At 37.9% G+C, this 113,799-nt stretch overlaps 2 protein-coding genes across 2 annotated transcripts; one reads left to right on the top strand and one right to left on the bottom strand.

The window, feature by feature from the left end:
• The first annotated feature begins 5,351 nt into the window (after nucleotides 1–5,351).
• On the top strand, nucleotides 5,352–87,811 carry LOC139740819 (protein spire homolog 1-like). The gene is made up of 15 exons (XM_071651391.1): nucleotides 5,352–5,672; nucleotides 13,865–13,890; nucleotides 14,733–15,098; nucleotides 34,568–34,693; nucleotides 41,585–41,656; nucleotides 56,581–56,745; nucleotides 62,632–62,718; nucleotides 65,214–65,331; nucleotides 70,217–70,371; nucleotides 73,097–73,292; nucleotides 74,639–74,781; nucleotides 82,790–82,933; nucleotides 84,061–84,128; nucleotides 85,961–86,086; nucleotides 87,577–87,811. The coding sequence occupies exons 1-15, from the start codon at nucleotides 5,423–5,425 to the stop codon at nucleotides 87,809–87,811; spliced, it is 2,277 nt and encodes a 758-aa protein (XP_071507492.1). The 5' UTR covers nucleotides 5,352–5,422.
• A 9,028-nt stretch (nucleotides 87,812–96,839) lies between these two features.
• On the bottom strand, nucleotides 96,840–107,843 carry LOC139740831 (lathosterol oxidase-like). The gene is made up of 4 exons (XM_071651403.1): nucleotides 107,749–107,843; nucleotides 103,466–103,720; nucleotides 100,061–100,193; nucleotides 96,840–98,978 (listed from the first exon to the last, which is right to left on the bottom strand). The coding sequence occupies exons 2-4, from the start codon at nucleotides 103,676–103,678 to the stop codon at nucleotides 98,395–98,397; spliced, it is 930 nt and encodes a 309-aa protein (XP_071507504.1). The 5' UTR covers nucleotides 103,679–103,720; nucleotides 107,749–107,843; the 3' UTR covers nucleotides 96,840–98,394.
• Nucleotides 107,844–113,799: the final 5,956 nt, after the last annotated feature.

The following is a 113,799-nucleotide window of genomic DNA, read 5'->3' as shown; positions in this document are numbered from 1 at the left end:
AATTCTAAAAGGAATTCAGAGTTTATTTGATGAAAATAGGTTGAAATGGCTGAGATGTCCCAAATAAAGTGGTCCTAATAAGAGGTGGGGAAACACCTTTTATTAAGATTGTTTTGCTTTACTTTGGATTTGGATATCCCAGCCGTTTCAGAACTGATTTTCAGCCAAATAAATTTTGAATTCCTCTTAGAATTTTATGTTTTTTAAAATTTTATGAAGTGGTTTCTAAGTGTTTCACAAAAAGTTAAAAGCTAAAGTTTTACTTCAACCAATACTGTACTATCCCTTAAGTGACAAGTCACCTGACATGGTAAATTCTTCACTCTTTGTCTTCATGCCTTCCATGGAAAAAAAAAAAGAATTGTCTTTCCTAGTGTTTAGCACATCTGGCTTCATATCTAGAAGTGTATGAGCACACATTCCTTGATGAATTGTTAAAAAATTGATCTTCAAGATAACATAACCTTTGCTGACATTGTATGTGTAGCCTACATCATTTCTAAGTCATGAGTTTGCTTGCTGTGTAAGGAAACAAACTTTGCAACCATGTAATACCATTTCAGTGATGCAGTTTTTCATTTCTATGCAGTTTTTCACTGGGTTCTGTCGGTTTGAATTCTCCATAACTCACTGTGTATCCTGTGCCTCATTGGATTTAAATTCCTTTGTGTGTTTTGAGTGCTGATTGGTACAGAAATTCCCATAGCTTTGAGAGCCGACTTGCACAGAAAACCCCATAACATTGTACACACTGTTCAAAGTCTCTTGCACAGAAAGGGTTGAGGCCAGTGTGAGCAGTACTAGCTTTTCTGTTGTGACCTAGAATCTGTTGAATCGTACATTATCACCCATTAGCAGAGGGAATGAACTGTGCTTGCACGTATATGTACTTGGAAGTACTAGTATTCCGTCCTCTATATACAGTGCACTCCCGTTATAACCAACACAGTTACAACGAAATTCTGGTTTCAACGAAGTCAAAATTCAGGCCACAACATTATCCGGTCTATGTACACTGTATTCTTATTGTTTATTTGTTCAGTTATAGCACATTTCGATATAACGAAAGAAAACTGCCAGTCCTGAGGACTTTGTTATAACAGGAGTCCACTGTACATGTACCTGCCTTTAGCATTACTATCAACAGTGCAATATGCTGTCCAGCTATACTGATACCTTGATGCAGATTGTATATTCATACTTTGAGAAAGTGGATTTTGTATAAAATGTATATTCATAGTCTAATGTTTATGTAACATGATAATAAACTGCAGTGACAATAACATTTGTGTAGAAGAGTATATTTTGTTTTGAAAATGCATGTGATTGATTACCATACAAAAACAGTTCTTTTACATCTTTCGTTAGTAAATTTCAAGCAACTTCTGCCACAATACTTCCTTCCCTGTGCATGATTCATTTTGTATAACTTTCTTTTTTGTTTGTTTGTTTTGTTATGTGTGGATGTGTGTGTGTGTGTGTGTGTGTGCCTGAGTTAGGACATCTTTGAAAAAAAAAAAGACTTTTTGTGTTTTGTTTGTTTTGTTATGTGTGGATGTGTGTGTGTGCCTGAGTTAGGACATCTTTAAAAAAAAACAAAAAAAAAACTTTTTGTAATTACCTTTCAAAAGTTATTTAGAAGAGAAGTGAAAGCAACTCAAATGACAGGATAATACTTTTCTGTTTCCTTCTTTCTTCTTTGCCATGTAATCAAGTCCATATCTTTATTCAAATTTACTACATTTTGCTCCCCCTCCCACATAAAAAGAGAAAGCCAATAAGCAGCAGCGTAAGCAATAAATTTTGCTTCATGTCAACTTTTTATGATTTTTTAATAACTTTTGGTGTTTGCTATTAAGATGTAAGTTTGAGCTTTGTGAAAATGTCTGCAGTACTAAAATGGCCACAGAACATGAATTATGATGACTCAAGTGGTGACATACGGTCAAGATTTTGCAATAATGATAATAAATAATAGTAATAATAATAATAGTAATAATAATAATAATAATAATAATGAATAATAAAAGTAATAATAATAATAATAATAATAATTATTATTATTATTATTATTATTATTATTATTATTATTATTATTATTATTATTATTATTATTATTATTATTATTATTATTATTATTATTATTATTACTATCATCATTATCAGTACAGTATGTTATCATTATCACCTCATCAACACACACAAACACACACACACACACTTTTGGCTATCATAGATTGTTAAAACAAAGAAAAAATAAGAATATCAAAAAGACACTAGAAAACCCACAACTGACGTTTCCACTCAGAGACCCTTCGCCAGCTTGCCGGTTAATGTCTATGGAGTATTTTCAGCACTGATCCACCTACCTAGGTACCACAATCAAGTTTTGGCAATGGCGCCATCTCTTGAACGCGTTTCCCTTCAGATTGTATTTGCGACAATACCGGCGATCCTTTCTCAGATGCCATTGCACAACCATTCACTTCCTATTATCGCCATCCCTTCATGAATACACAATAAGGAAACACCAATTTCCTGTATACTCTGCAATAAACATTATCTACATCCCGAACTTTATTCAGCCTCTTGCACCTTCTGGATTCCATCTCATTCCTGTTATCGTTCTAAACTATTCTGTCTTTTTCTTGTCAATCCTCTTTCGCTAATATGTTTATTTTGCTGCTCCCCTCAAAGACTCTGCAGATGTAAATCAACGACATAATGGTGGCCACATAACTTGATTCATGATTGTATAGCAAGAGGCGTATGCCTTTAGAAGAGATGAAAATAAGAGGCGATTTACTTTTTGAAACACTTTCGTTCCCTTCGTACTTCATTGTCTTCACTTTTCAACAGCTCTTCCTGAAGACTAAAAGACATAGGGTATCGCATATCTAACACCTACAGTACTGGTTGATGAGGCGAGGATTCAGCTTGTACGGTAACGTTTTGCGAGATATTTAGAAACCACTCTATGAAATGTCAAATAGCATACAATTCCAAGGGGAGTCAAAAGATTATTTGATGAAAATTGGTTTTGAATTGACTGAAATATCAAAAACAAGGTAAAACAAAGAGAATCTAATAAAAGTTGTGGCCTGTCAATCTTATTATGATCGCTTTTTTTGATATCTCGGCCATTTCAAGACCAATTTTCATCAAATGAACGTCGAATCCTTTTTGAAATTTATGTTCTTTCATATCTTATAAGACGTTTCTTTTTAATATCTCAACAAAAATGTTTTAAACCAAAATCCTCACCTCAACCAATACTGTGACAGTCCCTTTCAAACTTTTACATTACATAATTAAACGATTATAAATTGGTTAATCAAGATGGGCACAGAGTTTCAGAATTTATAGTGATTGGGATGAGGAAAACGAATGTTTTCAATATTTGTAACAAATCACAATGAACAAGGATGATGACATAGCAGCTTCACCATAAGAATGCACGAGTATGAGTGCGGACTCAAGGAAGCAGAACAAAAGAAGAAAGCATGCATAAATTCTACACAGGTGAGGTATTGCAATCGAATTACATAGCTACATTTTTGTAATAGGCCTATGTGAGCCTCGGAGCTCCTTTTATGTCGTCAACATCCTTATTCAATCTATTTTCTGTTTTCAGAATGTAGTGATTTTATTTTCTCTCCTCAATGACCACAATTTAAGACCCTCCTGAAGACACATTTAATGAAGTCAATATAAGTTGAAATTACTATGATCTGATGTTTTTTTCTGTTACTTTTTTCTTTTTTGTGTGTATTAAGTATGCTAATTTCAGTATTTGATGATTATTGCCAGAGTATATTAAGTAATGTAAATTATTATAGAGTTTGTTGTTATGTTGAATATGTAAGATTATGTTTTGATATAATTATGATATGTGTAAGGCACTTAGAAACTATGTATTAAGCGCGGTAAAAATGCTAATTATTATTATCAATTGTTAATTAATAATTTTACAAAACCAAACATAGAGCCTTGTAGGGCCTTCTACATGATCTGAAATCATAAAAATCGCCTGGATTTCCTCTTTAATTGTCGAAATATGCTAGTTGTAGTCAGAGTACTCCCGACCTCTTCATCTCCCCCGCCCATCTCTCCCCTTTTCTCTAATATCCTCGTCGTCACCATTCACTTTCCAGTTTTCAGTCCGCTGATCATGACGTCTCCTTATTCCATTCCCGTTCATGTTCTTTAATAGTATCAGGTTTCTTGTATTTATTCCTTTCCTCATCTAACCTGCTTCCATAGTTGATTTTCCTGGTTTATTCTCTTATATTAGTTCCTTTCTGGTTAGGATATTCGTGTTTTTATACATATTCATAGGCTATAGTTTATATCTTTACTATAAAACGCTTTTGATTTGGTTACAAATAGCTAAGTAACAGAAAGAATGGTTGAGACTGGTCATAATAATAATGCGGGCAATGACATGCGGCTTCTTTGTAAATCTGAACTACAACAACTTTGATGGGTTATCTTCGTTGGTCATTTCTCTATTACCCGTACTGAACTCAAGGAAAAATCGGTTTGCTTGCTACTGCATTTTGTTTCTAAGTAGTTCAGGAGATGTATTTTTAGCATGAAAAATATGAGCAATGCTTGATGAAAGAAAACCTCACAAAATACCCGTGCATCCACATAAGACAGAAATAATGTGATTTATTAACGGCGCCGCTTTACAACCAAGAAAAAAAAAGTGGAACAAAAACATTATTTTTTGGTGCATGAGTGGGTGACAGGTGATCGTTCATAAACTGTAGTTTTGTATTGTGTGTGTGTGTGTGTGTGTGTGTGTGTGTGTGTGTGTGTGTGTGTGTGCTTGTGGTACTATGCACGTAGTTTTGTGCATGTGTGTGTGTGTGTGTGTATACGGTAGTTTTGTGCATGTGTGCGTGTGTGTGTGTGTATGTGTGTTATGAACACACATGATAACAAGCAGCATTCGCTCGCTCCGGCCCCACTCGCAGTGTGTCGATCGGGCGCATGCAGTCCACAGAGCACACAGTTCTCCAGTGTATTTGGCATGGTTAGCTGTTGGGTACGTAGTGATGCGTGGTATGGGCGTATGGTGCGCATGTTGAGATTACCGGCATTTGAATGAAGGAGATTCATAGCTGATCTCGGATGAGATGAGATGATACTACCGGACCACAGTAGCACAAAGGAGCTTTTTCTTGGTGACATCAACAGTGGCGTGTTTCGGATACATTATGCTTCTGCTATGTACTAGTACTTACACTTCGTACGAGATGCAAATGACAACAGTTTGAAGTCGGTCGCGAAAAACGGCTGCTACATAGAAAACGGTTCTACGCTGTGCTCTCCCAGCACCGCTTCGCCTTTCCTCCTATCCTCGCTCGACGTACGAGTCGATATTCCACCGATAGGTGATAAAACTACTCTCGCTATGAGTGGAGGAGCTCCAAATTCAGGTGTCCAGGTTGAAGGACAGGAAATAATTTCTCTGCAAGAAATCTTGGAAGCTTTTGGTGCTCCACTTAACGAGGAACAAGCTTGGGCTCTTTGCTACCAGTGTGGGAAGTATGTCATTGAGAACAGCGGGAGAAATGACATTCGATTATTAGAAGGAGCCAGAGGCGTTTTGCTCAGTCGAGATGGCAACGTATGCCTAGCCGGCGCCGTTCCGGATAGCACAGGTATGTGGTAGCTTGGACGTGGGGATGGAGCGAGCGGCGGCCCAATTACTGGTCACCCTCGCCGACGCCTAGCTCTTCTCGATCGGCCCTCGCCCTCTCTGGCTGTGCCGGGTTGGACGAATCAATGACAGGAGCTATGATCAGGCTAATCAGTGATGATGATAAATGCATTTATTCATTGATATGTGTCTGCTGTTATACTTTTTTCCCTCAAGCCCAATGATGACGTAGCAAGAGTTGAATAATGTCTGACTACACATTGGTATCTAAAAGACGTCTACTTTAAGTATTTCATACACACACCCACACACATAAAAACAAACACTGATTACAACTAGAGATTGTAATTTGTCATTACTGACAAATTAAGGTGATCCGATTTTTTTTTCATCAATGATTCGAGACCTGATCGCAATAGGCATGACCATACAGGTTTCGTCTGTTGTTAAAAACGTTGGCCGTGTGATGTTTGAATTCTCGTTTAGAAAAGGGAGTCATATCTGCCATCTTTGGTACCAAATTCCGTATACACTAGATAACGAAGATACAACAACAAATACATACGACCTTTGACCCACCTTTACACTCCCAAGATGGCATCTGAGGAAAAAGTGGTTATTTTGTGAAATGATTCTTGCGACATCGTCTATACGTGTGCAAAATATGGGAAAGATAGGACAGGTATTCGCCAAGATACAAGATGAAACATTTATGACCTTTGACCCTAATTTACATACCCAAGATGTTGTCCGATCAAGTAGTTGTTATTTTATGAAATAATGTACGTGACATGAACTAAACATGTGCAGAATATGGGGGTGATAGGGCGTGTTTTTCTTGAGTTATTGCAAAGAAAGTTGCAGAAAGAAAGAAATATCTCAATACATAGAAGATAAGCTTTAATTTCAACCAAGTTTTTTATCGTGATCCCGACATCCTATGAAATAACAAAATGAAATAGCGCAAAGTCTCAGCTACAACATATTAAAATCTGGGAGAAATTTACCGAAGGGTATGTGAGCTAGTGCTCGATAAAGACAATCATGTCAATTTTCACATTTAAAAAAATTCCCTCCCATAGAGATAACACGTCATAACGAAGAAACAAAAAGAAGTACATATGACCTTTGACCTCAATTTGCACAGACAAGATGGCATCTGAGTAAAAAGTGGTTATTTTGTGAAATGATCCTTGTAACATGGTCTTTGCGTTTGCAAAATATGGGAAAGATAAGACATGTATTCACTAAGATATAGGATGAAACACTTATGACCTTTGACCCTAATTTACATACCCAAGATGGTGTCCGATCAAGTAGTTGTTATTTTATGAAATAATGTACGTGACATGAACTAAACATGTGCAAAATATAGAAGTGATAGGGCGTGTTTTTCTTGAGTTATTGCAAAGAAAGTTGCAGAAAGAAAGAAATATCTCAATACATCGAAGATAAGCCTGAATTTCAACCAAAATTTTTGACGTGATCCCGACATCGTATGAAAAAACGAAGGGCACACTTACGGTAGCGTAAAGTCTCAGCTACAACATATCGAAATCTGGGAGAAATTTACCGAAGGGTAAGTGAGCTAGTGCTCGATAAAGATAGTCATGTCAATTTTCATTTCCAGAAAAACTGCACTCCCATAGAGATAACACGTAAACTGGTCAAATTTAACAAGGTTACTTTCAATCCATTTTTACGAGGTGATACCGTTATTCAATCAAAATGTTGTAATTTTATGTTTGAAAGAACATTAAATAAGCTACAACATACTGAAATCTGGGTGAAAATTGACAAAGGACTAGTGAGATACGCTCAAATAAACTTGAAATTTGATGACGTCATTTTGAAAATTTACTTTTTTTACTTTATTAAGAAATTTGCTATCTTTTAATCATTTTGTCAGCATTGCCACCCCATGAAATGACATGTACAACTCATCAGGTTTTAAAATATGTAAAGAAAATGGGGGGTCACCGTCCATCCTGACGAGTAAAATCGAATTTAAAATTAGCAGTTTTTTGGCATAGTTGCACTGTATATCGCCATTGACGCGCGCGCAGAATTTCAACTTTGACGGGCCCGTATGACGTCATATTGGGTCGCATTGATTTGAAACTTGGTATAAATATTCCTTAACATTTCAGACATCCGATCAAAGTGAAAAAACTGGAAATTTCAATTGCACATGAGCTGTGCGTGCGTATATGCGCGCGCGCGTACGCGTCCGTCCGATTTTTTCAATTTTTCAAAAAATGCTCTAAATGGTCTGAAACGTGTGCAAAAAAATTTTGAGCTCGATTGGAGCATACAAATATTTCAACGCGCGCGTACGCGCACGTTTTAAGAGAAAATATGAATTTTGAGAACATGAGTAGAATGCGCATAATTTGAAATATATGTGACGTAAATTTCATTGAAAAATTTCATTCCATTTACTAATGAGATATGATTGAGAATGTGTTTTCATATAATGACGTCATAGTGACGTCACGGTCGACTGATCACAATGATACATTAGATTTTTCGTCTTTGGGACATGATGCATACATGGTATAATTTTGAAATTGATAGGCAGCGGACTTTCTGAGCTAACCTCTGCACAACTTTTGCGGAGAAATAAAGAAACAAAGAAGAAGAAAGAATCCGTACAGATACAGAAGGTGATCCGAAGGATACTCGGATCACCTAAATAGAAAGTTATTATCAAGGAATGCTGGAATTATTTATAGACTTAGGGGCCTAGGTTTTTCATCCCATCCAAACTAATGTTTTATTTAAACGCTATACATCATGTAAATACATTGATTATTAGGTGATCCGAGTATCCTCTCGGATCACCTATTGTATCTGTACGGATTCTTTCTTCTTCTTCTTCTTCTTCTTTCTTTATTTCTCCCCAAAAGTTGTGCAGAGGTTAGCTCAGAAAGTGCTAGGTCTATCAAGTTCAAACTTATACCATGTATGTATCGTGTCCCAAAGACGGCAATCGAACTAAAATCAAAGTGATCAGTCGACCGTGACGTCACTATGACGTCATTATATGAAAACACATTCTCAATCATATCTCATTAATGGAATGAAGTTTTTCAATGAAATTTACGTCACATATATTTCAAGTTATGCACATTTTACTCATATTCTCAAAATTCACATTTTCTCTTGATACGTGCGCGTACGCGCGCGTTGAAATATTTGTATGCTCAAATCGAGCTCAAATTTTTTTTGCACACGTTTCAGACCATTTGGAGCATTTTTTGAAAAATTGAAAAAATCGGACGGACGCGTACGCGCGCGCGCATATACGCACGCACAGCTCATATGCAATAGAAATTTTCAGTTTTTTCACACGGATCGCATGTCCAAAATGTCAAGGAATATTTCTATCAAGTTTCAAGTCGATCCGACTCAATATGACGTCATACGGACCCGTCAAATTCAAAATTCCGCGCGTGCGTCAATGGGGATACACAGTGCAACTATGCCAAAAAACCGCCAATTTTAAATCGGATTTTACTCGTCAGGATGGACGGTGATCCCCCATTTTCTTGTAATATTCTAAAAGCTGATGAGTTGTACATGTCATTTCATGGGTTGGCGATACTGAAAAAATGATTAAAAGATATCACATTTCTTAATAAAGTAAACAAAGTAAATTTTCAAAATGACGTCATCAAATTTCAAATTCACTCGAGCGTATCTCACTTAAATTTCGCCAATTTTCACCCAGATTTCAGTATGTTGTAGCTTATGAAATGTTCTTTCATTAATGTAAAGACAACATTTTGATTGGATAACGTCATCACCTCGTAAAAATGGATTGAAAGTATCCTTGTAAAATTTGACCAGTTTACGTGTTATCTCTATGGGAGAGCAGTTTTTCTGGCAGTGAAAATTGACATGACTATCTTTTTCGAGCACTAGCTCACTTATGCTTCGGTGAATTTTTGCCAGATTTTAGTATGTTGTAGCTGAGACTTTGAGCTATCGTAAGTGTGCCCTCCATTTTTTCATACGACGTCGGCATCACGTCGAAAAACTTGGTTGAAAAATTGCATGTGGCTTCGATGCAGCGTCATTTTGCTTAATACACAGGGCCTATGGAGCATGAAATAGGTCATTGCATAGCGCATCCGACTCGTAATCCTAAGGTCCCTGGTTCGATGCTCACCCCTGCCAGTTTTTTTTTTAAATTTTTTTTAAACACTTTTTTTCTTCTTTTTCTTTAGTTAGTCTGAATCTCCTTTCCTAACTTTATCTTTTTCTGATTTTTTCATGCTTCTCCTTCAAATTTCTATAAAAATAACATAATTTTTTCTTTATTTTTCTTTCTTTCTACTACTTTCTGTGCAATAGATGAACAATAACAATGGCTATTAATCCCATATTTTGCACATGTTTTGTTCATGTCACGTATATTATTTCATAAAATAAAAATTACTTGATCGGACACCATCTTGGGTATGTAAATTAGGGTCAAAGGTCATAAATGTTCCATCCTGTATCTTGGTGAATACATGTCCTATCTCTCCCATATTTTGCACACGCAAAGACCATGTTACAAGAATCATTTCACAAAATAACGACTTTTTGCTCAGATGCCATCATGTCTGTGCAAAGTGGGGTCAAAGGTCATATATTCTTCTTTCTGTATCTTCATTATGACGTGTTATCTCTATGGGAGTGCAGTTTTTCTGCAAATGAAATTTGACATGACTATCTTTTTCGAGCACTAGCTCACTTATGCTTCGGTGAATTGCTCCCAGATCTTAATATGTTGTAGCTGAGACTTTGGGCTATCGTATTTTACCCTTCGTTTTTTCATACGATGTCGGGATCACGTTAAAAAACTTGGTTGAAATTAAAGCTTATCTTCAATGTATTGAGATATGTCTTTCTTTCTGCAACTTTCTTTGCAATAACTCAAGAAAAACAGCGTCTATCACCCTCAAAGTTTGCACATGTTTAGTTCATGTCACGTACATTATTTCATAAAATAACAACTTCTTAGTCAGACACCATCTTGGGTATGTAAATTAGGGTCAAAGGTCATAAATGTTTCATTCTGTATCTTAGTGAATACATGTCCTATCTCTTCCATATTTTGCACACGCAAAGACCATGTTACAAGAATCATTTTACGAAATAACCACTTTTTGCTTAGATGCCATCCTGGCTGTGCAAAGTGGGGTCCATGGTCAAATATACTTCATTCTGTATCTTCGTTACAGTGTATACGGAATTTGGTACCAAAGATGGCAGGTCTGACTCGCTTTTGTGAATGAGATTCCAAATATCACACGGCGAATGTCCCTAAACACACATGAAACCTGTATGGTCATGCCTAAATTATGTATTTGTTGCTGAATCTTCGTTATCTAGTGTATACAGAATTTGGTACCAAAGATGACAGATATGACTCCCTTTTTTAAATGAGAATCCAAACATCACACGGCCAATGTCTCTAAACACAGATGAAACCTGTATGGTCATGCCTATTGCGATCAGACCTCGAATCATTGATTAAAAAAAAATCGGATCACCTTAATTTGTCAGTAATGACAAATTACAATCTCTAGTTAAACTATGGACTTTGAGGGTCAGCTCCAAGATTTTGATAGGATTGTAAAAATACAAAATACGAGAGGATTCTTCAAACTGTTGTCAATCTGGACTCCTGTTTGCACATTTCAAATGTATTTTTTGAGAACAAATTGTCGAAAATATATGACTTGCATCTTCTCCACCTTTAATCCGTGATATTTCAAACCTACATGAATGAACTTCCAACTGTTTAATATGAGAAAAATAGTAATGTTGTGTTCATTACTCCACTCGTCAGCAAAACTTGTTCCATTAAACATGGAAGTATAACTCATAGTCATAGTACATGCATGCACCACTTTTGCACAAATCACTTAGCTATTCTGGTCCTAAGCTTTGAAATATTAAATTTGCTAATCGATGTTAAATCTACTCCAGTTTGTTTGTATTCAAGCAGAGGCTTAAAAAACAACAACCTTGCATCCTACATTCCTAGTATATTCCTACATTGTATGCTGATTGTGATCTTAAATTAGTGGTCTTTCACAGATGCAGTTATTTCTTGTATAGCCAATTACATCATTTCAATAATGCCAAACTTGCACTGTCTTCCAAATATCCAAAATATCTTTTTCAATTCACACTCACAGCTACATGTATGTTCTCCATTTTCAGGATCAGGATCTACACATTAAAACAAGTTTTTTGCTACTTTAAGCTCAGCAGTCTTTTTAGAATGACTGAAACCTCTTTTTATGCACTGTCAACAGATCTAGCAATAGTTGCATGGCCAATGATAGTACAATATGACAGGCTGGATATGACATGAGAAAGCAACAGATTGAAGGAAATTCACACAACTTTAAAATTTTGTAGAACTTTGTTCGTGATGAACATGCCATATATTTGGGCAGTCACTTTGGTCATTTTCTGCATAGACGATCACATACAGTTGTACCATCCGCTGTGTATTTTTTTTTTTTAAATAATGTGTAGAACACTGGTACTACACTGTACACTAGGTACTATCAGTATCTGAGGAAAGTGAGAATACATTCTTCGTTCTTGATGTAACTTTGGTTAAAAGTTCATATTGCATCCCCCCCCCCAAAAAAAAAATAATAAAGATAATAATAATCAAGATAATAAAAGGATATATTACAAGGCTGAAAATTTGTTTCCAGCCATGTTTTAGAGTTCTATAATTATTGCTTTAGGTTGAAAAAATAGAAGAAGTGGAGTTAAGGAACATGTTAACCAGGTATCACTGATTCTTGAATCCTACAGATGTAGATTAAAATAGGCTTGGTGTTAGGGTTGAGGAATTGGACATTCTTATGTTGAATCTTTGATATTCAGTATTTAGTGTTTCTTATTATAATGTTTGCCCAAAGGATACCATGTCCCATTTTGAATTCAGTCGGCATTAAAAGTGTCACCCTCTTTTAGAATGTTGGAATAGACCCTCCTCCCCTCCTTAAAATCCCCAAGCTTGTAAAGTTTCTACTTGCAGTTTGTGTGGAGGTAATTGTAACTTCAATTATAGTCCCTGCAAAAAGTTGTTACTAATGAACAGTTACTGCTTTGTCATGTGACACTTGATACCCGCACACACCCACATGACAATTTAGGCCGTGTGGTGGTTGGGGAAGTCAGTGCTAGGTTAACACAAGTAGTTGGTAGCTTGATAGTACCAGGAGAATAAATTGATTGCATCCATTAAATAGTCTCATTCTGACGTTAGCAGGTTAATTTGCATTGAACTGTATTTGATGCCAACAAAGTCATCCATGCTTTGCTCAATCTGTAAATTGTCAGTACTGTTTGAAGACTTTCAATTTGATGTACATAAAAAGACATTTGAACAAATTATGTATTTCAGGCAATTCATTTACAGTGTTTTGAAAATAAATTGGAAGATGATCATGAATGTAATCCTCTTCAAAAATCATTTTCAGATCCGGGGAATAACTGACCTGGTAAATACATTGTTCTGAAATGATTTTTAAAAAATAGGATAATTTAGATACAATTTGATAGAAAACCAGAATCTCATCAATGAATTTTAAAAAAATAGGATAATTTAGATACAATTTAATAGAAAACCAGAATCTCCTACATCCTGAAAAGGGTTTGATGGTAAAATACTCATAATTGAGCATTCAATGCATCCTATTCCAACGGAAGTGGTTTGAATCCAAACAAGGACTTTCTTTTTCTGGCATACAGTTTGATGTGACTCGGATGAGATGAACACCTTCCATTGAATGGATTAAGCAGTGCTCAGTTAAGTTCTATTCAGTGGCAATGACCATACCACATGGTGTCTCTTTTTCTACACATGATTAGACCTAGAGCAAAGATGGACTGTGTAAAGTGCTGGTAATAAGGTCAAATGCTCTATTGATGCTGTTTTAACAGGATGCAATGTGCACGTGGCATGTACACTGTAATGTGCTTCCAAACAGCATTTAGGCTTGTGTATACGTACATGTTGTACATGTAATGCTGCTCAAGATATACTTGCAGTTAATATAGAAAATATCCTGTTACGTGTTAGGTTAGAATCATGAATGTGATATTGTCATCACCTACTTCCTCTGTAATGTACAAATTTTCATTTTCATCTGTTTATTCCATCTACAGATAATGCAAGGGGAACAGAACATGTGGTGAGTTTCCGTAGTGTAGATACCAGTAGAAGATATATTTGCAGATGTCTTTTAAAAAAGAGGAACTATCCTTCAAGTTGAGTTGGCTTTAATAGAATAAAACATACAAATTGTAATGTTCTTACTGAATAGTAAGAGTGCCAGTAGAAGGAGACATACAGCTGTAAAATCATGAAGCAATGATAATTTGTAGAATACTTGTTTGTGTTTTCATGAAATATTACATGATCAGTAAAAACTCATATGGAAGTAAGACATGATGGTGATACAATTACCAAACAGCTCTTTCACTGACCTGTTCATAGATTTCCACTAAATGCCTTAAAAAAAAAAAAATTGTAAGTTAAAGAGGATAAGCAGCAACAAATGATTTTCGAGTGCAATTGACCAACAGCAAGTACTTTAAAAAAGGGGGAGGGTATTATAGTTGCTCGATTATCAACCTAAACGTGATCTGAATGGCATGCAAGCCACTACAAGAGGTGATGGTGATGGCATCATCCCCCTCATGTCTTATGCATGATATTAAATGTGTTTGCAATTTCTCATTATTTCATGATATCATGGAAAACTTTAACCATCTTGTTCCTTGATGTAATCAACATACAGCCAAGAACATAAAAATGTAATACCAGTAATTCTTCAACAGTGACAGCAACTGACAACAACAATAAAATCTTAGGTTGTTCTTATTCTAAAGGTACAAATATCCAAAGGGAATAACTTGTGTGTGCAGTGTGAGCAGGCAAGCTTGCATTTTAGTCCATGAACCACATTGCTTCACTTTGTGTCTTGTGTTTTTTTTATCACGGAATCTGTTTCTTGCTGTTATGCACACACAGCTGGTTAATGCCATTGGAAGGATTATATATCTTGCCTTGGACTACGGCTTGTCGGAGGAGGAGGAGCGGGAGCTCTCGCATCCACTTGAGGAATTAATTGACTTCATGACCGCTGAGGAGGAGGAGGAGGATGCGGAGGATGAGAATAGGAATGGCAACAATAACGTGGAGGGGAGGAACGGTGGCTTGGACAATGTGGACGAAGGCATAGTGGATGTGCAAGAATGGGATGATGATGATGAGGAGGAGGAGGAGGAGGGGTCAAAGGTCGTGGATGGAATCCAGATGGACAGTGCTGCCAAGGTTGTAGACAGTGAGAGGGAACAGGAGAACAATGCATCTCAGAGAATGACAAATCTGCTAAAAGTAAGTATGTGTGCTTATTTCTAATGTGACATCATATGAATGCATCACCAAATTGTAATGTGTTTTAGGCTGGGTTTATCTAAAAGTTTTCTGAGGCAGAATCACGATCCTAAACGCGTTTGAGGCATTTTCAGGGGTTAGATAAACGCAACCGTGGTTTCAAACACGTTGAGGAACGCCATTTTGAAATGCCTCTCAAAGGGCGTTTTGAAACGCGTTTGAGACCACGATCGCTGTTCTATGAGTAGATAAACGCAATGCCGTTTTGAAACGCGTTTATATCTCAAGGTCAAATCCCAGCTGTTTCCGGTTGTGCTCTCTGCCCATTATTCGTATGTGACTGATGAGGCAGGTTTGGTGGTATGAAGTTGACCTTTACTTCCCGGGTCAGACGGCGCAAAGCAGCTGCGCAGTGACACCACTGGAATCGTGATTGTATGATGGTTAGATAAACGCGGCCCCTCGAGAATCGCGTTTCAAACCACGTTCACAAACACCGTTGCAAACGCGTTTGGAAACGTGATTCTCTCTCTCAAGTTACAGTAGATAAACGCAGCCCTAATAATCACATTTTTTCAATGTTGAATTTTTTTTTTTTAATGCTATGACTGACCTTTGACCATTACATATGAACATTTCTGGTTTTACAGTACATGTACCTTGAAGCATCTTTACCACAGGCCTTCTTGCCCTGTGTTTGTTTCATTTTCCATCTGAGATGACTGGATAGCCCATTTTATACAACACCTATTTAGAATATAGCTATCCGATTGGTCGATTGCCCATCATGTGACATTTAGTGAAAGGTTCCATTGCACGCTCTGGCTGTCTCAGCAGTGCAATTTTGTTTGACCAAAATGTTCCATTGCACGCGCTCTGATGTCACAACAAACAAACATGTGCCGCGCGCACTCAACAATTACAAGCGCGCTTACAAGCGCATACTTTTGTCACTCATTTTTGTAAACAACTTCGTTTCGCATACGTACAATGTACATACAGTATGTAGAAATGTACATACACGGTGACTGCGACTGTGAGGCTACTCATTAGTCTTTCATGGAAAATGGTTGCCATTTCTGTGCTAAATTCAAGAATCTGTGAGTACCAAATCTGTTGACGTTCAAGGTGTTGTATAAAACAAATAGTGTATGGTCTTTACTCGTGCAGTGGAACCAGATTTCGCACTCGGTGAAAGATGAGGCGCACCATTCAACTCGGCTTCGCCTCGTTGAATAGAGCGCCTCTATCTTTCACCTTGTGCAAAATTTTGTACCATTGCACTCGTGACCATTCACTATTTGTATAATATTGCACCCTGCTCTTTGCTATGAGCGAATGAAGTAGAATATTTTCATGCATGAGTTGTAATTCTCTCACATACACAGGACCTCCACTTTTTGTCCTATCTGAGGGACAGTGACAAAATTTATGGGCCTAATTTCTCTCCATAACTTGAGAAGTTCTCAAAAACCCAAGAGATATTTGTATCATTTAAATGTATAAGTTGAAGAAAGAAAAGAAAAGAAAAAAACAAAGACAGAGAGGGAGAGAAGAGAAAGCTGTGAATTCACTTTTCATGACCATTCACCATGTGAGATGATTGCAGAGCACACATGGGTTAGGAGAAATTCCTCTGTATTCTGTTGTCATGGAAACACCCCAAACATTGCTTAAGGCCCATGCTGAGTTTTCTTATCCTTATTCCCTTGATGAAGGTTGTTCACCTTTTAACAAGGTCAAAGATCTTGGCTTGCCCCAGCTGAGAGGTTGCTATGCCAACTGCAAGCCTGCTTGGGAAAAAAGGGGGAGGGGATGGGGGAGAGGTTAATAGTCTAGACTGAAAACATTCCAAGGATAAATTCCTGCAAAAAAAAAAAAAAAAAAGAGTCCTCAACTACAGACTTTCTCTACATTTTTTTTTCAGGAGTGTTAAAAAAACCAGAATGAAGATGTTCAGTATGAATGATCCAAGCTTCTGAGACTTGAAAATATTTCTTGGTGCAGCATAATTTGTGATATGTACATTGTATCAATGTGTGATGATTCATTGTAGGGAGACATCAAAAAAGCTTATCAAGCAACAGTGTGTATAATACTAGCCTCTTTACCAAATCTGGCAGGGGGGGGGGGGGGGGGGGGAGGGGGTGCAGATAGACAGAGAAACAAGAAAAATCCTTAATTTATGATGTGAAAGTCTAATCACATCAGCGAATAAACTGTTTGTTTGTTGTGATCTCTGAAGAGGTACAATTGTCCATTGTATCAGGTAACATTGATTTGCCTAATAATGCAAAATATCATCAATATGATTCACATAAAAAAAAGAAATTTAATTTTTAATCATTTACAGCTGCCATGATAAAGTTGTAGCAACTAGAATCAATATAGGGGCCTAGCTGATTGGTAGTTATCCAGCAGCTGTAATGGTAACTGTAATCTTTCATACTCAAGTTGTGATGTTGTGTTGATAGTGACAGCGTTTTATGAAAAGTTTAGCCTGGAATTGTAATGAGATGGCCTGCATTGGTAAAAACACTACTTGCAAAATGTACGTACTTGTTCACCATTCAAATTTTATGAAATGTACAAATGCCTCTTTTCTTTTCTTTTCTTTCTTTTTTTTTTTTTTGGGGGGGGGGGGGGGCTATGATGACTTTACATTTCTTTGCTGAAATGAAGAAAAAGAATAAAGAGAGAATAAGCAGCAGATGCCATTAAGGAGAAAATGCACTTGTTAGTACCATAAGCTTGCCGCAGTCACGCAGGTACATTGTAGTCGTACATGTACACGATGTCTCAATGCATTGAACACGACTTCCCCCAAGCTCAGACACGGGCTCACTGAGCTGCATGCATTGACATTCAAATTTCATTGTCTGTGCATCTTGGAATGTCTTTATCTAGCCAGTCTGTGCCCTGGGTTAAAAACCTGTAAAGTGCATGAATATATTGTAGAGTGCTCTGTACTGAGCTCCTAATGGTTTGAGGTAATCCAGACTGAAAGAGAGGGGAAAACAGCTGTATGTACTGAGTCTAATTTACTGTAACTCTAAATCGCTTTTTCAGCTTCCAAACAGTCCCGATAGCTTGAATGCTGTTTTCATTTCTTTACAACTTTGCTTTATTCCACGCTATAATGCTAGGTTTTTCACGATGAGATGATCATGTCAGGATCTTGCTTAAAGGAGGAAATTCCAGTGTGGTTGTACTAAATGTCTACTGTAATGTATACAGCTGTAGCAAGCATTTAAATTGAGAGAACTTAAACATACTCTACATGCATGTAAAAAATCACCTGCCCCAAAAGAGGTTATTGTGAATACAGTCGAATCCTATGTGATTTTAGAATTCATACTACAATGTATGATTTCCTATTAGTGGTAGTTGCAGCAAATTTATGGAAATCAAATAAGCTCATGATGTCTTCGCCTTTTGATTTTCCAAATTGTACACACCTGAATCTACATGAATTTACAAGTTACAGACGTACCTATGTAAGACTGTGATATTGTTCACATCTAATATTTGCCCAAATAGATGCTGCAGTGATCTAGCAATATAAATTGGTGATTTATTCTTTATTTATTTTATTTTATTTTTTTATTATTATTATTATTTTTTTTTTGGGGGGGGGGGGGGGCAAGGCTGGGAAAGATTGCATTAGATGGATTATCAACCAAAAACTTCTTTTGTGTGTGAAATTATAGGCACAAGGCAATGTTACATTGTAGACTTTTGAGGTGATGACATTATCACCTCAGCTAGAAATGCAGTTAGAGTCTCACACTGGCAGTGTCACTGTGGTTCCAAATCATGCATGATACAACGGTTGCATTCTGTCCAAGTACACCTGTGGAGAGTGGTTGCCAATAGATGGAACTAGGGCTGTTTCAAGACAGCTGTTTTGAATTACAATGTATTGTGCTATGGAATAGATTTGGAAATAATTTTTTTCCTAAAGATCTACATGTAGAGTGCTGGAAATGGTTTCAGGCCCATTTGTATTGACACTTTGTTGATTTAACTTAATGGGCAAGAGATATTCAATGCATTATATTTTACATTACAGTGGTTGTACATGTGTACACTGTAGGGCCTATACTGTTAAATAAAAATGATACGTACAGTGTATGTTATTCTTGTTGTGGAGCCTACTAAAATTATGTGCCTGTGATTTTTTATTTGTTCAGAGCCTGTCTACTGACTGTATTCATGATTATTGTGAGTTTTAAAGCCAAGTCTGGAGATGCTTTTGTTACGCAGTTGAAAAGGTCACTGTGTGGTTTAAATGGAATTCATGAATGATAGTCACACAAGTTTCTGTTCCATGAAGCACATCCACAAAGTTTCATGCATACATGTAATTATGGCCATGACTGAGTCAGTGCACTTCTGCTGAACTGATATGATGCTCGTGTATCTGGTAGTAAACTATTGTTGGACAACATGTTTGATTTACAGACAAAAAAGCAAGAGAAAGGTTGAATCACTTGGAAGAGAGTTTTATATTGAATACTCTGTTACAGTGCACTCCCGTTACAACGAACACGGTTATAACGAAATTTCGTTATAACGAAGTAAAACTTCTGATCCCAAAATTATCGCCATTAAAGTCTATGGTACAAAATTCGCTTATAACGAACACGGTTATAGCAAAATTTTCGTTAAAACGAAGTCTTTTCCGAGCACCACTGACAAAGAAAAACAAAAGAAATGTGCTCCGTTATAACGAAATGCAGATCGCTTTTGAAAATACGTAGCGGAACAAGGCATTTCACAGCGTCTCTGCATGGGCGAACGCGTCACATCACTGTGTGTTCGCTTAGTGTGTCACGCACAGTTTCCAAGGGGAACTTGCGTTATTATAATACAATAATCTGAGATAGATTAACTATTTGTTTTATTGTTCACATAGCTTTCCAGTTTATGACGAGTATTAAACAGAATACAAATTTATGTATCTACTCGTGGCTTCCTTGTTTTCGTTATTATATTGTATTTGTTCGGTTATAACAAAATTTCGTTATAACGAAAGAAAACTGCCGGTCCCGAGCATTTCGTTATAACGGGAGTGCACTGCATAATAATCTGTATCAAGGTTTAGTACCCTACAAATGTAGTTAAATTTTCATGAACTAAATATCAAAAGTGTTGCTGCCCTTTGAACTTATAAATCATAAAAATGAGCAGGTTTTTCATCTGTATTATCTGAATGGGCTTTGAATTTATGAGCAAGTCCAAGTTTGTTGTTGTTGTTGTTTAATGAAATGATGCATTGTGTGATAACAACATTTTTCATTGATATTTTACATAATTGTGCAAGTTTGGGTCTTGCCAAGTGAAGGTGAAGAAGGGACTTTTGAAAAGATATGCTGTCTGTGACCAATCCATCACTTGTCCAATTTCCCACCTGACATGGCTCAAAGTTAACTTTTTTCTTCTCTGGTGAACCATTTAAGCCTCTTAAATCTTTGAATTTGAATTATTGGTGGCCCAACTATCCAGAAGTACAGCTGTACACTGTAATACGATATCTGTTTTGAATCTTAGCTGCCCAATTGGGCAACCAAAAGATAACCTTACATTGTATATGAAGTGTGGTGACCTAACATTGATTTTCAGTGGCCCTGGGCCACTTGGCCACCGCTAAAAGTCAAGCCCTACTCCATTATCTGTCATAGTTGAGTCGTTGTCTGTCGGGAGATTGTCATTTGTCGCAAATGTTGCAAGTTAGCTGGCAAGATTGTCTTGTGACTACCAATAACTTTACAGCTATGTGTACATGTACAAATGTATGACTCTAATCATGACCAAACTTTGTGTCAGAGATGTGCTATTTAGGCAGCCTATACTTTTGAGATCTCCATTATGCTGTATCGTTCTGTATATTAAAGGTCACATGCTAAGATAAAGGATCATTTCAGGTCACATGTTCAAAGTACAAGTATACCCACAAGACTGTTAGTGGTTCTGACATAGTAAATGTACACATTTGTAGCAACCATTATTCCAGTTCTACCCGAAGAGTTGATGGAGAGATTGTGTAATTGGGTACAGAAGATACCTTGTGGAATATTAAGTGCATCTTTTTACACTGATAATAAATGATTCCATCATTTTGCCTTAGAACTGTAGACTTCATAGGAAACTGCTATTTTTTTCTTAATTTTACTTGTACATACAATATTGTACATGTATATATTTTTTTCATTATCAAAGCCATTTACAAGTGTTCAAATATTGTACATCTTAACAAGTTTATCACAGAATGTGAAGACTGTAAATGGTGTCTCAAAACATGGCAATGGTAAAAATGGTACCCATAGTGTGTGTGTTGTATGAATTTCATTAGGTTTGTCCTAACATATCCTCAACGCCCCCCCCCAAAAAAAAAAAAAAAAACACACACACACACAAACCTTGTACATGCCTGTCACAAGTGATTTTGTGACATTGGTGCTGATGTAATTTTTGAAGTCATGCCTCACTTGGCGCCCTCGCCCACCCCTGCAGGGGGGATAAAAATACTGCCTCATTACAAGGATATCACGTGTATGCTTTGTGGAAGGTTTCCTTCATCCTTCAGACACTATCTGGGCTCCAAAGGTGCTAGATAACCTGATGTTGGAGGTGGGTAATGAGATTTGGCGGCAGCTCCTCTCTTGGGAGGAGGGAGCCACATTAAAAGACGTTACTTACGTAGTGTAGCAATGAGACTTTCTGAAGGCAGAGTCAGAGTACATTTTGTAGTAGTGCACATACAGTTTTGTAGTCGGGTTCATCTTGATAATGACCCATGAATTTTTATTATGCATGAAAAATTAGAATCTGTCTAATCTCATTCAGTTTGCTTACCATACCTTCAGAAGACTGATGGAAGTATTGGACATTTAGGAACATACTAACAAAACTGTGACTGTAAAACGAGGAATGTTCGCGTACATTTTACTTTCATGAATTTTGCAAGCAGCAATATTCGCAAAATTAAAATGCACGTGAAAGTTCTTGGCTACACAATACGCATTGGATACCAGTGGCAAGTCGCAAAAATTTCATGCTGTAAGAAAGGCCGTCGGCTCCAATTCATGAAATTTTCGTGCCGCGAATATATCGTGTTTTACAGTATACACCTCAGGCATGTTTGTATAGGACACTCACAAACAAACACACACAGAAATACACACACACAAACACAAAACATTCCATGAAAATTTACATAGTGTACAAAGTGTACGTACAATATACCTTGGTACATGTACAATGTACCCGTTATGCAGCATTGCACCGTTAGCATCTCACTGTATACACTTGTATCTCCGTATTGTGTTTGTGAACCTGACCTTCTGTGATCTACATTATGTAATTCTGCCAGTCCCACTTTGCCAATTTTCTGACCTGTATGAAGAGATGGTATAAAATGGAATACAATAAATGCACAATACTCTCAAACTGGGATTTACATTGTAGAGGCACAGGATCAAAAACAGCCCAGCACAGTCATCACACACAAACTCATACACACTCAGTCGAAAGCACATTTGTATGGATCCATAAAAATATATCAATCATTGTGTTGCTATGCTGAAATGTCAAACTGTTCATTTTTTTTTTACCTAGATTGTACTCAGATCAAGTGTTGATCTGTGATTTTTTTTTTTGTGTATCACTACTTTAGGAATGAGGAAATATATCTCAAGTGTTGTTATCAAGAAATTCACTTTATAATTCACTTTATTAATCTCTGCAGAATATTTTAATCATAAATAGAATATTCTTGATAAAGCAGGAAATTGGACAGTTCTGTGATATTGGTATGAGTGATTGGATGTAGATTATCACATCACTGTACCTGTAGCATTCCTAAATCGATGGCATCTTTTATGGAAATTATGTGAATCAAGGCTTGAATAGCGCAAGTACACTAATAGTATCGTGCAAATATGCTTTATTTGACATGGATTATTTTTAAAACCTGCTAATTTTGCAACACACACTCTGCATGGATGCAAATTATTGGTCAAGGAATGTGAGTATTAATGGGTGCAAAGAAGGAGCAACAAAGTAAAGATGGAACAGGGAAGACAAAAAATTCATTGAAAAGAAATTTAGTAGATGTGTGGAAGAGATGAGAGAGTTAGTATTTTATCAGACAGAAAGAATGAAAAGAGAAAGGGGGGGGGGAAGAAAACAGATTATTGGCTGTGGATATCATGATAATGGTTAGAAAATGACATGATATTAAACTGGAAAAACACATCACCCCTGATTTTGTTCTCCAAGTAGATCTATGATGATTGAAAGACAACCAGCCCAAGTACTGTACACTGCACAAATGCATGGTTGTGCAAACATATTGGCCGAATGCTATGATGTGAAATCCTGGACTATGGCAACAGTATTGTGTGTTTGCACAGATGGAGCTCAGGCATTGCAATCTACCGAGCCACAGTTTTCAGTGATTGCATACAATATACTAGCTAGGATGCAGTAATGAGAAGGTGTTGGATTTTAGTGTACGATCCTGGACTGCACGAATGCAGTATATTGTGTTTGCACAGATGCTGCGATGGCATTGCAATCTACACGAGTTTTACCAGGTCACAGATTTGGATGATTGCGTTCAAGAGTATGTACAATGTACTAGCTTGGACACAGGTGTAATGAGAATGTGTCCAATTTAGTGTGCAATTATTGACTACACGAACAGTATTGTGTTTGCACAGATGCTGAAGCAATACAGTCTACCAGGCCACAGTTTTCAGTGATTGCCAGGACACTGTCAGTTGTGAAGAAGATATTTAACTTTAAAAGTGTACAAGCCTTCACAATTCAAACTTTATTTTTCTAAAGGTTGCATTACAAGTACATTGTACCCGGTAGTATGATCACTGAGCAACACAAAATGACACAGGGTTTAATACACACCATAAGTGCTGTATTTTTTTTTTTTCTCTCAAAAAGACGGTGTCTATCCAGTCAGCTTTTTTGGATGTCATTTGTATTCATGCATAGCTACATGTACACAGTACAGTGGCAGAAAGTTAACCAGAGGGGGCATAAGGGGAAATTTATTAAGCAAATTTGCACTTTATCAATATCTGAAGTATTGTCCATTTCTGTGTTACAATGATAGTAAACAATTTCATTTAAGTAAAACATGATGCTTACCATGTTGATATGACAAAGCTGCATTTGTGTGCTAGTACATGTAGGCCTACTTAGTATTTACCAAAAGAAACTTTGCGTTAAATTTACGTGTAACGCAAGCGCCGATCGTTACTGCGTTAATCTTTCTGCGTTACAAAATTAACGATCACCGTGCGTGAATGATCGTTACAGATCGTTACTGTGCGTGAATGATCGTTACTGTGCGTTACAGATCGTTACTGTGCGTTAATTTTTAGATCTTGCGTTAGCGGACTTGTCATGTGGACTGGGAAGAAATCTCGGAAATTGCGAGACTCTGAGATGCCTGTCGTTCTTTATATTTACTACGGACAACTTCCTGCCGGTGGAGGGCATTAAAATAGCGATACAAATACCGAAAAGATTTTGTAGTTGAGCAGAACTCCCCTGGCAATGTCGTATTGTCATGGTCGTCAAATTTGTACTCATGGGGCGCAGTCAATGGAATCGGGCAAGCAAAAATTTCGAAGCCACCTTTTTCCCCAGAGCCAACATTTTCCATCGAACATTGAACCCATGAAATCACGCATACGCAAGCCTAAAACTAACGCCGACTGTCTAACGTTAGCGATGTCACGATTTTTAACTGTCAGACACTTACCCAATTCAGGAAGGTGCAAAAGTCCATTTATATTCCAATACACAACGTGTGTCTCGCTGAATAACTGGTGGTAGTGTGTGGTGACAAAGCCGAGTATTTCGGCAGTAAAAGTAGCGGGCAGCAGAAGAAAATGTCTGCCACTTTCTGCTCGCATTATTACACTGCCAGCAGGTGAGACAAGTGGTGACTTGATAGGCACGCTTCACATGAAAGTTTACCCAGAAACATGAAAATCCCACGATGCCAAGGTGCCAGAGTGGGGAATGGGGAGGGGTGGGTAGAGAGAGAGACCAATCAACAGAAGAAACCGCGCGTACTGGCGCATTCTCGGAGGTCATGAACAGTCTGGGGTCTTGGAGATGAACAGAGAAGGAATGTTTAATTAAAGATAGCTCAAGTCGAAGACCCAGGATTACAAACGTTGATTCTTTTTTTTCCTCCTTTCATTTAACATGCCTTCACATTTATGGTTGCACTCCTTAAAAAAAACTCTCCTGCGATCTTTGTTAACTTAATGTAGCCGTTTAAAACGTCAAACTTACCATGAAAGTGTTACTACGTGTAATACAATAGTTAATACTATGCCTATTGCTTTATTCATATCTGTAAAACACAAATTTGACTACCAATGACAATAAAAAAAATACTTGTATTTGTTTTGTGCGGAGATTTTTTGTCTTTGTCCTGACTAGTTCATATGAAATTTCTTATGTTTTTACGGCAGCATCAACAGCCTAAAATAAATTACTGAGAGATTTATAAATTATGAAATTTTTGGCAAACATCCACTTGAACTTCAGGCATGAAAAGCTCCTGATATTCAGCAAAAACAACTCAACAGATCAGAGACAAAGTTCCTTCAAATTTTGAAAAGTAGCACGCAGATTTGCTGGGCGTGGTAAGGTCCATGCTTTGAGATCGTCACAATCGTGTTGTCACCAGGGAGGTGGAGTGTCTCTCTTCTACTTCCCTGTTGTCACGGAGTAGTATCGGGAAGTTGTCACAAACTCCAGGATCACCCCTCCCTGCCAACTCCATGTTGCTCCCAGGGAGGCGGGAAGAGTCTCTTCCCACCTCTCTGTTGCTCCCCAACGTGCATCGTGAATGCGTGGCGTTTCTTGTCACCGTCCGTACCCGAGGCTGCTTTGTATTTGTCTTGGAATATTGATTCATTTCTTGTCATGACATGAGTGTAGTAATCGTTTTGCATGGCTATGTAAAAAATTGTGATACAACGTGTACTCAACTCGTCTTTGTGAATTTTTTTTTTCTTTCAGTCCAAAAGGAAGACAAAATAGTATCATGACGTTTGCAATTGTTCGAAAGGTCTGCTTTTGATAACTCACAGACTATCAAATCACCCTTGTTTTTCCCGCTCCCAGGCCCTCCAAATTGAGCAATCCACACGCGCGCGCAAATTCCTTTGCCATGTGGTTTTGCCAGCCAGCTGTCGGAATGTGCTTTGAAGTTACATTTCAGCCTGGCCTGGCTGGCATGAATGGGTGTCGAGTTTCAATCAATACCTACTGTTGTTTTATTCTTGTATTTGAACATGTCGTTTCACCTGACAACACACGGAGATCGGGAAGGTTTAGGGCTGGGAAGAGGTTTTTGTTGTGTGTTGCAACCTAATCCGGGCAATTAACCCCAGAGGGCAATTACCCCCCCCCCCCCCCCCCCATCCCCGCTAAATACTGGTTAATGGTAAGGTTAGAGTAAAGATTAGGGTTAGGTTTAGGGTGAGGAGTTTGGGTTATGGTTAGGATTAGGGCCAGGGGAAGGGTCCGGGGTAATTGCCCTGGAAGAAAAGAGGGATACGCTTTTGTTCTTGGTCAAATCGATTTTCCTATGGTGATGCTGTGGAGCTAGAAAGGAACAAAAAAAGGCAATTATGACGTCTGGCGTACTTCCGGGACGTCTTATTTTTCTTCCACTCTGAAAGTTCCTATTGTTTGGCGTTATCACTGTCGTAAATTGTTATATAGTTACCCTCTTTCGCATTATAAACTTAAAGTCCATAGAACATTCATACGCATTAAGATCACACTCGAAAAGCTATACTGGTGTGTAGTTTGAACACAGCAAAATTAAATAACGAATATCCCGCAGAAAATTATGCGTCATGTGGGTCCATTCATTTTCTTTTCTTTTTTTTTTTTCATTTGTCTTCTTGTCGATGTGGGGGGTATAGATTCAGGATATACTTTTCCTTTTCCCCTTTCGGCCCGGTGCGATTACTCCTGGTGCTGACATTCTTTCTGCTCGTCTTCCGATTATACTGTTGTAAATAAATGCACATGGAGCCCCAGCTGTATCGCCAAAAAAAAAAAAAAAAAAAAAAAAGTCTATCTAAAGTTGACCTGCAAGTACATGTACTTAAGTAAAATCTGAATCAATTAGCCATGGTACGGGTTTGCGGTTTCAATCCCCTCGAAGCCCGATATTTGCCTTTCAGCAAGACACTTTATCCACAAAAGGCCAGGGCTCCACACTAACTTTCATTTCGGTGGCCCGATCGGGCCACCAAAATGATTGATTTTTATTTTTTGGTGGCCCGAAAAGAAAAACAAACAAGCAAAACTATCGGTCCTACTAAACATAGAAAAATAAATATCAAGTATTACTGAAGTGATACAGGTACCCACGTCTAAAATAAGGAGAAAATTTAATCATCTTATACCGTTATTCTGAGTTCTATAAGATTTCGCAAATATATAGGCTTATAATAGATTATTATAAAAGTTGATGCCTATCAAATTGGTCAAAATTTACGTTTGAAATGAGAAAGTGGGAGCATTTGCAGACATTAAACATCCGACATTTGTTTTAGCATCGTAAAGAGCCAAAAAATTACCGTTATTTATTTCTGGTGCACATGGAAATTCAAGCAATCATTCAACATTTACGAGTATTTTAACACCTTCCGGAGCCGAATGTTACCGTTAATCATTTTCAAATGTAAAACCAAGCAACCGGCATTCATTCTATCATCTTACGGACCTGAATATCATCCTTATTCATTTCCGAATGTGAAAGCAAACATCCGCTCTTTATTTTATCATCTAACTGAGCCGATTGATACCGTTTATAATTTCCAAATGTACAAGCAACAATCTGTTACTTATTTTAGCATCGTACGGAGCAGAATATTACCGTTATTCATCTCCAAATTCAAAAGCAAACACCCGACATTTACTTTATGATCGAAGGAGCCGAATGTTACTTCTGTCCACTTCCGAAAGTGAAATGAATCATCTGACATATTTCAGCATCGCTATACGGAGCCGAATGTTATACTGTTTTTCACATTCAAACGTCATCCGACATTAAATTTACCATCAAACGCAACTGAATGTTATTGTTATTCATTTCGAAATGTTAAATTTATAGCAAATGTCTGATATTTATTTTAGCATCTTAATTATGGAGCAGAATGTTACTGCTTGTCACTTCCGAACGTCGAAAGCAATCATCTGACATTTATTTTGGCATCTTCCGAAGCCGAATGTTATTGAGCACTATTTACTTTCGAACGTAAAAGCGAACATTCGGCATTTCATCGTCGTAAGGAGCTGAATGTCATTGTTATTCATTTCCGAACGTCAAAGGGATCATTCGACATATACATGTATTTTAGTATCTTCCGGAGCTGAATGTTATTGCCATTTACTTTTGAACGTAAAAGCGAACATCCAGCAATTATTTCATCATCGTACTGAGTTGAATACTATTGTTATTCATTTCCGAACGCCAAAGCAAACATTCAACATTTATTTTAGCATCTTCCGGAGCTGATTGTTATTGCTATTTACTTTCGAACATAAAAGTAAACATCAGACATTTATTTATCGTCGGACGGAGTTGAATACTATAATTGTTATTCATTTCCGAACGTCAAATCAAACATTAACTTTCACCATCAAACGCAGTTAAATGTTACTGTTATTCATTTCGAAATTTAAAAGCAAACATCCGACAGTTATTTAGCATCGTATGGAGCAAAATATTACTGTTATTCACTTCCGAACGTAAAAACAATCATCTGACATTTATTTCAGCATCTTCTGGAGCCGAATGTTATTGCTATTCACTTTCGAAAGTAAAAGCAAACATCCAACATTTATCTCGTCGTTGTACGAAGTTTATTATTATTGTTATTCATTTCCGAACGCCAAAGGGATAATTCGACATTTACTTTAGCATCTTCCAGAGCTAAATGCTATTATTATTTACTTTCGAACGTAAAAGTAAACTTCCGGCATTTATTTTATCATCGTATACGGAGTTGAAATTCGTTATCATTTATATCCGACCGTCAAAGCAAACATTCGACATTTATTTCAGCATCTTCCGGAGCCGTATTTTATCCCTATTCATTTCCGAACGCAAAATCAAATATCTGACATTAATTTCAGCACCGTACGGAGCTGAATCTTACCATTATTCATTTCCAAAAGTATGAGCAAACATCCGACATTTATTTTTGTATAATACGGAGTCGAATGTTGCCGTTATTCATTTCCAAAATTGAGAGCAAACATCTGACATTTATTCTAGCAGCTTACGGAGCCGATAGTTACCGCTGTTCATTTTCAAAACTGAAGGCAAACATCCGGCTTTTTTGGTGGCCCGGCGTGCGTTTTTGGTGACGCCGGTCGCAAATAAACCATTCGCGAAATCGTGATTCGATTCGCGAAAAGACTCCGCTAAATCGCTACACTCGGCAGGGGCTACGTCGTCCTTTCACCAGGTCTCGTTTCAAAACCAAAATCTCGTGTGAGTTCTTGCGTTACCTATCGTTAGTTTTAACGAAACATCGTTAATTTGCGTGAGGGATCGTTACTCATCGTTACCCATCGTTACTCATCGTTACTACAAACGTTAATTTTCCCGATCGTTACTTTGCGTTACTAACGATCCAGGTGAAACCGCTTGCGTTAATGAAACGTTAATGTTGATTAACGCAAAGTTTCTTTTGGTATATACTGATTGTAGTAACTTGTAGGTCAATATCTTTTTGGGCATTACTTACGATCGGTTGTGCAAAATGAAAACACTGAACAGGGTAAATTTAACAAAGCCACTAACATACATGTAGAGCTGAAGTTACCTTTTTTTTTTAATTACTGGTAATTCAACTTTTGCACTGTCACAGATTATCCAGAGAGACTTATGGTTGGTAGCGGTAACTTCATATCTTCTTCTGATGCCACCTGCTGAAGGCAGACTATCACTATTGACACTTCCAAAGAAAACAGAATGTCATTACCTCCTAAATGTGACAACTTTAATTCTACCTACTAGTGTAGACCATCAAATTAATTGCTCCCAAAAACTCTTTTTTAATACCAACATCCATTTTTGATGTATTACACTTGTAAATATTTATACTAATAGGGCTCTCTTACGATACAGCCGAGCCCTGACAAGAATTTATCTACAGTTTTGGATATCAAACAAAAGCAGATTGTGCATTCATTAGAGTGTTGCAGTGGCATCATAAATGATTTCTATCCCCCTGTCATCCTGTTGATGTGCACATGTAATGTAGGGGGTCACAGTGGATAGGGCTTCTAGAGTGAGCAAGTGGGAGCATATTGAGTTGTTGCGTGTGCAACCCCGCTTCGTAAATCTGCACTTAGTGGATGTTAGCCAGTGTGTTACAGGGACACCGCTGGGTGCTTAGCATGCAGTCATCCCCATTCCATCACAGTGCCAGCTGGGTGTTGGGAGCATTCGTATTCATGAGTGTTGACGATCATCGATTGGAATCCATCACTAGTCCTCTTTATGGATTTTGTGGCCTTGCCAAGCCAACCAGTCTCTCCATTGTATGCATTTCACTCCCATTTCAGTGCAATACATGTCATACAAAGTGACATCTGTTTTATTTGTTTGGTGGTTTTTTTTTTTCTGAATAGGATGGGTTGTTGAACATGTGCCCAGTCTAGCTTTGGAGTAGATATAATTCACTTCAGTGTTTTCTCTATTAATGTACTTTGGCTAGTGGTAAATAAGAATGTTTATTTAAAAAAAATATTTGAAGCCTTTTTTTTTTTAATTATGACTGTTCACAATTGAAGTTGTGGTCCTCTCTTATTCTGAAACTTAAAATACATTTTAGATTTAACTTACAATTTGTAAACTACATTGTAGATTGTCTGTTTGTTAAAATGGGACACTGGTGTAAGTCACACAAAATCTGTTTTCTTGATCAGGGAGCAGCAAACTGTTTGTGAAATTTTAAGGAATATTCAAAATAATTGCTTCAAAGTTCAAACTGTATATTTAATGTATACTAATGCAAGATTTTATATATTTTTTAATGGTATAGTTTAAAAGCCTCATGTGATATCAAGTTAGCAACTCTGCAACTTGATTGAGACATTTACGTTGTATACTGTATGTCACTTTACTTTCCATTATCTGAATCTGACTTGCCAACACAATGAGTGTTCTTATTTCCTTAAACACACACACACACACACACAAACAAAAACAAATCAAAATTCAGAAGCTGATTGGCTATGTACAATTGTACTAGATGCATTTTACTTTAACTACACAATGAATGTTGTCATTTCCTTAAACATGAAAACACAAACAAATCAAAATTCAGAAGCTGTTGGCTATGTACTAGATGCATTTTACTTTAACTACATGTATGATAGTTTAGTGAGGCTTTACTCTCAACTGCAAATAGCATCACTCTAAATGTCAGGTCAATTTGAATGTAAATATTGGGTTGTAATGGAATCACTGTTCCCAGAAAAAAAAAATGCTCTGAATTCAGCTCAGTTGTCAAAACAGGGAATCTCCTATTGAGATTTATTTGAGTGAATATCAGTTTGCTAATATTATGTGAGAAAAACTCTGTACAGTGTAGCACTCTACATGTGCCTTTGTATCAATAAAACAAACTGATCCGAGTTGAAGAATTTATTTGAAACTGTTGGAATTTTAAAAATGAACCAATAGGATGTTTTTGTTTTTTTAACTTTCATTTTATTTTTATTTATTCATTTTTTTTTTCAAAATGAACAAGGTGCCATAAACCCATTAGCCTGCATTAGCATTGCGACCAATGTGGGCACTTGTCTGCTGAAAGAGTATGGCTAAGTGATCATGTTCCTATCAGATATTATACATCATGTATGAGCCCTGTAGTGTCTGTAATGCTATGCCAGGATGCGAGGAAAAAGACCTGCTACCTCCAAATGCCTTTCAGGGTGTGCGAAGGGAATTTTACACTACGGTTGAACTCTGCTACACCCTTGAATATCAAACAACGGATTGTGTCATTTAGATTGTCAACTCCGTTGTAAATCTGCAACACTTCACACATTAGACGGATCATACAATGTTTGCAGTACATGTGCTCTGCCTCAGGCTGTGATCAAATTGATTTGATGTCTATTTTTAACCATGCATGCCAGGAATTCATACTGAGGCTGCATACTTACACTGTACATAAAAAAGCTACTAAGTACATTAATCCGTTTGATAAGGGGACCTGGTGGCCTGTGTATTAGTCGATGGGAATTTCAAAATTCAGTATTAAACAGGTTAATATGTGAATTTTGTTTTGCTTTTTCTGTAATTGTGTCTTTACAATGTTGTAGAGCATGTCTTTACATGAATACCAGTGGATGATTTATCAATGGTAGTACACTAGATCTAAGTAACCATATGGGGCAAATTATGTTTCTGAGTGTCTGCAGTCACCAGCTCTTGTATTTAGACTATTTGGGCCGGATAATAAATACCTACTTTTTTTTCTTTCTGTAAAGAAGAGAAGTTTCTAAATACTTCTTGTTTTGTATCTTATACCTAATAATGACAATTCTCCTGGAGAAATTGCATATAAGATAAGTAGTAATCCTATGCAAGGGGGATGGTGAGGAGAGCAAACATTTCAGAGAAGAGAGGCAAGAGAAGGATACAATCTGACAGTGGTTCCTTATGACTGTTTGCATTTGCATCGTTATACAGCCCACTCTGTGCAGCTACAATATATAGATGATGACTGGCGGGGGAGGGAACATACCGAATGTTCCACCTGAAGGGTTTGAAATGCTATTGAGGGAGGTTATACATGTAAGACCCGAGATGAAGTCGAGGGACTTATAGCCTCCCGAAATAGCATTTCAAACCCTGAGGGTGGAACGTTTGGTACATGTTCCCGACAACAAAAGTCATCATCTGTTATATTATATGGGTTAGTCAAATACGTCAACGTCAACCACCAAAGATCGTAGAGATTCAGTGTACTTACGCGTAGCTAGCGTAGCCCGACCAGACGCTGTTAATACGCAGTGCGCTACACAGCGACTGGGCTGTATAGTGTACGATCTTTGCAACCACCAGCATGCATATATGTAGAGCACAGCAACGCACTCGATCGCTTGCTCGCGCAGAGCCAAATTCACTGTGCGCGCATGGGTGGCCGGTCCTATAGGCCTTCTGTCATTTGTTACCTGAAAATGTTCTCCCATGGGAGAACACTACCAAGAATGTTCGCCCATGGGCGAACATAACGAATGTACCTCCCTCACGTGACTCTGTTTAGCCAATCACTAACCGGTATTTGACTAACCCATTTAATATTGTATTTTAAAGGTCTAACAATGGTGCATAATATGGTCACATGTGGCAGTATTAGTTTTGGGAAATTGTGGATATATATGTATGTAATATCGTGACAATTGGGAGTACATGATGCTCTGTATTAAAATTATCACAGTTTCTCTTTTACGTGGTTTTACTTACATCATATTATAATTTAACAACACGTGAAAATGTCACCCATGCGCTGGTGTAATAGTGCACTTACGACAGCTTGTGTCAATTTGCGAAAAAAGCATATCGCAAAAATGTCCATGACCTCCTCATACGCGAAAATATCTGTACGCAAAAATAACAGCTTATACAGTACAACAAAGTGGAGACTAAATAAAAAGAGAGAAAAAGATTTTCCATCACTTGTTGACATCTTATTCCAGTTGTAAACCCTGCTCATGAATGTACCATCCATTTCCAGCAGCTAAAAACACATCTCTTTGCACCTTTTGTTGATGTCCTAGTATAGAAAGCCTGCACTTAGGTTGAAAAATGGCTTCATAACCATATCTCCATGTTCATTTCAGCACATGGATATGTTGCATCCTAGAAAGACTTACATCCCGTATCTCACATTTTTATGTATTAAAGTTGTTGCCATAGAAACCATGGTGCCTGTGCCGATGACAGTAGTTAGGATTTATGGTATGGTAGTAGATGTGATGCATGACCAATGCAGGTCTGCCAAAGAGTAAAAAAAAAAAGAAAAGAATGTTATCAGATGGTCAGATTCACTGGTTAAAATGTGTGTGGGAAGTGTACAGAGAAGCAGTTTAGTGTAAAAATTGTATTGGCAGGGGGAAAAAAGAAGAATTTATACACTGTATCTATGATCTTAATGGTTATTGTTGTAATTATTGGCACATTTTCAGCACAAGGAATGTTATGTGGTCAATAATGAGACTACTCTCTGCTGTTTTATTAAAGTGAGTGTAGCAATCTGAATCAAATGTAGAATTTCATGCTACATTGACTGTAACTTCTCTTGGTGTCTGTGACTGTCTTTATTATTTCTAACCTCCATCTTTTTTTCTCCTGATTCTCGCCTTGCTATATGCAGCGGTGCTCCTGCCATCTACCCCAGCCCAGTGAGGCTGCAAGCCACTACCAAGCAGTCTGCAGGGCAGTTTATGCTGAGTACCAGGAACTTGCCACTTTCCTCAACAAAATCTCAGGAAGCAAAGAGGTAAGGAGATGCATGTATCATAGAGTTTGTAGTACAAATGTATGTAAGTTCCAGCTATTTCAGTTTATAGGAAAATGTTAAACTAAACATGGGGGCCTTTAGGCTCACTTGCAAATGCCTTCTTTGTGATACAAACTGCATGACTACAGTCAGGCTTTGTACAAAGAAAACATGAATGCTTTTTGTGAAGTGTATATAATGAAGGGTTAATTTCTTAGCCTTAGTTGGTGTATCTGAGAACATGTCTTCACGAAATATGTGCTGCAAATTCATGGAAACAATACAGCTGCCACTGTTTAGTAAGTAATGGTAAAAATGGGAACACTGTGCTACAAACTCACAGAAAGATTTCTGAACACAATTATGCTCTTTAGGAGACATTGCTTTGATATGGGACAGTACAGTCCTCATGAGATGTTTGTCTGAAATTTTAAGTTTGTACCTGCCATGATATCAATCTCCATAATTATACAAGGAAATTAAAAAAAAAATTGAGTGTGTTTGCATATAGGCCCTATACTCACTGATAGAACAAATAACTCATCCAAGAATTGTTATGTGATATAGGCCTGGAGGCAATCTTCCTGTGTGTTTTCTGTGGTTGGTGTTTTCTGTACCAATCAGCACTCAAAGCACAAAAAGGGTTTTAAAAACATTTATGTGGACATGCATCAATCCTTGTTTCAAATTCAAGTTGATTACGACAAATGGTGCTGACAAAGCTGATGTACGAAGAAAATTGTCCACGATAAATGCATTAGGAAGCATATTTTGTACTCGGAGCTTGTATAAATTTGCGAGTTGTAAGTTGTCATACTGTGTGTAGACCCACCATATGATAAGTAGGACAGATGACTCAATGTCTGACCTCTGTTAAAGTCTGCAGTACTTCATCTGGAAAAGGGATTAACTTATCTTATGTAAAGGAAACATGAAACAGCAACCCCAATGTACCAGTCATGTTTAGAGTCCTGCCAGTCACATGACCAAGATGGCTCATAAGCCATGCCATAAAGACAGCCGAGTGATACTACAAAGTCCATCACTTCATTTTGCAGTAAACCAGTTGCGCACGAATTAGATTTAATTGTATTGCTGTTGATTGACTTTTTTCCAAATGCAATCTTAATCTTTTTCTATGGCTACACTCTTCTTTTAGTTTGTTTGCCCATGCATTTAATGATATTGATTTAAATGGTTCTGGGACAATTACCCCAGACCCTTCCCCTGACCTTAACCCTAATCCTATCCTGAACCTGATTCTAACCCTACAAACCAGATTCTAACCCTAAACCCAGCTCTAACTGTAATCTTTACTCTAACTGTAATCTTTACTCTCTTTTTTTTTTGGGGGGGGGGGGGGGGGAGGGGGTATGATATGATATGATTTACAGTCATGCATCAATCTGTCAGAAAAGTCAATATCTGAAATTTGAATGATATATTATGCTTTTTTTAAAGTAATCATGTTGACATGATATGATGATATTTACTTGTACATCAGTAAAGTTTGAGGAAGTGTTTATATGTATCACAAAAATTATTTTAAGACTATTAAAAGTGTTATCCTGTGTGTGTGTGTGTGTGTGTGTGTGTGTGTGTGTGTGTGTGTGTGTAGGTAGTACAGAATGACTATAAAACTGGTTTGTGATTGAACAAAGGTCTAACATTGACAAAGCCCAAAGGTATGATGTGGTTCTTCTGCTATCAGAATGAAATGTGATTCTGTGTATATATGCAGATTAAGGAGTAATTAGGCATATGGGAGTGGGGAGGGAGGGATTTCAAACAACTATCACAAAGTTGTAAATTTACAGTAGACACAGTTACAGTGTGTTGTACTAAATTGAATGACATGACTGTAACAATTTCACTTGGAAGCTACCATTGTAGGATGGATGGTTTCACTTCATGTGTACTGGTAATTGAAGAGAGATGAGAACGTCAAAACAAAGCAGTGTCTGCTTTGAATTGCCAGGGAAATTGTAGCAGTCTGTGGTGAATACGTGCCCTTTGGAACTTGTTTGCTTTTCTTTAAGGTTAGCAAAATGAAATATGGGTAGGACAGATTCCCCTATACACAGCTCGATGACAAATCCACAAATATTTCCCTTTCAGGCATTCAAATATTGAGGTGAATAGCAGTCAAGGATAGCGTACTAGCCTGATTCAGTGATGATAGATCTTTTTTCCCCCCAAGTGTCACTGTGTGATAACTTCACCTTTGATCAGGGTGTTATAGAAATAGATGCTCCATCATACAGACTGCACATGTCTGGAGTGTTCTCCATGAAGGGAGCCTCTTTTATTGGCAGGTTTCAATAGAATGTGGGTGTTCACAGGCCTATGTATTATTGAGAAATAAATAGAAAGAGAAAGAAAAACATATCCTTGTCAAGTTGTGCCGCACAGATATAAGATTGAGGAAGAGTAACTGTGATGTGTCACCCACTCGTCATATTGTCAAATTTCATCCAGTATTTGTGCAGAGTGAAAAGCCCAGTAGACAGTTCATTCAGAGATATTTAGACTCTGGATTCTATAGACTGTTTTTTTGTTGTTGTTGTTGTAGGCGTTAATAGTGAGGTTGTTGTGGCATGCACATTCATTTGAAATGAAAAATACCAGAAACTGAATGACAGAGGAAACAGGTTGTAGAGGGAGGAATGCATCCCCTCTTTGTTAGAACTCCTAATGGCCCAATAGCCAACAAAATGCAGTGTGGTTCGTATAGAAAATATTTAACATCCATTGCTACACAGTGTAATATACAAATGATGCACAGGATAGAGTGCGTTAGTGTAGGCGTATAGTGCACTCGAGGGTATTTACAATTGTGAAACATGCTTAAATAATCCTGTGCATCATTTGTTTTATAAAATGGGTCGAAAATTCGAAAACTAACAGCATTTTTCAGCGTTTTTCACGTACCTTTGTGGGTCAAGACGTCCGAAGATGTTCGTCCCAAACATTTACCCACGTCGCACTCGGAAATCCCGCACATACAGTATAAGTATGATGGGGGGTTGGGTTTCCGGACACTTAAGTTCCCGCATGAAAACTTACTTATTTTACATAGAATATGCACCCTTTACCTTAAAGACTTGATATAGACTCCTCATATACGCCTACTGGACAACATACTCTGAAAACGGCGTGAGAATTAACCTGCTAAATCGTTGGATTTGCCCTTCAAAGTGACTCCATGTACGCGTCCGGTCCCACAACGCTTGGTCTACTGTACTGTACAAAGTGTACGTATAGTATACAAATGACGCACAGGTCTGAGTGCGTCAGTCGGAATTGTGTGCATAAGGTAACTATGGAATGCTTAACCCACGAGGCGAAGTCGAGTGGGTTTAGGCTAAATTCCATAGTTACCGCATGCACACTATATTCCGACTGACGCACGAAAAGACATGTGCGTCATCTGATTTATAGAATGGGTAATTTTCTTGTCAAAAACCCATTTTTCTATCGTGTTACCCGATGACAAAATTACTGGATGCATTTCCTTTTGGCTTGCCGTAAACAAGCATGCATCAGTTTTTACTGGACGCACGGCCAGCCATGCATCAGTATTTACTGGACGCATGGCCAACCTGAGTGCGCGAACGCTTGTTTAGTGCGCAAACCTTTGTTACAAGTACGCGTACTCTTGCTACAAGTGCGCGATAACATGTTTACCACACGGTGACTCAGCGTACGTAGCGTGCGGCCAGTAAAAATCAACACATAGCTCTCGACCAATCAGATCGCAGGATTCTCGCTACCCATTCTATAATAGAGTATACGTACGCCACACATGTTATGCACAAGGGAAGAAAGGCCGGCCGGCCGGCTTGTGATTGGCAGCCCGAACTAGAAGTTGTTTACTGGATTGACAGCGCGTATGCATGCAATTCAAAGGAGCCGCCGCGCGCACAGACGATCGGCAATAGGATTTAGTGCAATGGGACTAGAATAAAGGAAGCACACATGACTCATTTCAGCGCTTCCTATTGGCTACATTCTTGAACCCATTTTATAATTCATTCTAACCCATTGACAAAGAGCTTCTTACAATGTACCCACTTGTACAACTGGGTCGAGAGGGGCATTAAGTATGTTAACAGTGAAATACCATGGTGTATTTCAAAAACTGTGGTATTTGGCACAGTAGTTCAATGTAATTAATGTGAACGCAAGTACATTGTACAAACTGTACACAGCAAAATATGCTGAAATACATCACGAATTGTACCTTGCTCTTTATGGTGGCAATTCAAACTTTGCACAAAATATTCATGCGAGATTTATATGTGAATCATGTCATGAAATACCACCAATCATACAGTGGTATACTTCTCACATGACCAGAAGGAGATACAATGTATGGTACCATGGCACATATATGGTGGAATGAGAACAATACCAAGTAGATTACTGCAGTATACTGAATATTGACTGTGGTATTTCACCAATGAATATGGTGCTGACAAATTATCATAGCATTTAAAGGACAAGTTCACCTTCATAGACATGTGGGTTGAGTGAATGCAGTAATATTAGTAGAGCACATCATTGAGAGTTTGAGGAAAATTGGACAATCCGTTCAAAAGTTACGAATTTTTGAAGTTTCTGCTCACTCAAAGCTGGATGAGAAGACTACTATAGCTTGTGATGTCACATGAGTACAATGATATAAAGAAAGAATAAAGAAAATTCAACATATTTTCACTTTTCTCGCATAACAAAAGAACACTTGACTTCTCTCTTTCAGAAGGCAGGGGGAATAATATTACCCTTAACATTTGTCAGTAACAAGTCGAAGAAATGTGCACTTTATTCAAAAAGTAAAGTTTTGTGAAATTCTCTTTTTATTTTCTTTATATGGTTGTACGCATATGACATCATACACTGTAGTAGTCTTCTCATCCAGCAGTGACTACGCAGATGCTTTAAAAATTCATAACTTTTGAATGGATTGTCCGATTTTCCCCAAACTTTCACTGATGTGTTCTACTAATATTGCTGCATTCACTCAATCCACTTGTATATAAAGGTGGACTTGTCCTTTAATACCATGGTAATTTCGATGTGAATGCTCCAAATGTATAGATAAGAATGTCTTGCCAAAGGACACAACTTTCATGACATGGCTTGAACCTGAGACCTCCTCAGCTTTAGGGTTGGTTCTCATCCATAGACCATGGATAATGCCCCAGCTCTAATAGTACGAAAAATCTGCACACAGGGACTGTTATAAAAATCTTCAAATATCTTTGGTTGGTGCTGCTAGGCAATCTGAGCTTTCTCCTATCATATTTGTGTAAACATTGCATTGATTGATTGGATTAAATTACACAGGTTGCATATGAAAAAAAAGACAAAAATGATGAAAGAAAATGAGATGTCTGTAACCGATCCATCATAATCAGTCAATTCCATTTTTTTTAAAGGCTTGTTGTACACAAAGGTGTGGCCATCATCTCACTTCCACTGGCAAATTGATCTGTGTGAATGGGAAAATATCAAAACCATCCTGTCTGGAGACAGTGAGTTTAGATAGCTGTGTTTGCTCTCTCTCCTGGTGTTCAGTGTAAACACATGGCAGGCTGCAAACTTACACCCAGGGTGTAGAATGGAAGACAGACCATAGACATGGAGAATGTTTGCACATTCAACATTGGTCGCACCCACTGCACTTTGAATGAAGTTAAGAGCTTGATAAATCTAGGTGGTGGGATGACGGGGGAGGGACATTAGGGTGGTGTGTCCTGGGTTGGAAATGTCAAGCAGAAAGGAATGTAAAGTACCTGGACTTTTTTGTCAACAAAGGCAGAGTCTATTTTGGTCCTTTTCTGATTATCATCCTACTCATGTGTCTGATGGGCCCACTGAATGCGGGAGATTGTACTGTGTAGATGTGACTTGGGGTAGAATGGAAAGAGTTATATTTGCCACGAAAGTATTGTTTGCTATCCCCGAGTGGCAGTTCTAATAGGAAATCTGTCATGCGATAAATGATCAGCTCCTCGAAAGCCGACAGCAGTGCTTCCAATTATCTTTTATTTTATGATTTCGTATGAGAGGAATAAAGTGTGTCATGATTGCCGGTTTTAACCGCAATTAGATTTCATGAAATGAAAATACTTGTTGGGGAGAGGAATCGGTTGATTTTACTGCAGAAGTCAATTGTATGCATCAAGTCAGTAATTCACTCCCAATTCTGCTGTTTTATGGTAATTTAAGGTGATGTTATACAATTGCACATTGTATATTAATTGAGCCTAGCTCTGGCTGAAGCCTCTTTTTGAGGTTCGGTTATCTTTGCTGTTTTTCTAAGTTCATGAAACATTCATTTGTCTACTTGCATTCCCATTATTTGTTTGGGATTTTTTTTTATACGTACGTTCTAGAGAAGCAGAAATAAGAGATAGAGGGAAAGAGAAGAAAATATGATATGCTGGTTCATTTGAGCAGAGATTATGTTGCCTTGTTTTCCTGATTTTGATTTAACAGTATGCAGAACAAAAGCTTAAATGTGAGAAGTTTTAATTGTGAAGTTGTGAAATATCAATCCTATATGGGTATATCATGTTCCATAGAAATATCAACCTAGGCAAGATTAGCTTTAATGTGGTATCATATATCATAGGTGTAAAATTTAATCCGTTGAAGAGGCCCGAGGCCAGAGAATACTTTGACAGGTGTCTATGGGAAATGCATGTCATAGCAATATCAGTCTATCCTCAACGGGTTAAGATGCTGTGTGTATAATAATCAAAATTTCCTTTTAAAAAATGATTGCTTTTTAATGCTACTCTATAATATGTGCCACTTTGACTTTTCACATCTTTTCCCTTTTGTTGCTTTCTTTCTGTTTTTCTGTCTCTTCTCATTTCTCAGATTTTAAGAAGTCTTTCGGATCAGTATGATGACACAGGAGGTCATGTGGAGGATCTTCAACCAAGGGAGTGGGTGAGTGTCTCATCTGTCTTCTGGTGACACCACATTTGCTCACGACTGCGACAATTGCTCCAGTCTTATCTGCTCCAAGGACTCTTGTGTAGGCTGTGTTTATCTAACTTCAGAGAAAGAATCATGTTTTAAAATGCGGTTTGAAACACGATTTGGGAGGAGCTGTGTTTATCTAACCATCATACAATCGCAATTAAAGTGTTGTCACTGCGCACCTGCTGTGCGCCATTCGACCCTGGAGTAAAGGTCAGCTGCATACCACCAAACATGCCTCATCATTCACACACAAATAATTGGTAGAAAACACAACCAGAAACAGCTGGGAGTTGACCGTGAGATATGCGCGTTTCAAATTTACATTGCGTTTATCTACTCACAGAAAAGTGATCATGGTCTCAAATGTGTTTTAAAACACCCTTTGAATGGCATTTCAAAACGCTGTTTCTAAACACGTTTGAAAACACGGTTGCGTTTATCTAACCCCTGAAAATGCCTCAAACATGTTTAGGATCGTGATTCTGCCTCAAAATTTTTTTCAATAAACGCACCCTTAAGAGTTAGGGTTAGAGGTTCGGGTTGGGGTTATGATAGGGTTTCAGATTATGTTTGATGATTGAGATTAGGGTTAGGGTTTTGTTTTTGGGTAGAATTTATGTTCGGCTTAGCTAGCAGATATTTCATGGTCCAGCAATTGCCACAGGAGCAAGTGTCATGGAACCCTACCTTCTACACTGAAACCATTTTTGTTTATGCCTCGGCCACGAAGTGGTGCCATAGGCATTATGTTTTCGGGTTGTCCGTCCGTCCTCCGTTCTTCCATCCGTAATCAGTTTTGTGGACAGCGTAACTAAAAACCGTTTGAGGTATCCTAATGAAACTTGGCATGTATGTATGAGTGGGCGAAGTTGTGCCTATCAACTTTTAGGTGCACATGCTCAAGGTCAAAGGTCAAGGTCAAATGCTCAAAATTTCACTGTTTCCCCATATCCATGCAATGTCAGAAGGTATTTTCTTGAAACTTAGTGTATATATGTACTTAACTACCAAATAAAGATTCTCCAGAGAGAGTTTTGGGTCATGAGGTCGAAGGTTAAGGGTCAAAGGTCAAGTCAAATTGTTGAAATTGTAAGCTTTTCTCCATGTCTCGCAAATGGTTCAAGGAATCTTCATGGAACTTAGTATGTATGCATGTACTGACTGGCAGTGATTATCTAGGGAATTGGGAGGGGGTCATGCATCAAAGGTCAAGGTCAACTTCTCAAAATGTCACTACTTCCTTCATATTTATGCAATGCCTCCAGGATTTTTTTTGAAACTTGATATGTATTACTCAATAGATATTTTATGGAAAGTTTCTTGCCAAAAGGTCAAAGGTCAAGTGAAAGTGCTAAATTTCCCTTCTTCCATATCTCGAAAATAACTCAAGGTATCATCATGAAACTTATTACATATTTATGCATGTTCTACCGAACAGTATTCTCATTGGAACTTTAAGGTCAAAGGTCAAGGGTCAAAGGCCACGTTTAAATACAAATATTTTACCATACTGAAATTACACTTTTTCTCCATACCTTGTAAATTACTCAGTGCATAAACTTATAAAAGGGTCAGAAGTCAAGTAAAAATCCTCAAATCCCCAAATCCCCAAATACCTGCACTCTGACAATTTAGTCATTCACCCAAGTAAACCTAGTTCAAGGAAAATGAACATTCCACACATTTGTGACAAACCTGTCATTTTGATATTTTGCCAATTATGTGAAACTGTCATCACACATTGTCAAGACATTGCACTATTGACCTATTAGGAGAACCATGCATTATGGCGGAGGCATACCAGTCACCGTAGCAACATTTGTAGTTTAGCTATAAGCTAGGAACAGGCCAGTGTATAACTATTAAATGTATTCAAACAGATGCAGGATCCTTCTCTGAAGACCTGAATTGTAACAAGTTCTATTCAGTGAACAGATAGCGTCTTTTTTAAATATGCATTTTGATATATACCAAATGAAAAATAGAGCATAAATGTGCTACTGCATGTTTACTCTGCTGGTTGTATCTCAGGTATGCTTGCTGACTGGTTGTAATGAACAAATTTTTAATTGGGGGGGGGGGTGCATGATATAAGTATAGGATGTGAAGAAATCATTCTTTTGTCATTTTTGCTTGACACAAACTACCGAGCAATTCTGCAATGGTTTGAATTTTCCTGACTACATCTCAAGATATACTGGTACTTGTTAAAGAATTTGAATACTTTTCTGAGCATGACAGAAAGAAAACTGATGCTTCACCTTAAAAAACTGCAGTGATAAAAAAAAAATCATAGACCAGTACTCATGTGAATTCAAAATCACATGATAGCTAGAATGCCATCTTTAAGGTCATATGGGCTGCCACCCTTAATAGTCGACTGATCTTCCTTTTATCTTAATGTCATTATTTTGTAATAACTCTCCTAGCTATGTCACTTGTAAATAGCTGTTTTGATACTTTCCTCTTCGGAAGTCTTCGGTGTATATAGGAAACTTCCCCTCTACGGGCAGGAGTTTTAAACAAGACCATCACACCTCTAGGTGCTTTGTGTGGATAAGTGTTTGAGATGTTGTCAGTCAGCCCAAAGAAATTAGTATTTTGTGCAAAGATTGGAGGAGTTACACGTGAGAAAAATTCATCATTTGAGTGATGATTATTGTGGAAAAAAAAATCAGTCAGATGAATACACTTTTTAGGATATGTATAACCAAACTGAAACCATGAATTCAATGAATTACAATCACAGATTCAAATTCTACTCTGAAGGTAAATTCTTGTAAAAATTCTGTTGTGTATGGCTTGACCTCTAAAAACATGGTTTTAGAGGCGGAACTTATGTGACCTTCCAACCACTTCAGGTAGAAAAATTCCAAGGTGCACACATTGAAACAAGCAACTTTGATTGACATGGCACAAAGGATTTAGGCTGTACTTCCTTGCGAGAATTCACATTCAAATCATGGTATCCCAGGTACCATGTGTACGGTCCGATCATTCTTAACACACTGCAATCATGATTTCAATCGTCATTCCAATAATTTTTTATCTCATGTATGTGTAACAGCTCTTGATCAAGTGTACTGAGTCATGAGTGTTTCATCAGACAACGAGGGGGATTTTTCCATTCTCGATTCACCATGACAACACACCATACCATCCTACATCAGGGTGGGCACCATGGTGAAATGTATGACAAGATTCCCAGTGATGATATGCTCCCTTTGTCAAACTTGTGATACCTTTCATGTCAGCTTGGTAAATAACAGTGAGTCATGCGTGGTTCAATAGCGGAAAATGTTCGTGGGGTTTATTATTTTTTTTCCCTCTCTGTTTGTTCGACCGTGCTCTATGTACAGCTGAGTCTTTGTATGGGCTTTTATTGGGAGTCAACATTGTCATTTCTGATAGTAGTATCTGTGTGGCAGTGCCAACATTAAACAATACCAGGTATGCTTCCTCGAAGAATGCCCAGGATGTCACAATATGCAGGGCTAGCTAATAACAAGTTATCCATCATATTCATCCAGATGCTTGCAATTATCTATTGGATGTGGCGATCCAACATGATTACGTAGCAGATTTCACCGCCACATTTCTGTAATAAACAAACAGGCTGACAGATACCGGTAGAGGCATCACTAGCACAATTAACATTTTGGGCAAATGAGCTGCTTGGGTGAAGGTCTGTGCTTTCTGAACATTTTCTAGCCGCATCCACGTGCTTTTGATGATGATTAGCAGTTCGTTTGCCAGCGTACGTTTTTCTTAGAAATTATGATAGGCAGGACTTGAGTGAGTGTCACTTGAAAGGTATAGGTCCTAAACAATTTTCTTTATTTTTCATTCTTTGGGGGAGGGGGGCACATTGTTTATGTTTGTCAAGAACAGCAAGTTGCAGCAACAACAGCAATAATTAAAAAGAGAAAAAAATGCAAGCCCAACATTAACCTTCCATTCTGTAAAATTAGTTATGATCAAAGTAGTCTAAACTGCAATACTCTTGTCAGCAAACATATTGTAATGAGCAAATAGCCTAGCCTGGGAATGACGCATCTCGTTAAGATTCTTCTGACTGGCAATTACGTGCTTCCATTCATTCCATTCCAACGTCACGTTTCTGACAAATTGCGCCCCAATTGGGCTCTATCCACATTGGCAAGCCCTACTTCTGTAAGGTACTGGTAGTAGATACCTCCGAGTCCAAGCAACCTTGTAGGGATCGCTGTCCTCGAGTTAACTGTGTGACATCAATGCAGTGAGGAATCCTTAGATAACACATACATGTATGTGTGTGTGTGTGTGTGTGTTGTGGGCATGCTGGTAGGTGTTGCAAAGAGGCAGAGCTATTGATGTATCCAACGGCTCCTTGGCTGTGTTGGGGGGGGGGGGGGGGGGAGGGGGGAGGGGGGAGGAAAATGGAAAGGAGAGACCTCAAAATATTGAAATCTGAGTCAAGTAACAACATGGCTGTATTCATTATTTGTAACTGACTTCTTCAATTTCATGTTAATCTCGATCATCATAATCTATCCTCCTGTACATGTAATTGTGCACCTCAAATAGGTATAACTTTCCATATCCAGTGTGAATCAGTGATATTGATTACTGTAATCATCCCATTCCAAAATCATGATGAAAACAGAGTAAGAGGGAAATTTCACCCTGATATTATATATGTTTATTTTATGAAAATAGACAAATCAGAGAGGTGAATCTTTTACAGTTCCTAAATTTTTATGTTTGTCTGATTCCCCCCCCCCCCAAGAAAAAGAAATAAAAAGAAATGAAAATAAAAATCACTGATCTATTTCTTTGATTGTTCTGTTTTCATACAAAGCAACATAATATCAGGATATAATTTCCTGTAATAAGCATGTTATCTTTGCATATTCAGTCACCTGTTCATATAGCCCATTGGCAGTCAGAGGGGAAGGTTTGTGGAGAACATTTGTGAGATTTTAATACTTTGGATTGCCTTCAACAACATTAGTGGAACAGGCCCAGTGTAAATGGAAGAATTTAGGAAGATTCCTGTGAAGTTTTGTTAGGCACATGATATACATGTAGTGCTATTGTTTGTTTGCTGTTAAGAAAAGGAATGAGAATGAATTGCTAATTCAGAATGCCAGTTTACGCTGTGTTTTATCAATAATGACCTACACACAGCATTGGTTTGGCAACAGTACATTCTCTTACTAGAAATTATGTCTATACTGTATTTCGCATTAGACTGAGTCCCTCAATATTATGGTTTTGTAGGGCATAGGGTGTTCAACCTAAATGGTCTTTGTGTTGTCAGTAATTTGCACCTTTTTTTTTTTTTTTTTTTACTCTTTTTTTCCCCCCTTTAGCATGGTAAGCGAACAAAAGCTGTCCTAATGGGTTGAGATTCACATCAAAGTTGGTCACGGTTGGAGAAGTAGAATGAAAGCGCCATTGTGGTTTTTGGAATTTCATGCAATATTCATCGCAGTCTGGGTCCAGCGTATCAAACAAGGCCGAGTCCCACGAGCTGCTTTGGCTGAGCGATTTTATCCTTCATCGCCAATTGTGTCGCATAGTCATGCCACATGGGAAAAACTTTGCCGTGATCCTTTTCAATACCACATTTGGGCCTCTCAGGCAAACAGCAGAGGGGATTTTGATTGTTCACCTTCGGAGGGGAAAGTCTATTTAGATTATGAAATTATGCTGTGAACACTCTTGATTTGATTTCATTGTATTGAGTTTAAAGGTACATGTAGGTTAAATTTTGTGGGATTTTTTTTCTTTTTTTTTTAAAAGTAATGCATCCAAAGATGATACCCACAGCATGACTTGACCTGTTTCCTTCCCCGATTAGTAAAGCCATTCAAAGATGGAACAATTTTAGAATGAATCGAAAGTAATGCATTAGCAGTAAAGCTTTTTGCCTCTTTGTTTTGTCTTTGTTTTGTTTGTTTGTTCGTTTTTGCTTTTTTTTCCATCTGTGACTGGCAAATTACTGGACTGTTGACACTGGAGATGTAATGCACTTTTTATAATCAGCATTTTCTTGGGTTATCATTTTTTTTTTTTTCAAAATAGACATGAGAAATTTGATTTCGTGCAGTTTTGCCCTCAAGTAGACAAGATGAGCTGAAATACTATTGATAGATCTATACCGAGAATCTAAGAAAATAGTCTACAATGTGTAGACCATGGCGAACACACAATCATTTATATCTTACTTTACCTTTCAAAGAAACACTGCATACCATCATAGTGTGTATAGGGGAAAGCAGTATCACAGACCATGGTATCGTAACACTCTAGAAGATTTCTGCCTATTTCATTAAATCATAGCTTGGAAGAAATTACAATCACACTTCCTTTTCTTCTTTCCAGTCTGCATGATCGTGTGACAGATGATTTTTTTTTTTCTTCGTGTGCACGACAAGAAAATTTCAGTTGAAAGTGTTTTTTTGTTTTTTTGTTTTTTTGATCCAGAATCCAAAATTTATTTTGCAATATTGTTCAACCCTCAGAGTAGTGGGTCAAAAACACTTGAAGAACTTCCCAAAATAGATTTCAAGTGTATCAGAACATGTTGTAGGTCCATGATCAGAAAGACATTAATTCATTGCAATGCAGCTCCTATGGTTCTTACGATCATACCCACTCAATTCAGTTTTCTTCGAAGAGCCGTTGCATGCCACAGTAATGTATTCATAGAAGTGCTGAATATTTTATACCATCGATTATCAATGCATTGCACGCCCAATGACACAAGGGAACTTTAACTTCCTCGGCCTACGTTTTCCCCAGCTGTCTTCTGCATCCACTAGCTGACAATTTTTTCCACATTTCCTCCATCTTCTTCTTTAGCCACATTGCAGGCAAGCTTATTTATTATTTACTTCAAGAGAATTTTTTATCTTCATTTGTTGAGCAACATCAAACAAAACAATTACAGAATCATAACATATTATACATGATTACCCAAAGCAACAATATGTAATGTAAAAGACTTTACCTGAAAAAAAAAAAAATCTCAGTGTATACTGTAAAATTGCAGCATGAAACTTCGCGAATTGGAGCCGATGGCCTTTATTGCAGCATGGAGCTTTAACTAACTGCCACAGACATCAAATGCATTGAGTAGAAAAAACAAGAACAACAACTTTTGCGTGCACTTTACTCTTGCGAATCTGGCTTCTTGTGAATAAATACATGACAGTTTCATGTGTGCAAAAATTTCTGGCTTTCCAGTAACTATGTCATTGAAGAGAAACTTGCTTTATTCCACTCTGATTGGCTGTTTACATAATATTCTTGATAGGGTAACTCACATGTGAGTACAGAATGCCTACCTATGTTTATACTGGATATGACATTGTCATAATATTGAAGTGTGGCAAAATGTTCTACAGGGCAAGACAAGGAACCAATAAAAGAAAGAGTAAAGTGAAAGAAATTTTTGCAGACCAGAGTATTGCAAACCAAAGAAGTTTTACATTGCATCGTCATCATAGTGCAGTTGAATAACAGAAAATAGAAAAGGTCTAGGTATTTTTACATGGAAATTAGCCAATGAGGCCGATGCACTGCACAATCAATGTGCAGTTTCCTTTTCATAATGGCTTTCGGTGGTAATGTTGAATTCTAAAAGAGCTTTATTGTTGACAAAACAGCAAGGTATTCACCACCTTCAGAAAAGAGCCGGGCAATTTTCAGTGCTTTCCGTCACATTGCTTGTTTAATTCAGCACAAACACTACTGTTGATTGTTTGCACACAAAAGCAAAAAATGCAAGAGGGAGTGCATTTGTGCATGACAGAAAGAAACGTCTCCATAGAATTGTGTTATGTCGCCCACAGGTGGTCTCTCTTATAAAGCCTGTCTCATATGGGGACTATTCAACTTTTATTTTTTTGTTTATCTCAACAGATTGCCTTTAACAGCCTTGTTTGTCAGGAATGTTCCTGCATGTCAAATACAGCATTTTATTATGAAATGTGCATATTCCATTTCCAAACAGATGAACATATTTCCTGGCAACAACCCTTACTTAAAGGTGATAATATCTTGAGAGATATTATCACCTTTATGTTAGGGTTGTCGTAACTGAATGTTGGTTACAGATATCACCAGGGACTGAAATAATTGTGGGAAATTAATGTCAAAACACTATGTGCTTACATTCCCCAATCACAGTAGGACTTCATGACTTCATAATCTCATGATAGATAAGGGTTATTCTCTCATGATTTTGAGTGATATCTGATCAATTTCTTTTTTCATCATGAATATCTTCACAGCAGTATATTATGGTGGAGACTTCTTGTAATCATTGATGATATGCTTGAGTGTGTATGATTATGCTTCCTATGAGTGGCAAGTTGTTGGAATTGCACATTAGTCTCTGGTGTCTCGCATTCACAAATAGCTTGTGAAATATGTGACGTATACAGGATTGGGTTAGACTTGGTATAAGAGTTTTATTCATATCCAAGCGTGTATATACGTACATGCATAGGCCTATAATACAGTACGTATTAGCACCAACCCCATCAGATGGGCTATATACTTATCAGCAGTTGGCTTTTACACTTTAATTTGGTATGCAAACTTTCCTTGGCAACAGAGTGCTCCAATGAAGTCACTGGGAGAGGATGATGGATATTATAGTGAATTATTTATCATGAGTGCCTTGTTGTGAGGCCTGTTTTTTTTTTCAGTCTTACTTAACCCCATGTTTGTGGGAACCTGAAGTATCGTGTATCAATTTTATGGGGAGTTACAGTATCTGGATTGGGGCTGGAAGACAAGGGGATCACACAGGATCTTATAGTGGAGTGTTTTCTGGAGGAAAGAAATTATTGTAAAACCGATATAAGGATTCTTTCTGTGAACCTTTCAGAGTTCAAAATTGAAAGGGGCATCCACTTCAGATGCTTAGTGAACAGGTTATAAATGGATAAACCCTTTCTCTGCCAAGGGCTATATGGACGTTGTGTACAATGCCATGGGGTTTTCTGTATCAATTGGACGACTCAAAGCACACTTAAAAAGAGTATGGATAAATTGAAAAAGAACACTCCTCATATTAAATGTGTCTAATAAATGGACAGGTGTCATTTTCAGTAAAATATCATGGAAGTATGAACGTGGATTAACAGTATTTGTGGAGGTGATCATAGCATAATAGTATAGAGTTATCAAATACACCCATTATTACACACATTCTTTTAGAATTAGATGAGAACCTAGATGCGTCATTTCATTTCCTACTAAAGGTGTAGATGTAATTTAAAGCAATCTTGATGGTATAAGGTGATGTCATTTATTACATTGTATGTAAATGGTATCCTGTAGATTGATAGTTACTAAAAGATATGGAAATGTTGAACTATTCAAATCAGCAGTCACACCTTTGAATTGTTGTGGTCATCTTGAGTGCATAAGTGGATTTATTGTAGAGCAGGATAATTTGCACTCAGGACAGCTACACTAGGAATAATAGGTTTTATGCCATCAGATATTTAGGGTGATGTTATTGAAATAGGAGCAGCCATTGAATCACAACTCTGAGCTGAGCAAAACTAAACAATAGCCGCATTTACACTTACTAACATCGCGATTTTTAAAATCGCGATATTTTGGTTCCACCGTTTACACTTGCGCTAAAGCATGCGAAGTTTGAGCTTCACGAAACATCGCGATTTTTTGGTCGGTAGTGCGCAGGCGTAATTTACCTCTTTTCAACACGGTAGCTGAGTGGAAGCGCGCGTTATTCTGTTCGTTTTCACTGCAGTGCAGTATACTCAGTAATCGGATTTTGATTACAATAGCTGGTTGGAACGTTGAGCCAGGGCTTTTTATCAGTACAAATACCAATGCACACATAAATTTGTGCTTCTCGAGACTGTTATATTTACGGCAAAACTATATAGCTTGCTATATAATAGATCACATACGTAGTAGGTGTGTAAAACTTCATCTACAGCAGCATTCAGGAGGATCATGAAATTTCGCCGATATGACGAAAGTGAGAAGTAGGACTTGGAAGTTAGGACTGGTATTTTATCAGGCGACAGCAAGACTAAGAGTCTTGTTACGTACTCCTGTACTAGTATTCCACAAACGGCGTATATCGAGAGCAGTACGGGCTCTCTCACAATCTGAATCAACGCATTTCTGGGAGAACATTATTTTGTTAAGTCGTCTTGGGGTGATGATACGTGGTTGGAGAACTTCAGGTTTGCTACTAGTAGTAGTTTTCACGTACTTGTTTCATCAGGGAGAGGGAGGTGAGAGACTATACGAGCCGATCGAGGATCGGCCGTTTAGTGCTCTGCTGGCCAGTGACCGATGTACTCTCTACACGTTCCAAAGAGGGATCGGGAGCGCGCGTAAACTCCGCAATCCGAGACCGAAAGTCACGTGATGAAAAATCACGATATTTCTGCAGCTTGGGTTTACACTCGCTAACTTCGCCTCAAACTTCGCGATGTTTCAAAAAATCGCACTCCGGCTGGCGATTTTTCTAGCGATGTTTCGAGGGCGTTTGGGTGTAGTTTCTTAGCAACTTACACCCAGATGTCGCGATTTTAGAAAAATCACGATTTTTCCAAGCAAGTGTAAATGGGCCTATACACGGGGTATAGATAAGGAAGTAACACTCACTTGTTCTTTTTTTTTTTTGGTAAAATGTAATTTTCATCAGCTTTCTTCTTGAAATTCCATTGAGGATCTGAGGAATGTGATCATAATTGTATGGCTGCATCTTTAATATGACAAGATTGTGATGTACAAAGATAATCTTTTGGTGTCCTTCATTTCTTCAGGTGTAGGCCTAGAATGATTCTACTGACTGTAAAAGTGAAAGAGAGTAATATGGTAATGAGTAAGAGGAAACATTTGATGCACAGATCCTTGACAGGTAGGGCAGCATGTCTTCCGCGATCTGCTTGCTTTTATTGTCTCATTTTATTTTTGTTGGTCACTTTTTCTATGCACATGTGCGTTTGATAGTTGCTTACGTCTAGAGCTGGTACTCGTACCACACGTTTTAGGTTATAGTGAATAGAGTAACTCTTTGTGATTTAAGATGGTAACTCATCTTTTGTTATTCGTGTCACAACATCGGCTGTAATGAACTGAAAGGAAATGAAGCTTATCCTTGATTATGGCAGGATTTTTTTTTTTTTTTTTTTGAGGGGGATGGGGAGGAGGTTTAGGGACAATTTGTATGGTATGCTACTACTGTAAGAGCAGGGACTTCCTATTTCCCTGCTCAGTGTAGATTATTGCGTTCTTTGTGGAGAGATATCTGGATTTTGTGTTCTAGGCTGTATAGTATCGCTGTGGAGTTATTTCCTCTCTTACAAGAAAGCTTGCTTAGCATGACTGCACCCGTCTGCTCAAGCCAGACTGCATGGCTTAGGTGACAGATCCTATTCATTTTAGAAAAATGCTGTCCTTTCTAATATCCCTCACCCAGGCAGGCAAGATCCTTTTTCACAGTTGGGTTGATCCATTTCAGCAGTGATGGATACTGTTTTGCTCAAGTAATCTCACTTGTAAACAGCTCCCCTTGTGTGCGCTTTACTCCCACCAGATCTGATGCCCTCTTCACACTAGTAACTTTAATCACACACATCTTCATTGAGAGGAATACAATGAATGTGAATGTCTGTATCTGATAGTTTATAATATGTGGTGGTGATATGAAACTTTTATTAGTAACTGTTCACTGATTTAAAAGCGTTGCCTCCAGGAATAGAATTATATGAAATAACCATCATTATGGAGAAGAGACCAATTGTTCCTTTGATTACAGTTCAAGTTTTATCTGTCGATTATTAGCAAAAAAAAAAAAGAAAAGAAAAAAGATTTACTAGTATAACTGACGTGGACATACTACTGATTGTGACAATTAGATTCAAATCATGATTCACACACCTAGTACTAAAAGTGCAGCATTTCTGAAGTAGTCACTGTTTTTTCTGAACTGTCACAATTTTTTTTCGGTGCGAAGTGTGTCCCAATGCTATGCGAAATCATACTGTTTTTGATGGCCTCGCTTAAATTGGTGCAATTTAGATCACAATTTTCTTCTTACCTGTGTATAGACCAGAGCACAAAAAAGCGTGATTTGAATCTTGATTTAACTCACGCATCAAATTTTCAACGTACTGTACTATGAATCAGCCTGACTGACTGTCAGCTATGAACAATTTCTCTATCTTATCCAGATTATGTGCTTTCTATCATTTAATTGCCACATTCCATGAAAGCCGAGGACTAGAATTTAACTCTATGGTGTGAACAGACTAACTTGTGCCACTTAATTTATGAGAGTGCGTGCAGAAGGAAAGAAAGCAATCTTAAGCTGTAAGTGAGGTGAATCTGTGGACTCAAGTGATTAGATGGCATACACTTTCCGCAGCCTTTTGTTTCCTCGAAAGGCAGTGGAATTCCGTGGTCTTGGAATCTTTGATGCCAGATATCACACTCCATTCTTAAGGATTATTGTGTTTGGTCCAATTTCGCTTCCCCCATTAGTCAGCTCATCCTTTTGCCATGATGGGGGCAATTCAAACCTTGTATACGCCATTCACGAATTCTTGAAAGTTTGTCTAGTACTCGTTTGTACAAAGAAGATTTAACTGTGTTCCTCCTTGTACAGGTATCATCTAAGGTAGACTTGATGTCATCAAAACACCACTGTTGTTGTTGTTGTTGTTGTTGTTGTTTTGTTTTTGTTTTTGTTTTTTTTGGGGGGTACCTAGAATATTGAAGGGTCTGCTGGTATTCAAGCTGAAGGACTGAAGTGTGACTAGTTGTTCCTCGAGTCTAAATTTTGAATCTCATTTCTTACCTTTCTTTTGTTGACTGTCATGCAAAGTGTGAGGAAGGGGTTTTGCACAGTCGAGCATAAGCCATAAAGTGTGCTGTAAGTATGCGTGAGGCAGAATGACAATGTACTCGGGAAGTTATGGCCTGCTGTGTGTTGCAAGGTACTGTGTGCACATACCCAGCATATGACATTTTCCCCTTTATACTATATGGGCTGAAAAAAGAAAAAGGAGAAGGAAAATGATGATTACGCCTATTATATTGCTGTCTCAATAAGTACAATGTATGTTCACTATAAAAGTACTTCACGATTAATGACAGGAAGCATATTCTTACCCGTATCTTTGATTACCACTCTGTGATAAAAGTCTGAAGCTTAGTAGGGCCTACATGGCTTGTGATAACCCCACTTTCATGGTTACTTGAGGGAATTAAGTTCTTTGTATCATTGAAGTGAATAGTGCAGCTACTGTTCTACCATGAGCTCAACCAAGGGTAGAGCCTCAGCAAAGTACATGTTTTTTTAGTGTAACAAAACAACAAGGTCTATGTGCGGGGAGTTATAATATGCTCTAAGAGGTCAGGCCTGACCACAGGTGCCATGATACTTTTGTAACTACATTCTTTCAAATACTTGGTAATAGACTGCCAAACTACAATGCGACATTGTGGAGTATACAATTATCCCTGAGTTATCTAAAACTAATCACATGAAATCTTGTGGTCAAGAGTGAGGAGTTTAGCACAAAAAAAAAAAACACCACACAAAAACAACAACAATAATGAACCAAAAAACAGCCCTGAAGACAGCAACATAGGTATGTACACAAGCATTCACACTGGCCCTTAACCCATTGAAGACTAGTCCCGAGTATACTGTATACGCTATAATTTTCGCGTACATAAATTTTCGCGAATTGCCGCTGTCACACATTTTCGCGAGTGGTTAAATTCGCGATTGGGGGACCAGAGAAAATATGAAGTGGCAAAGAAAGTGTGAATTTTCAACTTACTAGCAAATAAGAATGATACTAGTTATACACCGCATGAAAAAGACTTGCCAAACTCTGCGAACTAGTAAGTTAGAATTCAACATTTTGAAGTGGTTAAGTCCATCGCGCTAGATTTCTGACGAGTGGTCCCCTTGCGATAATGGATTGGCTCTCTATAGTAGTCGTAAGTAGACGTGGACGTGTGTAAACAAGCTTAGCCAGTATGGTCTGTTCGGTAAGCCGTGACATGGTATACGAGTACTGAAATGTTCGTATCATCAAGGCAAGGGATTCATGTTGGAAGGTAATATTTTCGCGTGTTGTTAATTTCGCGAATAGCTCCCGACTCGCGAAATTCGCGAAAATAAAACCCCCGCGAAATGTATAGCGTATACAGTACTCTGGCAGGTGTCTATGGAAAATGCGTGTTGTAGCAAAATCAGCCCATCCTCAACGGGTTAAAGGCCCATAGTCCCGGTAGTGTAGAGGGCGCTGTTGATGATACTGCCGATCACCGTTAGCATTTATACAAAGATTACCGAAGTTGAGCTGTCATCAAGAGTAAAGCACGTAGGTGTTGCTAAATAACGTTGCCTTGTATTGTCTTCTCTGCGCATCACGCAATCTGTAGTAATGCCAGGGTGTGTGCATATGTGCTTCTTATTATGACATCACAAAAGAAGTTTGCTAAAGCTGTCATCCCCCTCAGCCGAATCATGAGCCGAACTGTGATCAGACTTCTTCAGACATGGGGAAATGGGTCACAGCGTAAGCGCTAAAGAGGAGTCGTTAGCGTAGGTCTCTGTAGGAAACTTGCGCCGTGCGCCTGCGTATGCATTTGACTAAACCACCGGGACCATGTGCCTTTAAAGTTTATTTCCCTTGAGGCCCTACTATGGCTGGCATTAGCCAATAACATCAAGTTAACAGTTGAGTCAATTCAGTGTAAACCTTACCATTGAGCATTCAGGTGGTTATTATATTACCATGTGACTATTAGATAAACAGCAAGATTCAAACAACTGTGCTCACTCGATGTTTCCCTTCTTCTGTGTCCACCACCTTGGACAGGCAAAGATATGGCTGAACGTGGTGCGAGACCTCCGCAACGGCGTGAAACTGAAGAAGCTGGACGAGTGGGAGAAGCAGCGGGCGCCGATCGAGTTTGCCCTGACTCCGTACGAGATGCTGATGGACGACATTCGATCCCGCCGCTACACCCTAAACAAGGTCATGGTGAGTGGGCGTGTGTGGCGGACGACTCGTTGGAGGCGTAGAAGATCTATTGCGACAATTTGGTAGTCAATAGCCTCGCATGTGCTTTCTTCAGTTTCCCTGTCGGTGTTCGTCAGTATGATGCTTTCCGTATTGATATCTCGCTAATGATGCTAAAATCCAACCACACGGAAAATCATTCAGTTTTAGAGGGGAATTAAACCCAAATATGTGCCAGTATGTGGATTTAGCAAATGCAGAAATATTAGAACACACAAGTGAAGTTTGAGGAAAATCTGATAATTTGCTCTAAAGTATGATTAATTTTTAAAGTTTCAGTACTGCCATTGTTGGAAAATAAAATTACAACAATTTGTGATGCCACAGTAGGACAAGATACATTTAAGGAGGATATAAGTAAATGCCACAAAATTTCTTTTTCTTTTTAAAAGAAGTACACGTTGCTTCCTTCTTCTTGTCACTGACATGTTAGAATTGTTAGAAATTGTTAGAAATGTTAGAATTCTCTGTATATTTTCTTTTTATCATCATCCTACTGTGACAGCACAAACTACTCTTGTCTTTATGTTGGTATTTTTTAATCTATAAAAAATCACAACTTTTGAATGGATTGTCAGATTCCCCTCAAACTTCAACAATGTGTTTTACTACAATTTCTGCATTCAACTTAGTCCACATGTGATGTTTGGGTTTTATTTCCCTGCGCATCAAATCTGCAGATCAAAACAATATATGAATACTTTATAGCAGAGTATAGGTTTGAAAGGGCATCCACAACAAAAGTACCACCACCACACCCCCCCCCCCCCCCCCCATTTGCATGTCTTTCGAAATGACGACGACCCATGTTACCAATATGGGAAAGCTGGCCTCAGGCTGGCCACGGGGAGGCTGTGATTAGGTGTAAAGGAGCCCATCAAAACCTGGACTAGTGTCAGGCTGTCCCCCAGCTTTTTAAACCACTATTGGCCACCATATCACTTGTTCCATGTTCTTGCAGTCATTGAATGTTTTATATCTGACCATCCTGCTTTATGATTATACAAAGGGGAAGAAACAAAAGAAAGGGCAAAAGAGAAAGACGTGCATGCTATTAACATATAGCCTCTTCCCTGATCTGTTGAAACCCTGCCTGCATTTGTCCCATGCCTGTATTTTTGTGTTGTGTTTTGTCATTATTGTGGTACTCAGTGAAACACTGTTGGCTGTGTTTATCTGGGCGAATTTTTATGAGAGATGGATTCGTATGAATGTGAAACATTTGTGCTCAAATTGAGTGGTATTACATGTAGGGATCGTTGCTCTATTCTGAAAAGAAACTTGTAGTCTGTACTGAAACATATCAAAATGATCAATGATAGTTATGGAGTTAAATTCCACTTACCGGTGGTATGTGGTGTGGTGGTAGCTGCCTTGGTATCATTAGGCCTATCTTCATCAGACTGAAATTTCAACATAATGCGCTATAATGTGGTTAGGAAATTAGCCAGATGTCAAATTAACCGGCTATTTGTGCAATGAAGATGCTAATAGGCTATCAATTGATTGGGAAAATTTCAGAAAAAAAACCCCACGAGGTCTGGTTCATGAAATAGCATGCTTATTTGTTAATTAGCAAACTATTTGAGTTGTGCCTCCATCAGCCTGAAATCTTCTCGATTCTGAAATTTTCGCGATCCCATCATACTGAGGAAACCGCTTTTGAACCGCACGCTGAGCTGATGAGCCGAGCAATGATGCACAGTACGCATTCATTAATTGTGGGCTAGTTATTTCCCAAGCGGGCTGTTTCCGAGCCAATGGAGATGCACATCCATAATATCGGGCTACTTTTCCAAACCACAAAATGGCCCGCTAGTTTGAATTTCGGTCTGACGAAGACACGCCTCCTGAGTGACTCCATTACTAGTCTTGCGATTGTATCATCCCCGGTCATAATTGACCCACAACACTTTAGAACATTCACATACATCTACCTGATAAATGATACCAATATTTAGGGGGAAAAGATATGACATTTGAGAATTCAAGGGGTAGTGGCTACCACTAAGCTCATAAGATCCACTCTAGTAGGAATTAATACGGATGTTTAGTTTCTGCTTTCTTCCCCCCCCCCTTTTCTTCATTTCTTTATGTATGAAACCTTTTTTTTTTCAGTTATTGTAATATTTGGTCTCTCTCTCTTTCTCCCATTCGTACATAACCAGTAAAATGTGTTATTTGGTTAGTGTGTTTGTTGGTAAATTGTTAATATTTTGTTCTTGAATGGAAACTTTACATTGCTTGTTTCTGAATTTCCTGCTTTTATATTTTGCTTTCAGCCATTTCATGTACATGTACATTAATTACACTGTACTATACCTACAGTTTGTCTTACACTAGTGCACTGAATGGTCCATCTTATGCATATAATTGTGTCATGAAAAGATATTTTGTAGGTTTGTGTCTAATTTTTTTTTTAATCAATGTGCTTTTAATGTACACATTTCATTGTCAATCTCAGTGATTCTGCTGAATGTGAAACATTTCTATTCGTAATCCAGAACCCTTTGACACCACACAGATTTGTTGCATGAATGCTGCAGCATATCTACATGTAGATCTTTTTCTGTTGATTTTTTAACCATCTGTTTTCCAGTGTCATAGCAGTCACCTTTGTTTTTAATTTCTGCATATATTTGCTACATATGTATTCATGCTTGGGGTATCTACTCAGTCTATAGTCTTCGGTTTTGACTGCACTAACTTTACCCAACAGAGTTTGAAATGTAGTTTGCCATTCACTGTAAGTAGTACTTTCACCTCCCAATTTTTAGATAAGTGCTCTAAAATCATGATTTATTAAATCTTCCAAACAGATAAATGTGACCTATTGACAAAAATCATGATTTATTGAATCTTCCAAACAGATAAATGTGACTTGTTGACAAGAACAGAATTGCAGGTGTTGGGATGATAATGTTTAAACATGGCAGCTCCCATAGGTGCTTGAGAAAGAGTAGCAAGTTGTGATGGAGAGTGAGGGAATAAATATATGACTTGCCTTCAGACAATCAGAATCACAGAATGTTGGGGAATTCTGTAAGATTACACTTTATAGCTGCAAGTAATCATAACATGTTCAAGCATTGAGTTGTGGACAGGGGGACTAAAGCAAAGCTGAATAAAAACAACTAAAAAAATTGTCCATATATATGTGACATCATGAAATGTCATAGTCTTCTCTTCCAGCAGTAGTTGCACCAAAACTATAATAGTGGGGCAGATATGTGAAAAAGATGCTCACATCCGGCGGAAAGTATGAAATTTTGCATATAGGGATATTTTGAGGCGCTGATTTCAAAAATTGCCTGATCCAAGAGATCTGGCCAAGGGGTCGGCCGCCATTTTGAATTCCAATATGGCCGCCGTCAAAGATCCCTATCTTCAGTTCTGAATGACATTAGCCATTGGAATTTCATATATTAAAGCGTGGTGATATGATGACTTCAGTAACAGACTTATTTGATATGTCTGACAAGCTGCACGGCAGCCAATTTGAATTTTTATACATATTTGCCATGTTGGAGTGTTGAAAATCTCTATCTCGGGTTTGTAAATTAGGCTACCTGATTAAGCGCGCGTTTGTAACTGATAGAGTGCGCGCTGCTGTATTTACATTGTGACGTCAGTGAAAGGTGCATTATGCTTCCTTTTTGCTGCACTTTTTGACATGCCCGTGAATGTTAGTCGTGATGTTTGTCTTCGTAGCCACATTGGAATTCAAAATAGCAGACATTGCGTTTGTCAGACACATCACATCAGTTAATATTTTGACTCAGTATGTTAAAATACTTGTTTACACCTAATTTCAGGGTCACTCACCACTTAGAAATCGAGATAGGGATTTCGAATATTTCGTCGAGGCGGCCATATTGGAATTCAAAATGGCGGCCATTCGATGTTTGTCAGACACTCCAAATCAATCTGTCATCAAATTCAATGTGTCAAAACGCTCATGTGTACCAAATTTTGGTGCCACAGGTCATTCAGAACTGAAGATAGGGATCTTCGAATTTGTTTTGTGATAGCGGCCATATTGGAATTCAAAATGGCGGCCGACCCCGTGGTCAGATCTTTTGGATCCGGCAATATTTGAAATCAGCGCCCCAAAATACCCCTATATGCAAAATTTCATACTTTCCGCTGGATGTGAGCATTTCGACAAATTTTTGCTACATATCTGCCCTACTATAAGATTCATAACTTTCGAACAGATTCTTCAATTTTCCTCAAACTTCACTGACATCTTCTACAGAAATCGCTGTATTCACTCAATTCACATACTTCTACTTTGGTTTCATTTCCCTTTAACTCTGTCATTAACATGGGCGACCTCATTGTATATATTAATATCAGAACATTTTGAGATCCTGGTTGTTTGGGGATCAATCACATCTTGCCCCGCTCACTTTAACGAAAGCTTTGTGACAAGCCAAGATACGAGGATTTACAAAATGACAATTTGGTTATTATCAAGAAGATGAAACGCCACCGCAGATTTGTCAATATGACTTACTTACTGCCCATTATGCCATAGGCACATAAGGCAGTTTGTCAGCATGAGGGGTAAGGTAATTTAACATGTGGTTACCCCCTGGGGTTGAACCCCAAAGTTAATTTATGGACAACAGATGGGCCTTGATCTTGAGCAATGCCGTGCTGTCATGTGACTCAGTGGGGATTTTGGTTTGGTTATGGGAAAGAAAACGTGTGAGAATTCCCCCTCCAGGTTCTTGAAGGAGGACACAATTTATATATAATCACATTTGTCTGCTTGGTGGAAAAACCCTTCAAATCATTTTTTAAAAAGTCAACTTCATTGAGGTTCTTCAGATATGCAGTGTATGGGGCAGTATGCTCTCCCTCTATTCAACCAGAAAGGACATACATGAAGATATGAGACAAACAAATTGTATAAATCTGGTGATTTTAAAGCAGAACCTGGTGATTCAAAGAAAGCCCCAATCTGTAATAGCACACCATGATCATTTTGTAAATTTCTATCTTTCCTTGAAAGATAAATCTGTAAGTCCCATCACATATCTGAATTCATGCAGAACTTGTCCTGAATATATGGAGAAATAGACTTTTTTGCCATTCTTATCAATGTCCATTTAATGAAAACATTTCTGATGAATTCACACTCATATAATGATTTTCTTTGTCAGATTCTGTTTGTTTGTTTTTTTGCAATTTTGAGGGAGTAAAGTGGCTATTTAATTGTTTTCAGGTCAGAAGATTGCAATCTAGTTTTGCAGCCCACTATGTACTGTTCAGATTGATATCTTAGAATGTGTTGTTTCAGTTACATGAGTTTATGTTTCAATAATATCATCATTCACAGGAAATCAGTTCAGAGATTTAACATGGCATTGATTTCTTCAGTCACTATCAAGGAAAGTGATGCTTTAGCTTTAGCGATTTCTAACTTATTGTACAATTGCCTTTCCCGATTCCAGCTGCTAATTGCCCTAGTACCAGAATATGATGGATGGATGCTGATACCATGTTAACTCTCTCAGTGCCAGGGACTTGGGACAGTGCGGTGTATAGCACTATGGGGGTTTTCTGTGCCAATCAGCACTCAAAGCACACAGGGGAATAAAACTGGTCACTCCCGCTTCCCATGATATGGATGTCAATGCTTGCATATATGTGCCAGAGCTTGCATTATATTATGTGTGCCACTAGAGGCTGAACTTGATCGATCACACTCATGCATGCAAATTAGATGATGTCATATTTTTATAGCTCTTCCCCCATCATCACATGTCTTGTGTCTTTGTCTCTCTTTTCTCTTTTTTGTTTCCTATCCCCCTCTCCTCTTGTCTGTTGCCCCGAAAGGTGGATGGTAAGATCCCTCCCAGACTAAAGAAGGAGGCGCATGATATAGTGCTAGACTTCATCCGTTCCAGGCCGCCCCTCAGACCTGTAAGTAATGGCGTGTGATTGCTCTAACTTCACCAATATTTAATGTAGATCTGATGAGGGGAGTATACTAAGTATTCATGGCAAAGTCTAAAAAGAAAAAGGATTAAAGGGAAAGGTTGAATGATAATTTTTTTTTTGTATTGCTGTTTTGTATTCATTCCTGTTTTTATTTGGTTTGGGAATTGTTTTGTATTTTGTTCACACAACACTTGTCTGTACAGTAAAATTCAGGTTTATTAGATTGTGGGAGTGGGGGGGGGGGGGAAGTGTTCATAAAGGGATGAATAAGATAATATATCATCAATTCAGACATTTGCAGAACTGAAACACAGCCAGTGTATGCACCCCAGAAATTCTTGTGATAGATTTGTAGTATGTGTTAACATTCCACATAATACTATTTGAATAGCACTTCATGATTATGCATTTTGCCAGGCAGCTCAACTCATACAAATGTCAAACCTTATTAGGATGCAAAGTGTGTCCAATGATAATGTCAGGTGTAAACAAAAAGTCTTCTGAAGAAAATAAACCCAATAAAGAGATTGAGAAGGAGGAGTGAAGCTCTGGGAGTTGTTTAAAATCCTGCCATGCATCCTGAATTTGACTCAACTCTTTTTAGATATTTCGTGTCATGGAAATTGCAAAGAAAATCTACAGGGCTCAGCAGTGTCCTTGTTCAATGATGCAAGATGCTTGGACCTATTCTTCGCTATCCGTCATATTTGTACTCTTTGTGAAAGAAAAAAAAAAGTGCATATTTCCTGTATAAATCAATGAATGTGAGTAATGTGCTTGTTCATGTGTACACTTTGGTATGTCAAAAGTGTATATGTCGTAGAATCCTGACACCCTATTCTCGAAGAAGGAGATGTGTTTAACTAGATATTCCAAGTCTTCATTTTGCAATGTGTTTTGTTGTTGTCTTTGTGGCAATTAGATGCATACCAAAGTCTTTGTGTTTAGATATTTTATATGTTACCCTTGATATTAAACTTTGTTCTGACAAGTTTGCTAGCATGCATTTAAAAGACTCATGGAGTAATCTCACAGTCACACAATGTTAGCTTCTTTGCTACTCACAGTTAAATATGATGGAACCCCCAATTTAATCCTTTGCTCTGATTGTTCTGTAGATTCTTTCGTTTTTTATCTCTTTTCTGTTTTGCATTCTGTTTTGGAGATTACTTGATAATTATTTTCAGTAAATTTGATTCATTCATATAAAAAAAACGATACATGATATAAACCGTCCAGCAAAAGAAAAATGCTATAAAACCTGAAATTTTTGCTTGCATTTTAATTTCACAAATTTTGTAACAGCCAAGATTTGTGAAAATCAAATGCATGCAAAAGTTCTTGTCTACACACTATATGCATTGGGTGCCAGTGGCAATTAGTAGCAGTTTGTGAAGATTTCATGCAGTGAAAAGGTTGTTGGCTCCAGTTGACAAAAATTTCATGCCATGAATATTTCTAGTGTTACAGTAGTATCTTCTCAATTGACCTGGAGGTTCATTTGAGATTCCCTTAAAAAAAAAATCACGTTGGATACCATTTTTCAGGAGCAGCAGTTTATAGTTTGCCTTGATAGAAACTGCCGGCTTAATTCAATGCTGAAATTTCGTATCATTATATCAATCAGTCATTATAAAATAGCATTTATTATCTTTTAGTAAAATTGACAGCTTTCTTTGGAACACCAATGTCATGATAACTTTCCCAGATTTTGTCAATCATGTTTTGTCTTTAGGGTAACCACATTCCGTTACCAATATATATAGGTCAGAACAGCATAACACAGTCACCAGTAATTATTGTCATAGTGCTAATAATGGGCAGAGTAAATACTCATTACTTGAAGTGGATAAAGATGTATATTAATAGCTGGTACTGTGTCTGCTGCCCTGATGTAGGTTGTCTGTATTTGCTTTTAAGAGAAAAATCAATGAAAACACTGTAAAAAAAAGTTAAGATTAGGAATCATTTGTTAACATATCATTTTCTATTTATTCTGATTTCCTTGATAGGTACTGCAGTACTTCATGTATTGTAACATCCATGTTTTAAAGGGATGGTATAGTTTTGGTTCAGATAGGGATGCAGGCTCCCAACTTTTTTTGTGTGTGTGTGTGTGTTTGTGAGATAATGAGAAACCTCTTATGAAATGTGAAAGAACATGCAATTCATAGAGGAATTCACAGTTTATTTGATGAAAATTGGTCTTGAAATGGCTGAGATATCCAAAAAAGCAATCCTAATAAAATGTGACAGGCCACAACTTTGTTTTACCTTATTTTTGGATATCTCAGTCATTTTAAAACCGATTTTCATCAAATAAAATTTCAAAACGTTCAAAGCTGAATCCTCACCTCAACCAGTTGCTATACAGTCCCTTTAAATTAACTTGGTTTTGCAGATGAGTTCTTATTTGACAAGCAGGTTTTTTTTTCTGCTTTTGCTGAAATCTTATTTCCTCTGCTGAATAAAAACAGGTACCAAGAGACAATCCCCGCTCTGCACCGATCAAAAAACCAAGTATACATGAACGACTCATGGACGAGATTCGCTCCAAACCTGCTCTCAAGCCCGCACCAATCATACACAAGCAAGGTAAGCACTTGTATAATGCTCTTGTAATGTTGCTCACATCTTCTGAGTGTTGTCATGAATGTGAATAGGTAGCCAATGAATTGTTGGCAGACACTATTGTAAAACAATTTGCATGCTAATGCAGCTTACTGAGGAACACAAATTTTGGGGTGAAGCTTGATTAGTAGTAGAATAGGACACATGGGGGCAGGGTATTCGAATGAAAGAGTACATTGCACTCTGTGGTATTTTGATATTCATTCAATAGCCTTGTCTCAGGAAATGCCCATAATCTCAGTATTATGCATTGAGTCTATCCAGGCTGCTGTTGCCCTAGCATATTTGAGGACAAATATCTGACTCATTTTCATATTTAAACAAAAAAGCAGAGAGAGAGAAAAAACAAAACAAAACAAAACATGTGTACACACCCAAATCATAGTCTACTAAGAAAGGTGTATGTATGCACACAATTTTAGGTTTACAGAGGCTTCTGTAAAATAGTAAACCTATTGCCTCCCAACAAGAGTAGACGCAGCCATTGTCATAAAAGGTGCTTTCAACATATCAAGTGTAGAAAGATGAGTTGCAATTGAGAAACCCAGATCAGATATCAAAATGTTTGTGCAGCAACTTGAAAAATGGTAGACAATCTTCTCTCTTCCATATGGTATAACTGTCAGTACAAATTCTGGAACATGTTGCCATCATACCAGTTCTATACAATTTTACAATCATAAAATTTTAAGGATCTTGATCTGTCATATCCAATGTAGGTAGCCATCATTCACCAAGCTAAGTGGGGGGGGGGGGGGGGGGGGGGGGGCTTCAACAAACAGAAATCAACTTTTGTATGTGTTTTCACATGGTGGCTCTAAAAGTGAACATGTACTGTAAAATTGGTTTCTTTCGCGTGCAGATACTTTCGCAAATTTCCATCGGTGCCGACTTTTTCGCGTGTTTTTAAATTTGCGGTCGGCAAAATCTGTGAAGTTACAGTCAGCAAAAAAACTGTTTTATTTTGCACATGAAAACCCAAACTATAATCCAATTACTCTTTAATTTATTGAATAGAAATTAAAATTAAATGCAGGCTTACCTGAAATCCCGTCTCTCGAGTACTAGTAGTACATTGCGCGGTATCGCTGTGTGTGCGTTGACCATCAATACACTCAATGCGCGGAATCTTCGTGTGTGCATGTGCGCAATAGTGTTGTAGCAAGCGGCGAGTTCAAAACATTTCCTTGCGTGGTTAATTTCGCGCGACTTTTCAAAACATTTTCGCGTGATGTTAAATTCGCGGTTCAACCTCAAAGCACGAGAAGCGCGAAAATAAAACCACCGCGAAAGAAACCACTTTTACAGTATTAGCATGCTGTACATTGATAATTGTTATGATAATCATACTTTAGACTGATGGTTACTAAATTGGACATGATTGTCTTGAAGTTTAAAAAATAAAATGTTATTGAACTGGATGTGTGAAGTGAAAGTTAAAAATGAAATTCACTGTGAACTGGAACAATGCGATATACCCTTCAGCATTGTAACGCTTGATATTCTGATATTATCATGCTGTTTTTGTATGGGATTTGATCTTGGCGTACAATACCAGATTTCCAAACTAATTTTCATGCTAGGATGTAAATATGCAGAATGACCTATGTCGGATTGTAGCTTTTGCTGTGTATTCTTACATCTCATTATGTAATAGAAGGTGAAAATGTTCTATTGATTACCTCTGCCAAGGAGGTTATTTTTTTTTTTTTGGCATTGGTTTGTTTGTTTGTTTGCAAAATAACTTATAAGTTATGAATGGATTTGGATGAAATTTTCAGGAAAAGTTGATAATGATAAGTTGATAAGGAGCACTTAAAATTTTGGTAGTGATCCATACCTCCTTCTTGATTCAGGATTTTTTTTGTCTTTAATTGTTTGTAAAGGATTCTATATCATTGGGAAATAGGGTAATTTTCACCATATGGGTAGAAATGACCTGCTTGGTGGAGATCTGTGCTCTCCGAGTGTTGTTGTCGTTTTTTTAAGTTTCTTTTTGGTTGGATTGCTTGCATTGTGAAGACATTTGTTAAGTTATTCTCCATTTGAAATTTTCGTGACCTGAAGTGACTGATGAGAGACAACTAACAAATAAGTGATTGTAACCATCTGACTAGCTGGATACGGTATATTCCCATATCCCATAGAATGCCCCCCCCCCCCCCCCCCCCCCCCCCCCTTTATGATGTTGTTTTGGTGTTCCACTATGCCGTGTGGTTTTTGTGTCAAGCAAATGGCAATGAGTCAATGCAGAAAATAATTGACATCCACAATCATGGAACCAAAGAGAGTCTTCTCCAAAAATGTGTCTTTCGGTGAAGACGAGTTAAGTGGCAACGTTTTCGCACTTCATAAAATACACACACAGGAAGCGACTCGCAAAAAAATCACACCTTTACAGTAATGAAAGCCAACACGTAATGTGCATGTGAATTGGCATATTCTGTAGGATTTTGATGAAGGATTTATTAAAACTCTGATGTATGCAGTGTTGCAAAATCTCACCCATTCCATGTGCAACTGTGAAATCTGTAAAAATGATGATGAAGTCTTATTCTAAGTGAAAACTGAAAACTGAAGGGCCTCTTTTTTCCATTTAATGCCCCCCCCCCCAAAAAAAAAAAAAAATCGATAGAAATGGTTCAATTTTTTTTTCCAGATGCAGATATACAATATGGCATACTATATACAACAAGTGTTTTATTTGATTTTCTTGCCACCAAGGCTAATACTTTACATATTTTCCTCATCAAAATCAGGAACCCCAAGGACCAAGAAATAATACACCTCTTCTCTCCCTGAATAAATGAGTGAAAACAATGTGCAAGTATATTTTTCGTCAGTTTGAGGGAGTGAGAAATAGTCTGTAGATGCCAGATTTCCACAATACGGGAACCAGAAATCTCTCATGCATCATTTGAAAGTAATCTAGATAAATAGGGGGATCATACAAGGATGTTACACACATACACTGCAATGCAACTCTTCCTAAAAGGAAATTGAGAAAGAGGATTGACCTTGAAAGTTTCTTGGGGTAAAAGAGAGATTATTTAGTAATTATAAGAAGATATTAAAGACAAAAGAATGAGAAGTATGCATCCCGTAGGGGTGAGGGTGAAAGCTTTTGAATCAAAACAACATCTTGTAATGTAAATGTATCAGTTCCAGTTTTTCACGCTGACCTTTTCTCAATTCATACTATTCCAATGACATAGCAGTAAGATCAATTTTGTGCATCTTTTGTTTTCATTGAGTACAGCATGCAAGCTGGCTGTTTTGAGGTGGCCACATGAAGCCATGATACAATTGTACACATTTTTCTTTAATCATGTGCATGCCAATTATGCAAATATGACAATGCTAGTTTAAGGGCCAAATGATACTTTTCATTAAGAGTCATGCGTGCCTAGTATCCTGTGAGTCCTCAAATGATATCCACGTGCCTGGAAGGGTAGCAACAGATGTGGTAGTGTGGCAGTAAAAGTCTTCCAAGATTCTGCATTTCTGCCAAATCATGGAGCTTTTAGAACGGATTATCTGTGACTTTCTCCACTGGATGTTTTAGTTTTCTTTTTTTCTCTTTTTTCGAGGGAGGAAGGATTTCAATTTGGTCAGATTATCCCTACATTTTGGTCACCCATGGTTAGATTTCTCCCTCGAGATTCTAATCTCTAAGTAGGCCCGTCACCCTTTTTTACGGGATAGTGACTGTGCATGGTGTGTGTTTAAATCTGTCAAGTCCCCGTAAAGCGGTGATTAAGCCGTATCCTTTCTCTTCGGTCTGCCTTCCCCTCCTCCCCACCCAGTATTTCATTTTTAGCGCTTCAAGGGGAAAAGAGAGAGGTCTGCTTGATAGCTAGTATCCAAAAACTTCACCTTCGAATGTCATGATGGCACTCCTGAGAATAAGCCATCCTTTGAGGAGAAGATAGAACGAGGGAAGATCTTTGACACTGTGTCTATAAAGTAAGGAGTCTTTACATGGGTTCCAGCTTATTGTTTTCTTGCAGTATCCTTCTCCCATCCACAAAAGGAAGTCGCTTCAGTGTCCTTTCCGCTGGGAAATCAGCTTTGAGTTTGAGATAGACTACTCCAAGGGGCAGCTAGGGCTGTGTGGGAGGGAGACTTTTCCTTCGTCCACTGTCCCAGCTGTGGAAACCTGCCTATGCAGCTGTCATTGGAAGGATGCTGTTACCGTATTTTTCCTTCTCGAGATTCATATCAGCTGATTGTCCAAGCAGATGGCTCTTTGGTGATGCTTGCGTGCAAGTGATACTGCAGGTTTTGTACAACAGCAGATGTGCCAGACTTTATTTGGATGTGACTATAGATACAGGAAGAGGTGGTTTTTGCCTGGCAATAAGCAGCAAGAAAAATATGTTATGTGTTCCGAAGGAGTCGTTTAATGGATAGGCCTATATACCTTACATTCACCATTTTCTTGTCGTTGGTCAACTCTTTGTAGCAGATAACAGTGAGCCTGGGAGCCTACAACCGTTTTCTTGTTGTTAGCCATTGTAGCAGATAGAGTACGCCTGGGAATATTTTGAGTCCTGCTAGCCTGTGACTGTTAGGCAAGGCATAGAAAGTAATTTTGTGACTGACCACGGTCCTTGCTTGGATCATCTGTACACTATCACTATGATGTCTGTTGGGCAACACTCTTTCAACAACACTCAAGACGTCGCCGACCACACAGATTACTTTTCGGCCCTTGACGCGTCATCCCTGGGCCTGGTGGAAGCCTTTGGACACACGTCCCTCCCCCACCACTGGCCGGGCCCCTCCGGTCAGTTCCACTGCGGTCTGTTTCCTCCTCACACCTCTGTCCCCCTCGTCTCCTTCCCAGACCCCGTCCAGCAGAGCAAGCGCCGGCTGGGCAGCTACCTCTCCGAGCACTCCGAGTCCGGGGAGGAGGAAGACCTGGGCAGCATAGACCTGGACTCGCCCCAACTCCCCAGGAAGGTTCTTAAAGCAGAATTCACATTGGATTGGTCTGAAGAGGTGAGTTGTATATTGAACATGCTAGCCAACTTCTGGTTAATACTTGAATGAAGTGCTGTGAGGGTGGAAACTACTGTAAAAGTGGATATTTTCACCTGAGTAATTTTTCACACTCGGTCAGGTATTAATAAAGATGAATTTTGTGTATTTCTAATTCCACAGAATCTGGACACTAACTACTGAAACATATAGCATGCAAATATATTTGTAAGTTTTTATTTTTTCGCACTAGCTTCTGGTTCCATGAAATGTGTGAAAATTTCCACACCGCAAAAATGTCTACTTTTATAACATCACAGGATTGTTGGTTTTGTTGTTGTTGTCGTTGTTGTTGCTCTGGACCCCAAATTCAGTGAGTTTATACTTCTTCAAAACTTCATAGATATGAGAGTTTTTCATGATTATGACCGTGAAAATTTAAAGTCTGTTATTGTCCTTGAAAAGTCTGTAAATCTCAGCTTTTTGACATATGAACTCTGAAAAGTAAGTAACTTTAAGGTTTCCTGCAGTCGTAATTTGTCCAAATATAAGCATATATTGCAATTATATGTAAGTAATGGTATGCAAATTACACACAATACAAATACTCTTTTATCAGCAAGAATTGATTGACTTTGCTGAATCTGCTCTTCAAGGGATTTTACCAAAACAGGCTTTGATAAGAGCGTTTTCTGTGCACAATGATTGTTTTCATTGAGCTAAGTTCAGCTAGCTATGAAATACTATTTATGTAAATAGCATTTTTCTGTATCCAGGGTACTGTAGCAGAGGCAAGTTAATAAGTATAGAAATCATGTTGCATGTCTAAAGAATGTATGGGATTTATTGGTGTGTTTCTCACAGATTCAAAGATATATTTCTGTGTGCTAGCAAAATAACCAGAATATCAAACATTTGTCATTGTTTTAGAAGACATCTACAAATAGTCAGGTAAGATGTGATTTCAAAAAAGATAGAAAAACTTTGACAAATGGCTGCTACAGTCAATTTAGATGTAAATCAATGTATATTGTGGTTCTTCACTAACAATTGGCTGTAGTTCAGCAAAGTATCACAACATGAAATAAGAACTGCAATTATGGTGAAATATGTACGACATAATTTGCTGTAGCAAGCTCTGAGAGGGAGAAGCGAGAAGAATTAGTAAAAGTAGTCGTAGTAGCAGTACTTAGCAATATTATTCACATTTGTACTAATTATCCAAAAATGTATATTTTGGCTTAATATGGACAATTTTTGCAATTATATCTTCTTTATCTAAAGCCAGTCAAAATAATTTGAGGAAAATTTTCATTATAATTACACTTCTGTCCAGATTGGACACATTCCAAGTGCTGTACAAATATTGATTTTTCTTTTCATTCTTCTTCTTCTTCGTCTTCTTTTTCTTTTAAACCAAGGCTGGCCTAATAATAGTCCTTTGAGGTTTGAAAGTCAATATGCATAGCTTGCCGTCTGGAAGATTAATTTGTTCTGCTTTCCCTATTTTCATTCTTGTGGCTGAGTCATGTGTCCCAAATCATTCAATTAACTCCACAATAAAGAGACCACCTTCCAATGAATAACATCCTGTTCAGTCAGGTTATCGTGCCTCCGTGTTGCTATGGTGATGCCAAGCAACAGGCCCAGTTAATGAAAGTGCCGTATCGGCAGTGGTGGCAACTGTCCTGTCAGTCAAGGACCTTTATACTAAAAGTGTATACTCTACAGGCTATATGTAGTTATTTGTTGTTGTTGTTTTTTTCAACTGTGCATAGACATATCTTTCTTGGAACTATCTCATTTTGAAGCCCGTAGTCTAATCCACAAAACTTGTAGCATTGTTTACGAAATCTTTAGCAGCCTGTCCTGTTTGTTTGTGTCATCTATAGATATTGCTTTAGAAATCAATAGAAATATACTTTTGACATTAACATGATTTTTGTTGTAATGAAAATAATAACCATAGATTTTTGGCGGCAATGAAATATATTCATTTCATTGCAAGAATTAAACCATATTGATTGCATTGTATAACTTTTTATCCTGTTAAAACATAAACATATACCAGAAACACTTAAAAGAAATTAGGAAGGTTTTCAGATTTCCCTGCATAAGTTCTATTGCCAGACCAAACCAAAATGGTGTTGTCTTGTGACACACAATATCAGGTATCCCCCTCAAAAAACAAAACAAGACAAAACAACAAATTAAAAAGAAATATAACAGAACATGTAGAAATTTTGATTGCGAGGATATAGTTGTATGACTGTAGACTCTGTCTTCATATCATGTTTTTTGAACTAGATGGATTTTTTTTTTCTGAATGGTACAACAGGCAATGTACCATTTGTGACCCATTGTCATGAAAGTTTTATGAAGACACTGATCATTGATTTTACTGATTATAGTTTTTTTAAGACTTTGTATTCCTATCAACTGTTCAAAAATTGTTTGGCAAAAGTAATCAAAATTTCTCATTATCATAACTTTGTTCATTTTAATTCGATTTTGATCAAATTTTCTCTTTTGGGCTGATAAAATTGTTCCTTTTTTTTTTCAGACTGCCTTTTATAGGTCCGGAATTGCATCTTTAAAGGCATTATTGACCATTTGCAGATGAAGCAAAAACCCGGCTCCAGTGCTTCAAAATAGTTCGGAAATATGAAAAAAATTTCAATTTGTGGTGCAGTGCCTGTCTGCAATTGTTCATTGGATTGTGTATGAATTAATCTCCCCACTCTAGGAGTCAGAAGGCGAGACCAGTAGGAACCACGAGTCTGACTTCTACTCGAGACCAACCTACCAGGAGGAGGAGATTGAGGAGGGGGAAGATGAGGAGGACGGGGCCGACATCCTCGAGAGAGCCATTCAGAAGATCATCGACGATGGACAAAAGATGGACCAGACAACGATGTTTCTGGACATCAGCCGGACACAAGGTAGGGAGGGGAATGTTTAGGGATAACAACTTCAAAACGCTTTACAGATTCAGCACCTGCTTGTGATGGAAAAATTTTGTCATTTTTTCTTCAAAGGAAACCAAGGTCCAAATATCAATGTGGATTATTAAGTGAAAGCAGCAATATTTAGTAGAAGAATGCATCAGTGAAAGTTTTCAGGGAAACTCATGCAATCGATTCAAAAGTTATAAATTACATCAAAGTTTTTGGTGATGTCATCACAAGATGAGGAGACTAATACAGCTCACGACATCATTTTTAACAAAAGTTATGCCTTTAAGTTACGAATTGCATCAGATTTTGGGTTATGTCATCGCAAGATAAGGAGACTAATACAGCTCATGACATCATGTTTAATAACAATATCAAGAATAAGTAAGGACAATTCCACAAAATCTCATTTTTCATAGATACACATTTCATCAACTTGTTACTGACATATGCTAAGAGTAATATTATCCCCCCCCCCCCCCCCCCCCCCCCCCCCGCTTTCTGAAAGAGGCAATGATGGTGTTCCTTCATTAAACTAGAAAAGCATTCTAGCTACTGCATTGGAAGGAATAGATTAGACAAAAATACATGCAGTTTTGACACAGAAAAAGAAGAAATGTTGATATAAAAAACTTAAATCTTTCATTCAAAGTCATTTTCTAGTCAGCATAACACAAATAAACTTGAATTTAGGCCATGAGTGAAGACATTCTTGTCTCTATTTTGGGAACCTGGCATGCCAGTTTTCTGTATACGAGTTGACTCTACGGGAACCTGGTATACCAGGTTCCCGTAAGGAATGGGGTAATGCTATAGGCCCTATTCAATATTGTGATAAAGAGATTAAGAAGGCAAATATAGGAACAAACAACAATATGCATGCTTCGCTGGCTATCTGTATGCATCAATACATTGTGATCACATGAACATCTCATATGTTATTGTATTGATTGTAGTGGTAGCAGACACAAACATGTAAATAATACGGAGAGTAAATCCACTCAAATACAGGGAATTCCATTAGCTGACAAGATCGTTGGGAATGCCAATTTTATCTCATTATAAACAGTATCTCATTGTAAACATACAAAAAAAGAGACCAGCTAAATACAGTTTACGGAAAATCATTACCACCTTTACAACAAAATGACCGTCCCCCCCAAAAAAAATGACAAACAAATAAATAAACAAACAAACAAACAAACAGACAGACAAACAACTCAAATGCCAAGACATTGTGCCTTAAACTTTCTCATGTGGTCCAATTTGTCTTCCATTGTTCGTGTCAAAGTAAGTTTTTTAAAATTCCAAATGTGTGTTCCTTTCGTGGTCAGCTCAAGACACCATTCCGTCAACCCCGGAGAAGACGCTGACCATCAGCAGGTCATCGCTGTCCAGCTTCGATGAGATCGCTTCCGAAGACATTCCCAAGGAGTCGGTGAGGAGACACAGTATTGGGCCCTGCCAGTCATTCCAGGTCAGTATCCCAGCTGCGCCCTTTGAGAAGGCCAATGCCAAAAAATTAGATTTCACTCCTGAAATTTCAAACCCTTCTGGTTTGGTGCTGCTGCGTCTTTTATCACAAAATGACAGAGCAGATTCTAATCATATAATTGGTTGAAAGCATACATGTGACCAGCCATTTATTTTGCCTTATATGTAATTTTGCTTATGATTGGTCAATAGTAAAGTATAGTGACTTGTCATTAGCACTTTAACATCGCAGTGGTGACCAGGCAAGCTTTCATCATTTTATTTACTAGCAATGAGGGTGATATATCAAACAGCAAGGACCTGCTTCATCATGCTATAGACCGATTCGGGTTCGTTGAGGGCAGCAGACAAGTTGCGGTTACAGGGCGCAGCCATTAGCTCTAGCTGGGGTGTCCCCGCCTACCCACCACCCCCCCGGGCAAACATGTTTATCGTGCACTTGTAGCAGGAGTATGCGCACTTGTTACAAAGGTTCGCGCATTAAGCAAGTGTTCGCGCACTCAGTACGAGACGCCTATTGGCTAAAAACAACCATGCATCAGTTTTTCATTCCATGCGCATACATCATTTGCTAATGTAGGGAGGGGGTAGGCGTGAACACCGCAGTAATGGCGCTGCCCATGCCGATAATACACAAATCACCTCATAGATTCGGTCTGTAAAGTAAATAATATTTGAAAAAGGAAGGTTTACATTAACACCGTAATAGTGCAGCTACCCCAAGCTTCTCTTCTTCATTTACATCGCTGCGCAAACTTTCAAGCAAAACAAATAATACACATTATTTTGTTTGAGGATTAGTGATTACCAGCACTCGCAACCTACAAAATAATCCAACTGCCCTCAGCTATCACCTTGGACATATTAGATTGATACATTCCAAAGGTATATAGCGTGAGTAATTCTTATTATTGTCCTCACTGTTGAGTTTTGTTTGTATAGTAGTCATTGTTAGCATTTCGTAAAGGAAGAATAAAATTTCTGTTTCATTTTACCTCATCATTGTTGATGTGAAATTGTCTTGCTTTGATAGTTACAGAACTTTCAAAATCGTCTGAGTTGCCCAAGTTAAAGCTGACTTTCAGTTGTTTGATGCAATGTTTGCTTATGGAATGTGAAGGTCCGACATATGCATGGACAGAAAGTTTCATTACTGAAGCCTGTACATTTAGGGATTTTTGTTAGTTACTTTGTCGGTAGTGAATTCATAATATGTACTTGTGTGTAAGGATGCCATTTTCACTTGTTTACGATCATACTTAATCTAAAGGAGTATTATTTGTGTCGTGAAATGTTCTATCAAGTCAAAAATTAAGAACTTTGTTGTTTTTTGACCGCAGTTTTATGTTTTCAGCTGCTATGCTTAGGATTTGTGTGAGTTTTCAGGAAATGAATGAACAAACTACATAGATAACATCAGTCTAGTACAGAGTAACATGACCTCATATCTATAAAATCATTAATTTTCAGGAGAGTGAACAAATTTGTTCATTTTTGCATCATTTTCACACACACCCACACACACAGATGCAAAAATATATTTTCTTTTTGTTTTGGATCACATTGATATCTGTAATCTTTTAAAACTCAAATCAGTATGTTGGACGTGGCTTTTTGAATATAATATGCCAATTGAGATACGAGGTGTTGTCACCACGCACCCTCCCACGCTCCCATCCTGATACTCACCCTGGATAAACATTATCTATATTCGTCAACTGGGCTGTTTCTGCTCTCAAGCGTAAGCTGATAGGATACAGACTTTTTCTGCAATTGCTCCCCTTAGATTGTTCCTTTAAATTATTTTTGTTTATTATTGATGTTCTGTGTAATTTGTATTAAAATAATTGTCAATATTTTGTATTTATTAGTTTACTAATTCTTCTTCAAAAATCCTATGATTTGTACAAAAGAAAAATGTATTTGTATATTACGTTTGTCGTGAAATTGCAGAAATAAATTTATATCAAATATCAAAATACCCTGAGAACAGTATGCTCCCGATGTAATTTCATAGCGTGCTAATCCCTGCAAGGATTGACCTTACTGGGAACCCCCATGAAAAGGGTCACCCTTCTCGCTGTCACCTTTCAAAAAGGGCACTGATAGGTAATGAGATCTGCTCATTTGATACCTAGAAAATTGTGTCATTTTGTGAAGATAGAGGCATGTGGACAAATTTGATGTAAACTCAGTCTCTCATTCACCCAGGAGGCTCAAAGTGACTCTGATCTGCCTGAGGTTTGTAAAGAGTGATATTGCATGTTATGTAGCGTACTTTATATCTGTGCCATGATCACGCACTGCCAGAACGCCATTTTCTCTTAGATAATGGGGCTATAGTTACTCAGCATTTTTCCCTAGCACTCTTCCAACGACTCAAGCAAGGGATCTGTAGCTTGTCCATCCATTGCTATCATTCAAGGTCCATTTGCCCCCCCCCCCCCCCCCCCCAATCCCATCAGGTGTAATCAAATAATGCATTTTGGTACATGTCATTATATGATATATATTCTGTGTTTAAGGTGATTTTATTCTGTCCCTTTCTTGGGAGAAAAAAAAAAAGAATTTCAACTTGCCATGTGTGGTATGTATATTAGAACTTTGCTTTTTGATGGTGTGTTTTTTAGTAAGAACCTACACAATTCTGTGATGGTGTACACTTTTATAGGGATTTCATGAATCTCATCTTTTTATGGTATGTTATTATCATATCAGGGCTGTGGTTGTAAACTCAATGACTGGTGTGTATGAAAGTGGTTTTGTATTTGTGCGAATGTTGTCTATGGGGATGCTGCCTAATATCCATGCTCATTCCCAGGTTATCTTTTCTGACCCTATGTTTGCAAACATGTGAAAAACAAAACATTCTTTCCAATCATGTTTGTGCCCAAATTACTGGGGATTTCTTCTCTGTTCAGTGATTCTCGGTAGACTCCTTTCTGTCCCTGTCAGTTTCTTGTGTTCTCTTCCTTCTTTCTGCTATATCCTGTTAGTTTTAGTGAAATGGGTCTACAGGTACACCATTGTATGTCTTGTAAATACATTGGATGATCACATGTTGACATTATTGAGAATGTTTGATCAAGAGTCTAAACTGTTCCAAACACTTCATGCGAATGTCAAATTTCTGTTGTTTTACACATTAAAGTGTTTTCAAAGGAAAAAGAGAAATTTACCATTATTTATCTTTTCATTTAAATTCATTTCATTTAAAACTATAGGCTGATTAAGAAATATATAGGAATAGATGGAAATTGTTGTCCCAGTTGACCCATCAATGAGTTATTCATTATGCCTGTTCATTTAGAATTACTTCAATTCTTTATAATAAGTTTGCATGAATTATTTGTTACTGATGGGCAAACTTTTCAATTACCAGGCACAACCTTTAGTTAAAGGTATATGTATAATATGAATATTTTACATTTTGTAAGTATAATAATTGATGAATTGGAACTTACGAGCTGATTTGCAAGCGGTTGAATTTGCGATCAAGAAATGTGATGACGAAATGAAAGTGAAGTGCTATTTTTGAAGAGAAATTTTTTTAGCAATCTCCCACCTTGGATGTAATAATGTTTGTTAATGGGAGGCAATATTTTCATGAGATGTTGGAATAGGGATGGTAGCTATTCCTCCTTTAACACAATGTTGATGGGCCTGGTACCTTTTGTTCTTCAGGTCCTGATTTTTTCATGCCTCAACCTGGATGCAGTAGGCATATTCTCTGCAATTTCTGTTCATGCATTATTTATATAGCATCTACATTAACCATGATGACTCTAAAACACCGTTAGGTACAGCATTACTGCAATGAAATTCTCGGTGTGTGTTTGTACATAGGTTTGTGGGTGTGTGTGTGTGCCTATGGGTTGGAAGAAGGAGATTACAAGGTAAAGGTCAGTGACCTAACTTTATAGATGTCAATCATTAATTCCAGATGCATGACATCAAACTCTGACCCAAGGACAAGCCGTGCTAAGGCGATATGCAAGTTAGAGAAGAGAAAGAGGGATTGATTTTAAAAGGTTTCAGTCAATTTTAATGAAATTTACCTCCAAACTGTCAGTGTAGATCCAATTACATTCAGTGGGTCAAAGGTCCAAGTGAAATAAAAGAATTTTACTTGATATGATAATTTAGCAAGTGCACAAGCATATGATTCACTTGAGCATTAGTGATATTTTATTTTGGCGAAATATTGTAACAGCTGATGTAGAATGCACCCCCTTCCACCCCCACCCCCAGATTTCCTGCACATATATTTTTCTCTTATAGTTGAAAACACTGTCGGTCCTTAGTGCTTTAGATGCACTGAGCAAATATGTTAGTGGCATAGTAAATTGTATGTTTTGATTTGTCTGCAAAACGAGTTGTCACAGTATGTTGCAATGATTCCATTTCTGCTAGAAAGCTCTCATTATGTTGTGCAAAGATGTTCCCTAGTAATGCAAAGTAATGCAGTAACAGCCTGCTTGAGAGATTTGATTTGAAAAAAAAAAAGTGAGTGTAATTTTCCATAATTAAAAGAAATAGAGAAAAAGTGTTACAGGAAGTCATTTGTATCAGCATTAGCTATCTATCTTGCAGCTCATCGCATTGAATTTCTTTTTTTTTCCAAGAACTCAACAAATGCGGTGAAGGCATTGCTCATTCATTTTACCCAAAATGACTTGTTGACCAATTATCTAATGAATCTTGTTCACATTTCTCCTTTTGCGAATGGTCTAAAATTGACAGTAAGTACAAAAATTCTGTGTTCAATTACATGTACCTACACAATGTACCATTGGTAGTAGACATATTCTGTAATCATGATAATTCATTAATTACCAGCAATATACAGCATGATGCCTCAGCTATTATCTTACACATTGAGGTACAATAATCTCTAATTGACTTTGGGAAAATTAGGGAGTTTGTAGACGTTATGATGGAAGTATTAAACATGGCTATTATCCTCTTATGGTATTCATATTTTGGCATTTTTGGCTAGACCGGTATGTAGCATGTCTCTGACAATGTACGAATACATGTAGTTACTGTAACTGTTGTGGGTCCCTCACTGTTGGACATACACAAGTTGCAACAGATTTATTTTGACTTTCTATTATTTTTCCGTCACAAAGTACTTATCAAATTGGTGATGGTACATATCGCACATGGCTCTTGCTTATTAATCTTCGCATCTTTAAATACATTCATTGTAGTGCTAATTATTCACCAGTGCATTTCATTTTTGTGGTATTTTTCATCACTCCAATTAACTCACTGATTGCTTTATACCCTTCTCTTGTATAGGATTTCATGATTTCTTCTATCTAATGTCATTTTCAGAAGATTTAATGTAATGCTGATCAGGAATTTGTCATGCTGAGCCTCCCCTATTTTGTTCAAAAGTAGGATCGTTGTTTCTTGCATGACATCTTCAGCTAAGTTGAGACAAGTCATACGAAATGTAGTTGTATGTAGAAATGAAAAAGGAATTATACCAAACATGCACTGAACAAAATGTGAAAAGAAGTATGTTGTAGTCTCATAATAGTATACTGTAAAAGTGGATATTTTTGAAGGAGTATTATTGTGCACTCGGTCGGGTTAGATAAATTTTGCATGTTTTTTATTCCATAGAATCAAAATATAAAATACATTTATTAGTAGTGTTACATATTTAAAAAAAAATCATGCACTTTTATTTTTTCACTACTCTAGTTTCTCATTGTGCAAAATGCACAACAATTTCCACTGCACAAAAATTTCAACCTTTACAGTGGTAAAGTATAGTATAGTCTAGTTATAGTATGATTTCAAAACAAGGATGGTTCAACCAACAAAACAGTTGCCGAAAATGGTTCCTATTCAGCATCTTGCAATCATTTCATTGCTGTGGAAATACCTAATTTTTAGCTCTTTGTGAGTGTGTCTCACTGCTAAAGATTTAAGACTTTAGAAAAATGCATGGCACATGGATTTTACTACAGAGGAATATAGAAAATTTAAGCATAGTTATCTTCTTACTCCTTCACCACTCATGTGATATATCATTCATCAGATCTCTTACTTAAGTTTCTCTCTCAATATATACACACACATCTATTACTTTTAACTTAAGAGATCATAATGAAATATGTGCTTGTGAATATATTATTCAGTCTCTGTGTATATAACTAACCCTGCTGAAATAAGTTGATTAATTTACTAGGAAACCTAGGAAACCTCACTGGTCATGTGAGACTGACTTGAATACTTGATACTTGTAGTATTTAACTCAAATATTTCAGTTTATGTAATTTTGATTTATATTCTATATTCTCATTAAAAAATACATCAAATATAACAATCTAAAATAGAATAAAACGTGATATCCGGTGTGGATGTACAATGACGTATTACTAATACCATAAGATATAACAGTCAATTTAACAAAGTTTAAGTCTGAAGTTGATTATTGTAGACAACAAGAACAATTTTGATAGAACAGTAACAGCTTGTCAAGTAGCATATGATGGGTGTTTAGTTGTGAGGATCATACTGAGTGTTGACAACATAAAATTTCCTGTGAAAAGACCCAGATTATTCTGAAATGAAGCCCTATATACTGCACCACTCTCAATAAAAATCTGATATCATTTGCAGTGTATATTTTCATCTTACCCAAGGCCAGGCAATAGATATGATTACAAAGAATGCCCTGCCACCATGTGTATCTGCTTTGATCACGGCAGAGTCTGCAGTGACTAAACAGCTTTTAGTCCATTCAGTGGAATTAATTTGATGTGTTGTTAGCAGGGCAGGGTATCTTTGCGTGGACCCCTTGACAATGACATTGAAAAAGAACGATATTAGAAAATTGCGGCATTTTCGGTTAATGCTTAGTAGACAACAGTGCCAAAAGCCACTCAAAATATGTCTGCTTAGAAATCGCATATGGGAATATGAATTTTTTACACACATTTTTTCATGACATGACGTATGTTTCTTGAGAAAGTTTACAGTGAAAATGCTCATGGCAGAAAATTGTGATAGTTGTCATGTTCTGCTGCACATTGCTTAAGTGCTGGATCTATCCATACATATTAGTTGCATGCATATGTATAAGCAGTAGAATTCCAAAAAAAAAAGAGATAGGAATGGAACAAACATTGTTTACATGTGTTAGCAGGCTAGAAGTTTTCATGATAGCCTCTTCATAATCCATACTCTGGTTTTCTTTGGGTGTTGGTTGGATGACATGGAAAGGTTTAGGCTCCTTGCACAGACCCAACAGACTCATTATGATGAGGGAGACAGGAAAGGAAGTCTGAAATTTGAAAACACTCTTACCTTATCAGTTTATAAAAGTAAATTTTTAGTATTGATACAGCTGAAGGTGAAAGAAAAAAAAAATATATATGTATATATATCAGTGACAAATATGTGAAATTCTGGCAAATATGAAAAGTTTGGCTGTCATAATGTTCATGAGTCAACTACTCTAAGTGGTATCCCTTTGCAGGCTACCAAAGTACACGTGTAGATGTATTTGCCAGGGCACACATGAAAACAGAGAAGAAAGGTCTGTGCATGGAGACTACTTTGCTGTATGCATCCACTGATCTTAACTGTTTAACATTTCATTTACTCATTTACTTTCCACGCAATATGAACATACTGTAAAACGAGGAATGTTCGCGTGCATTTTAATTTCGCGAGAGCCGAGTTTCGCGAAATTAAAATGCAGGCTAAAGATCTTGTCTACACTATATGCATTGAATGTTGGAGACAACTTGCGAAAATTTCATGCTGCGAGTAAGACCGTCAGCTCCCATTCGCGAAAATTCCATGCTGCCAAAATATTGTGTTTGACAGTATTATTTACCACTGAGTCATGTGTCAAGAATGAATTTTTTATGTGGGTTAAGGTCCAGATGTAGTGGCCTGAAAAACATTGTATGCAGATTCTCCCTCATTCTTCCATCCTTACTTTCCTGTATCTTTCAAACGTCAAGACGAAAACGAAATCCCCCAAGGACATGGAGTGTCTGTCGCTGACCGTGGAGGAGGTCATCCACATCAGGAGTGTCCTGGTCAAGGCCGAGATCGAAAACCTGAGGGTCAACCAGAAACTCTACCGAGCCGTGCTGCAGGACAAGGTATATGGATTTATGGGACCATCTGGGGCATCAATACTTACTTGTTTCTCTCGTGACCCCGTTCATGGCCCATTATTATTTTTAAAAAATAAAAATGAATTTGAAATTTTGGTGGCCCAGAACAGAAATGTAGTGGCCAGAAATAAAAGGAAATATACAAATTCATTTTGAATTATAGCTGCCCGAGAGGACTATCAAAAGATAGCCTTTTTTGCAAATTTGGTGGCCCCAAATCAATTTTTAGTGGCCCCAGGCCACCGAGCCAGCACTAATGTTGAGCCCTGCTATCATTTTTGTTAAAACATAGCTTTGGCAGAGATTCTATCTCTTTTTCTTCTTGAGGAAATGTATAAGAATTGTAAAAAACAATGTATAGAGGGAGATGTCATGTCTGAACATTTCTTCAAGGTAACAATGTAGTAGCCTACATGTAGCTGTTTCCAGCAGTCAAGCTACTGTGGAAGTTTTTACAGGAGTAATTTTTTGCTCTCAAACGTATAAGAAAAATTTTGTGTGTTTTTTTATGACGCGGACAGTCATAACAATTTAGCACTTCAAACAGCTTGCTGCTGGAATGGAGGCTAAGAGCTTTGGCAGCATCTACTAATGGTAAAAAGTAACTGGTCCGCATTACGAATGCAAATTCATGCACACTACAGGCTAGCAAACCTGAAGAAAACTACATACATAGCAGTTATACCACTACAATATACCAGCCATGAATTCAAAGATATAGAATTATATTACATATGATACTAGTAATAATAAACAGAAAAAAATTACAGGCTCTTATTCTCACGCTAGTCATGGTTTGCGAAATGCGCAAAATAATCCACTTTTACGGCATAGAAAGTCTCTGAATATTTTAATTGACTTTATACAGAATACACTTACAGAATAAATTCTTCAGTTAAAGGAAACCAGTTTCATATGATACTCTTCAAGTGACACAGAGGGCAACATCTTTCATGATTAAATAATTTTTTTCTTTTTGGTCACAAAGTTGAGTTCTTATATATGGTTGTATATTAGTTACAATATGAAACTGCTCATCTGACTCGTATCAACAGCATGACTGAGTGATGTCTCAATCATTTTTTTACCTATTCTTGTGTTTGTGCATTCAGGTGTGTTTTTCGTGTAAAAAGAAGTTCACTTTCTTCCAGAAGAAACTCAGATGCAGACTGTGCAAAAAGTGAGTATCATGAAAGAAGGGCAGTATATGATAGCTTTACTTTCACTTAAAATTTGGAAGCGCAAATTCTGGAGTGTCAAAATTACTTGACAAAGCAGTTGTGATAAAGTGAAATGATGCAACATGTAATATTACTATTTTATCAGTTTGGATATTCATGAAAAAGTAAAAACCCTGAGCAAGCAAGAATCATTTGTCTTTGCAAATTCAGTTTTCTTGTTAAAGGACAAGTTCACCTTCATAGACATGTGGGTTGAGTGAATGCAGCAATATTAGTAGAACACATCAGTGAGAGTTTGAGGAAAATCGGACAATCCATTCAAAAGTTATGAATTTTTGAAGTTTCTGCTCAGTCATGGCTGGATGAGAAGACTACTATAGCTTGTGATGTCACATGTGTACAACGATATAAAGAAAGAATAAAGAAAATTCAACAAATTTCCATTTTTCTCGCGTAACAAAAGAACACTCGACTTCTCTCTTCCAGAAGGCAGGGGGAATAATTATTATCCTTAACATATGTCAGGAACAAGTCGAAGAAATGTGCACTTTATTCAAAAAGTAAAGTTTTGTGAAATTCTCTTTTTATTTTCCTTATATTGTTGTACGCATGTGACATCACACACTGTAGTAGTCTTCTCATCCAGCAATGACTGCGCAGTTCGTTTAAAAATTCATAACTTTTGAACGGATTGTCCAATTTTCCCCAAACTTTTACTGATGTGTTCTACTAATATTGTTGCCTTCACTCAATCCACATGTATATGAATGTGGACTTGTCCTTTAATAGTTTGTTTAGCTGATTTTAGTTTTGTCAGTCTATGCTTTCATGATATGGTAGGAAAGATAGAAAGATAAGGCCTATCAAAGGACAAGTTCACCTTCATAAACATAAGGATTGAGAGAATGTAGCAATATTAGTAGAACACATCATTGAAAGTTTGAGGAAAATCAGACAATCCGTTCAAAAGTTATGAATTTTTGAAGTTTTTGTGCAGTAACCGCTGGATGAGAAGTCTACTGCAGTGTATGAATAACTTAGATGTCACATGCGTACAACAATATAAGGAAAATATAAAGAGAATTTCACAAAATGCCATCTTTTGAAAAAAGTACACATTCCCCCGACTCGTTACCGACAAATGTTATGGGTAATATTATTCCCCCTGCCTTTAGAAAGAGGCAAGTCAAGAGCTCTTTTATTATACGAAAAAAGTGAAAATATGTTGAATTTTCTTTTACATTTTCTTTATACTGTTGTACGCATATGACTCACAAGCTGTAGTAGTCTCCTCATCCAGCGGTTCCAACACAAAAATTTAAAAAATTCGTAACTTCTGCATCGATTGTCCAATTTTCCTCAAACTTTCACTGATGTGTTCTACTAATATTGCTACATTCTCTCAATCCTTATGTTTATGAAGGTGAACTTGTCCTTTAATAGCTGATGCATTATGAAGCCAAGTGCACCTTCTCTGAACAAATTATGCTTTCAATTGTGGTAGAACATTTTTACATCGGTCCTATTAAATTAATGTTAAACATTGTGCATTTGCCATGTATAATATTTCCATTATGTACTCTATCAGCATTTGCTCTTTCTGTAAACTGAATCCAGTTGTATCATCCCAGTGGACTGCTTACATGCGAACATGCACAGATCAACAAATCAGTTGCAATAGTGATGGCAATGCTGATGATAACTATAACGAAATGGACACAGCGTATTAAACCATCGACTTTAAAACACTTGCTTTATTATGAATACAGTGTGAATATGGTGCGTATAGTTGAGATGTGATGTTTCTCATTCCCTTCCTCACTGCCTGTAGGCTGATATGTGGAGTCTGTTGCGTCAAGATGTACATTCCAAAGGAGGAGTTCTTACACATCCCCGTCGAGTCTCTCAGTCCGAGTAGTCCCAAGATGAGCCCTTCCTCACCACTCAGGCAGAGAAGGTGAGAATGAAATGTTTCGAAAGTCGCCATATTTTTGGGGAAAGATCATGGAATACGGGATTCAAAATTCATCCCATTATTCTGCCATCCAATCACAAAAGGAAGCAACTCTGTGGAATGAGTTTCTTACAGTAAATGAAGAAAAATGTCATTGTTTTATGAGGAAATGTGTACAGTTACTTCCTTTTGATATGTCTATGTTTTGGTTATTAGGGGTCATGAGACCTCAATTTTTTTTTTCACCATCACGTAGAGCATACAAAAAATACCCCACATTAAGAAAAAAAAAGTCCCCGTTGATAAAATTCAAAGTTGCTTCCTTTTTGTCATGGGACAGCAGTATTGCTTGTAACATTATGTGTCCAGTGAGCTTGAGCCATGAGGTGATTGAATTCTTCTGGTAAAATTCTCTGAGTAAATCTGTCCATCGCTGTGCATCAGTGAATTTCATGCGATACAGTTTTGCATTGGATGCACAACTCAGTGCTACCAGACACATGATTGATAATTGGCATTTTACCGTTTTTTGTGCACATTATAATTGTCATTTTACCATTTCTTGTGCACAAATTTTAAAGAATATGATGATCAATCGGCAGAATTAGGTGCCATTATTAACTTTAGATATGGTCTTAAACCGAACTTGGCTGTGCCTTGAAGGTTTAAACAGAATGTATGCAAGCTGCAAGTTACACACATACCAGGTAGATTGTTTATGAGAGTACTGCTGTGACCTTTGAACCCAAGGACAAATCATGCTAGATTGACACAACCAGGACTGACCTTGTCTTCCATTATCATCATGACAACACATTTTCGCTATATATTCAAGATATTGGAAGGTCCCAAAATCAGGCAACACTAGCTCTTCACAGGATATAGAACTGTGACTTGTCGTTGATATATAGATTTCAGTTTGTTTTTAGTGTAAAATATATCTCTCTTTTCCTAATAGTGATGACTCACACTATATATACTATTGCGCAATGAGACCTGTGGATGGGTAAGACTAGTCTTATTTGTCACTTTGTCACGTGAGCAGAAAAAGGTAACATATACCTAACAGGCATGTTGGTTCCTGAACTCACTCAAATAAGCAGCTGTGATGTAATTATTCATGTAATCCTTAAAAATGGTGCTTACTAGAACATCCACCCAGCAGCAACTTATAGTGTTATTCAAAGCCTTGTATTTGGCAGTAGCAATAGACAAAAGTTTGTTGATGTATTCGGTGCGAAACAATAAAATGGATGCTTCCGCATACCATAAGTGGTCACCAGCTCTTTTCAAATTCATTTCTTGTTTGACCATGAATTCAATAACTTATTACGTGGGGCAAGCTTATGCTTTGTATGTCGGTTTGAAAATTAGTGAAGTGCCTAACCAAATAAGAAGAAAAAGAAGAAGAAAAATCATTGGTATCAATATGTACATGAGCTAATTATGAACTTGTTTACTATACCACTGTCTATTTGATTTGTCTCCTACAGCATCAGTGACCCGCCCACACCATTCCTCCTGGCCAGCACCCAGCAAGATCGGCAGCAGGACCTCCACGTCTGGCGGAAGCCCACCCCGGTGGAGAATGTCTGCTGCGAGTGCTGCACCTTCCTCAAAAACACACGGATGGGGCCTCCCCCCACTGCAGGGGTGCAGGACTACCCCACCCCCTTCAACCTGTCCAAGGCACCGCTCCATAAGATGCAGAGCATCTCGAATTCATGAATTCCATAAACTGTGCAGTCATTGAAATATGGACAAGTTGTTGCAGACAATGGAACGAACGTTCAGGGGGAAAAAAGTGGTCATTCTGGAATATGGTGGGATATCAGAACTGCTACACTGCATCATAATCACCAGGACTGCAGTTTACATTTAAGGGAGCTTTAGGGATAAACAAATTTGAGAAATAACACACAAAATTTTTGGTCCATAACCATTCCATAGCTTTTAGAGCTGAAATTGTGTGATTTATGATCATGTCTTGAGCTCTTTTTAAGTCATTTTATATCTATTTGATGTTATGGCTAAGTACACTGTGGTTCCTTGCAGCAAAGTGTTGAGTATGCTAATTTATTCAGCCCCATTGAGTTGGTTCACAGCAGTGAACAGTGGCTGATTATACATCATCTGGGTTTATGTTTTCACTTTTTGCAGACCTAGTGGTCCCTGCAGAGTATGGGTATAGTATCGTTTGGAAGAATATGAGATATTTGGAGAGATATGAAAATATGGCAGGTGTTATATGACATCGAATACATTTCTGGAATGAGCTGCTAACAAGTAAGTATATCATGGGGAAGGCTTTCTGCTGAGCTGGATTTAAGCTGGCCACAACATTCTCTATGAGATGCGTTTGCATGTGTGTATATCTGTGCAGCGCAGTAATTCAAGAAGCTACAAAGCTATACTCCAGTTGGCTTCAGTTCCAGAACTGAGCTTTAGTTTCTAGTTTGCAATAGTAGATCACCCTATGGTACAACTGGGACAGTATGAGACAATGCTCTTCATTGTTTGGAGAGCGGCAGCAATTCACAGAAATAGAAGTAGTCCGTGACATATTTACTGACAATCATTCCACATGAATTGTAATTCGTAGTGGAAATCACATTGTTCATGTAGCTGACTTGTTCATTTTTTTTTTTTTTAGTTAAGGCATATCTTAACAAATTTCAGGTTCCTATTAGTCTTTGTTTCTGTTTTGTTGTGTGAACAGTAAAGCTTGTGGTGGTGATGCTGAAACTCCATACTGTGAATGTATTTATTTATGAGCTTTTCTATTTCAGTTAATCAAAGCATGAGAGTTTAGAACCCCTCCAAAGATACAACTCAGTGCATCATAAGTATTTTTGTTTTTCATTTAGGGGAATGCATAGTTTCACTCAGATTACTTTTGTATTTCGCTATTATTGCCAAAGCTCATTCCATGTAGGAATGTGTCCTGTGTAGGTGAATGTGAGTGTGGATGTTCAATTTTATTAGGGAAGAGTTTTTTTTAATATTCTTTTAAAGATTCTTTTGTTGAGTAGATGCTGGGACAGAGAAAAGTTATGTAGAATATCAATGGGTGCATTCGAGCGCTCTCCTAAAGCGAACGGTACCGTAACGTACCTGCGCCAGAGGAGCGCTCAAACGCTCCTAAAGTGTACCGTACTGTACCGAGCTAAAAGTGGACCACTTCCCGATGTGCTCCAAAAGCGTACCAAAAGTTTGCTGTAAAGCATGCGCGTATCATGCGCATACAACTTTGTACATCACAATGCAAAGACATCATTCTCTTTGTTAGGGACAGCTGTAAGTAGTTCAAACATGCCAGGTGAGTGACCCTTTTGCTATAAAATGCGTGACCTTTTCTAAAAATAACTCATGAGGTACGCTTTCTCAACAGACCTCTCGAACGCTTCAAATCTGGCACAGTTCGATACGGTACGCTTTGGTTCAGTTGGCTTTGGTTCGCTCTAGAGTGCTCGAACGCACCCAGTGTTTGACTTTCTCCTTTAGATCTGTACCACTACCTATGCAAGCAAGTTGAAATGTAATGTTATAGATTTTGTTCGTACCACTAGTCCAGCAGAAAGTATCATCATACAAATTCTTGATTCATTCTGACATTTCAGTTTCCTTGTTGCAGGACACACAAGTGTGATGTGGGTTCGTTTTTCCTCCTTCTTTTCTTGCTATCATAATCTTGATATTTTCCTTGTGCAGAGTTTTCCTATCGAGAGAGCACAGGGGGCAAAATCTATGGGAAAGTTAAAGGTATAGTTTGCACATTTTAAAGGCCCTGTCCTTCATTTTTGCCACACTATCTCATGAGCTGTGCTTTTTTCCAAATCAACATCGATTATGGTGAGAGATCTTGCATCATGTATCTTACAAGATATCAACATTGCTTGTCTTGTAATTTGTTTCAGGTCGCTTTTTTAAGGGTTATATTCTTTCTGAACAGTCTGTGCAACTTTAATTGTTCCCAAAATTCTTCATGCGAAAATGTCAAACTGCATCAGTTGTCTTACGGATTTGTATAAACAGTGAGTGAGGTTAAGGAGAGCCCATAATGGCAGACATTTTCATATGGTGAATCATGCATGAAGGAGGTTTAATCAAAGCATATATTGCTAAAGAAGAATGCTGCTGGATGTATCGTACAAAGGAATTTATCAAATGACTTTTCTCCACAAACTTTAGGAGAATCTTTTTTGGGTCTCACATTTCCAAAGTAACATTTGTTGGATGTGCTCTATATTCTTGTGAAAGTAATGACCTTTGTCAGAAGAAGAGCATAAACAGCGCCATCTGTAGCATTTTCGCAGCTCATATGAATTTTTATACTATACAGTCTATCATAATTCATTGTTAAACAAAGATTCCTCAGTCATCTCTTAGAACATATGCCATTTGATGTTTAGCTACTTGATATTAAACACACTGCACTGTCTGCTGGCATAGATGGCGCCCTTTTAAAAAACACAGTCAGGGAAAGGCATCTGTACCTCACCGCACCACTGAGTGCAAACATACTCTCAACCCTTTATGTGCCCTGGAGGATGTTTCACAAAGAATCTTAGTCAAACTTTAAATTAAAGATTGACTAAAAATGATGGTATGCCTCTGGTTTCCGTGTTAAATTTTATTAGCCTAATCACCACCAACTTCTAATTATCATAAATGTTCACAGAATAATTCCTTTGTTATCTATTCTATCTTGTATTATCAATGGCTACATGAAAAAAGTCTCCAATTTTTTTTAGTTTCCTTAGAAAGTTGAGCAACACTGAAGACACACACAGCATACCATAATTTTTAGTAAATCTTAGATTTTAAGATCGACTTGGCTCCTTTGTGAAACAGGTCCCCAGGTGCTTTAGTGTTAACTTGACAAGCTTTTCCATCAGCATTCAATAATTGATCCAAACCTGACCTAGTTGTAAAGTCAGCTAAGTCCACACATCGGGTGTAGCAATGTGCCTCATCTCAGCAGAAAGAGGTCATGGTGGCACAATAGGGATTAAGAGGATCAGATTATCTCTATTCATTAATTTTGGCAATTACTATAAAACATGTTATATTCGTGGCATGAAATTTTTGCGAATTGGAGCCGACGGCCTTTTTCGCGGGATGAAAGTTTTGTGAATTGCCACTGGCATTCAGTGCATATAGTGTAGACAAGAACTTTCGTGTGCATCTTAACTTCGGGAATCTTGGCGCTCGCGAAATTTGCGAAATAAAAATGCATGCGAACATTCCTTGTTTGACAGTAGTTTCTCAACACCTGTGCCAACTGGTGAAGGAGGCACTCCAGTTATGAAAGCATGTCCCCTTTCATTGCATGCATTTTTGTTGTCTGTACTCAGAGCATGGGCACAAATATCCAGTATCAGGTATTATAGAATGGGTAGCGAGAATCCTGCGATCTGATTGGTCGAGAGCTATGTGTTCATTTTACTGGCCGCACGCTGAGTCACAGTGGTAAACATGTTATCGCGCACTTAGCAAGAGTACGCGTACTTGTAACAAAGGTTCGCGCACTAAAGCAAGCGTTCGCGCACTCGGCTTGGCCATGCATCCAGTAAAAACTTATGCATGGCTGGCCATGCATCCAGTAAAAACCGTAAGTACGGTAGCGTTTTTTTTAAAGACGGCACAGATTGGGGCATGGCGCGTGTTAAACCTATGGGAAAAACGTTGGGTTAGGGTTTTTGGTTATGGTTAGGGTTAGGGTTAGGGTTAGGGTTGGGGTTAGGGTTAGGGTTAGGGTTAGGGTTAGGGTTGGGTTAGGGTTTGATGGTTAGGGTTAGGATTAGGATTAGGGTTAGGTTTAGGGATCTTAGGGTCCCCGATAGATTTTTAGTTTCCCCAATCTGTGCCGTCTAAAAAAAACACGCGTACGGGTATGCATGCCCTTTACGGAAAGCCAAAAGGAAATGCATCCAGTAAATTTGTCATCGGGTAACACGATAGAAAACTGGGTTTTTGACAAGAAAATTACCCATTCTATAAATCAAATGACGCACATGTCTTTTCGTGCGTCAGTCGGAATATAGTGTGCATGCGGTAACTATGGAATTTAGCCTAAACCCACTCGGCTTCGCCTCGTGGGTTAGGCATTCCATAGTTACCTTATGCACACAATATACAAATGACGCACAGGTCTGAGTGCGTCAGTCGGAATTGTGTGCATAAGGTAACTATGGAATGCTTAACCCACGAGGCGAAGCCGAGTGGGTTTAGGCTAAATTCCATAGTTACCGCATGCACACTATATTCCGACTGACGCACGAAAAGACATGTGCGTCATTTCATTTATAGAATGGGTAATTTTCTTGTCAAAACCCAGTTTTCTATCGTGTTACCCGATGACAAAATTACTGGATGCATTTCCTTTTGGCTTTCCGTAAAGGGCATGCATACCCGTACTTACGGTTTTTACTGGATGCATGGCCAGCCATGCATAAGTTTTTACTGGATGCATGGCCAAGCCGAGTGCGCGAACGCTTGCTTTAGTGCGCGAACCTTTGTTACAAGTACGCGTACTCTTGCTAAGTGCGCGATAACATGTTTACCACTGTGACTCAGCGTGTGGCCAGTAAAAATGAACACATAGCTCTCGACCAATCAGATCGCAGGATTCTCGCTACCCATTCTATAATTCCGACTGACGCACTTAGACCTGTGCGTCATTTGTATACTGATGAACTGTCATCCATCTTAGATTTTAGGGGTATAGTTATAGTGGTATAATCTCCTTAAATCATGACAATCAAGTGAGCACATGGTCTCTTACTGACATTGTGAATTCTCTACTTTGATATATAAAAACGAAAATAAGAGAGATACATAATGGTGCTCATGGTACTGGTACAACTCTTCAAAAGTTTCCGCACATTAACAAACATCTCTTTCTATTGTAAGCTTAGATTTTGAGGAATTGACCATACTACATGTACATGTGGTTAGATTATTGTTGTATGTGATGGAAGTGTTTATAGTATCTATGCAAATGATGTTATTCTGCTGGTCAGACTACTTCTTTTTAATGATTTTATGTTTTTGGGTTTGATGTGAAATAACCCTTCTTCATTGAGATCAACTTCTCCTCCCCTCACCTCCACTCCACATTTTCACCTGTTGAGGATGGGCTGATTTTGCTTCAACATGCAACAAGCCTGAGTACCAGTAAACTTGGGACTTGTCCTCAACCAGTTAAGATAGTGAAATTGAAGCTGTAATTCTGCAGCTGCACACTCCAAAAGTCAGTGTGTATACACTTTGGCTAATTACAGTCCTGCTCCGCTTTTCAACCACTCAGAGGCTGCTTCAAATGTATATCCCATGTTGTTCTTTTTTGTTTTGGCTGAAGACTGTGAGGCTGAACAGGATTTTACTGAATCTAACAGACTTTGAGAGATTGCAAGAAGCTGAAGAAAATAATTTTCTGCACATTTGTGTCTAGTATGATTATGTCTTCGTGTAGCTTCATTAAGGATCACAGTGTTTCTCCTATATTAAAGGAGGGGGAGGGTTCGAGATGGGAAAGACAAGAGCAGTAGGTGAGGGTTGGAAGTGTGCCAAAAAAAAGTGACTGATAAGGGAAAAAAGGGTAAAAATAGGATTAAAAACAGGTTTAAAACCTCATGCTGTTGCATTTACAGGGAAGATAAAGATTTCAACTTTCTTCTATATAATGATCAACTTTTGCTGACAAAGGTAAATCATTTCAATGAAAATTTATTCAGGAACTTACATTGGTCTGTCTTCATTGCAGAAAAAACAGAATATCATGTCATCATCGTGTTGTAGATTGATCATTTCCAGTATCTGTTAAACAAATGAAGAGGGATTATGTACCATGTCTGCTGAACAAACAAGTACAAATGTTTGCCCTATTGGCCTGTGGTTTAAAGGAATGGTACATTTTTGGTTGAGATGGGGCCTTGGATCTCCAATGTTTTTGACAATTATTTTTTTTAGATAATGAGAAACCTGTTATGAAATATGAAAGAAAAAATAATTCTAAAAGGAACTCAAAGTACATTTGATAGATATTAATTCTGAAAGAGCCGAGATATTCCATTCAAAGCGATAAAAGGTGGGACCCGCCTTTTATTCAGATTGCTTTGTTTTACTTTATTTTGGGATATCTAAGCTATTTCAAAACGGAATTTTATCAAATAAAGTTTCAATTCCTCTTAGAATTGTATGCTCTTTAACATTTCATGAAATGGTTTCTAAGTATCTCGCAAAAAGTTGAAAGCTGAATCCTCACCTCATCCAACACTGACCCATCCCTTTAATGTTAAATGATGTCTACTTGTCTAAACTGTTTTATCAGCTTGTGCACATTATGATAGGAATCTTCTGTGCCAAAGAGAATTCTGCTACATGTAACAAGGTTTTGTGCAGTTGAGCCAGCCATGTGCTGTTTGCAGTGGACAGGGTTACGAGAGATCAATTGTACCAAACTTTGTGCAGCTGCTAAAATTGGCCGTGTGTCCTTAACCCTGTGTGCTCCAGTCAGCATTATTTATACAGTGTATTGTAGCAATGCATGAATAAGTGCTAGTAGCGTCTTTCTCAGCAGATAGGAAGTTGTACTTTGAGCCCAGTTGAGGTATATCTGATCCACAGTGGCTGAACTTCTTCAAGCATTTGTAATTATTTATTCCAGACATTCATCAGCAGATATACAATTGTACGTAGATTGTGAGAATTCAACCATATATTTTTCACAAGACATTCTTTCTCAAATATTTGAGTAGAGTATGTAAATTACCCGTTATGTACAAGAATTCGAAGTATGTCTTTCTGAAGTGACAGGATGGGTCATTTCCACTGGAAATCTCACAGTGATCTATTTAATACATAGATTTGGGCTATATTAGCCAAGAACTACTTATGATATCGCAATGTTGGTTTATTGGACATTTCTCCTACCAAGCGTCGAGCGTATTTTTCTCCGTTTAGTTCATTTGTCTTTCTCTGCTGTTGCTGTGTGAAAAAAGTAATGTATCAGAAAAGAGTCTATCACTTTATTATACTTAATTAGAATGTCGTTCAGTTTTTTGCCCATTTCTAGTCTTTTATTTACCATTTGGCTCAGAGATCTTCTCTCGTATTTATCTGCAGAATCTGTAAATAATAATGCACCTACTACTCCTGCCAGTGTATGTGTAAACAAGACTGATATGGCTGTACATGGCTGATAAATTAAATGATACATATATATTGTGATGTTGTGGAATGCTTCTGTTTTTATTTGTGTGAAGTGCCTACTATTTGATAATGGTTAATGGTGCTGTATATTGAAAATTGAAAGGATATCTTAATGGTAAAATTTTGTAAACAAATAAAATGTAGGAAACATTACTATTCCAGCAATAACAGGGAGAGTGTAAAATTACAAATGTTCTCATTATTCTTGCTCCTGTCTTAAATATATTATCATGAATAGATTATTAGTACATATCAAATCAATTTACTGCCCTTATCTACTGATATAATATACATACAAGATAACACATAACATTGTAACAACATTATACCATCATCAAGTTTAATTACAGGGCAACATATATCCAATCATTTTAATCATCTATGATATATACTATGAATAAATATTCCTCTGCAATTTAGACCTTTTTTAAAACTACATCTGTAGTATACTTCTTTTAAATACACCAAACACTAGAATTAATCTTCAAATGATGTTAGTGATCAGTATTTGAAGCAAACATGAAGTCAAGAGTGACAAGTTTCCATGACGATGTATAATCCAGTGAAACTAAAAGAGTCAAGTAATGTTGTGTACTTGAAATACAGTCATTATAAATCCCTGTGCAAAAATCCATGTAGTTTATCAATTCATCAAAGTACAAAGAATGTATTCTGAAATATATGTATGGATCATCCTAACAGCACAAAACACATTTAACTTGCCATCTTCTATGGATTCAATTTTTTCTTTTAATCTATTGTATTACTACCTAGGAGACTTTCTGTTATCTTCTCCATTACGAAATATTTTCTGAATGGTTAAATCATGAGTGCAAAGTGTGCTTCAGTCTACCAGTAGAAATTACCAAGTACATCATGTACTTAGCAAGAATTTATTCAGTATGATGCACACTTTAGTAAGGTAGTACTATTAATTTTACATGCTAAATGCTCATTTGATGACTGTTGCATAGGCGTCTGCTTTCTTGCTAACATACAGCCCACAATGTTCCGTCTCTACTAGCCATTCATTTCAATGGCACACTGATCAAAACACGCCCTACAGTTTCTCATTTTAATCATCACATGTAAAGACAATTTTACAGTTGCTTGAAGTTGCAATGAGTCATCCTGTACTAGCATATTACATTTAAGAATGCACATGCAAAATTCTGACATTTTTAAAATTATATTCTTCCCATCAGTTCCAAATCATTAGCCCATGATCATGTGACAAGAGATGATGAAAGATTAAACTCACACTGTCTTAACATTGAGGTCACCACCAAGCAGTTCTTTGTATCAATCATTCTCATGATAGTCCTTTTCACACTGTTAATACACGAGTGCTGCATGGCACAAGCATGATGGTGAAAGCTCAGCTGAAAGAAAGTGATGGAAAAGCTACTACGGACTCCTAAGCTTTCCTAAGAGCAATTTGCACAAGCTAACAAACAATGCTGCCTTGCTCCTTTTACACCCAATACAAGAATTTTAAAAAGGCCAATTGCATTTATAATGTAAACAACAACAGCACCTCTTGGGCTCTTATGGATCTTGCACATGTTCACTGCATCACAAAAAGTAAATGCTACACTTTTTCAAAAATGACCATATTATAGTGAGTGCTCATAAGAAAATATATGGTATAAAAGAATGGATGTCCTACAAATTTCCAGTTTTAGATGACTGCATAAATTTACCATCACAGTAATCCTGTCTACATTTACATCAAACACTGGGTCCTGGTTCACTCCATAGCACCTCTGAAGGTGCATATAAACACAGACATCAATCTATTTCTTTCTTTTTTTCTGCCCCATTAACTTCGGAACAAGTTAAATACTACAGTTGCAAATATCTCATGAAAGCGTGTTGGCTTTCACAGAGATCCTCAATTTTTAATGAGTGGCAGCTGAGACAATAGAGAGCTTTGGATTGAGGACGCAAAAGGCTCTGCAATGCATGAAGAAACCAACCTGGAATGTACAGGTCCTTCTGTCCCTTGTGCCTTACAAGTGCTTTTGAAAATGTAATACACCGCAGCTCAGCCTAGTGGACTGTGCCAGATGCAAATGTGCGTATTACATCCTAAATAGCATCGTTCCTTCAGCTACGTTGGTGATTCTAGAATGATGTTATTTTGGCCTACTACCGTTGGGAAATTGAGAGGGCACAAGACTTCAAGCTTGTAACCTTGCCAACAGCAGAAATTTGCTCACAACACGCAAAAATTGAAGTCCACGTCCTCAATCAAAAGCTCCCTATCAATGTAAAAGTGATCAAGCAAGCAAAAAGATAAAAAGTAAAGTGTTCAGAGAGGAGAAAGAATATGGAAAGAGAGGAGGCAAAAAAAAACAATTGCACATACGACATTAAATCAATGTGGGTGGGGCTCACAAAAGTCAATCCCGCATTTGTCCTGGAGGATCACTGTACTGCCTGGTAATTTGTATACATTTTATCTCCTATGATGACCAGGGATGACATCTAGTAGTGCTTTGTATCCAGTGGAAAAGACACTATGAAAATATCAACTATCATTATTATTTGGAGCTAGACTGAAATAGTTTTGCCTTGAATGCAACAATCTCTATCCATGCCGCACCACATAACTGGATACGTACAGCTTTTAGAGCTTTTCTTCAAAATGTGAAGCAGATAGAAAAGCATGCTATCATCATGGCGTGCATTGCACCGATGACCAGATAGCATGACATTTAAACATACAAAATGATCAATGATAGAATGGAGAGTTTGGTATAAAGGCTAAGCTCCCATAATGTCCAATGTCAAATAATGTCAAAAGTGGAAATTTTCGCAGTGTTCAAATTTTCGCGCATTTCACGCAACCAGAAGCTAGTGCGAAAATAAAAGCACAAGAATATTTTTTGTGCTTTATGTTCCAGTACTTATGTCTTGATTCCATGAAATTAAAAACACATGAAACTCTTTTTATACGGCCAAGTGCGAAAAATTAGCCGCGGGAAAATATCCACCTTTACTGTAAGTCTCATGCTGAGGTCACATCGCTGTTTTCCAGGAATTTATGCTTCCTCTCGTGACAAGGGGGAAGTGGATGTTCCATGAGTAGCTCATCGTTTGCGGAGATTGTAATGATTCTCCTGGCTCATGCCATTCGCCAGTTCTTCGGTGGCGGATCCGTTCTCCTGCTTCTTTGTCGCCAGGCTCCCGTTCTTCTCCTTTAGCTTGAGCACTTCCTCCATGGGGCCATTGCCCTCGAAGGCCGAGGGGTTGCGGAAGGAGCCACCCAGCCGGTCCCACAGCGTGAAGAACTGGCCGTAGTTGTAGTTGTAGAAGAGGTGGTGGTCGGTGTGGTGGGCGGAGCCATTGATGAAGGGCTGGACGGCGTCGGGCACGCGGTAGTCGCCGTCGTGGATGCTGACCGTCCAGAAGTTGACAAAGACAAACATGAAGAGGTAGACCCCCTTGTGGAGGGGGAAGAAGAATGGGTACAGGTGGTAGGGGAAACTCTGCAGGAAGCCATCCACGGGGTGAAAGGCGTGGCTGGCGAAGGGCGTCGGCACTTTCCACAAGTGGTGCGCCTTGTGCAGGTGCTTGTAGATGGCAGGATGATGCAGCCAGCGGTGGATCCAGTAGATGCACATGTCAGTAAAGAAGAGAAAGCTCAAGATTTCCCACGGCAACCGCAGCCAGCCTTTAGGGGGGCAACAAATAAAATGACACTGTAATGTCAAAAGAGTACAATAATTGTAACTGATGGCTTCCAGCCTTTTTTTTTTTTTTTTTTCATTGGTCATTATCAACTATTGTACATATGAAGTCGGATGTAGACAAGAACAAGAATGTATTAACATGTGTACAACATCAAAAGCAATTACCGGCAGCTTGATTTTGAAACATTGAACTTAATATTTGTACCTTTTAGCAGGGCATTGCTGCAGTATTTCAATGATGGAAAATCAGACAAACACATGAGGACTTACATTGGAGATTAAATTCTTTGCATAAATTGCATCAAAGAGATAGCACATAACAAATAAATGTATACCTTCTGATATGGACTCCTTAAGAATATCTATTCCATATTTAATGTGTGCACTGCAGTGAGAACTGAGGAGATTGGTTGACTTCTGAGTCTACAATTATGCCATTGCCATTCCCCTACTGCCTCTAATACATAATTGCATCACAATCCAGGCAGTGGCATTTCAAGGTTCAGATTCCCTAACATAGTCTTTTAAAGTGTGGTGGTAAGGTTTGGTAGTAGAATACTGGTTATATTCTTAAGAGAAGACTGCAAACTTTCAAATTGATCAAGAAAATTTGAATGGTGTAGTCAAGCCCTTGCAAAAAAAAAAAAAAAAAAAAAAAGAGCCATGAACTGTTTCCTATCACAGAAGCAACTGAGTGTAAAGCATAATATTTTCGCAGCAACGACATTTTCACAAATTGCCAGTGGTATTCAATGCATGTAGTTTAGGCAAGAATTTTCGCATGCATCATAATTTTGCGATAATCTTGACTTAGACGAAATTCACGAAATAAAAATACATGCAATTATTTCTGGTTTTACAGTACATGGAATGTAGCGATGGGAAGCTGTAGCACTTGGCATGTCTGAGACTGCTATTAACACTTCTCATGTTCTAATTCTGACCTTGAATCAGAGCTTACAAAAGGTTTATGCTTTTTGAGGCATTTCAAGCTACAACTGGCAGAATATCTTTGGATAGCTCCACATATCTACCTCCCCTTTTTTTGAGCACTTGCTCTTACCAATTTTGCTCTCACTGAAGGAGTCGTAGAGCTGGCTGTAACCTTTGACCTCCAACATGAACATGATCACGGTGAGCACTCCCATGAAAGGAATGGACTTCAGGGTGTACAGGATTTCACGCTGAATCTGATTCTAAAGGGAAGAAACAATATAATCGAAATCAATAAATGTAGCAAAATGATTTGAAAGATTTCTCTTTACATAAAACTGGAAATGTTGAACTAATGTGGTAATCTATTTATGAACTGCTCTTATAGCTCTTTTGTTTATTTATTTATTTATTCATTTATTTATTCATTCAAGATTTCATGCATGTTCACGAAATAGGAGTGCATACAAAATGTATGCAAGTACATCTCATATAGCCAAGACAGAATATATACAATAACTATACATTGATAAGAAGCAGTTACAGAAATAGTATACAACTCTAAGAGAGCTACATTATTCAAGGTAACGAACACGCAAAGGAATTGCAACATAAGCTTAAAGCTTGAAAACCATTGCAACCCCCGTGCACACAATCTATATGCTTGCAAATAGTTTAAATGATGAGTTGGGGGGGGGGGGTATTTACAAAGAGAGGAACATGAGGGGGGAAAGAAGAAATGCATGTGTGGTGCCTATTTGTCCTGTCGGACATTGACAAGAGAGAACAAAAAAAAAATTTAAAGTGTCAAGTCATTATAAGCAAATTATACTGATTAAATTTCTCATAAATCCCATTCAAATGTCGATTTCAGGGGAAATATATGATCACAGCAAGATTAATAGTTGCAGCAGCACTCTTGTACTTATGAAAATACACCACTCTCTTCTATATTTTGAAATTTGTGAGAATATATCTTTCGACTTGCAAAAAATTTCCATGAATTTCATATCACATAGCACCATTTTCACAGTGTTACAATACTTTCTTGCATATTTATGTTCTTGCATCAAAATGCCCTCTACCAGGGTGCTACATAAGCACTTGCCCGATTGCACGGGGCAAGTGAAAATCAAATTTGGGCAAGTATCTTTGAAGAATGATAACAAATGCTTGCAAAAAGTGGGCAAGCAAAAAGTTTTGAAGCCACTCTTTTTTTACTTATTCCCCCCAACAAACCCACAAAGTCGACCATACAGAAGCCCAAAGATAATGGCTGTTTAGTGATGCAACATGCAGAATATCTCATTTCAGCAACTTTCCAGCACTTACGTAAAGAAGCTCCAGTGCAATGCAACGGCAACACTTGATCGGACCAAGTCTGTTACTCCATTGTGTTTAAACGTGGGAATCAATGTGCGTTGTTTATTCAGATGATTGTGTTTTATCAAGCCCTTGACTTACACCTGATTTTCTATGTCATTTCCTTATATTTTGGACTTTCTTTTTGGGCAAGTAAAATTGATATTCGGGCGAGTGTTTTGCAGCAGATTTTAAAATCTGCTTGCCCAACTGGGCAAGTGGTAAAATAAAGTTATGTAGCACCCTGCCTCTACTCGACCTTTGCACATTAGCGACTGTTATCTTATCTCTCCAGAAATTACTTGCAACATGTAAACACATGCTTGGAAACGTTCCTGTACAATCTGTTTTGCCAGTGCACAGTATAATCATCAATAGTCTGGTTTTGCTTTGCTATTTTGTCATGTGCATTTTTTCTCATTCTTTCAAACTACTCCTTATCTTGCCAAATACATGGTTTTAAATTAATGATATGTTACATATTTAGTACACACAACATCCATCCCTTTGACAGGCAGAGTAAAGGTCATTTCTATTTGTACCTTTAGCAATTCTCAAGATAACGATTGGCATCAAACAATCAATAGTTCTGTGCACCCGAGCTGACCAAGGCTCTGAAATCGTGCTGATCATTATCTCCACTCCTCCAGATTCTCTGACTCATTTTCAAATATAAACTGAGATGCAATTTGTGGCACGTAACATGCACCTATGCACATACACGATGTCATTCAATCAACGCACTGTCTTAAAGGACAAGTCCACCGTCTTCATATTGACCGATTCTGTGACGCGCTTTGTGTATTATTGGCATGGGCAGCGCCATTACTGCGGTGTCCCGGCCGACCCCCCCCCCCCCCCCCCCCCCACTCCCCCACCCCTCTTCCTACATTAGCACGAGCACGGAATGAAAAACTGATGCATGGTTGTTTTAGCCAATAGGTGTCTCGTACTGAGTGCGTGAATGCTTGCTTAGTGCGCGAACCTTTGTTACAAGTGCGCGATAAATATGTTGCCGGGGTGTGGGGGGGTAGGCTGGGACACCGCAATTTGAGCTAATGGCTGCGCCCAGTGCCACAAATTGCCTGCTGCCCTCAACGAACCCGAATCGGTCAATACATAAGGCTTGAGAGAATGCAGCAATATTAGTAGAACACATCAGTGAAAGTTTGAGGAAAATTGGCAATCTGTTCAAAAAGTTACGAATATCTTAAGTATCTGCGCAGTCACTGTTGGAAGAGAAGACTACTACAGTGTATGATGTCACATGCATACAACTATATAAGGAAAATGAAAAGAGAATTTCACAAAACTTTACTTTTTGAATAAAGTGCACATTTTTTTGACTTGTTACTGATGTATGTTAAGGGTAATATTATTCCCCCTGCCTTCTGTAAGAGAGAAGTAGAGTGTTCTTTTGTTATGTGAGAAAAATGGAAATATGTTGAATTTCTTTATTCTTTCTCTATATCGTTGCACTCATGTGACATCACAAGCTATAGCAGTCTTTTCATCCAGCCGTGACTGAGCAGAAACTTCAAAAATTCATAACTTTGTAACGGATTGTCTGATTTTGCTCAAACTCTCACTGATGTGTTCTACGAATACTGCTGCATTCACTCAACCCACATGTCCATGAAGGTGAACTTGTTCTTTAATAGGTTAGCATAATCTGATTCCAGGTCGACTTTGCAGATTATCTGGTTGGAATGATTCTGATCCCTATGTGGACTGACAGTAGTCCTGCATGGACTCAAGTACACTATATGACTCCAAAAGTAGAGTGCTAGATTACAATCAGTTTATGGGATGGACCTCTATATGGTTTTGTTACATGTCAGAAGCAATCGTATGATTAAAGAAGAGGGGAAAAAAGACAGCACATATGACAGCCTTTTTGGGAATGTCAATATTGATCACGTTGCACTACAATGTTACAAGTAGTCCCAATTCACAAAGATTATACTCGTAACAAAGGCAAAAAGAGGAAACTGACCAGAATTGAATATAATTCATTATTGGAAAATCAAGCAAAGAAAATGGGATTCCATTGGGATTCGAATCCCGATGGAATCCCATTTTCTTTGCTCAATTTTCCAATAAAAGATTACACTTGTGATGACATGTACAGTATACTTCACACAGCTGCCGCATAGTAAACATAAATACGAACCTTTAAGAATTTTGGATGCTGCATGAGGCGGTGGTCGTAGATGAACTGGTAGCTGAGACCGGCCAGGAGAAAGTAGAGAATGGCCCCACCCACATTGACCACGACAAAAAGAGTGATGGCCTGGCGTAACCAGAAGTTTTCTGGCCACGACTCTGGGCAGACATTGTACCTCGAGAGGAGATACTCATCTAGGTAATCGAGTACAATATCCATGTTGTTGCCTTACGCTTTTGTCAGTCTCTCATTACTCAGTCCCTGTGAAAATAAACAACAAAAACAAGAGTACAAGTTACGATTGTGTTGCAGTCAACATCAGGCTACAGCACACACTGCTCATCAATCATCTAACAGAAGGATAATTTTATGGCCCAACATACCAACTGGGTAATCAATTATAAAAACATTACATAGCAACCACAGTCAGTTGTGCTCTGAGATTGCATATTGCAATATTTCGGGTGTACCCTTTTGGGTAATGTTTCACATTTTCATCATTACCGAAATTAAATTGTCTTATCACAGCACTACTTCACACATTACTTATGCACGGATATATCCATTTTATGGCAAAAAAAAGGACAGTTTTTGCAGTCATATGTATGAAAACTACAGTGTACCTTTAATTGGCAATTCTTTCATCACAGAAATGTCACGAAGGGGATTAAATCTTAAAAGTTTCTGTAGGATTTTCATGCTTCTAATTAAATGCCCTGTCAAAAAATACTCTTAAGATCAAAATCAGCTTTACCGACCCACAGAGTCAATGTGTGCCTACTGGAAAATTTACCCTAGCAACATATATGGGTTTATGGTGCAATCACTAAAGAAAACATGGATGCAAGGAATTCAGCACATGTGTTGGTAAATGACATTTTGACATATTGCAATAATGTGGACACAGTTATCTCAATATCCTGTATTACCAGATGTGTGTCTGGCCGATACTGTAGTAAACTATCTAGTAAATAATAGATTCATTTCCTGAAGGATGATGCAATTATTCCCAATCATCACTACGCAAGCTCCAGTATACACTGTAAACACTCAGCATGCACTATACACTCCTATCTGCCATTATACTGGTACATGAATATTAATATCAGTAGACGGTAAAAAATTGAACATTTGTTCTCACCAAGTTCAGGTTTTATTTACACTAAAATGCTGCATTTTCTCAAACATCACTGATACTTTCTCCATCATTTACCCAAAAATTGTCTGAAATTATAAAAGGTGGAATGGAACATCGTGGTCAGATTTACGTCTGATATGATAAGCGCTGCCACTTGTTCCATTTTTTGGTGAAACCATGAAAGCTTTTTCCTTCATTTCTATTTAAACTAAATCTGTAGTGTTATGATTTCATTCTTATCTAGATGAGCTCTGAAAAGCATAAAGCATGAACAATGCTCACTGAAAATTCTGAAAGAACAATTCCTTCATCCCTAACGTTAACTGCACCAATTTATCATCGCTGGGGTGACAAGACCTCGCATCTACAAAATGTTGAATGATCAGGAGAACAAAAAAACATGGCGGCCAAAGCAATAGAGCGAATGGGATAGCCTTTCCTTTGACATGCTCTGGTGGCTTCATTTTTGGAGTAAGACAGTTGGGATTTGGACAGGACATCACTTAACCCATTATTTGACTATTAATCCAAAAATGTTATTTTCATCAAAATGGCAGATACAAGGTCTTATCACCCCAGCGACGTTATATACATCATAGAGTGCTCCAGGAGCAGTCTAAACTCTGTAGACTGTTACAGCAGGCTGGTACTGTATGACTATGAGCACCGAGACAATCAACTCCTGAAGCACTCTAAAACTACGCCCCTTATATTTCAAACAGCTGGTGAGTGCACTGTAGGAACCTATTTGTCTGATGTTACCATTTGTGTGTTGAGCTTAACTTTGCCGATCTAGGACTGTGAATTTATATGTAGTCAAGGTGAGGTACCATGGTACCGTAGTTATGGGTAAACTCGGCCTAGCGGGTAAAGTCGGCCCCCAGCGTGCGCAGTACAACTACCTGCAATGCGCGCGCTGGGGGCCGACTTTACCTGCTAGGCCGAGTCTACCCATAACTACGGTACCGGTACCTCGCCTAGCACGTCCAACTGACACTAGTGACAGTGATTAAAAGCATCCCCCAAAGTAGTGTCTAAGTAGAATGGAAATGTAAAATGTAACGTTAGAATGTGCATGTTTGGAGATCAACTGACAAGGAGGTGCGAAAGTACACTTCTTACGCTTAAATTTTATCATGACAGTAGACATGGTGGATTGGTATATGCTACGTTAATTTACACATGTCATGTACATGTATAGTGAGGTGCCCGCACCTCGTCAGGGGCCCGAATACCATCACCCCACTTAAAATTGTTTTGAGCGCACTAAACAAAAATGTATGCCCGGGACTGTGTTCTGTATGCTTGAAACTTGGCAGGGCTACCACAATCAAGCAAATTGTGGTGAAAACCGAACAGTTTTTCGCGAAAATCTGAAATTTTCATAGGGCTATAGGAATACGTGTTATAAGTCACCCGCACGCATCTTTTACGTGTATGTCTATGGGAACATCACTGTCACCCGCACACGTCTTTTACGTGCTAAGTCTATGGGAGAGCGGGGTGACGAGTTGCGGGCCCCTTCCTTAGCGCGCAACTTTTTCGCATCGTTCGCTTTCGACGACGATAGCTGCAAATTTTCAATATCGATCAGTGAACTTGTGATTCCATTGGAATTTTCAGCATTTTTCCTGTATGTGAGTTGGATTTCAAAGAATTTCAGGGGCGAAATGTGATTCAAATATGGGCAAACATTAACTATGACGAGGTGCGGGTCACCCAAGGCCAAGTATACAGTACATCACATAGATCTACATGTATAAACATGTTAGCAAGTTCAGTTCGGGAAACCCACTCACAAGGGGGGCCCCTCCTTATAAGTAACCCGTCCCCCTTATAAGTAACCCCGTCCCCCTTATAAGTAACCCCCGGGGCACCCCTTATAAGGAGTCTCCACGCTTTTTTGCAATGCAACGCGAAAATGAAAGGACTGCGGCAATTCGCTTGATTATGTCCATAAAGCTTCACAAGTTTCCTAGTTACTCACGAAATTTGAGCAAAATCGGTTTGAGGCATCATATCTAAAATCATGGATTTAAATGCGATGTCAAACGACCCATGCGAATGCTGAAATGCGAGCGATACTGGCGTGAGTGTCGCCAGGCGCGGCGGCGCGGCAATGCTTGAGTGCAGACGTGGCGACTGAGCAGTCGCCACGTCTGCACTCAAGCATTGCCGCGCCGCCGCGCCTGGCGACACTCACGCCAGTATCGCTCGCATTTCAGCATTCGCATGGGTCGTTTGACATCGCATTTAAATCCATGATTTTAGATATGATGCCTCAAACCGATTTTGCTCAAATTTCGTGAGTAACTAGGAAACTTGTGAAGCTTTATGGACATAATCAAGCGAATTGCCGCAGTCCTTTCATTTTCGCGTTGCATTGCAAAAAAGCGTGGAGACTCCTTATAAGGGGTGCCCCGGGGGTTACTTATAAGGGGGACGGGTTACTTATAAGAAGGAGCCCCCCTTGTGAGTGGGTTTCCCGAACTGAGTTACAATGTACTCTCTCTATTTGTAACTTTGCATGTCATGAGCATGTCTAGCTACTTAGAGTCTAGAGCATTAAAGACTCTTTAATAGTAATACTACGGCACTCAAGTCTCCATAACAAAAAAAAACAAAAACAAGCAAACAAACAAACAAAACCACACACACACATAAAAAATCAGTCAGGATTCGGCAAAGGTTACATGAGAAACTCCTGCAATTTGCTAGCAATTCTAAACTCACTGATATTGATATGAAAGATTCACGATACTAGCTAAGTCAGAGCTGAGCTGTTTCGAAAGACTGAGGTCACCCTGAACAATGCTGAATATCAATCACTCAGTGCAGTGAGACCCATTCCCCACCGTATGAACTATGATGTAGAATCTACACTACTGTGCTGTAGCTCCATACTCCAGCCAGCGCCAGCCACCCTCGCCCGCTTACCTCACTACCCCGGTAATATCCCACCACGGTCATGCGATGGATCGTACGATGAACGAGGTGACCTAGAATGAGTGCCCTGTCGAGTGCGGATTATTGTGGTAGGTGCCAGTATTTTCGGTGGAAACCGGCTGATTGGTTCAACTAAATGACCAAGGCAAATTACCACAGTTAAAAACATGAAAAATGAGCAGACTTCAATAGTCAGTGTCTTTACCTGTCTTGGCTTTGCCTTTGTTTCCCTCTCGTCCCAGTTATCTGTCTGTCGAGTCAGTCTTTCCGACCGTGATCAGCAGATGACCTGCACGTAGCGCACCCAGTAACCAGTATACATAATATGCCCATTGAAGCGTGCGAAACGTTAACCGGCTTTTGTACAAGTTAGCATGTTGTGAGAATTCGGTGTGAACGCAACGCGACGTCATGATAGTACAGTGGAAACTCGATATAACGAGATGGTCGGGACCGAGTCATTTTCCTCGTTATAGCCGATATCTCGTTATATCAGTAGGCATAAAAGAAAGCATAACATAAAGACATTAATTTGCACATATGGGACTACCCATCATCTTTCAATCAATACTGATAACTTGATAATGTGTGTGAGGGAATTACTCACCTTTATGGGTAAGAAGATGTTTTTCGCCAATGAAATCCAATATCAAGAATGCGTTTCTTATTAATTGTAGATGTTTGAATTTGTAAATTTATATAGCTTGCGATTGTGTCAAGATCGTCTGTGGATTGGTATGTGGTTAGTGTGTGTTGTGTGTGGAATATGGTCTGCACAGTGCTGTGTGTGTATGTGACACATTCTGTATGTACATTATGACTGCGTGTGTGTGAAGATGGGGAATTCCCTAAGTAGAAAGCCAATCACAGCATCAGATTGCCTCACACCTGCTAAACGTCATGATGATGTCATGTATACATATGGGCGTCCCACCACATTTTCTGCATGTATCAGTGTGCGCGCACACATACACGTACATCATGCGGTGCTAGCTGGAGTGCACTGAAGAAAATATGTGTGTACAAGGCAGTTTTTGGCGCATCGAGCTTTACAATCTCGGAAGGTGATAGCACATGCGAAGTAAAGCTTTACCCGAAGACATTTTGCTTTACCTCGCTATAAAAGGTTTGATTGGCTATGTTTTTCTTTGTTTGGAAGTCACAGAGTTTATCTCGTTATAGCAGTTATTTCGTTATAGCCGATCTCGCTATAAGAGTAGCATTTTACATAGACTTGTGTGGAAGGAAATTTGGGACCGGGAAAATTTCCTCGTAATAACCGATATCTCGTTATAGCAGTGTTCGTTATACCGAGTTTCCCCTGTATCAGGGTCTATGAATTAGTGTCCTTCTAGTTTTCGTTCGAGACCCAGAGTGAGACTATATCTTTTCTTCTCCTTTAACAATTGCTGCAGTGATGAACGGTTTGGGGAAGCATATAAGGCGATTAAATGAGGAGAAAAAGACAAAGAAGCAGAATACAATCTTAGTCTAGAAGGATGATCATAACGAAACAGAAGAACAAGAAAAAAATGAAGAATCGATGTGAATGAGCGCAACTAGATTTTATAAGTACTCCAGAGTAGGCCTACAGAAAGTGGTACCTTTTAAGCCTTTTATTCTGACAAGGGTGAAAAGGTAGAAATACCAATATCAGCTGGTACAAAGATCATCTTGATGGGTAGCCTGGAAAACTTTTTTTTTCTTAACCATTCCGTCTTTGTGGGCTGGTAAAAAATACTCTTTTAGTGTCAACAATATATAATTTCTTCTTCCAGGCATATATATATATATATATGTATATATATATATATATATATATATATATATATATATATATATATATATATGTATATATATATATATATGTATATATGTATGTATATATATATATATATATATATATATATATATGTTGATAAGGTAGTCCACGTGTTGGCAAGATAAAAAGATAAGTAACAAAGCTGCAACAAAGTTCATGCTGTATTCACCAACGCTTTATTTCTTCTTGTGAAGAAATAAACCGTTGGTGAATACAGCATGAACTTTGTTGCAGCTTTGTTACTTATATATATATATATTATATATATGTATATTTTGTTTTTCTGTAAACTATGATATATTTTCTCTCATGCAAACTTGAATATGTAATGCTGTGACATATATATATATATATATTACAAGGATTAATGTTATCATGGCCTATCAATGATGGTCAATGAGGGTGCAGATAAAAGTGCTGATACAGATTGTGATGACACTGCACACTGTACCTATTACTTCTACTGTGACTATGTACTACAAATGCTACTAATATACCACCATCATCAGAATAAATAACAAGGACAATTCTGATTAATATGCTAAAATGACATTAAATGGTAATAAGAGCTTCAAGTGAAAAAAAAAATATTTCTTTCAATCCTGAATAATCAATAAAAGTACACTGAGGAAAGTTGTAGATGACAAAGTTTGATGGCATAGATCAAACTTTATATCCCCTTATAACTTCACCTGAAAAATCTTGTCGTTGTTGTAAGTAGCACTATAGAACTCATGGCTTACTTCAAAGTAAGCGAAGTAAGCCAGAACTCATCAATGAATTCAATTTTTGAAGGCAGAAACCAGAGGGTGAGGGAGGGGTGTGAGAACCGTGCCTCATCCTCCTACCTACTTTTCAGTGAATTTATAAAATAAAACAGAGCAGGATACCACCTGGAATTCTTGTAAGGTGCGAAATCTTATTATTTTGAATCAAGCTGACTTCCAAGTATTAAAGTTCAACCCTGCCTCTATTTGTGCACATGATTTATCCTGTCTGTTCATGTAAGGGTGGGATTTCACGGAGCACGCGAACGATTTGCGAAGGACGCGAATGGCAAAATCCAGCATTCGCATTTTGGTCTGCAAAAGATCGCCAAATCAACGTGAGGGTTCGGAAGCGTCGTCAATTGTTCGCGAATGTCGTTTTTACTTCGGCGAGAATTTCAAAAAAGTTTGAAATTTTCTGCGAACCTTTTCCGCACACTTGGTCGTGATTTGTTCGTGAATTGTTCTTGAAAGTGTCTTTAAAGCCTCGTCATATGCGCAAGACCTTCGCAAGACACGCGCGATGTTCGCAAAATGTTCGTGAAACCCCAAACAGACTCCGAAACTTTTGAGAATGTCTCGCGTATGTTACGCGAAATCTGCGAAGTTTTTCCGATCATTTTACGACGTAATCGCAAACTGTTCGCGTACCTTTTGAGACATTCTCGCGAACGTTTAGCGCACGTTTGGGGGATGTATGACCTTAATTGACCTATATGTACATTTTCTACAAATAAAAATCGTAGCATACACCTAAACATCAAACAATTATAGTAACAAAAGAAATTAAAGACTAGCAAAGAGAAAGAAGTGTTTGATATACAAAATAAATCACAGAATACAGTTAAAATTAATCTAAAGTATGTAAAATGTCATTTGAAGTAAAGAGATTATGTGTTGGAGGAACTGCAAAAAAAAAATCATATGCTTTACTAGTGGACGAGATACGTCCTATAGGAAAAAAAATGTAGGCAAGCACACAATAGAAAAATGAGAGAAAAAGAAAGGAGAAATAGAGGAAAGAAAAAAAAATCAACTCAAGACAGCTTCCACCTCTCCTTGGGTACATTTTCTCCCATGATTATTGAAAATTTTTCGTTGTTCGCATTTCCGTCGCGTGTTTTTCGTGTACGTAACATGCTGTACTTTAGCAATGATACACACGACATTCGCACATACGTCGTGGAAACTTCGCACAAATTGCGCAAGAATAGTTTTCGGCTTCATTGTCGGAACACATTCGGAGAAAAACTTTTACGAACTTTTACGCAAATCGTTCGCGTGCTCCGTGAAATCCCACCCTAAGCAGGCTTCCTGTTGCCACAGTCACAAGAAATGATTGTGCAGGCATATATTATACGCACTATATGAACTCTGACCATACATAACTTCATGCTGAGTTACACACTGGACCAGCAGGACGCTGTTGTCTGCTTTGACTCTGTGGAGAGATTTGAGGCTGTCTTGTTGTTGGGACTGGGGCATGTTCATGCTGTTACTTGTTCTGGGATGCATTTCGATACCACTGGTAAAAAACTTTCTATTTTTTTTTTTTTTTTGATAACCCCTATTAGTTACTCTGCATTCAACTGTAGTAGACTGCAATACGACAGAAATTTCAAAGCTGTCCAAATCTTGCTCAGTAAAGATGCCACATGAAATAGGTGTGGTTTAATCTGCATCATAAATTTGCATAGTATGCACATTTACACCAAGCAACAATGAACTTGCCTCTCAACTCACCATCTTGTAAAGAAAGTTTTAGGGTAACTAAAAAACAGTTTGCAACCAGTTTCTCTGTATAGTAGGCATAATGTGGAACCCTACCAGTATTGGTTGGTATCACATTACTCCTCTGGTCTTCACATATTGTACAGGTTTTAGGCACCATTGCTTCATATAATTGTCTTCAAATAACTGTTTGAATTGATGGCAAACATTAACTTCAAATTGCAATTCATACTTGGACTGGATTGCAATGGATTGAATTTTTTTATTGGAATGTGATATGCTCGTCCTTTAACCTTTGGCAATTTTGCACTGTTTATGACAAGTTACATACTGTGTAAGTGGAAATTTTTGTGGTGTGAAAATGTTCATGCATTTAACACATGAAACTAGCACAAAAAAATAATAGCATATGAACAATTTAGTGTGTGATTTGTTACGATATTCTATTTCTGATCCTGCAGAATTAAAAACATGTAAAATTCACTTCACCTGGTAGAGGACAATAAATTTACTCCCATGAAAATTTCCACTTTGTACGGTGGACTCCCATTATAACGAAGTCCTTGGGACGGCAGCTTTCTTTCATTACATTGTAATTTCGTTATAACTGTGTTCGTTACAACGGGAGTGCACTGTACACTCATTTAGATGAAAAAAACTGTGCAAAAAATGTCAACCGAACATCACACTGTTTTCCTTGTCTCTACTTTATAGTGCAATGGGTTGTTGTAAATACACTGTATATGTAATAGGACATGCCACAAGGTGTTCCATATTTTTTTCTTCTATTTTCTCTTTATTGTTCATGACATGGAGGCAAATGAGAAAGTTAAAGAGAACATGGATACGGCAACGAGAAATAACCTCTTTTTATCAAAAAAAGGTAATTATGTACAAATGCAAGCACATTTTCATACTGTGATGTTGTAACACTTCCACACACTACAATGCTGGGTGTAATATATATGTATTACTTCAAAAGACATTCTCGGTACATGCATGCTCAATATCTTACATATATAGCTTACTCTCAACAAGAATATTAACAACTCTCCTTATAACAAATATATACGATTACCCAAAAGTTCAAAATATTTCAAGCTCTGATGAAATAACTTTTGATATAATAAAATGATTTAATTGGTCCAAAAGTATGCTGAGATTAAAATCCATTGTACCAGGAGTTAAATTTCTGTCATATAAATAGTCTTTTAACCAAACTTGACATGTAGAATAATAACACTATACGCTTTTTCTTTGTTCTTTTGAACATTGACATCTTACCAATTTCAATCCCTTACATCTCCCAGGTTTGATCATACTTGGTGAATAAATTAGTATTGAATATTGTACCACTTTTCATACACATGTGCCATATTTGATGGAATCATACATGTTATCTTCTCAAGATATTAAGTAACAAAGAAAAACTTCTAATTTGATCTTGACCTCTGACCTGTGTAGGAGTTTAATGAAGTTTAAAGCTGGGAAGTAGATTGTTCATTGTAACTAAAAATATTACCAAAATGTAATGTCCCTCTGGTGGTTTCACCTTGTGTTGATCACAAAGACTATCAGATATGGCCAAATGTATGGATGGCCCAACAGGCGGAAAATATGGAAGCTGAGATGCCCTCAAGGCTGAGGTAAAATAGACATATTAAGATTGCCTTGCCACATGCTCTGGATAGTCAAGAGACAGCAATTGTTGTTCATATGAGATCTCTTGGTTTTTTTTTTCCCAATACGAAAACTAATATCAGTGTATACATTGTCTCCGATTTTGTTTGACATCTTCCTCCTACTACGTGTACAGAATTTGTGCAACACACACATTCTAACAGGCAATCAGAGCAGACTCAACCAAAGAATTTTTACTATACATGATACTGTCATAGTGGAGCATTCCACAAGAGTTGTAGCACACTTCTCTTAT

This window comes from Diadema antillarum, unplaced genomic scaffold, assembly GCF_040938485.1.
Source record: "Diadema antillarum isolate AM-2024a unplaced genomic scaffold, OU_Dant_1.0 seq00000886_RagTag, whole genome shotgun sequence".
In the NCBI taxonomy this organism is placed as follows: domain Eukaryota; kingdom Metazoa; phylum Echinodermata; class Echinoidea; order Diadematoida; family Diadematidae; genus Diadema; species Diadema antillarum.
This window is presented reverse-complemented; position numbering and strand designations above follow the sequence as displayed.

What these genes read in the sequence shown, in the direction of transcription:
- LOC139740819 (XM_071651391.1), top strand. Translation starts at nt 5,423, where the DNA reads ATGAGTGGAGGAGCTCCAAATTCAGGTGTCCAGGTTGAAGGACAGGAA. An exon ending in CCAGGCCGCCCCTCAGACCT is followed by an intron (nt 62,719 to 65,213) that starts GTAAGTAATGGC and finishes GAATAAAAACAG; the next exon opens with GTACCAAGAGACAATCCCCG. An exon ending in AGATGCAGACTGTGCAAAAA is followed by an intron (nt 84,129 to 85,960) that starts GTGAGTATCATG and finishes CACTGCCTGTAG; the next exon opens with GCTGATATGTGGAGTCTGTT.
- LOC139740831 (XM_071651403.1), bottom strand. Translation starts at nt 103,678, where the DNA reads ATGGATATTGTACTCGATTACCTAGATGAGTATCTCCTCTCGAGGTAC. An exon ending in AGCATCCAAAATTCTTAAAG is followed by an intron (nt 100,194 to 103,465) that starts GTTCGTATTTAT and finishes TCTTCCCTTTAG; the next exon opens with AATCAGATTCAGCGTGAAAT. An exon ending in CTTCAGTGAGAGCAAAATTG is followed by an intron (nt 98,979 to 100,060) that starts GTAAGAGCAAGT and finishes GCCCCCCTAAAG; the next exon opens with GCTGGCTGCGGTTGCCGTGG.